General features: G+C 43.0%; 1 protein-coding gene across 1 annotated transcript; it reads right to left on the bottom strand.

Annotated features, from left to right (window-relative positions):
• Nucleotides 1-7,663: 7,663 nt before the first annotated feature.
• On the bottom strand, nucleotides 7,664-73,956 carry pmfbp1 (polyamine modulated factor 1 binding protein 1). The gene is made up of 37 exons (XM_030765146.1): nucleotides 73,852-73,956; nucleotides 72,228-72,374; nucleotides 52,908-53,075; nucleotides 51,273-51,341; nucleotides 51,034-51,180; nucleotides 48,938-49,012; nucleotides 48,174-48,344; nucleotides 46,292-46,366; nucleotides 31,722-31,868; nucleotides 30,669-30,758; nucleotides 29,391-29,453; nucleotides 27,761-28,024; nucleotides 26,159-26,338; nucleotides 25,953-26,045; nucleotides 25,646-25,813; nucleotides 25,434-25,517; nucleotides 23,993-24,142; nucleotides 21,543-21,764; nucleotides 21,140-21,370; nucleotides 20,527-20,757; nucleotides 18,473-18,595; nucleotides 16,941-17,067; nucleotides 16,275-16,420; nucleotides 15,913-16,159; nucleotides 14,888-15,077; nucleotides 12,810-12,963; nucleotides 12,515-12,649; nucleotides 11,528-11,695; nucleotides 11,182-11,349; nucleotides 10,858-11,025; nucleotides 9,102-9,269; nucleotides 8,847-8,909; nucleotides 8,631-8,740; nucleotides 8,478-8,552; nucleotides 8,186-8,279; nucleotides 8,012-8,082; nucleotides 7,664-7,751 (listed from the first exon to the last, which is right to left on the bottom strand). The coding sequence occupies exons 1-37, from the start codon at nucleotides 73,954-73,956 to the stop codon at nucleotides 7,664-7,666; spliced, it is 5,175 nt and encodes a 1,724-aa protein (XP_030621006.1).
• Between the last annotated feature and the right edge of the window lie 49,696 nt (nucleotides 73,957-123,652).

Here is a 123,652-nt window from a genome sequence, read left to right as displayed (position 1 = left end):
CTGTGCTGTGTCAGTGTCATATAGGCATCATTCAAGTTAGTTATGTCCTACCAAGCAGTTTAATATTTTATATATATATATATATGTTTTTTTTTTCTTTTGTACAAAATGTAGGACCTAGAAATGGAAAAATATTGTGCTGTAAAATGTCACTGTCTCTGATTAAAATAATTAGAATTTCTGGAAACAATAAAGCCCCCCCTCCTCCCCCATGCTCATCTAATGTTTGATATCAGTGTTTTGATTGACGGGAAGCAACATGCCTGTTTACAGATGCGCAGTTTCTCAGTTCGAGAAACAATGCTCAGAATGGAACTGACTGTTTACATACATTTGTGCATGTTTCAACATGGCAAGTAAAAGCAACTCGATTTGAATGAACAAGCATCAGTTGCTGTGGACTTGCTCATTATTGGCCCCGAGAAGAGGATAGTGCTGTGTTTTTAATTAATTCCCCTCTCCCCAGCACCTCTGGGTTTCTCACATACACATACACACACAATTCAATTACTCGCAACAGCCGGAGAATATTTAATCAGGCGCTGATCGGGCAGAAAGGTGAGGTGACATTTTCTAATTATAATTATGATGGATGACCCTCCTTGGCGAAACAAAGCGACGTCCTCTACTCCTCTGTAAACGGATCCCTTGTGACAGCCTTTTATTTTTTGTTTGTCAGGGATTTTTTTGAGATTTTTAAACCTTCTACATTTGTAGACCTCAGAGAGGTCAGAGGTGTTTGTAAAACCCCGCATAAATACATTTTACGTCAGCAAAGGGGTAAATAAATGTAATCACCACACTTATATCACACCGCAGATTCACACTCTAATCATAAACATTTTTTTGAAAAGTATATATTTGTCCGCATGCGGTCTGCTGTTATAGTGCTCTGGCCAGTGCCCCTCATTTTAATCTGTCACCGATTCACTGATTCCACTGAACATGCAGTTATAGAAAGATATAAATGTTCCCCGTAATGAGGTAAATCTGTGGTATTGGCTGACATTTTAAAATTGGCTGAAAAATTTCTCTAGGACCAGCAGTCACCTTTACAAGAGATTTCTGCTGAAGGTCTTTGTGATGATGAAGGGAATTAAAATGGCCCCTGTGTCACTGGGGATGGGGGCTACAAGCTTAGGACTAAAACCATATCTCTCAGCTTGGCCCTCAGCAGATCCCCACTCTGCTGATGAAAGTCAGGATTCTTCATTTTATAGTCAGGTTTGGCACGAACGCCCTTGTGTTCCCACTGAGTATTAAGAGTGAATGAGAGGGAGGGATCATGTAATGCGTTTGTCAGTGACAGTAGAGGGAAATGCTTGAATGTGTCCCTCTCTACTGTCTTCTCTGTCCCAGCCTCTAGTGTACCCATGTCTCTCAGCGGTGAGAGACAAGACCCGTTGTCATTACAAACCTAATAAGATCACAAGTGAGATTGATGGGGAAAACACCACATCAACTGCTCTTTTAATCAACTCTAGTCCTGAAATGATGCTCATATAAAGGCAGTGAATGCCACAGGACGTCTTCCCTCCCTTTTCCACCCCTCTGTTTGTTACTTCACTCACCCCCAATAATGAACAGCCTTCTGGGACCCAATTACACTCAAGGTTGCATTTGAGGTGCAGCTGCAGGACTGATGGTGACTTACCTGGAGTTTCCGTTCATATTACCATTCCCACAGCCAGTGGAGGCTTTCGCTTGATTGAATCTGCAGGAATGCCGAACCGACCTTCCCGTGGCCCACCTCTCCTCTCCCTATTCCCAAACCCCCCATCTGCATTTTCAATAGAGTAAAACAGGAAAAGACTTTTCAATTCAACTTTCCAGTGTGTCAGACAGACCCCAGTTATGTGAAGCAGGGACAACATGAAGAAAATGGCTTGATATGCCATACAGGCATACTTACTACACTGATAGTTCATTTATTTCGTGTTCCTGATTTTGTGTGGCCTACAATTCAAATACTTTTACAAACTTACTTAAATAATAGAAATTTACCATTGTTAAAATTCAGAAGTTTTTTAAATTATGAAAAGAATAGTTTGCTTTTGCCAACCGCTTGTGAAACCTCGTTTACTTTTTGACAGAACAGTCTTGGACTTGACAGGGAATTAGGTCTCCGAAAAATCAAACCTCTTTCCAATGTTTCTCCAAAGTTTTTTTTTTTTTTTTCTGCAAGCAGACAGACCTGATTAAATTGACTACAAGAGCTTCAGACATGAATCTGCTACAAATCTGAAAGAAATGGAACTAAACCGCTTAATTATTTTAGCGTACTTGCATGTGAGCGAAATAGCATGTACTTTACATGTGCCTGTGTTTTGCATGTGACTTCTGTGTAAATATTTTGCTTTAGGACTCTAGTATGTACGGTTCGTGTTGGTGGAAAGTCCGTTAAACAGGAATTACCCTTAAACGCTGTGCTTGGGGAAATCCAGCGCATTAATAACAATTATTGGCGTTCTTTAGTTTCCTTAGACACTTTAAGTGTTAGGTATTGACTGCTGTGCTAGAGAGAATGTTGCCTATTGATTTGGCCAAACAGAAAGAGATGGTGTCCTCATCCCGTAAGGCCGGGATTAATCCTCACAGGCAGCCAGTGATCAAGCAACAGCTGCTCCATTCCATTGACTCCAAGCACTTCACACGAGCCCCTTCACCTCTGAACAAACACCTACTCTACTTTGGCCACCCCCGCAGTCAGGTGGATAACAAACAAGGGTGAGAATGAGTAGTTACAATTTTTTCATGTCTCACACGCAAAGATTCACCAACAACACACATAAATCTTCCAACACCTCAGGGAGGTTACAGAAGGTAAGGAGGGTCAGTATATCCCTGTAAATGTGAATGTTGCCTAATCCTGAAGCTAGGTGTCACAAAACAGCCAAAAGCCTTCGGGAATGGAATAGATCCTAAGTGGTATGAGCATTAGTTGTAAATGAATGTTACTTTGCAAATTTTTTTTTACAATTTTTAAAGATTTGTTTCCTCTTGTCTTGGTCCTTTATCCAGAATTTTTATGCTTTGAAATATGTTAGGAATATATGAAATGTATATAAATGTGTATGAAAAATAAGAAATATTACAAATGTTCCTGTCAAATCATGTATGATAGAGCAAGCACATATTTCCAAGTCTAACATAACTCAAAATTAGACAAATGACCATGCTGGTTTTTGCACAGTACCCTAATCCTGATGTTTTAAGTATTACCTTCAATAATCAACCTAACCCAAGTCCTATAATCAACCATTGTAAAAAGGCAAAACAATTAACATGAAAACCTTTAATTCAGTGTGGCACATAAGAATAAAGCAATTAGCCTACATTTCAAAAAGGCTCACTCACATTTACTCGTGCTGACAGAGAAGCAGCCCCCATACTGGAACATGGGGACCTCCTGCCAACCCCATCCCACCCCACTTACATCACTAAGTACCAAATGATTGTCAAATTAAAAAACAAATAAACAAAAAAAAACATTGTGTTGTCAACACCAATGAAAAAATAATGATTTGCTTAAAATCAAAATAAATATTTGTTGCGGCAGGTACATTCAAGTAAAACATTCCCTTTTCAACAATTATTATAAATCACACAAGTTAAACGCTGAAGCTACGTTAATAAAATTACATCTGTAATGCGTAAGGTGATCACAGTATCATATTCCAGAAATCAAAACAAAAAACATTTTCTATATAAACAACTGCATGTTGTGAACAGAATACATCTGAAACATTAATGAGGTATTAAACAATGGCCAACTGAAAATATTTTTTTCTTTCCTTAGGACACAACAGCAGAATGATTTTGATGGCTGTTCACTGAGTCAAATCCAGGCTCAAGACTTTGGCCTATGTGTCAGCATTGCTGAGCTTGCATGGCTCTGGTCCATCCCATGCACCACCCTGTGGCCTGCGCTACCACAGGTCCAGGGGAGGGTTCTCCGCTCCAGAGCCCTCTGGGCTACTCTTCTAGCCACTTCAGCAGCAAATGTGTGTCCAGTCACAGCCTGACAGACACAGGTTAGCTGAGGTCCAGGTTGGCAGTTAGAGCTTTCTTCCCTCTCACTTTTTCTCTCTGACAGTTCAGGACACCCCTGGAGGTCAGCCCGGCTCTGAGACATTGAGGAAGCATAGGAAGATATACATATACATCATTATAGATTGTTAAACTGCTATCATTAACACTTAAGTTTCACAAAATCATTGAAGCTCAAAGTTTAAAGTTCAAGTTCATTTAGAGCCCAATATCACGATTTAAAGTCTCAAAGGGCTTTACATGCCCACAACAAACAAAACAGGACATCAACAGGACATTGGACATTACATATATTTTACATACATACATATTGCAACTGTTCTTTCACGCAATTTTATTACAATTGTTTATTACTGTCTCCACAAAAAATATTCAAAGCTATTCTGTTGCACCTCTCTGCCATCCAGACCTACCATTACAACACTGATTGACTCCTCTACTAAACTGTCCCTGCTGGGTCTCTGAGTATCTCTAAAGCTCTGAACATCTCTGAGGAGCACAGAGGCCCTGAGGTCCTGACCAGCGCTGGGGGAGAGATGTGAAGTCAGAGGTCAGTGTGGAGAGAGATGCTAAAATCCTCTCTGTTTCACTCAGGTATCAGTTTATCTGAGCTTGATGAGGTCTTGTTCGGCCCTCTTGAGAACAAAACACACTCATTATAAACGCAGTCGTTTTGGTCTAAGGATGAACTCAAATTTCCTGCTTATTTAAAAAAAAAAAAGAAAAAAAAAGCTCTTCACATCATTACAGCCCTTTTTCCTTGAAATTCTCGTTATTCACGTCTGTCTGCCTCGCATCCACAGTTGGTTTGTTGGCTATTCTGACAGCATTGTTAATATGTGCCCTTTTGTGCCAGTTAATTCCAGAGGGATAAACAGATTCACGCATGCAAAATTATTCTAACACAGATAATTAGAAGAAGAAACAAGTATGAGTAATACTCCGTATTGGTAGTATTATAATTTTTAAGCATGTGAATAACATGGATGTAGGCACCTAGGGAAATGAGCTTATCAAATAAAGCTTGGTAAATGTGCCTGGAATGAAATGAGTCAATCATTTTAATGTGAGAGAGGAACCCTGAGGAGAATAAATAAGCAATCGCCACATCATGCAGGGAGAGCAAATGAGCGTACGACGCAATTAGGCAGGGTCAAATTCTACTGGCACTATGAGCACAGTGTGTGTGCTAATGAGCTGTGTGCATGTGTATGTCAGGGAGAGAGAGAGAGAGAGAGAGAGAGAGAGTGAGTGTGGTTGGGCTTCATAACAAGCACAGTAACACAACTAATAGCATTTTTTTTAAGAGAGAGACCTGACATTAAGTTAAAACACAAACAAACAAACAAATCTGCCCGTGAAGGCCAAACGGGAGAGTCCAGCGAAGCGTTAGTCACTGGGTCGTTTTTGCAGGCTGGCAGGCAGACAAATCTGCAGGTCCAACAGTGAGACAGCTGAGCGGAGTCCGTGGCCCGGGATTTGAAAGGAAAGTCAAAGTTTTTAACTATTCAATCACACAAAAGAGAGGTGAAGGCGTGAAAGGTTGCGGACCAAAGCACTTTTGCTCCAGTGCATTAAGAGGCTGGTTGGCCGCTCCAACACTGCGTGAAAAGAAATAGATTGCCTCCCAGGAAGATGGCTGTTGAGAGTTTCTCTTCTTTTTTTCTCCTTTAATAACAGCAATCTGCTGTGAAAATCTAATCCCAAGTACCATTTACGCTGCATCTAGATAACTTCTGCTTGGAAAAGCGTACACTATGAATATTTCAGTCTGTGATATCGAAATAAACATTGCAAGCCTTCCATCAATCAGGGGCAGTCGCAGCAAGTGAACTGGAAACTAAAATTGCTAATGAATAGCATGGTCTTGGAAGTGAATGTCTTATAAATACAATGTTCTTTTATTTCTCCTAAAAAAAGTACATATTATGAGATGTGCCTACAGCCTAAAGAAAAGTGGAAAAAAAAACAAAACAAAAAAAAAAACCCCACGATGATCTTAATAATGAAGTACCACAAATTTTACTTTCCTCTTACAAATGTGGGGCAGAATGCTATCAGCACTATTACATATTTATGGCAACAAATCAACCATGAATATTGTTCTTCATTGACTAATAGCTTTTCTCTTTCTATCTCCGACAAATTCCCAGTCCAAACCAGCCTTCGCTATGGGGATTTAGGAGGGGGATGAGAAGTCTATCTATATGTGTGGGCACATGTCTATGGAGTGGATGTCAGGTCTCAGTAGACTTAGAGGGCCCACGCCTTGCCTGTGTTCTGAAAGCCCTTAGTAATGACACTTAATGAAGGCTGGACAACTAAACAGGCAGGAGGAGCAGGAGTCTCCAGATCGACTACAACACCGTAAATAAACAAAAACACAGCCGCTTCTCTCATCCCCATTCCCTTATTTCTCCATTTATTTGTATTTATTCTCTCGCTGCCCATCTCCAGGCCTACAGGCTCCAAGCGTGTCCCACACCATTAATCAAGGTTCACTTACTTATCCAGTCATATTAAATGGGTAGAGTACACATCCCCACATGCCCACTGGTCCCTGGCCTGGTGATCATCTTGAGCACACACACACACACACACACACACACACACATATACACACATAGACACACACACACACATACACACCTACACACATGCCAAAGGCTATCCTTTCGGTGTGATTTGTCAAGAAATCCATGGTTTCTGGGGGAATTACACACTGAACGCTTCAATGGTCCTTTCTGTCAACTTGCTTTTTCCAAAAAAACTTTGTAACTAAACTTCAAAGCTCTAGCTCTTAGGTAAAAGTAAAGTATACTTGAGAAGGGTATGAAGGCAGAGGGGGTTTGGGTAAAGCTAAGGCTTGTGTGTGTGTGTGTGTGTGTGGGGGGGGGGGGGGTTGTGATGATGAAAGCTCAGTGATAGGCCATGAGAACAAACAGAGGGAAGAGGATGGAATCAAACTGGACTGAAGGCAGTAATCAACACAGTCAACAGAGCTGTCTGATTGGGTTCAGCCCAAGAACCAATCCAGTTACCTCCCTCACCGCGGAAAGACGTCTCCCATCATCCCCGAAACTTTCCCTCTCTAATTTTAGATGGGATATCAGATCAGAGCTTGTTAAAAAGAGAGAACTATGCTCACAAAACTGGCTTCCTTTACAGCAGGAGGACTGGACCTGCAAAATGAGATTGCTAATGGTGACATGGGAACCCATTTTCACCAAGGAACACCTGTTCTCTGCACCTGATAGAAATATCACTACTCAAAAAATGAAAGCCCGTGCCTGACCACCCCCAGAACACCACGCGCGAATGAGATGATCCGTAAAGAGGGCAAGGAATGATTTGAGTGCTCAAAGGAAAGGAAGAAGAAGAAGAAGAAGAAGAAGAAGAAGAAGAAGAAGAAGAAAAAGAAGAAGAAGAAGAAGAAGAAGGGTATTTCATATGGCCAGCCACACACAGTTCCCTGAATTAGGGGCCAGCTCTGACATATAGGTGATGCGGTGTATCTGAGAAGCTGGTCGCTGGTGGTCTCTCTTAGCAGTCATTCCTGTCATTTTCCACTCAGGTGCACAAATGCATCTTCAGGAGTATGAGAGCCCGGGAGTCAGGCGTAGGCTGGGACAAAAGCAGCTGCTGTGCTGTTGGGTGTTGAGGGATTTAAAACATCAATCTGCTGGGCAGCTCTCAGGTCTCTGATTTCACCATTAGACAGTACAACCCATTAACAACAGAAACATGTAGAGGAGTAGACAACTATGCTCATCCCAGGACAACAAGAATTAGCATACCATTCAAAACAGCTCTCAGAGGTTACATTACAGCTCACTCTTAAAGTTAGCTCTGTAAGGACAATGTTTGTCGTTAACAACACAACTTTTAACTTTTGTTCCTTTTGTACAGCGTAGGCAGTGAGTCTTTTGCTGGTCGGCGTAGTGTTGGTGATGGTACTTACGTTGTTGTGGGCTGTTGGTAGGGAGGGGGCGCGAGGTCACAGTTCTGGTCCCTCATGCCCACCTGGGCAGCCTATGACAAGTCATTCATTACTATCAGAGCATCTCCATACACTGAGTTTGACAGTCAACATGAGTATGTAGACTGTGTGATTACTGCAAGTTGTTAGAAATACCTTGAGTCTCTTGGCTTCCATTCTACTCTCATCCAGCTCTGCTTTCAGTTGCCTGATCTCCCCTTGCAGGGCCTCCATGTTCTCCTGCAGGTGACTGCACCGAGAGAAGGAATGCAGCTCAAATGATCAACCTCACACACACAGACACACACACACACACACACACACATACTTTACTGACACATATACTGTACATAAGAGCATTTATTTTAAATATATTTACTTTGTATAACATCTGGTCACATACTAAAAATGAATTCAGGATTGTTTGGAGAGACTGTGGTGTACTTACTCCTTCTCTGCAGTCAGATGAATAATCGTCTTACTCTGGTCTTTGATCCTGAGTCCTAGTTTTTCATTGGTTTGTCTGATTGAGATTGAACATGACATTAGTGTCTTATGGTAACATATGAGAGTTGTAAAAGCCAGTGAGATGAGACCTTACTTTTGCTCTTTTACCCATTGGCCAACGCTGGTCACCACCAGCTCACTCTCTCTGTGTAGGCGAGAGCTATCAGTCCGTGCATCTCCCAAAGACTGCCGCAACACCTCTGCCTGGGAGACACACACACAGAGAGAGAGAGAGAGAGAGAGAGAGAGAGATTTTTGCAGAATTTTTGATTACAAATCTCCTCTTTGAAGCAGGTGAAAGGTCTTTTACCTCATTGGCTGCTGATCTGTACTTCTGTTCGATGGCGTCCATTTGTGAATACAAAGCTTCCACCTGAAATACACACATATTTAGCTGTGGTACAAAAACCTAAACATTTTGTATGACTCTTTTCTAAAGCTTTATGTAAAGTAAGTCATGAAAGTAAGCAAGCCACAAACATTTCTAAATGGAATTCAGCTTCAGAAACAGGAGGAATCTATTTTTAGGCATGAAGCCTGAAAAAGTGAAAAGGTTTTGGCAGACCTGGGCAACTTTGGAATGGTAGTTCTCTCTGAGGGAGGCCAGCTCAACTTTCATCATCATCACCTCCTCTTCTCTGGCTTCCAGGGCTGCTTGCTGTTGCTGGTCCCAGTGCTGAGAGTGTGCCAGCTGGGCATTTAACTCAGCCAGACGCCCCTCGTACACAGAAGCCTGGAAGAAAGGATTCAGACATTATTCTAGGCGGTGTATAAACTAAAGTTCCAGAACATCTGACCCAAACGAGTCAAAAACACGAGCGCCATCAATCCTATGAGCCTGATAACCGATTCACATTTTCAACATTTTTACTTTCTCATCAAACTGTGATTGAGGGTAAGACAGTATGAATATCAGATAAAATATAAAAGAATAGGAGAAGGCTGTTCTTTCCTCAGCAGACTCCTGCTAATTCACTGCTGGAGAAGATGCCTGTCTATGAGGCTGTGAGATAGGGCATTCACTCCCTTAGATCTGCACAGTGACCTTTCCACAGGCCCAGAGCACACACAATGCAGAGGAGAGGCAATAAATGTAATGAAAGCACCAAAGGCAATTAAGGTGTGAGCCGGAGATGAGCTTGACTTGCGGCAGCCCCAGACAGCAGCCGTGCTCCATATCCTCCCCTAATCCCTCTGTGATCGTTCTGCAGCCCCAGTGTGCTCCCAGTCTGATCATCCTCTCCCACCATTCACCGCTAATCCGCGCAAAAGGCCATGGCACATATCAACACACACACGTGCGTGCACGCACAGACACGCACGCAGACACACACACACACACACACGCACACACAGACAGACACACACATACATACATACAAACACACATACACGCACGCACGCACACACACACACACTCTGATGCACAAATGTAAGACACACCCCACTCATAATACCATCCTGATATAACTACAAATAACGGCTACACACACAAACACACACCAGTGCTTAAATTGCCATGCTCCCTCTCTCTCTTACACACACACACACACACAAACACACACCAGTGCTTAAATTGTCTTCCTCTCTCTCTCCCTCTCTCTCACACACACACACACAGACACACACACACAAACAAATGACAGTCCTTTCCCTCCTACGGTTGAAGCACCAACAGCAATTATTTTTAAAAGAAGAACTGAAAACAGATACCAAACACATAGAATGCAATCATCATTTTTTTTTCAGTTGGGCAAAAGGAGCCTTTGCCTGACAAAAAGGAGGGGTAGAAAGAAGAGCGGTTATTTGCACTTCATTTTTTATGCGTGGGAGTTTGCTGACCACAAAATGACAAGGATGCTTTTCCTAAACCAATTAAGAGGGATGGAGAGTGGTGCTGTTATCTTCCAGCATTGACAGCACTTAGCTAGGGTGATGTGAGGAGGTAGTGATGTGGCGGAGAGAGCTGGATTCGGCTGTCTGCACTGGCCAGAGTTTACTTATATACACAACTTCACAGCTCAACAATTCCACAGTAAACACAGAGTACAAACACGCATTCACCTCTGTCAGAGATGAGTTAGACATATTTTAGCAGTTTCTTAACCACAGAGGTAAGGTATTCTCAGCCTATGCTGCTGGCTTTAATTGAGGGTGATTGCAATTGCACGTTGACAACTATTAACACTGTGTATGATTTAGTCTCTTGGTGTTTGGTCATTTAAATCAAATAGCAGAGTAAGGATGAATAGGAGTCGGTGCATTGGTACCCCTCTGAAGCTCTTTAATAAAATCATCTGTTCCTGGGCTCTGAGACTGACCTGGTCCTGAGAGAGTCTGCTCTCACTGCGCAGTTTCTGCAGCTCTGTGTTCAGCTGCCGTTGTCTTCTCTCCAGAGCCGTCCTCTCTTCTGCATGCTTAAGCACACTCTGCTGCAGACGGGACACATCGCTGCGCAGCCCTGCCACCTCACGACTGCGCTCAGCCAGCTATACTCCACAGTACCGGTTCACACACAAACATGTACACACACACAGACACACACACACACACACACACACACACACACACAAACACAGGAGAGTGATGTCAGAGCTCATCCTGGGTCAGAAGAGACTGGGTGCTATAAGACGCAGAACCCTCACCAACTCCATGTTCTCTTTGTGGGAGGCCTGAGCAGAGGCCAGTTCCAGTGTCAGCTCTCTCACTCTCTGCTCTGCATTGACTGCCCCTCTGGTTCCCTTTCTACTGCTCTCCCTGGCCTGCTCCAAACTCAGCCTCAGCTGGGCCAATGTGTCCTGCAGGACACTCATCTGGAGATCAATATGACCACAGAGACACACAGACACATGTATAAGAGAGAGAGAGAGAGAGAGAGAGAGAGTGTAACATTTGTAACAATTTTTCATTACCAAAAGCAAAATGCATTAGGGATGAAATTCTGTGGCAGCAAAGCCAACACATTAAGCTATGATACAGTTAAGGGCTGACCTCCTGGTCATGTCTCTGGATCTGCAGGTCTTTGCTCTCCAGCTCTGTGCGGCACTGCTGGAGCTGGGCCTGGCACACAGCCTGCTCCTCCTGCAGCCTGAGTGTGGTGCTCTGCAGTACACACCCACGCTCCTGCAGAGAGCTTACCAACTGCTTATGCTCGCACAGCTAGGCACAGACAGACAGCTGACAATTACAAATACACACGCACACTCGAACACACACCGACACACACACAACACCTCTCTATCTCTACTGTCATCATGTGCAGCAGTCAAGACATCCAAGTCCAAGATAAAACTAAATCTGACAAGCGCTGCCAGATAGAGGCCTACTGCTGGCAGATTAAGATAGATGGGTGGGCAGATGAGAGATACTCTCACATGCATGACAGATATTAAATTGGGATTAGGGAGATTAATTTCAAGTCGTAATTGACAGGGAAACTTTTTCAACAGATTAATAAAACTTTGTGGAGATATGTGTTGAGATTTAATTTTCTAACAGCTGAACAGTCACTGAGTTGTTATGCTATTAGCATGTGTCCCTTTGGCACAAAAAAAAAAAAAAAAGATTGAAAAAAAGGAAACATTCTCATTCCCTAAAATCATTATTTGTGTGGATTTGCATCATTTCAAAAAACATTTAACGAAATCATTTCCTGTGGGGTAAAAAAATAATTACAGGTTTTGAAGCTCGCATTGAGCATAATTGAATTGGAGAGAATTGCTGGAGGAGGAACAGGCTCTCAGCATGTGACAGCTGTGAAAAGACTGCTCCTTACCCACCAGGAGATGGGTAATGTCTGGAACACACTTCATCACACCTAACACCCAGCACTAACACGTTCATTGTGCTGTCCCCAATGTCTTTACTAGATAAGTGCTCATATTTGAGAACAGTCCATGCTTATAGTGCCTACAGAGTGGCATGTGCGGAATGTGTGTGTGCGCGTGTGTGTCTGTTTGTGTGTGTCTGTGCAGGTACCTGGCTGATTGCTGTTTCCAGTTCGGCCCTGAGATGCTCTCTCACTGTCTCCAGACTGGCCTCTCTCTGTTGCCTGGCTTGCTCCTGTGCCAACTCTGCCCGCAGTGCCTGACTGGCATCAGTCTGCTCTTTCAACTAACCCCACACATTAACACATACCTTTTTACCTTGTACTCAAACCAACACTGAGCCATACACCGCTCACATACCCTGATACTGTTCCAATAAAGCAATGAGATGAAAGAACTCCAGAGACATTTCTCAGAGTGAAGTCATCCAGAGGAAAGACTCTTACTTGCTGTTGCAGGCCTGTGATAGTCTCTCTGCTGCTGGCCAGCTCCTCCTCCAGCTGCTGGGCCCCATGCTGCTGTTTCATGCACTCCTCCTGGGCGCCAAGTTGAGCCTGCCTGCTGCTACTTGCCTCTTCCTTCAGACGCTCTGCCAGGCTCCTGGAGGGGCAAAGCATAGTCTCCATTTTTATGCCTCATTCTCAAATCCTCACACACTCCATAAAACACACAGCCTGCACCACAGTCATCTGAGGACACAAGAGCATGACGAATTAGAGCAAATGCAAACAGTACACACGTCTACCTTTGCACTTAGCATTATTCCAGGGAAAAACTCGCACATATACAGAAAAAAAAGCTGTCAAACACAAAAAGCGACTCCATGGAACATCTAATGGGAGATAAAGTCAGTTGGTTATCCTCAACAATGGCTTGGTCCTTCTTTCCACCCTTTGCCATACACAATCCAGAGTTTCCTCTCTCTAGCTCCCTCTATCTCATGCATACCTTATCAAGCACTGAGGGTTTCATATCTGCATAATCATGGTGCCAACTGGGAAACATAAACACAAGTAGAGGGGATGTTAAATGTGCTTTGACAAGGCAAGCGTAAACATTTAATGAGTGTTCCCTAAACTAATTATGATATGGAGACGAGGGAGGCAGCTGAGCATGGCGGAGTGCTGAAGTCATCCACCGCTGGAGCATGAGCGATGGAATCTCAGTTCTGTGTGAGGTGGCCACAGCCTGTTTATCACCAGGTGAAGCATCTAATCTAATCCCATAGTGGGCACTCTCTTTCCCAGCACATTATCTCCAGTTCACATCAACCCACCGCAGCGTGTCAAATAACTGCCGGACCCCTCGTACACACACACACACACACACACACATACACACACACACACGTTCGGCGAGAACGCAACTGAGCGACTGCCATTCCAAAAGGACACACAGTTGACCTCCCACTCTAAGCAGCTAAAACAATCAAAACAGAGAGAGAGAGAGAGAGAGAGAGAGAGAGAAGGAGAAACACGTCTACAGAAGCAGGGCGGTAGGTGAAGGTTTACTAAGAGGTGCTGTGTCACTTTTGAGTGGGTGAGTGTGGGGGAAAGAAAGCTGAAAGCCAAGCTAGGTTCACCTCTCTCTCTCTCATTGACAAGCTGGCCACAGTAACAGCTAATCGATCGCTCGTGAAATCCCCCTGCACGCCCTCACCGCACTAATCAATATTCCTGGCAATTAGAATCCCCTATCTGCATGGCTGCGGGGACCTCTGGGTGGCTCTGAGGCCCACAAACACCCAATTTAGTCCTCAGCCTATCACTTAATTACTAAATCCTCCCTAATGTGTATTGGCAGGCAGCAGCTGTGCTTAGCACCGCCGGACAGCTGACTGAACAAGAGACCTTTGGCAAGGTGCTGGTTAAGACGCTCCGATTTCTCTTCTCTCGGCCATTTAAACATCTGATTTCACAAGAAGGCCTCGACCCGGAATGATCCACGCATCGAGCAGCCCACCCACACGTATCAGGTGAAGGTGGTGGTGGTGGTGATGGGGGGGGGGGGGGGGGGGGGGGGGGGCTAGGCAGTACGCCAAAAGGGTGACTGACGCAGAACGCTCACTGAGTCACTGTCAGAAATACAGCACAAAGTGCTTGCAACTGAGGGAGCGTGAGCAAAGAAAGTGCAAGTAAGACACTAAGTATTTTCAGCGCTTTTACAAGATGACTTCCTACTATTGTGTGCTGCTACTGAAGACAGGCGTAGGAGTGTCAGTTAAGGTCACTATGTGAAATCTCTGTCTGAGCCAAAGCTGAGAAATATGGATTTATGGGCTCATAGTCTCTCCTCCAGTCTGCTGGAGTGTGAGGCCCCTCTGTGGGAAGGAACCCGGCTGTCTCTACCTAAGGGACTCAGTTAGGGCTGCAGAATTCACTGAAAGCTTTCTACTGCTCTTTGCTCCTTAGTGCTTTCATGTACTAAAGGGTGCTTTGCTGAGTTGAACTGAAATAAGCGGAGCTATAGCTCATTGTAAAGAGAGAAAGGGTGAAAGGGAGTTGAGGTGAGAGTGCGGTGTAACCTGGAGATCTGAAGCTCCTGCTCTGTTTTGTCCAGTTTCTCCCTCAGTCTCCTCAGCTCAGCCTGGAGCCTCCTCTGAGTCTGTTCTGCCCTCACCACCTCTGATACCCTCTCTGCCAGCTGATCCTGGGCTCTCTGCTGCCCACCCTCCAGCAGGAGCACCTTCTCCTCCTGTCGCGCCAACTCCTGGGCTGAGACACACACACACACACACACACACAGGGTGCTAACTTTGAGGGAATAGTAAAAAAACCAAAAAAAACCCCAAAGAAAAAAACCCAAATCCTTTCTAAAAAAAAGTGTCTGTTTATTCCTGCTAATGTCAAGGCCTGGTTATCCTTCTTTTTTTCTTGTGTGTATGTCAGTGTGTGTATGTGTATAACCGTGTCTTTTGTCATCAGCACGGCAGTTTACGTGTGTGTGTGTGTGTGTGTGTGTGTGTGCCATGCCTGAGGCTCTGAATTGATGAGCTGTTTCATTCCAGACTAGCCGTCAAGGCTACTGGAGCTGCCCGCAAACAGGTGACTGTTTCCCTCAGCTTATTAAAGCCCAGCCCTAGAGGCTCTACTGCCACCAAAGCCTCCACTCTCTTTCTTTCTTATTCTCTTTGTCTGTCTCTCTCCACCTCTTCACCTCTCACTCTCGTTTTTAATTGTTTTCCCTCATCTGAGATCAGGAGAAGAAAAAAATGAATAAACGACAAGTATTCAAGACAAATACTCAAATCAATTTTGGAAGACTCCCATATACAGCTGATTTCTTTTCAGTCTATACAGACTTGCCTGCGCTCTTCATTTGCAATGCAAATCTATCTTTTCATGAGGGCAGATTCAGCTCCTGTGGCTGAAGCCTTTATTGCTTTTATTACTGCTCTCAATCTGCATTCTGTGCTGTGTATTGTAGCGTTGATTATTTGGCCTTGACTTGCCAGCGCAGACCTTTAGTAATCTGCGTGTCTCTGCTGTTTGTCCTAAGGTCTTAAACTTTGATTTCTTTGTCTTTGGAGAGCTCTCTTTGTGGTTTTACCAGTGTCTCTGCAGATGGCGTGAGCCTCCTTGACTTCGTCTCTTAGTTGGAGTAATTGTGCTCTGAGAGCGGCACACTCGTTCTCCTTCTGCCTCCTCTCTTTCTTTGCAGTCTGAATGCCGGCTTCCAGGGCCCGTGCTGCAGTGACCTGTCTCTCGATCTCGGCTGTTCGCCCGCGGATCTTCTCTCGGGCCTGCAGCAGGTCAGCCTCAGACTGTCTCAACAGAGCGTCCCTCTTCTGTATCGCCTAGACGGGCAGGGAGGTGACCGGCCACGTCAACACGGAACACGGCTGTGTGTTTATGCGCGAGTGTTTGTTTTGCGGTGAGAGAACGCATATGTTGAGAGTGGCGTGTTTGTACCTGATCTTTCTGGGCACACTGTTTTTTAGCAGCCTGAAGTTCCTCCTCTAGTTTGGATGCTTTCTGTTCTTCCATTTGCCGCCTTTGTTCCTTACGCACAGCGTCTGCCTGATGCTCCTCCACGAGCTCCTGCAGCCTCAAGTTCTCTGGAGCATGACGCAAACCCACATAGAGGCAAACATCATATAGACTGTCTACAAATGTGTGCTAAGCCCAGACTGAGTGAAGCTGTTATGGTGAGGGTCCCACAGTTCAGGGGAAAGATGTAGGGAGATTTTACTGAATTTAAACCGGTCTTAAGGTGAATATTAGATTAAAGGTTGACTGCAAACACAAGCTTAAAATCATTTAAATCTTCAAAAATAATTAAAGTAACCATTCAATGAATAGGTACGTGTGATATTAGTGTATGATATGAAATAAATTACCTATTTTAACTGTGACTGAATCATAGTTGTGTATAAGACTGAAACTAGGTTTTGGTGGATAAAATGACATGAACTGCATTTTAAAGTTTTAACAAAGCTGGCTTAACTGTACTCTGTTGTTATCTATGTAAAATCATGTCTCAAATAAAGATCTCCTACAACCCATTCATTGTAGCCAGTAGCCACTACTACCAGCACCAGTCCTACGATGTTGTTGTTATTACATAATTACACTCACCTGCCAAGCTGCTGTCTCTGAGCTGGTTCAGCCTGCTCACCTCTGCTTTCAGCTGGGCCACCTCAGCCTGGCAGCCACTCAACTCCCGGCCACCCAGAGTACACTGCTCCACAGCCTGAGACAGCGCCTGACACACAGGGACACACACACACGGGCGCGCACACACAGAGACACACACACACACACACACACACAAACGCACACGTGCACACACACACGCACGCACACACACACAACACGCAATGATCATATCCCTGCCACACATCTGTGCTCCAGGGGAGTGCAGATGCCTGGGGCAGTGGAGAGGCCCACCTGAGGGAGCCAGAAGGGTTCCTCACCCTGGCCCCCAGGCAATCTCCACACGTTCCTCCATGCCATTCTTCTCCAACACTCAAACTTCATTTGGCATCTCCATTCTGTGCACACACTCAGATATGCGCGCATGTGCCTGTGAAAGACCTGTCCAACGCGTATACGCACACACACACACGCGCGCAGGACCTGTCCCAAATACACAAAACACGCTTCTGACAGATGTCGCCTTCAATCTGGCAACCCGTCCTTCTGTCGCTCACAACATTCAATTAAGTAGCTGGATGCACTGCGTGGTTGGACTGTGTGGGTGCCATCTCTTAATTACCCAGGAAAGCAGAAGAGTATGCACGCGTCAGCACCTGACAAGTCAGGGACCGTGTCAGAGCCAAGCACCCCCCCCTCCCCTTCCTCTTCCCCTTCCCCTTCCCCTTACATTTCCTCTGCAATGGCAAGTGTTTGTGCAAATGGCGCAACCATGCACTTACAGAGTGATGGAAAAAAAGAGAACAGGAAAAGCTCTGAGTTAAATATGTGTTACCGTTAAATAAAAACAAAAATAATGCAAGTCAGACATGTTAAGGGTGAAGCCACCACGTAACCCTTTCATTTCAACCCATTAAAATAACGAGGTGTCGCCAGGCAGTGCTTTCACTGCTCTGACGCTGACACTCGTCAAGACAAATCTATATTTCATGGCCACTTACAGATGTATAAATAGCCAAACGAGGTGCTCTAACCATCTATAAAACGCCACTAAAAGGTTGCCAGAAGATGGCGGGCACTGTCGGCGAGGGCAGCGGGTAATCAATCTGGGCCGAGCGGAGTGGAGGAGAGCGGGCCCGGCCATGGTGCGAGAAGCAGTAAATCACTTGTGCGTTAGCCCGCCGCTCGACTGACATGCAGCCACTTCAGCTGACACTCGCAAGGCTCGACAGCATGATGGATCACCCCACTACAGTCCATTAAAGGCAAACGGGCAGCCGTACGCTGACATAACAAACAATTAGTCACAAAGGTGCTTATGGACCTGAGTGAAGCCTCTTTTTCCTGTCAGAGACTCTGCTGGTGACAGCCAAATCTTCCTTTCCCAATGCTGGAATAATCCAAAGTTAATCTGATAGGAATTTTCCTGAGTGATTTTGTCAGCCGAGGAGGAGTCTTGTCTTCGTGTGTGTAACTGAGTTTTGTTTGGAAGGCTCCTATGAGGGAGGACTTACCCGCTCCAGGTCCTGGATGCAGGACAACTGAGAGTCGAAGTCAGAGTCAGGGTGTCGGTGAGTGGCTCGATACACTGAGAAATCGGCCTGAATTTTCACCACACTCTCCTCTTGCTCCTCAACCTGACAAAAGAAAAAAAAACAACAAATGCAAACAACGTCAGACACTCAGCTCAGTCAGTGGTTGCTTTGGAGTTGGAGCCTGAATATGTTCACTCTGTTCTGGTGCTCTTAGAGGGGAAAAAAGGTCTGGCAGGAAGACAGAGGCTTGTGTTTGGAGACCGTGCATTTGGGACCTCAGGACCGCATGAACACATCTTAATGGGGCAGAGCCAGAAAAACACTGTGTTTCCTCTGTCTCTGATGCTTTCTCTCTCTCTCTCTCTCTCTGCTGTGTGCAGTCTGATGGGTAATGTCTGTGCAGTGTTTCCGTTTCTAAGAGATAAATCTGTCTGAGTTATACACAACGCTCCCATATAAAAAAGACAAAATATCTTCCCTGTGCTTTGGCAGGATTACCATGTTCCTCTGTGCATATGAAGCAGTCATAAATGGGCTTTGCGGTTATGAAGAGAATATATCTGTCCATTCCCTCATTAGGCGCTATTGTTTGCAGCCTTTGTTTTCTGACACAGGGCTTTGTGCTTTACCCTGATAGAGTGGCACTCATAAAGGAGAGCTTGGCTCAGATTGTGGATGAAAACGGAGTGAGGTTGTACAAACACCTCTTACTGATGAATGATATTGTTTCACATCATAGTCAAGAGTGATTAGTTCATTTCACTGATTATCTCACAGTCTCAGTCGTACTCTCTCTCTCTCTCTCTCTCGTCCTCTCACCAAAGGATGAGAGTTAACTTGTGTGTCTTGTATATGAAACACTCACAGCCCAGCAGGCACTGAGTAGATGGTACCACTGAGAGAGGTGCTCGTACCCTGGGGGGAGCTGGAGAGGGGGGATAGACAGGCGCACATAATTTGCTAATAGGGAGGGTATGTGGGTACTCTAAAGACCTGGCCTGACAGAGGATGGGGGGATCAATACTGTATTGTGTGACAGAGTGGAAGAGGACAACTAATGGAGCCCTGGTTCTGTCGACTGTATGCAGGACAGAGGGCACAGGTGGTGAAGGAGAACAAAGCAGGGAAGTGAAGGGTGAAGAGGGGGGATGGGGACAGGCCAGAGGGATGACACCTGGTGTGAGGTCTCTCAGATGAGGGTGGCTGCACCAGCGGGCCCTGGGCAATGGTAAGTCCTTGCACCACTGTGCATAATGTCCATTATTTCAACAAGACACCAGCGGCTCAGCATGCTTTTCCACTTTACCCCTGTTGTGTGAGGAGCTGTTTTATCCCTCTGGTCTGACTGACACATACGCAAACTCATAAAACACACACACACACACACGCAAATCAGAAAGGACCTGACCCTCACATAAACATCAATTATTCCATCTCAAAGACCAGTACATGTAATACAGATATCCTTGACAACTCCAATTCCCAGAATCCATCATGAGACACAGTCACTGATTTCACTCTCTCTTACCCTGGGAGTTAAAACACCTGCAAATGGTCTCTCATCACATCACTGCCAATACACAAGTCAAGACCCAGATCAATAGGAACCACTGAGGACACTGGCTAATGTCTCTAAACCTCCCTGTCGTATCTAGAGAGCATAAAGATTTCCCACATTCTCTGGCCCACTGTGCTAACCCCTCAGGCTGAAGAAACAAGCCATTCTTTCCTCCCTGGAGTGGCTTTCATGCAGAGTTATGGGGCTGCCCATGAGTGTGAGGCTAAACATGCAGAGCCTAAACCAGACAACTCATCTGACTTCATAATGCTTGTGTTATTATTATTATACCAGTCGTGCCAACTTCATCAGATGGCTTGCTCCGTGGGACTCTCCTGACTAAACGTCTACAGAATACTGCAGGAGCTACACTCTGGGCCTAACCTGATCTGTGTACGTACAGAGCTGTGGTAGTTACCGATGTGGGCATTAGGAACAGAGTGGAGAGGTATGGTCGCTGGGTTCTGGGGCTAACCTGGCAGCGCAGGGCAGCAGTGGTGTCTCTCAGTGTGCTGATGACCAGCTCACACTCTTGGCAGTGTTTGTGACTGTCCTCCAGCTCTCTCTGAGTGTCCCTTAGCCTCTGGCTTAGTGTGGTCATGACATCATCTCCACTTTGCAGTTGAGCGCTCTGGGCTTTCAGGTCCCCTTGCAACGCAACAGCCTGTGCGTGCAGACTCAGTATCTGGTCCTCACGTTCTGCCACCTGAACACACACACACACACACACACACACACACACACATAGAAGGAGGGAGGGAGGGAGAGAGAGAGAGAGAGAGAGAGAGAGAGAGAGAGAGAGGAAAACAACAGGGCTTGATTTATTTAAACATTTTGATTTCATGCTACAATTTTTAATCTATGCACTTTAGTACATCCAGTAAATTGACAAAATTATTGACTGAAGGCAGCACAGCAGTCACCTAATCCATAGCGTAACCAGGCCTACAACTGTGAGCAGAGTGTTTGGTTGTGCTTCTAGACCAGGTAATGGTACATTACTTCTATACATCTAACCTAATATAAAAGAACATGAGTTACTCTCTCTGTGGTGGTATCTGAAGGTAACAAAGGTTTGGGGAGCTGACCTGAGCCCTGGCATCCTTGAGGTCCTCTTCATGGCTTTGCAAAGCGTTTTCCAGTTGGGAAATCTTGTTCAAACACGCCTGGTACTTGTGCTTGTAGACATCCAAAGAGTCTGTGAGAGGCTGCAGTCTGGCCTCAGCATCGGAGGCCAACTTCTGGACTTGCAGTAAGCCTGTCCTCAGCTGTGTAAGCTCTGCATCCTGAGTGCGTAGGAAAGCCTCCCTCTGAGACATCTGTCAGAGTCACAAACACACGCTCCCTCAGTCACTAACACAAACTCACTTACTGTAAATTACAGCAGCCAGAAAACATGTCGTTTGAAAATATGTTCTCTCATGAGTTTTATACTTTTTTTCCACAATGGAAGAGAGACTGCATAGTTTAATAAGGGTGACGGTTATTCACTTCTTCATCTGCCTCTCTGTTCTGTTTCTGCGCGGTCTCGAGGTCACCACGGAGACGTTCCATGGCTCCACGGTACTGCTGGAGACATGTGTGAGCCTCTTGGAGCTCCCTCTTCAGTTTCTGCACCTCCTCCTCCTGGCTATCCCTCTGGGCCTTCGCCTCCTCTTGCCAGCGTTGCACCTCACTCTGGAACTCGGATAGTGCCGCCCGCTGGCTGTCGTACTGAAAAACAGCCAGTAAAAGCCCTTTGAAAACTCTAAAACAACCCCCCCCCCCTCCAACAAAAAAAACTCCCACGCAGGGAAAAAGACCGACAGACAGACAGAAAAAGCATAGGGAAAGGTTGCCACTCCCTGAAGCACGGCTGTAGTTTAATGACAGCCACTCTACATTAGATTATTAGACTCCAGAGTACAATATCGCAGATGGAATAATATTTTTTTTTCTCTGGGATGATGATGCGTTACAAAAATAAGGAGCAGAGTAACAGATGTCTTGCAGGGTAAAACTAATAAATCATTCTAGTCCACAGTACACACATACGTATACACACGCACGTATACACACACACACAGACACACAGACACACAGACACACACACACAAATTGGTTTTGTGATTAACTTGTGTGATTTATTTCTGTTCTTCAGAGGACTGGTGGAGGTCTCCATGAGGAAAGCAGAGAAACAGATTAGTTTGCATTTACCTTACAAGCATCATTAAGGACACAGCACTAATTGTGTTGTTTTAAAAGAGTGAAATCTGATAATGACTCCATTAGTGACTGCAGTGCATTGATGTCTCTCAGGGTTTGTGCAGTGGAGGAAAAGAAGCGTGGCAGGCTGAGCCAGCTAATACCGCACAAACACGAAAGGAACACAGACTGAAGAAAATGGTCACTCAGATGTACAGGATAAATGAAATAAGAAGAGGAGGATGGAAAGAGGAAAATAAGTGTGAAAGCTTCCCTCCGGTTGAAGAGGGCTCGCAGAGGGACTAAAGTCTAATCCACATTACAGCAGCATGCTGCATGGCTGCATACATTACTGCATCAATCAGTGCTAAGCTGCAGTGTAATTTTCTAACTCTCTATTTCTCTTCCAACCTCATCACACAGACAACACCCCATGGCTATTTCTGATGAGATTCAGAGCCAGAGAGAGCAGGGGGGGTGGTGTGTGGGGTGTGTGTGTGTGTGTGTGTGTGTGTGCGGAGCTCTTTCAGCCCCCCCCCCCCCCCCCCCCCCCCCCCCCCCCCCCCCCCCACCCCGTCTCTCTCTTTCTCATTCTCACTGCTCTACCACTGATTAATTTCCAACTAGATCGCTTGGCCAGCAGTATTATTAGCATAAAATTTCCATGGATCAGACCCTGCAATGAAACCCTTTCATCAAGTCGCTTGTCAAACAAAAAATTTCAAATCTCATTTTGTTTTTAATATCATTTTCATACCGGGGAGGGAGGGGGGACCGGGGTGGAATAGAGAGGGGAGTGTGGCGATGCTGAGGACAGACAGGGAGTTGTTATGTAGAGGATAAACGGAGTCATCAGTCAAAATGAAAAGAGCGGATCTGGGGTTGGATATGAGCAGTGGGCTGGCACAGGAAGGTCAGTGCTAATGTCCAGTTAGATGCCACAGTGTGGCCAGTCATTTAGACCCCACGGCCTATGGTTCTGTCACTCATTACCACAGGCTAATGTCACCAGTAACAGTAGCTCCAAAACAGTCTGTCAGTCCCTCCACCCCCCCCCCCCCACGCACACACACACTCACACACATTCACACAAACACACACACGCAATCTCTACCAAATCATGAGACGCCCGTCACGTCAGCAGCCTCTGACAAGCAAAAGCAATAAATAACAATAAACATCATCTGGATAACAAAATGTGCATAGCTTTCACTAGTCCAACCCCCATCCTATAGTCAGGCTCAAGGCATAGCCATTAATTATGAAAAATAACATTGGAGGAGGGGTGTTTCATTTTAATAAGGATGCTGAATCAATGCAATTGAATCAATCTTCCCTAATTAAAAAAAAAACTATATTGTGAAACAATCAAGGTGCATAAACAAGGTTAAAATAAATGAAGGAACTGTGCCATGAGCAACACTCTCCTAATTAAATGAAGCTAATTGGAATTCTTAGGCTGTGTGTGGACGCCACAAACGAGGGAGCAGACACACTTGCCTTCTCACAGGAGACTTCACAATTCTCAGTATCCTCCAGTTCTACACACACAGTTTCTACTCACAACACAACAGGATCTTACCGCCCTGGGACTAATATTACGGAAAGTTAAAACATCTAGGATAAATATTTTCATTTTCATACTATTCACCTTATTCAGTCAGCCCGTGATCTTAAAAGGAACATTTCACAAACATATGAGTGTTGTATCTGTGTGTGTGTGTGTGTGTGTTTGTATGCAAACCGGGCACTCTCACCTGTGAGAGTAGACTGTCTCGATCTAGCTGAAGCTGGGCACATCTCTGCTTCTCTGCTGCTATAGTCTTCTCTTTCTGACTCAGGAGCTCCTGAAACCAGCTGATATCCTTCTGCAAGGCCAACACTTCTTCTTTTCCTGCCTGCACAGCCTGGACCTGTCTCACCAGCTTAACACACACACCCCCACATACACACACACACACACACACACACACAGTCAGGCAAAGAAATAAATACACACAAAAACACTGAATGTTCAGATAGACTTTATCGCTAAACAGAATTAATTGTGGCATTTGTTTGCGCAAGTGTGAAATTAAACAGAATTTCAATCCATATAATTACAAGCAAGACAGAGAGCAAACAATGCAAAGAGAGGCAGGGGAGCGTGGAGGCATGGGGAAATTCATCAGGGATCAAAGCCCATTGTGGCTGTGTGTAGTTTTGCACACAGCCTTGTAGAACTCTGTTTGCACAAGTGCTATCTGATTCCCTGTCATTTCAATGGATGTTGCCCTCAACCCTCCTCTACCATTCCCTGTAGCGCTGAGTTTTCAAGAGGAGTACACAAGAGAAGAACGAGTGATAAACTCATCCTGTCTTACCCCTTACCCATCCCTCTCTCCCTCTCTCTTTCTTTCATGCTCTTTCCTTCTCTTCACCCGTCCACTCAGATTAAAATGACATCTCCCCGTGAGTCTCAGGAAATGCCACATAAAGCAATTACTAACAAGCCAGATGCACCCCCCCCCTCCCCTTCTCCTCATGTGTAGAGGTTGGAGGAGTGGTGGCGGGGTGGATGTGCCCTTCAGCAAAAATGAATTTTCCAATTGCAGTTAGTTCTGCCATGAATAAATAAACAAATGAATAATTGAGAGGACAACATAAATAAATAACATCACAAACATTTCAGCGGTACTCATAAGTATTCTACAGATAACTGGAGCTGCATGCTAATGATAAAAACAGTACATGTAGCAGGCTCTGATGCATTATTCACTGCCCCCCCCTCCCCCCACCACCTTCCCTTCCAAAATTTAATAAATAAAAGTCTTTCAAGGAACTCGGAACATCCACTCAGCATTGAAGTGACAGGTCTGTCCCATTTATAACGCACAAGGACACTCTTGACAAACAAATAACTGACCAGTCAAAAATGAATAAATAAACCAGCACACGGTCCCTCTTCCATTGACAGGTTCTCCAAAAGTTTGGCTCTGAGAACACAGCTCAAGAATAAGGCAGATCAGGCCATAGAGAAAGAGGGCCTTTTCTATTCTTTGTTGGTTAAAAGTATGAGTTGAGAGGCAGGCATATCATGTGACTGAGTGCGGCCAGCTCAGGCCTGCCAGTGTCTGTAGGGTTCTGTCAATATCTACAGGCTTCTGCAGACTCTGTCTATGTGGTATAGAGACTGCACAATGGTCTGGTGGGTCTTACCTCCTCCTGTTCAGAGGACAAATGTTCCTGTGCTGTCCTCAGCTCTGTAGTCAGTCTCAGTACAGTCTCATCCCTGCTGGCCACCTACAGCATAAGCAAGCCAATCCATCAGACCGTCTGACTGCGTTGCAAATGTATCGAAACTACGGTGTGTAGAGACGATATGCTGACATTGAGTATTGGGTGAGATGTCACTGTGAACAATGAAATACCTCCTGCTGCGCTGCTCTGTGTTTCTCTGTGAGTAGATCCAGGTCCATCTGTCTGGCCTTGTACTCAGAATACAACTCAGTCACCTGAGAGCTCAGCCTGTCCCTTTGCTCCTGCGTCTGCTGTAGGTCACAACTCAGCTTGGCTACCAGAGTCTCCTCCTCAACCAGCTACACACATACACACGCATGCGCGCACACGCACACACACACACACATACACACACACACACAAATACATCTAGTCATATATCTAGTGATATGTGAATACATGTTGGGCATTTTGGATGGTGTGGATGGATGACCAGACCTGGGCATAGCAGTTGGTGTACTGGTCTTGTAGCTGGACTAGATCAGCACTGATGTCAGCTAATCTCTGCTCCTGGCTCACACACTGGCTCTTCTGAACAACATAGTATAATGAAACCACAAAAATTGATACTGTCAGTAATTCTGATATAGAAAACATCTTGGAAGAAGGCCATTTTATATTTTCTAGAGTGGATTCTCTCCTACCTGCTCCTTCAGTTCTCTTTTACAGGATTTTAGCTCCTCAGTCACCTGCTGCAGGGCATCTTGGGAAGCGAGAAGCTGCTGACGCAGTGCAGTGGCATCCTGGTTCTGGGCATTCAGCTGGCGTTTAAGGGAGTCAGTCTCTAGACCCAGAGATGTCAAGTGCTCGTCACGCTCCTTTAGCTAACACACAGAGGGGAGGTGTCAGTCAACCACGGACCCTTCGCTGCAGTGATAACCCAGTCAAAACACCTGACATAAAACTAACAAGCCAGATACACAAAGGCCCAATAAAAACTATGACTCAGATTTGAACAGCAATAGTAATGGAGAACGAAAACACATATCGGGATAATGGATGCTCAAACATCTTCTGTAATAAAGGAATCGTTAGTTTTTTATGGTCAAAATTTGTGGATAAGACATTATGCTCTCTTTGTGTCCTGTATATATAGGCCAATTTCCTGCTTTAGGGAAATGGTTCAATTTTTAGGGTGCTGCTTCAACCTATTTCTCATTTAATGGCAGACTGGATAATTGAGGGCTGTAACCACCTTAAGCTCTTGTAATGTGGGCTCACAGAAATGATCAGAGATTGCACACAGCTATCAATGAAGTAGCATTCTCTCTCCCCTTTTTTTTTCGTAAACACAATATTCCCCCTAAAGTTAAAATGTGATGGCACAATATCAGAGGGAAAATGCTGGGTATATGTTAGGTATGAAAGACTTAATAACATTGCCAGTGGGAGCCATCAAAAACGGCACGGTACCAAGAACATTATCAAGGGCTGAACCATTGGTTAAAATAACAAGGTGTGGGCTAATGGTGGTGGGGCAGTCCTTGGGGGTCATGTAAAGTTTAGGAGGGAATTGTTGATTCTTAACCACCACAGAAGTGAAGCCCAGCTCTCCTGGGTCAATCTGAGGTCTACCACAGGCCTTTTAAACATCGCCAACCATGTTATATTCTAGAGTATGGCACCAGACTCGTTTTAAAACAAGCCTTTCATAATTTAGCTCTGGGGTCAGGTCGACATCTCACCTCTAGATCTGAAGGTCAGGCAATTCATAAGCAAACAAAAATATATAATTTAATGAGCATTTACATAACATTCTGTGTCAGTTAATACATTACATTGATAAATACATTTTAAATCTATGAGCGAAATGGCGAGATCACTTTTTGCTTTGCTATGCTGATGTTTGTCTCCGTAGTTTATCAGGCAGTGCAGTTAATGTGCTTTCTAAGCATCAAACATTAATTAAAAACACTGAGCACATATGCATTTTAACTCAGGGCTCTTGAAAGAAAGTGTGGGGAAAAAAAGCTAATTTCCTGTGAAGGTCTGCAGCACAGAAAAGCTTAATTAGACCCCTGTGTGCTGACACGGTGTGCTCTGACAGTGGCCCTGGGACCCCTCCCCGTTCCCCAGTCCCCTTTATTTCTACCTCCATCTCCTCATTCTCTCCTCTTTTCTGTCCTCTCCTTTTGCTTTTTTTTTTTTTTTTTACCCTTTTATCTCAATTTCTCTCTTCTTTCATCACACCCTATTTTCCTCGCTTCCCCACGCGTTTCATTTTTCTGTTTCTCGCCTTTTCTCACCCTGGTGTGGAGGTCCTCTAGGCTGTGCTGTAGGCTCTGGTTCTTGTCTTGTTCCAGATGCAGGTTATTGAGGGCCAGGTCTCGGCCGCACTGGGCCTCCTCTAACTGGGCCTGTTTGTGAGTCAGTCTGTCAGAGACGTGGTGGTAACGCTCTCTCCATTCCCATAGCTCTCTGTGTTTCTGGGAGCTGTCCCTGGCCTGCTCTCTTGCAGCCTGCTCCAGCTTCCTCTGAAGATCCTCCGTCACAGCCTTGCTCTGCCTTAGCTAAACACGCACACCACAGTATCAGATACAAATCAAATCTACAAGGACCCGCACACAAAAACAACAACAGTGAATACACAGATACGTCCAAAAGATATCAGAGAAAAAAAAAAGAACCGTACAAAGACACAGATTCCAAAAAGGTAGATGCATAACACTTGTATGAGCAGCACTTATCTCATTTCTCTGAATGTTGTGTCATTTCACATGTTCAATATATACAGCAGTGTTTCAGATGCAGAGCTGTTAACACAGAATTCAATGCTACTCTGCAGAAAGGGGCCATGGTTAGGCCTTTACAATTCAGACCAGGTCTTAGCTGACAGATATACAGTACTAAGAAAAATGGACCCTGCAGGCAGGCACGGTATGTTTACATAAATGTTTTAATAATTAAACGTGCCGAGATCCCTATCTACAGTGCTTCAAAGGCTGGGGTGTCACTTTGGTCTATGGCCCTTAAACACAAGCTCCAGAACCCTGCAGACCTCTGTCTAATACAGAACCGAAGCAGAATTTACCCCCTTTATCAAGTCTCTGCACATATGTTGAAACAAAACATGTATAGCTGCCTTAATGAGTTTTCACACAAACCAACTCAAAGAGGGAGCACTGTTCTTTATGAACTGACAAACTCCTACGGTGACAGGATCAGCACATAAAAGTCTATGCGAATGAAATGAACGAGTGTAAGTAAGTGTGAAAATATACTGCAGCGTGCACCTCTGCAGACCCCTCTATTCATCAAGCTGTCTGCACTTTGTTTTGAGAGTAATCTTGTCCAAGCACCAGAGAAGCACTCAGCAGTAAGTGGCGGTTAGCTGTGCTTTGAAGGCGAAGGTTTATTGCGCTCCCAAAGCACAGTGAGGCCACGCTGTAAAAATACTCCTTTTCAGTGCTTAGCACTCGCCCTGAGGTTACTCATATCACACACACACACACATGTAGAGACATAGGTTCACAGACACACACACACACACTGGGATCTGGCATAGACCACCTAAAGCTCTTTCCCCCCTATCTTCTCCTTGATGGGAAAACAGTATTTGTCTCCTTACTCAGCTCTTTGGTTCTTCACCTACCCTTAGGGACACACTTCCACCTCACCTCACAGAGTCTCTCTCGCCGACTTTCACTGGGCCACAGGCTGGCCGCACCACAGGTCAGCTCTCATTAGAACCACTTAACACAGCTCAAAAAAAAAACCCAAAAAAAACACTGCCTATCCCTCTCTCACAATCCCAAGGTTGTGACTGGCACTTAACTGCAGTGAGGGAACCATTGCTAAATAAATAATATTCTGTGTAACGACCCTCACAGAATAAAGAAATCTAATTGCCAGGAGATTGTATGTGGCAACAGAGACCTTGTCCTTGAGCTGACAGTGCTCTTCTCGCAGCCTCTCCATCTCCTCTTCCTGTACACAATTCTGTGGAGGACAGGGAAAGAAAATCAAAGGTTAAGTGGGGCAAGAAAACAGCTGTGATTCACAATGCAAGGGTCAAAATCCACAAAATCCTTTTAAGAATCTTGTTCTCAAAGCTCACTATTATAAGCACTCCTGCGTGAAAATACTAAAGCTCTCCTTAAAGATCTCTTGTGAAGGACAGTTTAGTGCATAGTTTAGTAGGGTGCGTTTTGTATTCAATTCAGTTTAAATCGGATAAAGACTCCAAACACTCTGGTTAGGTGTTTTTGGTCAAGGCCTATCTTTTTATAAAGCATACCATTAATTATGGCACTGGAAAGCAGAAACACCTCCTATCAAATCTTTCACAATATGAGCAACGTTTCAAACTTTAATAAAACAAGGCACCTACTCAGAAACGTCTACCTCAATATCTCAATATGAAGAGAGGAACGGTAAAATTAGGGCTGGGACAAAACCGATGAAATATGAAAGAGGCAGGAGGCAAGGGAGCGCTAAGAGAGCTCAGGCCACAGAGGGACGCTGACACAGATTTCTTTTTTAAGATGGAAGTTTATTAGCACAAAGCGCAGCCTTGGAGATGACATCAGGCTTAAAGGTCTTCAGCGTCTACCGGAAACAGGGAAGCGAATTAAAATCAAGTCATATTTGTCCTCAGCAGTAAACAGAAGATATTAAACAGGTGAGGTAGAGGTGGAGGAAAGGATCCAAGTAATAAAAGAATAACTTTTCAAGACTGAGGGGGCGAGAAAGAGAAAAGAGAGAGAGGGAGTGCTGAGCGGGACTGAACCTCTTACGTAAAGTACATATGCGTTGTTCAGGTTTACTGTATACTCTTATTCAAGTCACCTTTTTCTCTCACTTAGTTCGTGACATAACTTACACAAAGACATACTTGTATTCAACATCAATGACGAAAATGCAATGTTGTATACAGTGAGTGTTGTCAAAAGGTCACAGATGTGGAATGCCAGTTCTTCTTTTCCGTCAGTTGCCAGGCAGATCACAGTGATACATGTCCAAACATTTAGAATCTCACAGCACAGGCGATCATTTGTGCTACACTGTGTTGGAGGAGAAAGAAAGAAATGGAGAAAGTGGAGGGGGTGGGGGGTGAGGGCTTTAACTGCACAGTGGCTGAAGGTCCATGATGAGGATGAGTGAGAGTATGTGTGTATGAATATGGCTATTAAAGATGTGGTTGACACTGCTGACCTCACTCTCTTTCTCCAGTCGTGCCAGCATCCTGTCAACCTCTCTCTGTAGATCATCAATCTGTTCTTCTTTCTGCCGCTGTTCTACTTCCTATTAAACACAGACACACAGACACACACAGACACACACACACACAGGTGAAGGTGAGACACAGGGGGAAAAGGCATAACTGAAAGTGTCAAGCGGATGCTTTTGCATAATGCATATCACACCTTTGAAATGATCCATTAGCAGACTGCGGTGTGGAGGCTGTGAAACGAGCTGACGTGTCTTCATAAGAAATACTATATCCTCCTGTTCTCAAGCCAAACCGGGCTGACACTCTCTCTTTAGCTCTCTCGACGAGTGGGCAAAGACAGGCCCACAGAGACAAAGTGAGGCCGGAGCATCAAGCTTGTGTCTCTCTGAGTGTGAGATCCCCAGAGTGTCCATTGTTGCCCCCCCCCCCCGCCAACCCCCCACCCCAACCCCCAACTCACTGCCTCCTCTATACCCAGACAATGATTTATAATTCTAATATCTCTAATTTCGACTGCAGCTCCGCTTTCCAAATGTCATTTTCCAATTTATGTCAAACCATGTGACCATTTTTCTTAATATGGCTTATGACAAGCTCAGTGGCGAGGCGGATATGCAATTCAGATGGAGTGTTTTACAGGCGCGCGAGCAGCCACGCAAAGCTGTTTGTGTGTTTATCTTTATCAACGCTCGTTCAATATTTTGGGAGGGGGTGTGAGAAAAGCGGCATGTAGCTAGGAAAAATTGGCTTTGGAGAATAAAATGGCTGGAGGGGAGAAAATAATAATTCAACCATAAATCTAATAATTATGCTTATCATAATAAGAGTTATGATGGTGGTAATGATAATCTATTAAAATATGCATTAACATTAAGAGCTTGAAATGGAACGTGGGATGGCCTTACAGTCATTATATGAATATTTATGTTAATTAAAACAGGGCCTCCCCTTTTTGTGCGGTGCTATATCTTATGTGCTAATGGGAAGAAGTTAGCTGAACACAAGAAGGAGTGGGATTGTGGTTTCGGACCTACCCTGAGGGTGGCGCTGTGGAGCTTATCCTTGGTGTGGTTCAGCTGTTCTTGCAAGGCGGCTCTCTCTCTCTGCCAGTCCCTCTCTCGTCCCTGTAGCTCCTCCTGAGACTTCTGGAGACCATGCAGCTCTGAGATCCTTTCCTGCAGCTGATACACACACAAGTTAAAAAGTCATAGACTAATTAGTGTCGTGGTCTTTTCGAACTTGAAATTAAGCTTCCAAAGGCATGGTGCAAAAACCACATACAGCATAACTTCATGCATATATTAAACTGAAATCAAACTCCACTCTAGCAGTCAGAGTGTGATGAAACTGATCTTGGTGTTAAGGCCATGCTGCAGTATGACGTGACAGCAGGCTGGCTGAGGCTTGCTGCTGGCTGACTATGTGATACAGATGAGGGTAGTGTGGCCTGGACTCTGGGAACATTTATTAGCTGCCTGTTGACAGGACTGTTAGTGCTGGGCCAGCCTTGAATAGGCCCTAATGACTTTTAATGAGGCCAGGACTTTTTAACAAGGACTAGAGGCCACGCAGGGATAGACAGACACCGATGGCCTTGCCCGTGTTTCAACCCAGACTCTGCTACACAAAGTAGCTCAGGACAGCGTGGCCCGGCCCGGCCGTTGAAAGAGGCACAGAATCCCGGTGTTGCTAGCGGCTTTTCTGACCCGTACCTACAGACAGCCGGCTATTGACCCGCATCGAGCGGCGCTCCGCCAGTGCGTGTTCCCCTCCATCGAAAAAAGGGTAAAAATAACAGGAACAAGTTGTCGGAAATGAAATTTCAATTCATCCAGTCCCTTTATACACTGGTGCAAGAGCTCGCTGAGGAGAGGGAGGGATCAATAGTGTTTAGACAGCAGAGCAGATTTTCTAAGCGCCGGATCAATAGGAAAGAGAGAGGAAAAAATACCCCGGCTTTTCTTTGGGTGTTGTAGTAAATACGAACAAATCAGTGGCCTTAGGCTAAATGGATTGACCAGCTGTTTCCGACTGCTGTGCTGTAAATAAAGATCTATTCGGAAGGCTCTGACGGAGGCCCAAGGGGGAGAGGTGTGGGGAGACTGCCACCTCGGCTGGCTGCCTCAGACACACACCTGCGCTGAGTCAGACATGAGAAACACACGGCTGTTCAACCTGGACCACCCAGGAAGACGCAAACTTCCACCTCCAGGAAAGTACTGATGACTGGTGGCATTACAACATTTCCCCTCAGCAATCTACATCAAGGATCATCAGAAGTTAGGCATAATGCTTTCTCAAAGCAAATGTAGAACAGGGACACTAAATCAGAAGTCTGATTATAGACTTCAACAACAAACGAAACTACAGAGAATACACAGACCGGAAAAATCTGAGTGAGACAGTAAGTAGCAGTAGCAGTAAGTGAGACTTGGGCACAACCAAAGAAAATTTGGGTTTTGTCCAGTTTTGAAAAGATTATTTGAGCTATGTTGTATTTTACCCCACATTTGGACTTAAATCTAATGGCTTACAGGCTAAATGGAATGCTGGCAGAATATGTCTTAAAGATAAATAACACAAAAATGCATAAACTCCATTCTAGCTGTACTGATTACACTTGACATAAAAGTGATGTAGGATCCATGTTAAAATGGACACTGATACTTAATAAATAAATTTAGCTGTTTTCACAGATCAGTGACATATATCTGAGCAAACTGTTTCCAACATCGATGGAAGCCGGTATGAGAGATGCCACAGCTCCTGGTTCCTGGCAGTACATCTCTGGATTGAACCAGGTCTCTGATCTCTCATTTACCTCTTATTCTTTTCAGTTCCCCACTCTGTGAGAATAAAGGTGGACAAAGGTGTTGTTACACATAGTGTTACAACTGACCCCCAATATAGAGTCATATCCTATGCTTGGCTCCCAATACTGTGACTCATCATGGCATTTAAAAATTATGTTACATATTAGCCATTAGAAAGACAAAGAATAAGACACAATGATATAATGATACCACGAAGAAATTGAAAAAAAAAAGAATAATTTGATGCTGAAACATAATTTGATGCTCTTATTCAGTATTTAGAAAACAGCTGTCTAACAGGAGGGACAGATAAAGTGATATTAGATGTGTACATGAAAACATCATTGTAGCTTCTGTAGAGCTGACACATTTCCTTTTCAGAAGCTATAATGATGCATTCAAGTCGTAAAAACCAAACTATTCTGGCTTTTAAATTGCTCATCCTTGCACAAAACTAAAAAAAATACCCCAACAAAGATGCCCTGACACTAAATACACAAGTTGCTGTAAGAAAAATAAAATTAAACAAGCACTAAGAGACAGTGAAATAAGAAGAGCGGACAGTCTACCACTGACCCTCTCTGGAGGTCAGACGGTGGCCTGTTTGGTTTTCCTCTGTTTGGCCAGCGTGGCAGGTCCTAAACGTCTACCTCTCCTTTAGTGCCTCCATCTAAGGAGAACAGCCACTACAAACACACACTGTAAAGTGATTTATAATTGGCCCCATTCTGCCACTCTGTCAGTGAGGATGGCTGTGACATGAAAAGGCTTTGCTGTGTGTCCAAACTGACAGGCTGTTTGGCTAAAATTCTGACAGCACACTTCCCCAGCTGAGCCCAAACCACTCATTTATAGCACACACACGGCCACTGAACATTTGTCTTAAATTAAGCAACTCTTTCAAAACGAATGTTTACTGACTAAATGTTTGAAGAGCTATATTTTAAAACATTTCCTTGTGGTTCCTTTGTGGATCTTTTGTTAGTTTTCAAAATTGTGTGTGTGTGTGTGTTTGTGTGCACTTGCTCTTTCTGGGCACACTATATTTGAGCACTTGTGAGATCTCCTGATTCCTCTGCAAAAGGTCATTCCAGATTGGGCTCTTACTGCAGCCTCTGCTTGGCTTCACTCAACATGATGGTTCAAGTCGATGGCCTTCCGAGAACACTACATTAATGACACCATTCCACTGACTTACATGCTACATCACATCTGAAGGTTTCAAAAGGACAATAAGACAGCCAAAAAGACAGTGCAGTGCCCTTCATTCCAATCTTGGAGTGCCATGTCAAAAAAAAAAAAAGCAAAGTGCTGCAAATTATACTCAAAAACCTCTCTATAACAAGCCATAAATACCAAAAAGCCACACACAATCTGCCATCATACATTCATAGTACTTTTAGCTTCTTTTTGCTTTCCGGAATCCTTTTCCATTACCTCTTGTGATAAGACTTAAATTATTTAAACTGTCGAGTCTTAACAATCACATATCATGGAAAGAAAGTTGCTCAATCTCCTGCTAGCTACTGATCAAAACTCATTTCCCCAGAGAGGGAACTGAAGATGTCTGATGATTAACCCCGTACTGGGGTCTTATGGGAGCCTCAAGCATTTAGACACTCCTTATTCTGGGGGTACGCTATAATGACAGACTCCAGGATCAGTAAAGCCTACTGTCTAACATGGCAAAACCATTTAATATCATTTACTCCACACCTTAACATGCTTCTGATCCTACTTTTTCAGCAATAAAATTAAACCCTTTGTTTAAAGTAGTTTTAGGAATATAATTAGAATGAAAGTTGGTTTATGCTGAGACAGCCGACATAGGATTATTACTCCTCCAAAGAAAGTTGTGCCAAAGTCAAACTCAACTTCATCTTTTAAGACTGCTGTCAGAGAGTCTGCTCTTGAAGAGGGGAGTTGTTCTAAACCTGTCAATAGAAGAGATAAAACAGGTTAGCTGGCTGAAAAGTGGTTTGCATACTGCAGGTGTCCTACATTCAGGTCCTGAGACTGTCTTATGTCTTTGGGTTGACTGGACAGTTCAGGGACAAATGGCCGCAATGGAGAATTTGTAAGTCCTTGGGACTGGACAGTAGTGTTTAGTGTGTAATCCAGGGCATTCCAGTGTTCGGTCGCCCCAGGCTATTTTCTAAGTGGTCTTTACTTTGAAAACACAGGTGGCCTCTAGGGGACCAGGACAAGCACTGGTGAGGGCAGAGCAGAGCAGGGACAACAGAGCGCTACGCCAAGCCCCACACAATGCTCTGAATAATATATCCATACATCATCAGGCCGTGTCAGACTTTGATTCACGGCTGCAGACTTGACGAAACCACTGTGGTATTAGCTTTAATAATGCAGGCCCGGCTAGGCGCTTACTCTTTCCTGACAAATATAGGCAAATCAATTAAGTCCTCTGACACCCCCCCCCACCCCCGAAAAGCACACATATATAAATTCACTGCAACCCCAGCCCCCTTGTTTTTGTTTTAGAAAGAAAAGGGCAACATGTGAATCATTTCTTACATTTATGTCCTATTTGTGAAATACTGGACAGGCCAGAACATTTTTTGTGACTGCTATAAACTTTCTTTTAAAATGTTACTGATTCTTTTTTTTTTTTTTTTAATTTAATGCAGTTTAACGCAGTTCTGCTGTACTTAGAATGTCTAACATATACTGGATGCTAATTACTCCTTACACAGAAGTTCAAATGTAAAGCCATTGTGATTTCTCAATACTGGATTTGAAGGCCTCAATGCTTTTTACTAAAATGGGTTTGAGGTGATGGTGATCCCATTAAAACAAAGTACAGTGTTCACTTCACTGATGAGAGAGATTTCCTTTCTAATGAAATGCATCTATATATTTTGTATGTGTGCGAGCACACACACACACACACGCATATAAATATATATATACACAATGGTAAAATATACATTTTTTTTTCTATTTTATCTGACAATGTTCAATTCATCATAAATATTGTTTTAGCATTATCATTGTCGTTGTTTTTTTTCCTGATATGCTGGAAAATTCTGAGGCAATTACCAAAGTGACAGGTGAAATGGGAACACAGCGCAAAAGAAATGAAGAGTTGCCATGGAAACGAGGTAAGAGAATCAGATTGCCTGTGAATGGTCACATGACCTAGCCTCGCTGCATAGAATAACACCAAAGGATACTTAACCTCAATAGTGGCTAGCAATCACTAGTCCAGCCAGTTGAACGTATTTGCTATTTCTGTCCAAAGGTCAGATGGTTGTGAGTTTCTCAGACTGCAGAACACACACACACACACATACCAAAAGTGCATCCAAAAACCAGAGCAAAACAGTCAAAAATCACTTATACATTACCAAAACACCTACTGGGATATTTTTAAAACCTGCAAGTATAATTTGCATTTTAAACATCTTAAGGCCCTTATTCCATAGAATGATTGGATTTTGATTAAAAAACAACAACAAAAGAGGAGGGAGATATAAACCTGTAATACATGCATGCATTCATGTATGTGTGAGCACTTGTTCACGTGTACATGCATGCACACACACGTACACACGTACACACAAACACACACACAAACACACACACAGCCACACACAATCTACTACAAAAACCCAAAATATGCAAAATATGCCCACATTCATGGCTATATTTGTTTATAGTTCTCAGTAATTCGAGTGTCTTTTTGGAAACGCAGATAGTTCCAGTGCAGAACAATATTCTGCAAGGTCTTATTTTACTCTTTGTGCTCTGGTCAAAGAGACACGTAGCAGAGGCACTGTGAGAAGGCCAAGAGTCACACTTATCACAAAGGTTCAGTCCAACATGCACAACACAGGCTCAGGTGACATTACAGGCATCCGTGTCATTCAAACCAAGGGCACCCTTTTTTTCTCTCTCTCCCCAAATGACTACTGATTACCACTGATTTAAAAACAAAAACACAACAGAACGCAAATCAAAAGTGCTGTCAATATTGATAAGAAAGTGAATGTTGAGGCTTAAAATAGCTATATAAATATATAAACAAGCTAAAATGAAAAGGAAAAAAAAAATCCCAGTGAAGCAATTACGGATCTAATCAGAGCTTTCTGCATGAAGGTACGGTTCTCCTATCTCGCTCCCATTTGCATAATAACACAGCGTGCAATATTAATTTCCGAGTTTACTGCTTATTGGAAGTGCAAAGTATGAAAAGCCATTAAGGCTGCAAATGGGAAAGCAATTTGCTGTCACACGGATTCGGCTCTATTAAAGAGAAAAATCTTGTTAACCATTTGGAATTAGAGTCATTTGGCGAAAGGCATTCTGCAGCAGTCCACTAAAATAAGTAATTATGCTTCCCTTCTCTCTCTCACCCTCTCTCTGCCTCTCTCTGTCTTTCATTTGTGCAGGCGTAGAAAGCAGGAAGCGTGGATGGGTTTCGAGGGCACTGGGGTTGAGTAAGTGGATGCAGAGGCAATTAAAGTTGCTAGCTATCTGTTTGCCTAATGCAGACACACACTGACAGACATGGGCGCAGTTTCCAATATGACTGGTCGGAATGTGTTCCTAACACTTTTATGAAAATGCGATTTTGTCCCTATCGCTTTCACGTTTAAGTAAGTAGGCTACATCAGTCAAGACGACAAACAAAAACATGTTTTTTTAGAGCCATGCAGATTCTGTGACCATTAGTCTGAACTGTACTGGTCTCTGTTGCCCTGTCATCCGCACATCAGATATTTGATTAGATTTGTTGTTTCTCCCAAAGGTTATTATTTAGCTACAATATGGCTTATTTGTGTTCAAAACTCATCTCTTCTTCATTCATCCCAATAAGTCACAACAGAATACAGCAACTGCCTTGGCATGGTGACGAAAAAAATTCTGTATTTGACCTCCTCAACCCCTAGATGTTTCGTAATGTCCAGCCAGCCACCTCAGACATTAAAGTTGTAGACTTGTAAAAAGACTGTGTTATGAGCCAATCGCTGCAGACACTTTACTCATGCTTTTTAGTCAGCATGAGAGAATTGCACGATTTTTATACTATTTAAATACCTTATTTTCATGCTTGACCATGCTGAAGGAGTGCCAACGTCATGCTACATAATAAAAACATGAAGGAAATGCCATTAAGTAAAAGTTAACTTGTTTTTAGAAGTAGGTCCCTAACACCCCTGCCAACCTTCACTGCCTACTGTCCCCAAACTGCTGTACATACAGTAGCTGATGGCTGACTATAGCCCCCTCCATTATGAAGCAAGGGGATTTATGGAGGCCCAGGCACCAGGGTCTGCTGAGGTGTTTTATGGTGGGACCTGCAGGGCCTATTAAGGCGGCGCAGTGTGCTCCAATATGACCACAGGTATTGATCGGCAACACCAGGCCCAGATCTGCTCTACCTAGTTAAAGCCTTGCACAACAGCGCAGCGGGAGGAGAAAATGGGGCCTCTGTGTGTAATGATCTGTGTGTGAATGGAATGAACAGGCCAGGGAGACAAAAAAGAAGGAAAAATTAAATCATCCTTTGCTCCTCTAAGAGCAGCAACTGCAGCCAGTCATGCTTAGCCGTTTAATGTGGGATCTGGTTTTGAGAGGGAAATTAAACAGAGAAGTGGAGAAGGAAAACGTGAGACAGAGGAAAAGCCTGGATGAAGTGAATAGTGATGAGGAAATGTGGTGGAATGTACTGGACTGAAACACACATGCGCACACACACATACACGCACATGCACACACACATACACGCACATGCACACACACACACACATACACGCATACGCAGACACGGAAAGGCACGTTCCTAATTAATTGCAGGAGACTGCCAGAGCATGACAAGCAGACGAAACATCTATATTAATCTGACTATCTAAACGAGTAGGTAGCACTCATCATCATACTAAGAAATGATCTGCCCTCCCACCTCAGACATATTAAAAAAAAAAAAAAAAATGACAAAAACCAGCACTTTGTTACAGTTCAGAGATGCAGCCTCATAGTACCAACGTTCACCAGAGCACATTGGTAAGTGGACAGATGGCAGGTATTACACAGAAGGAATGTCACAAAAGGCTGGGTCCACTGCGCCCACAGCGACAACACAAACTATGTGGCACGTCGGAGATGATCGGTTACGCTACAAATTACACCGACGTAAAGCAGCAGACCACTGTAACTGAACGGTCCAACAGGAGACAACAACAGCAACATTGTTAAAAAGAACAAAGCGAACGCAGGGCCAGGAAGGGGGGAGACGTACATGCAGGAAGAACATCCATATAGTCAGTGGGAGCAGGAGTAAAGCGGATGGGAGATGGGGGGGGGGGGATTGTGATGATGGTGAGTGAGTGGTTTCACTGGACCTGCCAGAGCCCCCGACCCTAGCACCAACCACAGTAACACCCTTTCCACCTGGCCTCATTAACACATGCCCCTTACATCATTAAGATGTTTCCAACAAAATTAACTGAAAGACAGATTAAAAATAAATTAAGAAAAATGTGTTGCAGAATGCCTACATGCACTTCATAAATCATCCCGCAAAGGCAGGAGCCAGCTCCCCATAATTAACTGCAGACTATTTATTTTGTCTTGACGGTATAAATTAGAATGCAGACACACAGATTATATTAAGGGTGCCGATCATGCGGAACTGCAGCGGGATGTGCAGAATATATAAGGGATACAAAGAGAAATGTAGAGGTAGAACCAGAGAGAGAGAGAGAGAGAGAGAGAGAGAGAGAGAGAGGAAGGAAAGCATGGGGAGGGTTGTGTGTGTGTGTGTGTGTGTGGGAGGGAGGGGGGTGATATAAAAAGCAAACACATCTTTAATGCGTAATAAAAAAGAAAATCTCTTATCAAAACAACCTATCTTTGAAAAAAAAATACAACTGATAAAACAATAGCTTTAAAGAACTGGCAGGGGAATAATCAATTATAATTTGTTGTTCCTTGAATTGAGTTCAAACTCATGTAGAAAAAGGATATGTCAATCCTTCAGATTCTCCTCACTTTCTTTTAATACACCAACCCCTGCGGGCAAAAACACTGCAAGCTCATCACCTCCCCTACACATCACACGTCTCTTGCACAGAACTAACACAACAGTGTAGCTATATTCCATCCAGCCAGTGTTTTATCCTCATTTTGTTTGTCTTTCCCTCCGGTTTGTGCTGGTCTCTTTTCCAGCCTAGATCTGGCGACAGGCATAGGTCTGGCCATACACTGCCTCCTCGTGGGCACCTGGACTGACTGGCATCGTGCCAGGCCCCTTCCGTTGCGGCTGGCACAGCATTACAGCCTACATTCTCCCTGCTCACGTTCTGCCATGCTTAAAATCGGCTTAACCACTGAGAACGTTTCTGGTGATTTCTCAAAAAAAAAAAAAAAAAAAAAAAGTCTGTGGCAATACGGTAAAAAACAGTGACCACACTAATTGAATCATGTAACTGCTATGAAACATTTGTAGACTGTAGACAGTGAGTGCTGATGGACTCAGTGTTGGACTGGAGTGTATGAGTATACTAGTCAGAGACACAGTGAGCAATATGGAGAGACACACACACACACACTGAGCAGGAAGGACCCTCAATGTGTCTGATACTCTTCTCCCCAAGGGCACATACTGAAATATGTGTCTCTCTAAAGGACAGGTGCTAGACAAGAGTCTGAAAGAAGAACACACACGTTTTACCAGTGGCCCATGAGCTGAAGCGGGGAAAGTTGTGCCGTGTGGAAACACAGCACAGCGATCTTATGGGATCTTTGTGTTACACAGACACCCGCAATGACCCCCTCGAAGCGAGGAGTCAGCCATTCAGCCGTTTTTAAGTTAGAGCCCTTTTAGTGCCTCACTAAAGCCCATGTGTCCATCACTCTGAAGCTGAGGGTGGGCTATCTGACAGAGGCAGTGAGAAAAGCATTACACACATGAGTGCTGAGGTTATGTGTTGACATGTCACACATAGCTGATGTGAATACAGACTCTACAAACAAACCCCTCAGAGAAACAAAAAATCTGCATCAAAACCCTGTCAATATGTCTTTATCTGGGTTTAAAACAAACAAACAAACAAACAAACAAACAACAAAAACAAAACAAAGGTAAATAGACTGTAGTAGATTGAATGGAAACAATATTTTTATTGTGTTGTGTACATGTGGGTGCCACTAAGGATGAAGAAAGCAAAAGAAGAAAAGTACACACCAGGCAGTACACTGGAACAAACTTAGAATAAGTAAGCTGAAATTCACCACTGAAAACACTTAATATAATACACAGGCTAGGGTGAAGAAATGCAACAAAGCCAATTCAAGTGAGAAATTCGGCATTTTGTTATACTCAAAGAGTGAGACAATGAAAAGCTAAATGTGACTTCCTTTTGAAGAGAAACGAACGACACTGACAAATACTCTTGGCATCTATGATCAGCGTCCTATTAAAAGGCTCTGTGTATCTTGAATGCATTTGTTTGTGTGTGTGTGTGTGTGCGTGCGTTTGTGTGTATGTGCCTCTGAGAACAGGCTCTCTTAACGTCGACTCACGCACACTCACAGACAGACAGACACAGGAGAGAATCCATCTCAGAAATCGTGACACGTCTGAGGCACCATCCTCATGAAAAGGGAGAGGAAGAGGTTGGCTCTATTGCTGCTCTGTGCTGGTGCATTAAGTCAGTCCTCAGAAGACAAGCATCTTAAAACAAACCCCATAGCTAGGATAATCAATGACAAAAACAGACACAGTGGACCAAGGCTTTTATGCTCCAATTTACTTCTGAAAACTTTCTCTCTCTCTCTCTCTTTTTTTTCCCATTTTTACCATCCCTCTTTTGTGTGTGTGTGTGTGTGTGTGAGTGTGTGTGTGTGGTTGAGGCCTCACAGAGGGAGTGTGACGACCCATAGCTGAGAGAGCAGATAATGCATTTAGAGCCTGGTGCCTCAGCTGCATCTCTGCCTCTTCTCACAAAGCCTTCTGTCAATTTCAAGCCTGTATCCAGCCTTTGCAGCCACGGTGTGTGCGTGTGTGTGTGTGTCTGTCCCATTCTTCAAACACCTCGGCTCACGTCCACCGTCCTCAGAGGAACACGGGGACGTGTGACGGGTTTGCGTCCGGGACAATTGATAAGAAAATCAAAATAACCATGGTCGCCCCAGCAATCAAAGTCATATTAACAGAGACACCAGAACAACCTATAAACATTGTGTCTAGTTGAAGAGAATTACTGACTGAAACAGAACTGTTACATATTCAATGTCAGAGTCTAATACACTCAAACTGTTCATTTCAAGCCTAGTTTTCAGACTCCGGAGAAGAGAAAACAGTGATGGCGAAGGTATAGATCGCAGTCTTGTTTATCAACACACACTACTGGTCCTTCTTTCCTCTCCAAGCTTCAGGAGCACTAGTATAGCAGTGCTGCAGAAAATGAATACACACTTATTACACTGAACATGCTGAATATTATTCAGCTCCTAATGTATTGCGGAGCTCCAGTGTAAATGTGCAGTGCAGCACAGGGGTGTAAAAAGCGTTGGTGAAAAATGAGGGTGGTGCAGGGAGGCGCAGAGATGGGAGGGAGGAGCGGGGGGTGAGGCTGGGGGTGTATGTGGAGCGAAGGAACGGACAGGATATAATCATACCTCAGAGCTCTACGGTGCGTCACCGCACGGCAAACGAGATGAGCCCCTGCTGCCTGACAGAGACGGAGGTTTTCTCTCCTAACCCTTCTCCGACGCATCACTGCTTTTTTCCACATCCACTCTTTACAGCTCAGAACAACACAACACAACACACACACACACACACACACACACACACATTCACTTTAAATATCACCTGTCTCTCTGTCTCACTCTCTCGTTCTCTCTCTCTCTCCTACTCTACTGTGTATTGCTGTAGAAAACATTCAAGAGAGGACCTGTCCTGCTTCTGAGTCAAACAGAAAAATTACAGGAGATCTGCTCTTTAGCTCTTTAAGTTTCAAATGCATACATCTTTTAAAAAACAGATGGCTCTTTGTTGCTGGATTATAGTTACAAGAAGCACACACACACACACACACACACAAACACGCACATATATACTCAGACACATACACACCCCAGACAAAAATCCTGTCACACACAAAGCAAATCACACAGTGCTGAGATGCCAGTTAGACGAATGACACGCGCCTCGTCATATCCCCGGGAGCCCAGAGACGCACGCGCTTTCTGCTCAAGTCCTGACTTTAGCCATTAGGTGTCTCTCTTTCACTGTGCATGCTCGTGACTCTCTCTCCCGCCCACCAGAGCCCCTCCCCTCCTGAACTCCCCATCTCCACATAATATATACACCATCATTTGAAAATGGCAGCTTTTTGAAAATTCACCTTGATTATCAGACATTAAAAGTGACTTCTCCAGCGCTGAGTGTCTGGCTGGGGGGATGGCTGAAGACAGCAGAACAATGCGGCTGGCTCGGCATTAACGCCTCAACTGGGTTTGCAGCCAGGGAAGGGGAGGCAGCTCTTTGTTCTCTCCCATATCCAATTATTTTTAACGTGTGCCTCTTTTCACAACAACAAGAGAGAATTTAATTTTAATGCACTCTGGAAAAAAAGGAGGGGAGAAAAAAAGCCCACATCTATTCTTAAACAGAAAACAGGGATGTGCGTTGAGGGGTTGAGATTTAAAGAGGGTAGATTGTGTGTATGTACGGCACAGGACACAAGCAAGTGGTAATTCAAATCCAAACCCCTTAAAAATCTAGACACTAACCTGCATGTAAGCTGTGTTCTATTCCACCCTTTCAGTGTGTGTGTGTGTGTATGTGTGTGCACACACACACACAAACACATGTACACACGCACACACACACACATTCTTAACATTATTATATTAGATGCAGAGAGTGTTTAAATCACTATGTGCATGATAAAGCATCTACTGTTGTGGAGAGAAAATAACAAAAAATAAAAATAACCCAGATTCCTGTTAAAATGGGCTCAAAAACAAGAAGGCACCGGCTCTGTTGGAAGGTATGTGCCCAAATATTTTTCTAATTGGACGAGCACTTTATCTTGCTGTCAGAGAGGCAGTAAAAATGCGCACTGTTCCCAGAAGGAGAGGAGCTGCTCTATGGGCTGGCCTTTTATTACTGCACAGTTGTGTCTGATATATACCCCTGTTCCAACTTCTCATCAGAACCTACAATACTCACACCCAGTCCAACACAGTGCTGTACATCACACAAACACGCGCAAACGGAAAAAGCAAATGTGTATCATATACACGCCATCGCAGAACAACCATAAAGTGGTCCAAAACAAAGCACTTTGCAACCCACACATTTTTGATGTTCTTAGGAACTGGAACTCAACACATTTCAGTGTGTGAAATGGTTTATGAACAGTATGCAGAATGTCACTGAACCCTGAAGCTTACATATACAATTAAAAACAACAGACTCATGGCTAGTCCATAGTACTGTATAGTGTCTGGCACACAATCACAGGTTCATCAGCTTAATGCATAACCCTCCTTCATGCACTTAAATAGCAGCAAATAAAACCTGCTCTCTTGTATAATACAACCTACGCAGTACGACACATGTCTGAGTGTTGCATGTCTCCCACTTTAATTGCAGTATATTATATATAAACACACAAACACACACACGCACAGGCACACATGCACACACACACACACACACACACTCACGCAATCATCAGTTGAAACTTCAATTTGCAACACAGATATGCAAATGCACGCTATTGGATGCGTGCATGCACACACACCGGAACACACAAACATGCCCCCCCCAACACACACACACACACACACACACACACACACACACACATAATCTTGCACTATAAATGCAATACAAATGCACAAGCTCAAAGAGAAAGGGAAATTAGAATTGGGGCTAGTCTCTCTGCAGTATGAAATGATTGTGTTTTTTTTTTTTCTTATCAGTGCAGGGGCAGCTTCTAGAGCAGTGAGAATTTTCTTCGTCCTCAGAAACACAAAAATACTAAACACTCATACACACACCAGTACCTTTGCTCACACTCATACACACACTCACACACTAAATTAAATCTCAGTCCTAGGGCAGACAACTAACTGCCTGGGTGTGAGACCCGCTCTGCGGCAGAGCAAAAGCAATTCTCTGGAGATGGCGAAATTAAAGGGCAGAATCCAGTCTGTTTATGGTTCGCACTCTGTTCTCCTCTCAATCAAATGTTTTATTAGCAATCATTCCCCGCTCACTGGGCCCTAACACTCATTTGCTGGAAGGGAGGTGTGTGAGGGGGGAGCAGAGCAAAAGCGTGCAGGTCTGAATGGCCCCCACACTCTTACTGAAGTGGTCAGACCCAATTATTCCCAAGCTGAGCTGAGTCGTTCATTAACCCCCACACAGGCCCCTCAAACATGTCATCTCTACTGGCCCAACACCAGCTCAACATACACTGAGAAAGAGAGAGAGAGGGACTGCAGAGATGGGGAGAGAAAGAGAAAGAGAAAGAGAAAGAGAAAGAGAAAGAGAAAGAGAAAGAGAGAGAGAGAGAGAGAGAGAGAGGCTGTAAGTCAAAAAGAGATACAGAAAGTTCCTAGAAAATAGCAATGATCTATGTGCAACAGCATGCAGAGGGGACAGAGGAAGAGACAGAGAGAGAGGGGTGGGGGGGGGTGTTTGTAATGTAACAGTGTTACTGGGGTATAGTGGAGTGTGGTTTGGGTATGAGGGAACAGACAGTCAGAAGTAACATATGGGCAGTGGACAGTAAACACACTGAGCCTACCTGCTGACAGACAGCATTCTGTTGGGTCTTCATGCTGGACATCTTCTCCTGCAACTGCTCTATCTGCTCCTCTGCCTAATCACATAACACACACACACACACACACACGGAGCGTTACACAAGCACACTCAAACATTTCTCAAAACAATCAAATGTGGTGTTTGTCAAATATATTTGTAGCACAGAAAGGACAATATGGTGGCAAGAAAGCAGCATAAGGTTAAAATGGCTGCTTGCATCACTTGGTATGAAAATTGGAAACAGGGGGCTGGTGGAGATTGGAAAGGTGTATGTGTGTGTGTGTGTGTGTCTGTTGTGCACTCCTCATATGTGTCAGTAATCTGCTCCTGAGCCAGCACTGCTGGGATTAAGCACAGACAGAAGATAGAGGATATATGTGTCATTAAAGCACAGAACACACAGAAGAGACAAAGTCAATACAGGTAACACACACACACACACACACACACACAGTATGAGTGAGAATAATACTCTGTGCTAGCTGCCTCATTTCCATCTGAATATGATGGCGATTCGGTGCATGCTGGTGTGTGTGTGAGGTGAATGCAGTGGTCCTGGGGGAGGTAATGGAGGCCTGAGCCGTGGTGTCAGAGCAGGCGTGCTGGTTTCACAGTGCAAAGACAATACAGAGGGACATCAGAGGCGCTCTGGAGAAAAGCCTACCTCTATACAAATGATTTGACTTCACATCTTGAAGTAGTATCACCATACATGAACACAAGCGTTTTGATTCAGCCTAGGAACCATTTTCAGTTGATAATAGTGTTGAAGAAATAACATTTTTAAATCAGATATTGATACGACATCTCACATATCAACAATGGATTTTATTTAACAAGGCACTCGAATGCTCCTCTCAATGTGTAAAAAATACACATTGATCATTTTCATATCTCTGGTTTGGTCAGGGTGAGTAGTTGGCCTTGCTCAGAGCCTGCTCATAAATGACTTTTTGCTTCACTACTGATCAGTTTGACTTTGAAAGCAGAGGCTCTTATGAATGAGAAGATTTTAGACAGTGAAACACTCTCTAGAAAGATAATACCAGCTATGAAAGCATGTCAGAAAATCAATAATTAAATGACAGAGAACCAACACAGCATCGTTACACTGCCGCATTATGATATTGAGAACCTCCTCTACAAGTGGAGTGGATGCATTCCAAGGCAAAGGCACACAAAGGCAACTTCTTATCAAACGTGTTTGTGCTTGTACTGTGAAGGATTTAACGAAGCTCAAGTTGTTTTACTTCACCTTCAAATTCAAATCTAGTCACAATGTTTTAATGATGAACATTTTCCTCAAGGAAGCTGCAAGTACATTACTGGGTGACACATACAAGCATAAATGCCAAAGTAAACTGGATGCACCAGTATAAGTGCCTCAGTCAAGAAAGAATAATGAATATTAAAATGAAACAGGTCTTTGGCTTCATCTTTGGCTGATGGAGAGTTCACTGATGTTCACTGTCTCTATGAAACAAAAATAAGATGTAATGACCATCTGATAGCACAGATATGAAAGTTTGAATCGTCAGCTGCCAACTGAGTGGTGAGCACTTGTGATATAAGGTACAGACTGTCTCTTATAAATAGAATGGTCGAGGGTATAGAATTAGTGTAGGAACTGTTGACATGGCAGGCGAGATCAAATAAACAGCTATAGGGAAATTTGATAAAAATATAACTGTATGTTGATTTTAAAGCCACACACATGATATAGCCTACACCTAATTAGAACTAAGACAGCTGACTGTGCCTAGAACAGTTTTTTACAGTTAGAGGACTGACGTCCATGTGTGTGAGAATATAAGTAGACTGTTTTATAATCTATGTAACATGGGTGCTTATGCCAACCTTACCCTCTTCCTGTCATCTTTCCCTCTGTCCTGGCACTCGCTGAGCTGGGCTCGGAGGAGTAACACTTCTCCTTCCAGGTCTCTGCACCTCTGCTCAGCCTCTGTGACCTCAGTGCTCCTTCTCTGCAAAGCTGTACTCTGTACCGAACACAGTTCTGCATTGAGTCTGTCCACCTACAGGGTCACAACACACACACACACACACGGGTCAAGCTATGGCAAAAACATGCTATCAAAGGACGTCCCCCAAATGCACACACTTTAATGTGACCCCTGAAGGAGGTAACTCTTCAGCAATCAGCTCCATGTGGCACTTATTTCCAAGCTATAATCAGAGCTCATTCAGAATGCCCTGGCCTCCTGCAATCAGACCCCTTGCTCACATCTATGTATAACTCCTCTGTATTACCACACTCTCAAGAGTCACCACTACCTGATCAGTGGTAAGTTAATGTTGAGGAGGGCTTCTCCCCTACAGACACAAACCAATACACACCAGAGATGGTAACTATGAGGAACATAACAAAGTACACAGTTAGTATGATGTGAAGACTCTGCACTGATAGAATAATTAGTAGAGATTATGCATCATGCAACATGGTGCTGATATCTGCATGCAACTTAATTTTGTAAGTCATATACTAGAGATGATGCTAGCACTGGTTTATCGACTAGTAAATAGGTAGAGACACCACAGAGAGAAAGAGAGAAAGCTTTAGAGGTGACAGACATGGTTGTGTTAAATAGAGACATACTGTACGTCTAACCTCAGCTGCCTGTTGGCATTTGTATTGCAGGAGAGCTTCATTTTCCCCTTCCACCTGCACAAGGAGCTCTTTGACCTGTGAGAGCTAAGAAAGAGAAGCGACATGTCAAACAAATGCTCAGCCATCCTCAGCGCTGCTACTGAACCCCTTTACACTCAACATCCTCCATATCACGCTCCACTCTTCCACTGAACCTCTCCAAACTCTGCCTTTTTTTTTAAAGTTCTCCCCACTGGAAGAGTCTTCACTGTTCTAAAATCTTACATTAAATATTAAAGATAGATATTACAGGATATTACATGTAGGCGTGTAACATGTTTTCACAGCTAAGGAATGTTACGTTTATCTTAACGTATTTAAGACACAAACAGGGAGCATTAAAACAAAAGCAGGAACAGGTGGGCTAGTGAAAAACAATACATGCAATGGAGAAAACTGATTTATTCTTATCAAATGAATGAAAGATGAGTTAGCAAAACCCTTACACTACAACCGCAACTGCTGTAGGCAAAGATAGCTCAGAGACCTGAACACTCATTCACACTTATTCCCTACTCACTAATGATGACAGATGGACAGGCTGTGGCTAAGCTAAGATCACTCTTCAGTCTCCCACAGTGTGATCCTATGGATCTCTGTTCAAGAGAAGTCTGCCATGATGCCTAGCGACAGGTGACACAGCCACTGCTGACGGACAGCGCTGGACCGAACGCTGATTGGTCAACAGTCTCCTCAAGGAGGGGAGGGTACTTCAAGCTCCAGTGCAAGAAATCTCAAAAGATTCACGACAATCAACATAAGCCAATGTCTGCATGCCTTTTTGTTTATGCATTTCTGTTTGTCTTGATGTGTGTCCATCTGTGTATGTGTACATCTGACCATATCTTTGATTTCTTGTGCCATTTTCTTTTCCTTATTTGTACTACTGTTTGTATGTCTATATGCTCCCTAGTTTATTCAGGGTACTGTTTGCTTCCTTATCCTTGACTGTCTGTATTAATCATATTGTTTGACTATTTGATTAGCCGTCCATAGGTCTGCTGGCCTGCTTGTCATATTTATAACACTATTTCAGCTATAGAAACACCTTGCTCATGTTCTCCCATATCTGCCATGAACGCACTAGGGCTACATTAAAGCATGAGTGGGAATCTCAATGGAGCATTGGCTATTCCAAGCAAAAACACACCCTAATCCTCCACACAAGCCTGACACCAAGGACCAACATAGAGTTACAATCTTCTACTCTGGTAACCAGCAATAGCACAGAGATTAGCGAACATGATTTCTTTTTTTTTTTTTTTTTAATTTAAGTAATTACAATCATGACTCTACTTCTTCACCTTCTCTTCTCTTGATACAATACAACAGCCTGACATGTTTAAGCCACATAAACAGATGAGGACAGCTGCAGCCCTCCAGTGAAATGACATGGACATTCACTGCCTGGTACCATCAAAGAACAACGCGCAGCTAAAAGGATGAATATGGAAGCTTGGCCTTAGATGCAGATGTAGTTTTCTGAACTGTAAACACTGAGATTGGGACAGGGTTTGTCAAATGGAAACTGGTAATACCTCTTATTCCATTATAGGTAACAATATGAGAAGATAGGAACAACAAGACTTGACCAAACTTATATCTTTATCCTGCACAGACCTTACATCCTCTGTGTTTTTTGCGAGAAAAAGATTGATCATTTTACCGTGAAATAGTCAATTCACATGAATAAAATTGTGTGATTACTATACACAGTTAGGGAAAACTACAAACCTACATTGTTTTAGAGTGTTAAACTAGATAAATATTACTGCATGAAAGAAAAAAAAATGCTGGCATATTTTATAGAGACACAAGCAGAAAGACAGCCAGACAGACAGATAGACATTAGTTAAATAGCTGGCTAGCTAGCTAGCTAGATAGACAGACAGACAGACAGACAGATAGACAGACCGAATGTTAGTGAATAACATCTAAATGAATGAACACAAAAAGAGTAGCACAGAACCACTCTCGTTGGTCAGTAGCACAGCAGAGAAAGAGAGGGAGTAAGGGCACAGGCCTTAGCAGCCTGGGCCTGGTAGTGTACTCCGTACCTGAGAGTGCAGCTCCTGAGTCTGCTGCCTCGCACCCTGGAGCTCCTTCTGTAGCTGCTGGCTGCGGCTGTGTCCTCGCTGGAGCTCCAGTTGACTCTCCTGTAGCTCTCTCTGCAGCTCCCACAGTCTCTGTTCCTGGACGTCCAGCTATCGAACCACAAAAGAAGGCAGGGCGCAAAGGAAGAGAAAATCAATCCACTACAAAGAGCCTCCCCGCTTGTCTGTTTTTTGAGACAAACCACCATGGCTGCGGCTTCTGCATAGCCCCCCAAGCCGCCAGCTGCCCCTATGCAGCCCCGGCATCCAGCCTGAAGCACGGCACATGTCCACAGCCGCCTTAGACAAGCAGGAAAGCTCCGCACTGAATAAATAAGCAAAAAAAATCAATCCATCTTAACTAAATGCGAATTGGCACCTTTTGCTCGATGTTCAGTGACACGCACACGCTGTGACGGCTAATACATCGAAAAATGACAAAACCAAGTTTAAAAAGTAATACTTAGAATATCAACTTGAGACGCAAAGATGCAAAATCTAATCAAGTCACCTATTAACAGCAGCGTAGAGCATTCATTAACTACAACAACTTCCCAACAGGAAAAGTTTTGCCCTTTAATGCATGGCCTACCATATCAAACCAAAAATAATTAAATAACTCTCTAATTAAAACAACATTTTCACCTGTTAGATAGATGGGGGGAGGGGGGGCAGAGAGAGGGAGGGAGGAGGAGTGGACAGAAAGAGGAGGGAAGGCACACCCTAGGTACTGGTCCTTTCCGACATTTTGTGTCACGTTCCTCTTCTGCCTTTCAGACGTTACTTCATCCAGGTATGATGAAATTCACAGATCCAAACGAAGGCCCAGGGACAGTTCGCCGAAGATTAATTAATCAGACGCATACGTTTAGGCCGGAGAGAAAAAAATCCATAAATTCACCTAAATAAGCTGTCCGCCCGCCCTCCATTCATACCCTGACTGGGTTTGTTGACAAGCATTATGGTAGCCCTCCTTCCTCATCTTCCTTTTGGCATAATGATAAAATTCCTGTAGCTTTCTGAGATCTCAAAAAAAAAAAAATGATAAGAAAATAACCATTTCCTAGAAATCTTAAAAAACCTAGCTCATCCTTTGGCTCTCTCTTTCTGTGTGCGATGCAAGCCGATAACCCTGCTCTTTCTTTCTTTCCCTTACAATCGCGCTCTCTCTCTCTCTATTCTCCCCTCCTAAACTGATCAATACTTCATTTAAATCATGACATTAGCACACTACAACTGGAAAAAACAGGGAGAACGAATACCAAAACGCCTACTATGTCGAACAGCGTATGTGAGAAGGATTTCTTTTTATGGATGATAAAAATGCCTTTTTTTTTTTAAATAAGACTAAAAAATAAAACAAAGGATAAGGTGTATGCGGATGTTCATGAGCAATATCCTTGTTTTGATTTGAGCTGCACAGCCTCTCGCTGATCAATAGCGTATTTGAATCCTGACAGAGGGACACTATCAACACATCTCCTCACGTTAAATGAAATGCAAACACAATCGCTGTCATCAACGCACATTTCTAATTATACGGACGCAATGCTTGGGAGAGTGACAGGACGATATTCTAGTTTCTGAGGATCAGAGAATTTACCTTTGCACTTCGATGCATAATTGCGCAATATAAATGCTCTCTCACGTATTCATTTATTCATGCAATTTACAACGAGCACAATCAATACAGTAGAACACGACGCTCTGCACTCACGTATGGCTGAAGGTAATCATACGGCAGGGGAAAATCCTGGGTAATTTCCTGCCGCTCGTTGGAATTATGGGCACTAGTAAGTGGATAATCTGACTGCTGATCATTAATGTTGGATAGTTACCTGAGCACTCTGGGAATCGCGGGCCTGGTGTGAGAGAAGCAGGTCTTGTCGGAGCCTCTGGATGGTAGCGTCCCGACGTGACAACTGGGGTGCAGTTCGGTAGGTCGGGTTTTCCCATCCCAAATGTGGCAGAACAGAAGAGAGAGGGGAAGAGGGGCAGAGAGAAAACTGAACAGAGGGCGTGAGGTGTTTTAGAAAAAGAGAAGGTGGGAGAGCCAGTGACTCCAGTAACATGCACTTACATATAGTCGGGTGCCAATGTCAACCAATGAGCAATTAGGCAGACAAGACTAAAGTTATTGATCGGGGTTTGGGGCTCTTTTTTCCCAGGCTAACTCGGCTGCCTAAGAGTGTGTGTGTGTGTGTGATGACTGTAGCGGCTGCAGGCGGAGAGAGAGGAAGGGGGAGAGACTGGAAGGACAGCTCCCTCTCTCTCCCCAGGCCTCTAGCACTGAGGATTGGACTGGTCATTACCATTTAGCCTGCTATTGATCTGGCAACTGGTTATGCTTGCACACACACACACACACACACACACACACACACACACACACACACACACACACGGACGCACACGGACGCACATAGACATACACACATGGACACACACGAACACACACAGACACACACAGACACACATGCGCGCACACACACACACCCTGAAATATTTTTATAAAAATGCAAGCAAATGGCAAAATATCATTTCTGCTGCATCATAGAAGCACTACTCTTTATGTAGAAATACTTAAAAGTGCCTCAGATTTAAAAGCTTGTCAACAAAGAATGGGAAACCTGACTCTACAAGCCTCACTTCTCAAAATGAAAACCTTCAACACAATATAGTGCAAAATATTTACACATCAAGGTTTGTATTACAGGATTTGTATGGCACACTGTGCAGTAAACACAATGAGTGGCAACTTTATTGGCTACATACAGTGGGTCTGTATGTTTCCATGGGACACACAAGGTCTGTTGATATGAATGCAGCACCACTGAATACCACAGGATATCTGAACATCGCTGGTGATCAGGTACATCCCTTCATGGCAGCATTGTGTTTGCCTGCAAATAGGTCCTTTCAGCAGGATAATGCTAAATGTCACAAGGATTGTCAGGGAATGGATCTTGGAACATGACAGTGAATTAATATGTGACCTCGACGTCTCAAACCGAGCATCTGAGCATCTCTGGGATAGGATGGAATGGCCTATTCAGAGTACAGATTCACACACAGCCAACAGCAATTATGGAAAAGCACTGAAGTCAACGTGAGGCACTGTCCTTGTGGCAATGTCCTTTCAACTCTTTGTTGAATCCATACCCCAATAAACAGAAATGCTGACCTTTCTGTGGGAAAAAGGAAAGGCTATTCACTATTACTCAGGTGGACCTGACAAAGGGGTCATCACGTCCATATTGTGGGTTTTTTTCATCGTTGTAAAAAGAGAAGAATATTGTAATACAAAGTGACAGACAAAGGTGGTCAAACCGGTTGTAACGGTCCCGATCATATGGGTTAATCGAAGTGCTGTATAAGCTAATACACCATGAAAACGTAATGTGTGTTGACTATAAACTGTGTGATTCCTTTAACATTTGAATGCCCACTGATGAACTGTAAGACTCAAGCTTGTGCAAGTACCTCAGTCTTCAGCAGATGTGTTCTGTTAGGGGCCGTAAGATCTGGACACACCTAAAATGGAGGAAAAAAAACAACATAAAAACCGAAACAAAAGAAAATAAGGAGCCGAATAACGATGCGATGCATTTCAAGCACAGATGAACGTCAATGCAATGCAGAAGAGTTATGGAGTCGAAGAAGAGCATTTTTATGGCACAGTATTGGCATGACCCACTGATCTACGTGCTTCTTTGGCATGACAGTTCCTGCCAATGTGCCGATAAGCATGGCTCATAACATCGAGACTAACATAAGACAAAGGTCATTTGCTCTTAACAAGTGTTAACTACGTATAATGTACAAGTGAACAAACTGACAGGTGTACAATACAGAACATGTGGTCTTGTTGAATTGAGTAACATATCCTTAATCAGAATTCCTTTGCTTTGAAAACAAAGCATTGAGAGAGTTCATGAAAACAGACATGGTGGTGATGAAGTCATCTGATCCCTTCTCCATGCTTGCAAGGTTTCTCTAAACATTAATGTCTTCGGAGAGCAGTTAGCTAATACTGATTGCCTGTAACCCTGTTCACAATGGCAGTCATGCCCTCAGCCCCCACCACTTCTGCACGCTCAATTATTTTTTCACCTCCTACGGCCAAGGACATTCTTAAAGTACACAATCAGTGGCCAGAGCCTTTATAAAAGCACTCCATTAAGGAGGTGAAGAGAGTAGATTAGAAACACTGCGACTGGAAAGTCAAAAACTAAAACCATATATCATACATGTAACAGTCCCCACATCAAGTCATCGTCAGTCTAACACTGCCACTATGATTTGCAGTAAATATGAAATACATAAAGGCTAATCAACAAATATCCTATTTCAAATCCATGCACCTTTACATGCTGTAATGCTCTCTGGGCATTCTTTCCTTTGGTATTTGTGAAAATCAATGGTGATATTTCAGGAGAGATGGACATGAAAACAAAATAAGAGAGAAAGAGACAGAAAGAGAGAGAGGGAGAGAGAGGGAGAGAGAGAGAAAGAGAGAGAGAGAGAGAGAGGGAGAGAGAGAGAGAGAGAGAGAGAGAGAGAGAGACAGAGAGAGAACATAAAAGTGATTGCTCATTTGAAACAGCATCAAACAGTCCTCCATCAGAAGGACACCTTTAATATTCGGACTTTTCACGTCACTCCTGGCTAAATCCCTAGCAACCACCATAGCAACACATTCTGACTTTGACGTGAAATGCATGGCAAGTTCCTCCAGCTACTAGAAAGAAATGGGAAAAGGAGAAGGGAGAGGATATGCCTCACAGAGCTGAATTAAAGCGTAGGTGAGATGCAGAAGCAGAAAAACAAGTCAGACAAATGCTTATATCAATAATCACAGATACAACACAGTCTGATAAGCAGCCCAGGCGCTGCCGGACAACAGGGTAGTATTAAATGCAGAGGCGAGAAAATGGATTTTACTGGAGCAGAAGTCCTATCAGTTTGAATGTCCTTCCCCTACTCACCCCCCTCCCCACCACGCCCCCCCCCCCCCCCCCCCAACATCCTCCCTGTCTGTGTGTGCTGGGGATGTTTGGGTCAAAAACAGCTCACACTCAACAGAATGTGGATGTAGGAAAGGGGAAACATGAGTTGAAAGAACCAGCGGGGTCACCCCAAAAAAGTGCAGTACACGGCAGGTGGGACGCACCACCTCCTCGTCCTCCTCAATCACATCCACATGAGACTTCCTGTATGATGGTAATGACCTCTAAGTGAGCCTCTTCCATCGGAAATGTCAGCTTTCCCCTGCATCTGCTTTCCTAGTCTCTGGGATTCCTGTTCTCTGAGGCTGATGAGTTCAGTCAAACTTCATTAAGTTTATAGCTTCAGCCCCTCACTCCCTGGTGGCACACTACACGGAATGAGCCCCTCGCCTGGAAGACAGCACTTTACTGCTCCGTCTTACAGGTGGAGAAGAGGGCACTCTCTATTTTTGTCAGTCTCTCTCTCTCTTTCTTCCTCTCTCTCTCTCTCTCTCTCTCTCTCTCTCTTTCTTTCTCTCACTGTCTCAGGTCACCTGGGTTAGAGGTTTCCAGCCTGTTCATCATTCTCCAATTGGAATGCAAGAAATTGAGGGAAACACATTTATGAATGCATTAATGTGACTGCAAAATCCATCTTCAGCAGCCGTTCTGCAGAGGACAAAGCTTTTGGAGGAAAGGACTGTTTCCAGGTATCATGAAGTCATGGACACATCCTGAGCAGGACAATACTCCTCAGAGCTCACATACCCTACCTCAAAGTCAATTTTCCCTTTATTTACAACACTTTTACCTAGTTCATTAGGACTGTAAGATTAAAGTCCATTTATCTCTAACATTATTCTTCTTTTGGACCAACCAGAAGGCCTGTACATCAGAACACCCATTTACAGAGCAAAGGTACCACTATTGAGCATCTTTAGGTCTTAAATGAAGAAGGGGGAATGCTACTTTTCCAATCAGACATTTTTCTGTCAAACCTGTTACAGGACTATTTTTTTCTGGAAGAGCTATTCACTGACTCTTTTTCTCTTTTTTCTTTCTCTCTTTTTAGTAGAGCCATATCGGGTAAGGTGCTTGGAGCAGTAGTTATGAAACAAGTCTGAGGCCGACCTTTGATTCCAAGTGTCCGTAGACCTGACAGCCAAAGCTGCACAGGCCACCGTAAATGGATTTCTTAAAGTTTCAATAAAGCAAATAAAAACAGAGTGATTCTAACACACCAGTACATAAGTAAAGAGCATCTAGAACACAGAAGAACACGTTTGCTGTTTGCTCTCTTAACTGACAAGCAAGTATCTACACAAACCCGAATCTTTACCAATACACACACACACACAGACACACACACACACACAAGAAAAAAGAAAGAACTGTGAAACTTGAGTGCTTGCTTGGCTTCAAAAAAGGCTGCAGGGAAAATGCTACTACAGCTTGCATACCTAACATACATGCCTTTCATTACACGCTCAAAGCACACGGTACTATTCATTACTGCAGCTGGCTGAGAGAACATATTTTTTTTTTAGGTTCTAAGCACAGATTTTCTTCTTGCACACACAGTGGTTATAGGAAAGTAAAAAAAAAAAAAACCTGCAAATATAAGGTCCAGGAAAATTGAATAAAACTGGTAACCATATTCAACTGGAGTTTAGCATATCTGCTGAGGTGACAGGAGCTGGGCTTGAGTCATCAGAGTTTTAATCAGTGGGGCACACAGAGAAGGATTATACTGATTATATGCGGATTATACTCTACAACAATGCTGCACCCGTTAGCAATTACACAGCATCAGGACCTCTGCCTGACTGTTCTGCTAGCATGCTCATTATACACAAACAAATGCATAGAAATAAAAAAGCAAAGCCAAAAAAAACAAAAAAAAAAAAACAAACTCCCTACTGTAGCACAAGATGTCCTTACCAAGTCTGCCAGGATGATGCTTACAAATTCTTCATACACTTTAAAAGACACTTCATTCTTAGAGGTCTCTGTTAAAGGTCTCTGTTAAATATTTTATTTGATCTTTTTAGGAAAAAGGCGTCTGGTCCCTCTACCTTGGCACTACAGTATCTGTAACTCAATTAACCCGCTGGACATTGGAGCATATTAGAGCTCCACAGCTTCTGTCTCCATTCTGTTCAAGTTCTTGACAAGAATCTCCAAACGTCTGCATCCAAATGAGAACTGTCTGGCATTTAACTGGGACAGTGCTAAATCAAATTAGCTTCAGCTATGTTAATTCTGAGCAGCGTTTCATTAAAAAGAAAAGATAATCAGTGCCAAAGAGGACATGTACTTAGGCCTAATCAAATAAGGCAGCAGCATTTGTTTTAATCATGTTTAACCATTAAGAGACAAGAACATGGCTGAGTCATGCAGATCCAGGGATCTGCCTGTCACTGCTGTTTCAAGACCTTATCTCCATTCATCGCAACTTAGAGGACACTGTTACATTGCCCAATGGTTGCTACAATGGGCCATGTTCACTGCTTGTTGTTTGATCATTGCTGTCATGGAGGAGGTTTCCCAAAGCTTGACTTTAAAGACTTTTATCTAACAGTGATTCAGTGAAGGAGTCATGTAAGCTCTCTCTGATTGAGTCCTTCTAATCTGCATACAGTTCTCATAGCTGCCTGTATGACAGTAGGCTGTGGATACTTGCTCCTGTTATCCATTTTGCTGCCATACTGTTCATTTATGTTGTTAGTAGCTTTTTTAAACCTGATTTCCTGACATTTGCGATGTGTTTATTTATATGGTGTTACGAAGACGGAGGTGGCTGAATCAGAGTAAATCCGAGGCATGAAACATCCTTTTTTTAAAAACAACTATTAAATTAAAGAGAAACTCATCAGATTTTTCCTCTCTGTTTAAAAAAAAAAAAAAAAGAACCCTATGGCTAAATAATTCGTTCGTTATCAGCGGAGCCATCGCACGAATGGAGTCAATCAATCGTGTTCCGTTCAGCTTTGCTCTGCTTTGCTCCTCGTTTCCAAATCCAATCTCTTCTGTGTCATCTCCGTGTACATTTATAAGGGGCCAGTCTCTTGATTATCTCCCTGCCTTTCTGCTGCCGCATGCTCCAATGTATTAACCGAAATGAGGTGGCTGCCAGGTCACCCCCGCCGCCTCCACACCCCCCTCCCCATCCAGCCCAATCTTACCTGCACTCCCACTGCTGGTAATCAGCAGCACAGAGCCCTCCACAGCAATGGGCGCATACATTAGCATTAATCACAGCCGGCGCCCTGAAACAGCACTCGCGCCACCAACAAACAAAAGGTTACACCTTTCCTCTAGCCTTTTCTCTCCATCACTCTCTTCTCCTCTATTCATCCGCGTTCCATCCCGACTGGAGAATTTTCACTATCTTATCTTTGCCGGACAGGCGAGACAAATGCCTTGGAAGAGAAGAGGAGCACAGGCAGGGGCTACGGCACCGGCACCAGATAAATCATAGATGAGCCTATGTGAGCACTGTTAACATAATCCCACCATTCAGCCTCACTAATACTGCAAGCTGCTAAGTCCTGTGTTCTTCATCAAATATTGATGCATACATAATTAGACAAGCCCAAGTGTGCAGGCGCTGCTGCCTTGTGTATGTTTTTTGCAGTTTACGGGGTGTGCCAGTACACACATGAGGCATAGCACATAAAGCTTGTGGAAAATTTTATATTTATCCAGATCTGCGTAGTGTGGAAAAAGCAATAAACCAAGAGAGAGAGTGTTTGTATGTGTGTCTTGTGTATGGGAAAAAGAGAGAACGAGAGAGAGAGGGAGAGAGAGAGAGAGAGAGAGAGACAGAGAGATAGCATGTATATATTAAAGACTGTCGGTATAAAATGCTGATGTACAGCATATTGCTGCCTCCCTCCTCTGCCTTACTCCCTTGTGATCACCAAGCAATTACTGAAAAAATCATCGCATCACTTCATTCTTGTGCTCCCTAACTTTAATTGCTTAATGCATCCTTTACTGCCATACCACACTGTGCCTCCCTCTCTCTCTCTCCTCAGGGTCCTTTATGACTATGGCTGCATACTGATAATTAAAATTAAACCTGGACAGAAACCTGCAGACAATATCTACCCTTCCAGTGTATAGTTACATCAAGTTACTTCTATTTGTGTCAGGTCCTTCATGTCTTCTGATATTACAGTTTGTATATGATACGTGACTGAAAGTGTGTGATAGAGTGTGTGACATTGTGCGTGTGTGTATAGCTGATTCTCTCTATAAATCTGCCACAAACAGGGCAATGCTGTGTGTGAGAAGAAAAATGAGGCTTGCTGATCCAAACAGCCCAATCCTCTAAAACTCCAATCCCCTTGTGAGAGTACCAAAATACCTCCAGAAGCCAGTCAAATAAATAACAGGAAAAAGGTAGAAGTAAATTAAAATAAGGGCAAGCAAATGCAACTTGAAACCGGGACAAGATCCATCACTAGTTGTGTTTTAAACTAGTACTTCCACCAGATAAGCATCACTAATTCCAGGTGGTCTGCTACATATTTCTGTGATGAGCCTCATTGGGAGATGTATGGAAGGTAGATTATCAGCAGACAACGGAAGGACTGAGAGCCACCATTTGAGAGACAGCAAATATCAGATACTCATTGTCTCAGAAACTCCTGTGAGTGTACGGCATGCGGACACAGTCACACAGACATAGATACACACACACACACGTGCCTGCACACTCATATGCATAGGCACACAGGAAAAACACACACATATTATTCAGCCGAGCTCTTCCTCTTCCTGACAGCAGCTCCGGGACAAGCTTTTATTAAGCAGCACCCAGCACCCGTGTTCAGGCATCAGAACACAATAAAAATTCCTCTTCTTTAATTAACTTTTATGGCTGCCGAGGAGGACACGCTGACACCTGTCCAATGCTGAACTGCTGCACGCTGCTTATTTCTTTGCCTCTCATCTCACTGTGGGGGTATCAGTGTGTGCGTGTGTGTGTGTGTGTCTCTGTGTGTGTGTCTGTCTCTGTCTCTGTGTGTGTGTGTGTGTGTGTGTGTAAGAGAGAGCAAGACAGAAGCATGAAGAGAGAGAGTGTTAGCAAAACAACAAGATAGGTTGAAGAGCAGTAACCTCAATTAGGGCTGTCACAAACAACCAGTTCTCCTCCCTTGCTTTGCCATTCAACAAGTAAAAGACAAACAGATGGCTGATCCACAAACATATTAAAAAAAAAATTAAAAAACAACAAAAAACCCATCATCCTTGCTCTTGGCTCCTTCACCTCTTCCTGCATGCTTAAGTGAGTTCTAAAATGTTAAAACATGCCAGCAGGGCATCATGTGTGATTACTGTATAGTGTTAAAACATGTATGATATCATCCACCACCCACACACATAACAAAGAAGCGTATGGAGATCTTCTAAAAACACCAATCAAAAGCATGCTACAGGGTGAAACGAATGCAACGAGATGTGATTGGATCAAAAAGTGAAAGTCCAGCTGGTGGGCATATTCAAAGAGAAAAACTTCACAAAATCATCCTCCTTCTTGTGTTCCTATTAGGTATGGGGTTCAGCTAAGCTGTGAAAAGTAGAGGAAATGCCCCCTGTGATACTCAAATGGACTAAAACCTACCTTTCGCTTCTCTGTGCCACCATCATCAAACAATGGATTTCAGAGCAGAAAGGGCCAATTTGGAATTTTCTCCTGTGGTGACAACCAATCGCAGCACACAGAAGGTGGGATATTTTTAATGTTATTAGCAGATGAAAACTGACCCGAAGTGTAATTTTGCCATGGAGCTTGGGGGAGAGTTTGCGAGAGTGCCGCCGGGTCGTGTCAGACTGCGATCACGGAAAAGAGCATGGCACTCTGTGAGACAATGACTGCCCAGTTCCAATGGCTCTGTCACACAGCCAAGTCTGAAACGCTTGACAGTTTGAGTTTACTGGCCTTGCTGAGTGATCTCGGCTGGAAAATGAGAGACTGAGACACGGCAATAGTGGGTTTCAGGATTAGTTTGATAGGCTACTGTAGCTCCTGTGTTATAATCAGGTGGTGAGGAGGATCTATGAAGGCCTGCGTAGCAGTGTTTAGCCTTAGTGGTAAGTGGAAAAAGCAGCAGTAAGGCCAGCTATTGACTTTCTTTATTGATTTTGGCAAAGGAATTGAGTGCTTAAAATCACAACAACTTTTAATCCAATGTGATGATTGTGGGCAATGGCAATCCCCCCCAATGTGGTTCCAATCACTGCAAGCCAGCTGCAGTGGCTTAGGATAAACTGGTACCCACTACCGCTCTGTAATAACACAGAGAATCCTCAACACAAGCCCATTCTCATAGTGATTACCCATAAAAATAAATAAATAAACACATAAATGAATAAATAAGCCAATAACTAAGCCAATAAATAAATAAATAGCCTTGTCTAAAACTCACTTTACACTCAGCAAAACTTCCATCTCTCCAAAAAAAGCGCAAAAAAAAAAAAAAAAAGGGAGTATTTGTGTGAAAGATTATCTAGCCCCCTTGAATGGCAAATAAATCCAATTTATGAAGTGAGATGATTTATACAGTGCTATGGCCCTCTTACTCAGCTCAGCATACTTCATTATTCCATTTTCACAGCCCCTCGCTCCCACTGACCTCCCAGTCCAACCAACCCCTTGCTGGAACCTTCCATCAGCTCACAGTTTCACTTTGCCTTTTCATCACAGCTGTGACTTGAGAGAGAGAGAGAGAGAGAGGGAGAGAGTGCGAGTTCTCCTTCTGGACAAACGGACTAAAGCAGAACCGATGCGCTTATGGGTCCCGACATAAATAATGAATAATGGAAAACGACTTAACTACATTTGATGATTATTAGCGTAGTGGGAGAGCATTAAAAGCGTCCTTGTGATGCGGCCCCTAAGAGCGTGGCCTGGGCCTGATTGATAGCCAGAGATGAGTGATTAGAGACGAGCTGCAGTAATCTCTTCTCCTCTGCAGTCAGCCCCGTGCCTCAGGAGCTGGCCACGCTGTAAACATTTCACTGCAGCCCAGCATGCTTTACTGCCACTGGATGTGGGGGGGAGAGAGACTGTGCCTTTAATACTAAAGCAGGCTCCTGCCCAGGCTCATTACCACAGTCCCGTCAGTACGCTCACCCCTTTGGAAATGAATTCCATTGTCACCAAGCATAAACTCACAGGAGAATTGGAGGAGCTGTTGTGTCCATGTGACTATCTGTCTCATGCCTTCCACTGCCACTGCCCGCACCTCCATCTTGCTGCAGGGATATTTGGCTCTGTGTCTGGGTGATGAATAATGAAAAAGGACTCGTTTGCTTGGAAGTGAAAAAAAAAAAGCAGTTTATCCAAATACACACACACACACACAAAGTACACATGCTCACACAGAAGCCCACAATCATAAGCTCTGCTGAATAAAAACGGAATGTAAAAAAAAACAGAATGCAATAATTTTGCAATGAAACTGTGTGCACAGACTCATCTTATAATCATACTAAAGGTTATTAAAATGTAGAAATGAAATGGATGTGAACCATTTGAATAAGTCCCTTTGATATTTGGTCACACAAAAAAGGAGCAGATATATGGATACAGAGCAGTGATAAGAGGACACTGTGCAAAGGTCCATGTGTCACCACAGAAGCAGATGAGACTTGTGGAGAGATTTCAGTTAGTCCTTGATAAGGGTGACCTAGTCCTGCTTTTTGACAGGTCAGGCTGAGAAGAGCTAGTGTGAGAAGTTGTCCATTAAAAGCACTGTCACCACACACACTACCGTAAACAAATACACACACACACACACACACACATATATATTTTTTTCCTCCCTTGCTGTGATACAGACTGAGAAGCAATAAATAAAGCAACAGAGCCTTATATGTATGAGAAAACAAAAGGAAAGCACAAGGCATCAAGAGCAATCTGATTAGAGAGCTATCTCTGTCCTGTAGTTTATATCCATTAGCTTTACCTCCAGGACAGGAGACAACACTACTGCATGACATGTCAGCCATCAGTAGCAGACAGACACACACACACACACACACACACACACACACAAACACACACACACACACACACACACACACAGAATCACGCGACCTTCTTCAAATCGAGGACACGAACAGTCTAACTCAACGTGAAACTGTCCCTAATCATTCCGAATCAGACCTGGGGAGAAAATAGCACAAAAGTTGCCCAGGATAGCAACCCTACATCTAGCATGTGACACCGCTGTCTGTTTCAGTGACTTTGTGTGCACTCATTTCTCTACTCACCCACCTCCCACACACACACACTTAAGCAAACACACATAAAAAAAATGTATTTATCATGGGGTTATTAAAACTATGCAAGTCAATCCTGCCATCCGCTTTCACAGAAAACATCAAAGAATATGGTTCGTAGCACCATAATATAGTCTCACACACATACACACACACACACACACAAACAAGGGTGTTGGGTGTTTGTCTGGGAGATGGGCATTGTGTGAGCTCACAGCATGGAGAACTAGAGCAGAAGGAAAAGAAAGGGAGAGGATCAGGTGGGAGAGAAAGAAGCAGGAAGGACGAAAGTGCCGGCGAGGAGCAAGGGAAGAAAAAGAGAAATGAGGTCATTATGTATATTGCCAGCAATCGAAAGCCTCACACATTCCATCTAAGATCCCATCAGCTGTCAAATTGGGAAAGCGATGGGGACGCAGGGCGCCAAGCATCTCAACAAGAGAGGAGCAGGGTATGCCACAGAGAGCTCATCAAAATACAATCACGTCCACAGAGACATCACACTCTCTCACACACATACACTCCCCATAACACACACACACACACACACACGCACGCACACACACTCTTTCATATGGTCTCCTTCTAGCTCACAAAATGCACGCGCACACACACACACACAAACACACACACACACACACAGTGCATACATATATCAGAAACAGTGCTGCAGTGGTCAACGATTCTGTTGTGTCTGAGAGCTGGTATTGTGATGCCCAGTGTAGCACAGAGGTTTGTGTTGGTGGAGAATATCCCAGCAGGCGAGTGCTCCACGACCAGCAGTCATGGGCAAGCAGGCAAGACCATCTCTGTGGTCAGCACTTCATTATTAATCCCAGGGACATGCCCACACTGCTAACACAGAGCCAATAATTGGCTCCTGTTGGCTCTCGCAAAGCCATTTTAAGGATGGGAAAGGTGTTGCAGGGTGAGGGATTTTTGCAGGACTTAACGTGATCTGTTCCATTCTGCTTCACTAGGAGATATCACCTTATATCTGTAGGTGTGAGCTGATAAGATTAGCACGTTGGGGTGGTGGTGGTGGTGGTGGGGTGTTTTGCCTTGTTGATAATATTTGCGACTTAATGTTGTTTGTTTACTTTTTCCAACACAACTAGTTTCATGCTAAATACGGCGGCTTTTATTTCTTCATATGATGAGAACTGTTACATTTCATATCTTTTCTGTTGTTTATTGCTTTTGAGCGCCGTTGGCACTCTTAGCGCACGGAGAACAAAGGAAGCTGCTGCCAAGAGCTGGCTGTGTCAACAGCACAATCAAACCCCCTGACTTCACAGGGCCACGGAGAGCAGACACGGATGATGAGTTCACAGGGAGAAACCAGTGACACCACACTGATTCAAAAAAAGCCTTTTCTTAATCATACAGACCCACTACAAATAAAACACCGTGCCCTCCTAAAAGGGAAAACAAACAGCAAACATGCAGCTCGTCTGCGTTTGCTAACGTCATTTGTGTTGCTACGCGTCGGTATGATTTGTAAAAAGAGCCTGTCAGGGAGGTAAAGACTTTGAGAAAATCCTAAAGACACAATGAGAATGCAGACTATTAGAAGTTTGGCAAAGCTACATCAGGGATGATGAGACTAACAGAAATAAACAGTATGAAAAAAACAAAACAGGTAACACGCATTGCTAATGGCAGACTCCGTTTAGTAAGATAACGCTCACTCTAAGGATTGTTCTCTGGGTTTTGTGTATGCTAGTTATATGCAACATATAAACAGCCAAACAGTTCTCAAACCGACAGTAGATTTTTCCTTGTGAAATCAATGATACTTTGGAGATTTACAGCAAATTCTTCGGCAAACATCTTATCCTGGATCCTGCGTGTGACGTCAAGGTTTGAGCAAACTCATTTTGGGAAGGTGTTTTTGATTGCTTCAATCCTCCTTTCTTTCTCTCTTCCCTCGATCATTCAGTGGCGCGACGTGGGGAAATGTGAGATAGAGGGTGAAGAGAAATCTCTGCTTAGTGATGCAAGTGAACATCAGAAATTACAGGGAAGGGCTATTTCAGAGTGCTTTTTGAGACGTGTTGTGGCTCACTGAAGGCTCACTACAGGCGTGCTGCTGGAGTGCATGCATATAGGCAGTATTCAGACACTGTGAGCTCCTGTGCATTCACCTTGAGTTTAACATGAAGCATGGAGAGGACCATCATAGAGCTACTGTAGACATAAAAACTGTCATCAAAGTCTGTTTAAACAGCCCTCATACTGTGCCCGAAGCCGACAGGACGCAAACCCACTGGCCCACGCAAACAAATAAAACCGCACGCATGCTCGGAGACACACGCACGCACACGCGCACACACACACACACATACACATACGTACATTCTGCTTGATGTAGACCTCTGTTGTATTAATGCTTTTATTAGATCTCTCCTCTCTCAAAGTTTAAAAGGTTGAGGTTCTTTGCTCTGAAACAGCAGCCGGAAGAGAAACATCTGAGAGCAAAAGTTTAGGAATAGCTGTATTGTCTTCAAAGGGAAAAGTTCTCAAATGCACCATATCAGACGGAGATTCAAAGAGGGACAGAGGTAATGCAACAGAGTTCACATTAGAAACACACTGTGTGGCTGAGTACTTCCTCAACATGCCTGCCAGGGGACACAGCAAATACTGCATTCATTTATGCATGTGTAACAAGGAAACGTTCAGATTTCTGGGTACATAGTGCATTCTATGAACCTCACACAGAGAGCGCCGATCTCAAACGTGGCCCGTGATGAGATGGAAGAAAGCAAACTGCGGAGAGCGAGCAGTAGCCCCGCCACTGTTTGCATTTCATTCTGAGGACGGCGCTTGAGAAATGCTAATGTCTTGATTCAGAGCTGATTTCCAGTTAGCAAGAAAGGTGACTGGGTGTACGTAAGCATGTATTACTGCCAGTGTGTGGGGCTTCTGGGATCCAGAAGAGAGTGAAATATTACCCAGTCATCTCTCCCTCCCTCATTCCCACACAGCTAACCTTGGGGCGTGTGTGTGTGCGTGCGTGTGTGTGTGTGGTGTGTGGTGTGTGTTCGAGTCCATGTTAGTCAGGCCAATTCAGGGATACAGAACCAGGCAAACAGCCTCTGTTGCAGAGCTCCTCCCTAAGGATCTTAGACACACAGACACATGTATGCACATACACATATGCACACACCGGTGTGCATATCTGTGCTCGCTGTAGTTTTCCTGACATTGTTTGCAGAGTTGGAAATTGCTTTAATAATTTACACAGTTAATTTCCTAGCTGGTCTCAATGCGGTGCAGTTCAAACACACGTGTGTATGTAAGTGTAGTGTTAGTAGCTAGTGCAGTGAGCTGCATGGAGAGAGAGAAGAGAGTGTGTGTATGTTATATCAGTGGGAAGCATCACAGACTTTGCTGTATTGACTGCGCTAAGTCATAGCAAAGAGGCTCCTGTGTAAACGCCTCTGGACAAACAGAGTCTGTGGTAAATACGGTTAAAAGGAATCTGTTCGCTGTAAAAATCACAAACTCTGCAGTCGTCGCTGATCAGCCTCAGTGTTTATGGGGAATATGACAAGGGCATTGCATCACATACTGAAGATCTGTGTACCAATCTGAGCAGGATGGTGTGTGTTCACTGTGTTTATGCACTTGTCTAACCAAATTTGGGTTGCAATCTCCACGTTCAATCTAAAATAACACAGACAATTTAGCGTATGCACTCACTTTAAGACTGCTTTTGACTTACTTCTGAGGGGTGAAAGAAAAGCAACAGGAACAAACAACCAAGTTTTAATGAGTAGCAGATCACCAGGGAGCGAGAACTGAAGAGGGCATGATGATCACACGTTCTATTGTTCATGTATTTTATTAATGACGAATAACAGGCTGATTGACAGATTAAAATAAACAAATAAACAAAGGAACAACTGTAAACATCTCCCTTCTTTCTTTTTATTAAAAAAAAAAAAAAACTAAGACAGGCGTACAAATATATTTTGCTCGAATAATGAATTTGCTTGGATATAATCCCTCTCCTTTTTCCCGCTGGACCAAACAGATGCAAAAAAAAAGAAAAAGAATAGAAAAGAAAAGAAAAGAAAAGAAAAAAGAGTGTGTATCAACACAGTGACAAATGCGGTGCACTACTAGAAAAGCTATTTTCATCCAGACTTGAGCAAAGAGACCTACAATGTTCTACAGCTGCTCAAATTCTGTCACTTGCCTTGAATATCATCAACGGAATATCAAGAATTACTCTACATCAACTACACTACAATACTGTGGATGACAGTTGCTATGAGTAAACAGTAAACTAACTGCGACACAATATACCATACAAAATGCTATGGACACCAAAGCAAGGTAGCCGCATGTTTACAAGTCCTTTATTGTAGCTGCAACAACAAGACTTCATAATTAATGGTAATTAACAGGTTAAAATAAAGTACTAAAACCTTGAAAATTACCACAATTAACATTGCATCTCCTTCTCAAGGACCGCACAGTCACAGTAACAATCAAGTGGCATTTAGCTATTTCTGAGAGAAGTCAAGACTCCAGAGAAAACATCAGCTAAACTGGCACATCAACACACTCACCAGCAGAATTTCCATTCAGGCCATTATACAGAGGCTGGGTAATAACACACACAGAGAGAGAGAGAGAGAGAGAGAGAGAGAGAGAGAGAGAGAGAGGAGGGGGAGTTTTCAGTTCAGCAAATCTTACAGAGTGACCTTGGAGAAAGTCGGCCTATTTGAGGGAAAAAAGAAGCGATATTAATAATAATAGAGAAATTAATAAGCTGGCGTATTGGCCAGGGGGTTGGACAGAGGGGGACAGACAGTCTTGGGGATGGGGAGGCGGGAGGGGGGTTTAATACTGCAGAGAGGGGTTGTGGGGTGGTGGTGGTGGTGGTTGGTGGGGGGGGTTGAAGGGGGGTAAGCGCACGATTTCCTCGGCGGCGGTGCGGCAGCTTGCGCTGTCACATGTCAAAGAAGGAGCAAACCAAAGCAAGCTCTTTTGATGAATATAAAACAGAGAGCCCTGCTGTGAAGCACTCTCTCTCTAATCACAGCCCTGCTGCAATCCCCCCAGCCCTGCGCCGAAATGAAAGGAGAGGGAAACATTGAAAAAGAGGACGGAGAGCACAGACAATCACAACAAAGACTTGCTTTAGAATAGCAATAAACATTCAGCTCCTCCAGAGAGCTGCAGCAGGGAGGGGAAAAGAGAGGGAGAGAGAGGAGAGGAAGAGAGTCTGGGGCTTAGGGGGCCAGTGGAGAAAGGAACAGATTTTTACCCCCAAAAGAGATACCCTCTAGCTTATTCACTCCCATCCAACAACAAAAAAAGACAGTTCCCCTCTACACAATGACCACTGCATTTACACATATATCTCGGCTCAAAAAAAACCCAAAAACAACAACAACAAAACAACAACAGGGGTTGGAGCATTATTTATAGTCATATTATATTCCAAGTTACTCAGCATTCTACACAACAGAACAAACGCACGATAGGTTTGACAATAATTTTGAACTTTTTGAAGGAGTGTGTAACATTTATCCCCACATTATCTCACCAACTAATTTCCCCCTCCACTCTCAAAGACAGGTCAAAGGCACAACAGCTCTTAACCATTGAGAGAGAGAGAGAGAGAGAGAGAGAGAGAGAGTGTGTGTGTGTGTGTGTGTGTGTGTGTGTGTCTGTGTGTTTGCGTGTGTGTGTATGTGTGTGTGTGTGTGTGTGTGTGTGCGCGCGCTACTACTGTGCTAAGAGGGAGGACTCATAAGAGTCCCACTGCAGTGGAGCCGATGCCAAACATTTAACTCCTCTGGTGACCTTACGTTTCAGCATTACCCCCAATGCAGACTCAGACAAACAAGGCACCACTCAGACTTGGTTTGACTTCATATCCTTGTACGTGTTGATGCAGCACCGTCTAACCCCCCCCCATGCCCACCGTGACACAGTCTCCCCTGGGCAGTGTTCCTCTCTGACTCCCTGGGCAGCACTTGTCTTGGACTTTGGAGGCTGCTCCCACCCAAGCCCGGGTCCTGAAAGTGACACATGCGTGGGTGTCACCTTCTGCCTGCTGAAGTATGAGGCAATTTCCTGCGAGCAGCACGTGGCTGAGGTTGAGCGGGCGGGTGGGGGAGCCAGCAGCTCCCCATCTCCACTGCTCTCTTTGATACTGTCAGGGAAAAATAATGGCTCTCTGCCGTGGCCACCACAACCAAACTAATGTTGTGTGACTTTGGCTCTCCTTTCCACTGCGTTTCTGCTACAGTGAATGTGAGAAGTAGGGGGAGGAAAGAAGAAAAGGAAACTGGGGAGACAGAAGACAGGGGCGAGAGTCCCCTCAGCCCCTAAGGCAACTAGGGAATATCCAACGAGTGGGCAGTGAGAAGCAAACTGTTTAACACAACTAACCCTCAGCTGCAACCACGGCCTCACAACACCGCAGGGATACGAATTCCGGCACTGCAGCACACAGCTATTTATCCTCTTCCTATCTGGTCCGTGTCACTTCTTTGCCATTATGTACTCGCCTGCGTAACTTTACCGCCCTGTGATACACAGTGTCCACCGTATCAGGCCTCCAGACAGTCTGACCAATAAACACTAAGGCCTGAAACCAATCAGATGGCTCATCCTTACCGCAGAGTCATAACGACGTCTCGTCATGGGACATCACCTAACAACACAATCTACAGCTAATCTCCGAAACGACGCGCGTAATTACACTTTCATTCATTGTGACTGACCACCCCAAATTCAATAAGCAGTGGAGAAAAACTGCCTCATTATCTTGGAACCATTTTCATATTGAACGCAAACAAAAGGAACTTCGGAGCTCACTCTTCATTTGCTGTTTTTCTTCCCCGCTTGAACTCTTTGCCTCTCTCTGTCACAGATGTAACTGCAATCTAATCCCATCCAAAAATTATAAGGCAATTATACAAAATTAGTGTCTGATTAAAATTGCACAATATTACAATTCATTAGAGTTAATTGACTCACAATGTCTCTGGGCTGGCTGCCAGATGCGTGGAGATGTCAAGAGATAGTTGGCTACTGCTGAAAGTGGAAGAGGACAGTGCTGCTATTCAGATTCTCACCGGTTCCCATATTAGCTCCACCAGATACTTCAGAACTCCATTTCCCATTCACATAAATACACTGTGGAGCTCCTGCTCTCCACTGTAACAATCACCACTCAAATCAGTGTCAAAGTCTCCTCCATACTGGGTTACCAAGTATCATGCATAAAGCCATAACATTTTGCATGTGAAACACAGAAAACTACAGAATAAACATCCTTAATGTGAAACATTTGAATGACTTTACTTTTGATGTGAAAGGATGTGAGAGCAGACACATTTGCTGAGGAGAAGACAACATGCACATTGCTGTTTACACACACACACACACACACACACACACACAGAGGTTGTCTCAGCAGTACTCACATCCGTGGACAATATGTTGTTACTCTCTGCTCTTCCTGTCACCTCTTTTTTAAGCTGGGTAATGGTCTCCTCAGAGCTCTGCACCTGTACCAAGAAACAATAGAGTTTTTTCTATCTATCTTTTTCTACAGCATCTTTATACTCTATCATAAGCATACTCCATTATCCTTATATAGAACAACCTTATACTTTATACATTCTTCTGTCCAGCCCTGCTTAAGCCATTGTCGTAGACCAGACGAAGTTCTGTGTCCCTGACCCTAGTTTTTGGCACTAGTGGTGGGTGAAACAGCCAAGTACAAGTTGTCAGGTTGGATGGTGGTGATTATTTTGACTTGGTGGTGGTGCTGCCGGTCATTAAATTAAATGACTAAATTAAACCTGTGAAATGGTTTGATCTTACTGTTTCATCTTGTACCTCTTCAGTCAGTTCCTTCACCCTGGTCTCCAGCTGGTGTAACTGTTGGAGTTGGGTCAGTTTGTCCTGGTCCTTCAGGGACATTTCAACATGTAGCTCTGTGATGTTGTCCTGTAGTTCTTGTATGCAAGCCTCTAGGTCACCCACCTACAACAGACCAGAGCCTTCACTAACACTGCTAATAAACCACACAAACGTCAGTACTAACCTTGGCACTGATGCTGTATGTAAACAACAAATATAAACAACTCAGCAATGGTACAGATTCTGTCAATGAGCACCTACTTAGCGAAATACCACTGTGACAAGTAACCTGGAGTAGAAAAATGACTCGCCAAACCAACAAGACCACTGTATTGAGAGGAGAGCTAATTCTGAGTATGTGTAAAAAGTAAAATGCCCACAAAATGCCCAACAGACCTCAGCTTCAGTGTCATTAGATGACTTTTGGAGATAAACTATATAGTCACATGCAACCGGTATCCCTTGTATTTATGAAAACAAAAACAAACAAACAAACAAACAAACAAACAAAAAAACAGTGAAATGAAATTTAGATGTCTGGGTTTCTGTTACCTTCACTTAATGTGCAAAACACTAGATAATTTTCTTCTCCTTTACTACAATGGTACAATTTCAAATTTTCACAAAATACACCAAATAAATTATTCAAAATAAGTAAAATGTATTCTTAAAAAGGAAGTTCTTATAATAATGCTGAATCCATCCAAGGCAGAGGTTTCATAGAGAAGTCAGATAAAGATGCACTATATCTATATGAGACATGACACACTTTACACAAAAGTAACATATCAATTGTGTGGAACAGCTCGGCAGTGAGAGAGCATTGCGGTGGTGCTTGTAAGTGAACCACTGGGATTATTTGAATCCATTTTCTATAGCTAAATTGGCCTCTGCTATTGTGGGTCACGGTATAAGAGAGAGGGAGGTCAATCACACAGAAACAGCTGTGTCAAAAAACAATGGACTACAGGCCTGAATTTGTGCAGAGCATACTCTACTCTGCTTGAACCAGCTAGTTAAAAACACAATACCCAGAGGTGTACAAAGCGCCAGATGCGGCCCATTAACAAGAACGAGCCGTGGCTACGCATTGCTCCACGCAATGTGTCAAATGTTCGGCAGCATTTGTTACAATGAACAGTGTGGGGAGAGCGGTAACACTGTAAAATTTGAACGTGTGCGTTAAACACCGGAGAAAAATTAAGTGACAAACTGTAATGCAATAGTATATATTAGGGAAAAAAGAACAGTTAAAGAAAAAAAATCAATATATTTAGCAAATGGCAACGGAGAGCATCTCGCAGCAATATAATGCAGAGAAATGTCGGGTACTTCGTAACAATGTAAGCTTTGTTTTACTGGTTCCGTTTGTTTATCACAAAAGTTGTTAAAACATGCAACATCAGAATCCACTGGCACGCGTAGACGATAAATATTCAGCGCTATTCAAAGCGTACAGGATGGTCAAATCGTATATTTGGACACTGCATTACATGATGGCATTGCCATTAACTTACATAAGAACTGGTTATTAACACATTTTTGTAAAGTTACCAAAATGCAGAATGTTAAACTAAGTGATATTTATTATGAATCCTGCTTGCTGTCGTATCTTATTGTCGTTTTCGTCGTATCTGTAAGCCTGGCTGGCAGTCACTAGCAGAACCTCGTGTCTCACGCAGTACGGGATCTCTGCAGCAACCATGAGGGCGCTCTCGCACCGTTGCGCTGTCTACTACCACTGCATCGTTTTCTTTCGGTTCATTTAATATGAATCGTTTCGTTTTCACTGCTGCCCGGATGTTCCCACCCTGATTCCTTTAAGTTGAAACTCATATATTCTGTTTGGTTTTCAGCGGGGGAAAACACAAACCGGCTGTCCACCGAACTGTCGATTTCACCGCTTGACAGCCTGTTTTCAGGCATCCTTCTCCAGAGTGCGTTTTTTTCTTGTACAGATATATTGTAGCGACACAATGACTGCTGTCGAACGAATTTAGAAAAGATATATAATTGGAATGCTATGCCAATGTGAAAATTAAAAAACACTCACATTATCCCCTAGCATATGATAATCTTTCATAGGAATATGGAACTTAAACGAGTTGTCTGATTAACAATGGAATACTGTCTCTACCATGACTGTCGGTGTTCAGTATTTCAAAGCACTGTGTGCTGTACTGGGGCCACTGTTATGGGGCACTGCAGGGGAAAAACCCAGGTGTGCACGCGTGTGTATGTGTGTTTCCAACAGCCCTCTGCTTAACCCTGTTGACTGAACAAAGGGAGCAGGACAGCTCAGTAAAGGCCAGGCCTCCCAGCATCTTCACTCAGGTGCTTTGAACACAAACAGAGCTCCCCCTCCTCCTGCCCTCTGCCACAGGCAAGCTTTCAACCCAACTATTTGTTCATTTTTGACCACAGCATCAAGGCCTTCATTTTTATCACTGGTAAAAATGTGCCCTCTTTTTTTGTTGTTGTTGTTGCTGTGGACCTCTGGGGTGTCTCCATCCAGCGGTCTCTTGCCACACATAGCGCACGTGTGCCCAGCCCTATGCTTCTGGAGAGCCCGTTAAACAGTCCTCATTATCTCTAACCTGATGCTGAAACCACCATCCAAGCAATGAACAGTGTGAGTTGAACAGTGCTCGTGCACCTGAGCGTTACAGAGTTCTTTTGATCTCTCTAACTAAACAGGCCTGCAAGAGCTCTTAAATGAGCTCCTTCTGCCTTCAGACGCACACAGTGACACAAGAGTAGCCCAGAGAATATGCAGATCTGCCCTGCTCTCAGGAAAAAGAATAATAATAAAGTCTCCTTCATATAATTAACCAAAATAAGCCACAGAAAAGCACGGCCTTGACAACATATTGAAAGAGGGACAAGTGGCTGTATCTTTGAAAAATCAGGACTCATATGATAAATGCAACACATTTCATTCTGTTAAAGGTTCTTTGTTATCACCAGATGCTCATAAAGGTCTCCCGCAGACTTGATCTTTAGAGGTTTAGATCCCATCATTAACATGCTAATTGCAACCTCATCCATGGGATTAAAAAAAAAAGGAGAGAGAGAGAGAAAAAAAAAACACGCAGAGAGGCGCTTTGTCCTGCCTGGGATGAGGGATTTCTTTTTTCCACCTGATAAAAATAGGCTTTTTGTACAGAATTACACTACATCTAAAGTAGAGTCCATGGTGTGACCGGCCAAATCAAAGTAGCTGTCTGCGTGAGAGTGCAGCTGCTCCCCTGTACAGTGAGGGCCAGTTGTACAACCTGCTACAAAATACCATCATTCATCATAGGTGAGCCTGATAATGGCCTGCTTCTGTACACGCCCACATACAGTCACTCAGTACCATGTCTGTTTTTTCAAATAAGGCGCAACATACCATGTGTTGCTAATGACTTGTAGAACGATATGGTATTTCCACCCATCTTTTATTTCACAAGAACTCAGAGAGAATCTAAGCTCCGTTAGATTTTTCAACACAGCAGTTCACAAGACTGACTGAAAGCATGTCACTTTTAATAAAGTAAGTTTGGGGCATCCCAAGGCATTTGCTGGTCACCTCTACTAAGCAGTCCTACAGAGAGGCATGGCTGTTTTAGCTTTGATCCCCGATCAGGCAATGCTGGAATCAGCAGACAGAATAACTTGACACAAAATGACAGAGGCCTTATCTGAACGACTGTCATCTCTCTTTGCCATTCTCCAGTGTACGCACCGCCCAATCTTTAGAAAGCGCAGAGGGAGCGCTGGACTTAATGTCAATGAGCCGTATCTGCCCGCGCCCCCGTCCCCACACCTCACCCCAACACCAGCCCAATGTAGAAATGCCAGAGGTCACTTTTTTCATTCGGTGAGAAATCAAAATGATAATGATGCCTTATTAAAAATTCTATTTGGAAGTCCACATAGGCTACATCAAAAGGTGCTGACACAGATGGGGTGGGGGTATTGGGGTGGTGGCGGCGATGGGGCTCTCTGATAACCCACATCAAAGCCTTTGAGCTGAAGGGGCACTGCATCTGTGGTCTGGGGCTGTTTTGAACAGAGAATGAAAATACACCCTGTACAATTTTGATAATGCCTTGACATTGAGACGCGTGTTATTTGTCACAAAAAAGCACTCTGACTCTATGAGATCAGTCTAAATCAAGCTGATGCAATGGAGGCAGTTTGGTGAATTATAAATGATAGCCCAACTAAAAAAAAAAACATGCAGACAAAGAAATAAAGGAAATAATCTAATAAATCCTCTAGTGGACCATTAATGAATGTGTGGGGAACATGGGCACTTCAGTAAACAATCAGACAGCAGGGATTAGCTAAAATTGGGATGGCCGCTCACCAGTTCCATTCTGCAGTGGGCCCGGTCAACCTTTTAGCGCCATGTCGTTATGTGATAGATGTCTGGTAACCACTTCAGTGCATTCCATGTTTAAAACCATTCCCAACAAAGCCTCTCACACAGGCCCATTACAATGTCTCTCCAGCCTGATTCCAACCACCATTAATCTGAGGCAAGCTTATATAGGTGGATAACTGACACTAGTCTTCTGTATGCTCTAGGCAAAAGCCAAACAAATTTACAGTGTTGGGAACCTTATTACCTGAGACTCAGCCAGTACTCCTTTGCTGAGGAGCTTTTACTGTGAAGTTCTAAGTGATTTGAGATAAAGAAATAGAGATAAGAGGCCCGGTGGTTAGAGCTTGAGCAAAACTTTCCAAACTTCCCCCTTCCCCTGCTTCACAACAGTGAACGCTAAATTTACATTAGCATTTTATTATGTTACAATTCTGAACGTTTTCATGAAACGTATACCATTTGTTTGTAAACAGTACAAACGTAGGTTACTGCAAATGCAACTTCCATTCATGCAATTGAGTATAAATCACACCATGACAATACAGCTGTAATATACAAAGATACTAATGGAAGCACAATAGCTATATCGGGGACGGGGGAAGCACAATGTAACACATGCCATGAGATGGTAAAAGAGATCAAATCAACCAACAAATGTTGGTAATCATGACGATAGGCTCATCAACCAGCACATACATAGATATTAATACTATACAAATAACCTTTCATTTTCTGCTTCTGTCTAGGTTGTCATCCAGTAAATATAAATTAGTACCCTGCTGAGAGACAAAGGAGAGAGTCCTTAGAAGAGAAAACAAACTACGCTGTTAAGAAAACAGTGCTGAATATTGAAAAGCAGACAGCGGCTTTCGAGCTAATTGCATGTATGCGTCCAAAGAGGTCAGGTGGTAGGACTGCTGACGCTTGAGTTTTGTGGCTCCACGGGGCGGAGACATACTTGTCCCTTACTCTCCGTTTCTCTTTCATTATACACCCCTATGCATTTTCCAATTACACTGCATTATAATTATATTACACTTTCATAATAGAGATCTGATCCACTTAAGGTTTCTACAGCATTAGAAACTCAGCACAGCACTGCTTTACCGTGATGTGTAATACAAAAACTGCATACTTCATCCAGGTTTCATTTCATTAGGTATTCTATGAATTTCCAATTAGGACGAGGGCAAAAAAAAAAAAAAAAAAAAGATGAAGCATTCAGGTCTTTCATCATAGGAGATGAGCAGCTACTGCTAAGGTATTCCTAATGTCTTCTCATAAAGTGCTTTTCCTTGGAGTGAGGCACTCGGGCTATCTCTCTGAGAGAAAGGGCATTGTCAGAGAGGAAGAGCACGCCAGACACGAGAAGCTCAGCACTCCTGTTCAGGGCATTCCATTAAAGAGGAGAACAGAAACCAGAAATAATGAGAGCCTTCGTTGAACCAACCCCACCACCACCACCACCACTCCACCTCGATACACCTGCATAGAGAGGGGGGTGGGGGTGGGGTTGGGGTTGGGGTTGGGGGGGCAGAGGAAGAGGATGAGGGGAGGAGGTGCAGTAGGAGGAGGAGGAGGCCTCTTTGTTTCACCTTCCACTCGTTCCACCGTGCTCTGCTAGGATTTCACTACTTCAGTGCTATTTCACATCCTAGAACAAAACCATCCGCCCCTGATTATTAATGTATCTCAAAGCAGACATCATTATTTTTTCAACCCGTTTTCTGGTTTTAAAATGTACAAAAAACCTTTATGTGTATCCCAGGGGTCTGGTCTCTCTCTTCTCTTATGATCTTATTAGCATCATATCTCCTCCTGCCTGCTGGCTAAAATGCATTGCTATGCACTTTCTGTCTCTCTGACCCCTCAGTGGATGGAATTCATTTGGCCTTTCCTACCATTACCCTCCTCTTCCTTCACCCTGATTTAGTTTAAGAAGGAGGACTCAGCTAATGCCACAGTTATTGCAGACAAACACTATTAAAGAAAAATGTCCAGTGGAAAAGGGACTGAATAAAGAAACAGTGGGAGATGTACCACATCCTTCACAGCAAAATGATCAACCAGATTTTTTTTTGTTGCTGTTTTTTGAGGCCTGGATTTTAATTTATGTATTCATATCAATCCACCTTATTTATCTTCAGTTCATTTTGCGTATTTTGTAAGTACATCCAGAAAGTGAAAGAAAACAATCTTGTCACTGAGCCCCAATTACTCTTCCACATATATTATGTACAACTCTGAGAAAAAAAAAATCACGATTTAGTACATGGCAGTATGCGTCTGAAATGTTCTGGCATCTTAATGGTTCATTGTTTTTCACTCTACTAAAGTTTTCATTGGGAGAGATGGCAGAATATTACGATCAGTTTATGTTAGTCTCATTTCGGTGAGCCGGAGAAGGGTTAGGAAACACCTGGACTTTCCGGCTAGGTTCCCATTACCTTCCTCAATTATAAACTCTTACAGCTGCTGTGATTTGGAATCTGTCTCTCTCCCTGTGTCTGTGTGTGTGTGTGTGTGTACACTGGTTTTGATTATGAGTGTGTTGGACTGCCGGACTGCTGGATGACATTAGTGTTGACCCAACATGCAATACAGCGAGTGTATGATCAGTCAAGCCGTCACCTGACCGTGCTATGTGGGGTAATGTGAGCACGGAAGCCGAGCAGTGTCAGGAAACTGCTCGAGTTGCCAAGCAAAGCACGAGGGAGGGAGCACAGGACATGTCACTTTCTCAGTCGTACTTTGCCAAAGAAATCTGAGCAGTGCCAGTATTCCAAGCTGTGGTGAAAAGACAGTGCCAAAGAGAGAGAGAGAGAGAGAGAGAGAGTGAGAATGAGTAGAAGAGAGGGAGGGAAAGAGACCATTAGAGGGAGGTGGGGAGAGCATGATCTGCTGGTCTGGAGAGAGCCTTGCGGAGCACTGGAAGGCTTGATGAGGTAGGCCATTGAATGATATACAGTGGCGGCCACAGGCGAGAGCTGTCCATTAGTTACAGGGTCCCTGTAATGCTCAGCTCCACTACATTATTTTCAAATGCATCAGTCAGCGTCATGCAGCACAGATAAATTCTAATGCCTCAAATCTGTAATGCATACTCTCACCGCTGCTATATTACACTGAGGGTTAGAAGGGCAGTTGGGAGGGGAGTGTAATTTATTTTTCACTGCAGCTAGTATTCCTCCCATTAGCTTCAAACGTGGGATAAGTTATAGCTTTTAACAAGTGGCTTTAGCCACCAGAGCACGCTGTACACAATGCTCCAAGTCTCGCAGGATGGGGCAGGGTGGGGAGAGAGAGAGAGAGAGAGAGAGAGAGCTTCAGGGTCCTGATGACCCCAAAGCATGCCCCATAGAGCTCAGCATGACACTACCACAAACTGCACCTACTCCTCACACCAGTATACCATGTGGTATCACTGCCTACACACACACACACACAAGCACATCCACAGTTACAAAGCCGCCAGTGTACTCAGATTCATTAAAGAGCTCCACTCAAACACCTCAGACACACATGCATATTTAAAGCTCCACACAAACACATTCACCTCAGACATTAAAATGAGATGCTGTCAGATGTATTAAGTGTGAAACTCAAATGGTTTCAGGGAAGTACACCAAACAAGTCCTAAAACAGGCTGTACCCTGGAGGGCTAACCCATGCATCTGTAGGGTGGAGCAGCCTTTAATGCGGCGGAGGCAGATTTACCCTGGCTCAGTTGCACAGAGACCTCTACCTTTACCAATCAAATGTCAGTAACAGCAAAAGTGCAACCCCCCCCCCCCCCCCCAACCTTTCAAACAGCACTGGGAATCACTTCCTGTGCGTGCCGCAGACTTCACTCAGGCCTGCGGAGGAGAAGCCAAAGCCCTCTACTGACTGGAGAAAGCTGTAGCTCAGGACCCTGACAGCTAACATCATTCAACTCCCAGTCACACTGCAACCAGAGCATGAGGAGAGATGTGTGTGTGTGTGTGTGTGTGTCCAGTCAGATTTCAGAGTTATCAGAGCTGAACACAGAGGCTCTGCTTTGACAGTCTGTTACTTAGGATTCAGTGACTGATGATGCAAACTGCTTTGAGCTAATGATTCTTACTCATCTATAGAGTTCAATCACTTTAATTCATTCTCCCTCACTCTGAAAAGGAAAGGAGGGAAAAAAGTCACTCAGATTTGTCAAAGATAACTCATTCTTTCAATCACACCAACCAGTATCTGGTTAAGTCTCAACGCATACATCTTAGTGTCAATTATTGACAAGTGACTAATTAGCTGTACACTTTTAAGCCTCTCTCCTTGTTTGGGCCATCTTTACATACGTACAATCAATAGTCATTCCAATCTATCACCATTGTCTACCATCTAAGAGTCTAAACTCATAGTGGTGGAAATCTTTCAAACAATCATTGAGACTTTTAGCCAAATTACTATTAGCTTTAGCGCATTTAATTTAATTTGTATTTTGGATTATGATCCTTACTGTTATTCCAAGTTAATTAACACTGAGCTTAGTGAAAAAATGTAATAATACAAATGTGAGTTTAAATCCAATGCTTTGGTGGACCTCACGACTAATTTTATGATGCACTATGTTTATATATGTGCTTGCACACATCTGTTAGTGGCCAGTGTGTATGCATGTAGATTTTAATTCTCAGAAAGGGTCTTGTATCCATACTGTGATGACCTCAGCTGCCTTAAGGCTAAATGAACCAACACAGTTTGCCTGGCCATAACCGTCATGTAGTCTCATCTCGCATCTCCTCAAGTGCCAGCTCTGTTTACTACACACAACCACTACAAATAAATTATGGAAGGCCTTACAAGATTCACTTAATTACTGATCTGCTATTCAACGTGAATAATTTAACCTTGTGCTTATGTAGACATTTACAGCATGCAATAGTTAACATAACTGCTTAACGGAGCGTCGAGTTCCCCGAGGGCGTGCAAGCGTGTGTGTGTGTATGTGTGTGTGTGTGTGAGTGTGTGTGTGTGTGAGTGTGTGCGTGTCTCAGGCTTAAGCTCATGAGAGCTGAGTGTTTCTACTCCAGCCAGCCATGCAGGTGTAGAATGCCAAATGCAGGCACCAGGGAGAAGATGAGCTTGTTCATGGCACTGGTCTCTCGTTTGTCAGGCATGCGAGTGAGGGGGGGTTGGCACTGGGGTCACTATACAACAAGTTGGGTCTAGTGCAGTGAGACAGCTGTCACATTTTAGAAGGTGGACATCATAGGTGGACATCATAGTAACGCACATAACGACGTCAAAGTCAGCAACAACAGTAGCTGTAAATTGGCAGCTGCTATTGTTGTAGGGACACTGTCATAAGGATACAACCTGTTTGTTTTTTTACTACTTAGAAGACAGAGAGCACGTTCCACTTGTGTAATGTGTTTGTGTGTGTGTTTGTGTGTGTGTGTGTGCGTGTTTGTGTTTGTGTAATGCGTTTGTGTGTGTGTTTGTGTATGCGTTTGTGTGTGCGTTTGTGTGTGCGTTTGTGTGTGTGTTTGTGTGTGTGTTTGTGTGTGTGGAGTGCTCACCTTAGCTTTAGCTTCCTGTTCAGACAGTGACAGGTCTTTAAGCTGCTGCAGCAAGACATCAGCGCTAGACTCCATTTTCCAAAGACCTCAACTACTGGGCAACGAGAGAGAGAGAGAGAGAGAGAGAGAGAGGGAGGGAGAGAGAGAGAGAGAAGAAGAGAAAAGGTTGAAAGATAAAAAATGATGCTTCCATCATCTGTATGGACATAATAAGCATATTTTTGTCAAATTTTTCTTTCTTCCTAGGAAGAGATGGAGGGTTTAGCCACTTTCTCTCTGCTGATCATCTGAAACTCACGAGTTTCTGCTTTAACTTAACAATTTAATTAACAATAATAAATAAATGAACTTAACAACAAATGCTTTATCAAGCAAAGACTAAAACAGCTCCACTGCTCAACATGAATGAGACACTGAGGTCCAAGGTCCTATGCGTGTTAGTGCCCAATGCACATGCATATCGAGCATCAAGGTGGCTGAAAGAGAAATGATGGGGTATTGTCATTTTTACAGTGATTGAATATATCTTTACACAGACAGTCAGATCAGACAGAGGGAGTGAGCTCACAGAGAGCAGGAGGGGCTTCACATGATGAGTGGGCCAGCCACAGACCAGTAAACAAATCAATCATGTTTGATAAGCGTTGGTCCAGCCAAGGCCAGTCTCAGCGCTCCTCCGCACCAACTGCTGAATACTCAACCACCCAGTAACACAGTACCTCAGGCATCTTCACTAACCACAGATCTGAGCAATCATTACAGAGAAAGAAAACCTGATGGCAAAAACACTGCAAGGGCTTGTAATCCTTCAGCAATTTCTTGAAACGTAAACGTCAGTTGTTTCTTATTTGGAATGGGCGTGAGGCGACGATATGATCATCGGGACGGAGCGTAGTTCTTTTGTAACATGTCCACTGACATGAGAAGTCTCCATTATTCATGGCCAGACCTATTTGTGTCTCTTTGCTTTCAGAAGCTGTTAAACCTTCATGTTGCTCAGGCGAGGCTGCCATTTTTATGGGAGATCGTCTTGTGTTGAAATAAACATTGGCCAAGTGACACGTGTTACGAGGTCAAGGGGCGCAATGAATGTGGAGTGGGGTTCAAGAAAGGGCAGCAGTCTAGCCACATTTTGCATTAATTTTCATGTTATAAAACAAGTGCCCATGCTCTCGTACACCAGTGAAGGAAAAAATGGAAGTGTCTGAAAAGCTTGGATGACACGGAAACTTGCAGCTAAAGAAATATACTAAGTGTATCTGCATTAAACCATCATATACTGACAAAGTGATACACACCATGGACCTTGAAGAGCAAAAAAATATCTGTGACGTTATTTTGGGGTGTATATGCAAAGGAAGAAGGAAACTTGCTGAATATGCAGTTTGATGAATTGCATAAATGTACTGTTTAGTCCCATACCAGGCTCATAGCCAACTATCAGTACTGTTCTACACTACCATTGTCAATTTAAAGGAAAGAAAGAAAGAAAGAAAGTTTTTGTTGAAACAAAAAAGAAAACTTAAAACTAAAAGTAAATGAATGATACACTTGATTGTTGAAATGCTTTTTGAAAAAATGAAGTCCAGAAAAAGAAGAAAATTGGAGAAGAACTCAAACTTAAACACTGCTGACAAAAGCCCACTTGTTGCCAAACCCACCCATTGTTATTTGTACATCTTCCCATTACTCCAGACCACGGCTTAAGGAGAAAAATAGATCAGCTTTAAGTACAACGGCTGATTGACTATGACAGTCTTATTGCATGGAATCCATACTGAAGAGTAAGTTAATTAATGAACAAATGAACCAACTGCATAACACTATTAAACCAATGAGAAATAGTCGATAGCTCTTCTCATCTTACCAGTAGCTGGACACATATTTTCATTAGTGTCCTCTAATGATCTCAATTATGTACTGTTCTCTGAAGTCACACTGAGAGTGAAGCCTCTGAACTACACAGCCCTCATGATTAGGAATGCTCTTTTCTCTTGTTCTTTTATATACAGTTCACATGCTTGCTTGTGTGTGCGTGCGTGTGTTTGTGTGTGTGTGTGTGTGTATATGAGTGTGTTTGTGCATGTGTGTGTGTGTTTCTGTCTGCACTTCAGCAAAGGGGGGGGGGGGGGGGGGGGGGGTGGGGGGGGGCTGTAGGGGGTTGTTAAAGATGGAGACAACAAATACGTAGGAGTTGAGTAAATTCTCAACTGCATCCTCTCCTTTCAAGTGAAAGAGAGAGCCAATTATTAATATGACCTAAAAACAGTTCAGCTACAAGCCTAGTGCAGCTACAAAGTCGGCACCAAAATGCAATGTACCCACTGACAGAACCCACTTCCAGTTTTAAAATGTAGAAAAAATGGTTCATAATTTAAAAGGATGTAATCAGACTACGAATGCAGCAATTTGTCTTCCTTCCCCATAGGTTTCATTAACAAGCACCGCTTTGGCATTTTCTATTACATCTCTGATTCTGTAACCAATCATACGCAGAAATAAATACAATGTTCTATCAGACGGACATTTCATTTTCTTCAAAAAATAACACCTCAAAAGAGATATTATGTTAGTAACTATGGCCATCTGTCCAAATGTTGTAGACATCAGCAAATAAAAGGGAAGATAAACAATACACAACAAACAACTGTGTGAAAGCTCATTTCCTATTAAATGATAACCATTGTGAAATTGCTTTTCATTTCAGAGCAAAAAAATTGCTGAGCATTTACTTATAAATGCAGCATAAGTTATCTAACCCAAAAAAAAGTTGCTTAATTTTCAACAAGATTGTGTCTGTTGACAATCACATCTAAAGAAGAAAAAAAAAACCCACTTAATTTCTTATATCTTTCAGTTAGTGTTTCTGATAAACTGCCATGTTTTCTTTTCAATGTTAGAACATAACATACACAGGCGGTAACTTACAGGCCTGTGTTTTGATGAGTCACACCGAAAATGGAAAGACTTTTTATTGTCATGACTACTCTACTTTGTATATATTCCCTTTTTCAGAATTTAAGAAAAATGTAAATTACCCCCCCCCCCCCCACACACACACACACACAGTCCCTTGCAAAAAAAAAGAAGAAGGAATGAACACAGTACAAAGTCAGTTGAGGTATGTTAAGGTTTTAATCTCCCTTTTCATCCCGGGTTACGCACGTTTCAGTCTTTGGTCCATAACATGTCTTGAACAATAGGAAAATGAAATACATCCCTATGGTTTAATGACAGAACAATAAAACGGAATAATTATGAATTGAATTAAGTTCATAATCATATGGAAATGAGATCGTATGTGGCAACTGTGCAGGTATAGCACGGTTCTGACCACTTTTGACCTGCCCCTCCTTCACTATTTGCTCATTTTCAGAATATAATGGTTTAATCAAAAATCGGTATAATCACAAAGATAAATTGCATGGAATTAACAATTTTTCTCATGCTCCGTGCATAATCAAGGTTATGGTTCAAAGCGTCTCTGTGTAAATATTCATCCACAGTCACTCTCATTAGTATGCAAGCGAATAATCAAACGTCTCTCCTGCATAATTAAGATGACGGTTTAATGTAGATTAGAAAAGCAAAAGAAAACTATAGAATAGTATTTCTCTTACGTTATGCTACTACACACAAAGAAAACAAACATACACACATGAGCAGAATTGCCTAATGAATTCTAGCAGACTTGGATAATGACATCAGCGTGTTAATTAAGAATGGCTTTAGCCTGATCTCAGAGCTGAAGACATGGCACAAGACAAAGCGCTTTAGCCGACACAAAGCGTTCATACTTCAGACAAATGCCACAGTGAAAATTTCTCTGGAGCTGTAGATTCCATCTCATCCATCCACGACTCACACACAAGCAATGCCTCCAAAAATATTTGTTGGAGTCAAGGTGTCACAGAACATGTGAAATCTTTCAGTGTCTCTCTCTCTCTCGCTCTATGAGACACACACACAGGCTATGCTGGATTCCAGTGCCAGTTCCCAGTCTTGACTCAGTAATGGCCAGGTGAGAATGGAACAGAGGTAGGTAATGCCCCCAAGGCTACAATACGAGGATTCTAGGCACAATCCACATGCCAGTCCTCGCTCTGGTACCATCTGTGGGAAATATCGTAACGCCCAGCGTACGGCCAGAATCCAAAAGAATAAACCCAGTCCACGTCCGTTGGCAAAAAAAAAAAAAGAAAAAAAGAATGGAATGAAAAGGACCAACAGATTTACAGGCCTTGAGGACAGCCTAAAAACAACAAAAATGCAACTTCGTCAAGCTTGGCTGAACTAGTAAGAAGCACTTCTTTCCCACCATACAGTCTTCTTCTTGCTTTGTCTCTGCAACAATATAGCACATTAACCAGAGATCAAGTATGCAAAACAGGCCAGTGATTACAATACGCTGGCATAACAAAAAAGGCATCTGCAGCTTGAGGGAGCAGAGAGAGAGGGAGAGAGAGTGCAGCAGGCTGGCGAGGCAGATGGGTTAGACAGCAGGAAAGACGCGCCCGACTCCTCTCCTGGGTCCGCTCTTGGTGCCGCAGAGCTGGGCGGAGGAGACTGGCATCCCAGAGTAGAGAAGCGTGTGCCGAGAGTGAACATATGCCTTTACATCCAGCCTCTCCCTGGTGGAACTGGTTCTCTTTCTCCCTCTCTCTCTCTCACTCTCTCTCTCCCTCTCTCTTACACTCGCTCTCTGTAGCCCAGGCAGCAACATGCAGCCACCATCGCGCTGCCTCCTGAGAAAATTCCGCACGAGGGGGAAAACCAGCCACTCTCTAGAAGGGCAAGTACCAACCTAAACGGGCAAGCTGGGACCCAGAGCGAGGCAGCATACAACTTCACCTCCCCCCAAAGTGAAAAAAAAAAAAAAAAAGACGTCAAAAAGGTCTGCTAGCCCCCCTGTTCTACCTAATTTGTTTTGCGCGTGTTCATCTATTCAATTTGCTGTTGTTTTAGAAAATTAGTCCGTGCCACGGTCCTATTATAAAGGGAATTTATGAGCCCCTTTCCCACATCACCCACCCTTACCCTCCCACCCCACTCCACCCCACCCCACCCCCTTGCCTCCTCAGTCAAGCAGCAAAGTTTTCCCACTCAAAGATAGGACCAAGCCCCCAACGCTTTGTGAGAATACAGCGTACGCTTGCTTTGTATGGGTATGGTGTGTGCTTGTCGTCTGTGCCAGCTTGTAGAGGGGGAAAGTACGTGAGAGAGGAAGGAAAAAAATCTTCTCTTTGTAAGTTATGGGAACACTCAGAGACGGACACAGGCGCTCATAAATTATTCGCTTCATTTGCATATTACTGGCATAAGACATTATGCAAATAACAGTCTATTTGCATAATGGATTCCTCTTATTGCCTCAGTTGCCTCATGCTCCTTTTTATTTAATAATGAAAAAACAACAGGGTGAGAAAGAGTGAAGAACACTGCATCGAGCTCTGTGCCAGCATATCCGTGGCATCACCATTTCTTCACAACACAAGTGCCCGGGTTTAAAACAGAAATACCATGGAGAAAATCCTGCAAATGAACACAGAAATTAAATGGATGAAAAGCAATCAAAATCTCCTCACTTTAACCATTATACACACTGACTATATCCAGTCTGAACTGGAAAACGCAGTGGAATGAAAAGCAGAAGTAACTGGTATGATGCCCAAAACGAGAGCGATATGAGGGGAAAAGTCTGACATCTGTGTGGGTGTGTCTGTAAGAACCCTCTTAATGAGTCTATAGTACCTTACCCGTTACTACGAGCAATAGTCTGACTAATTAACAGCAGTGGGTTGACCCAGTCAGGAAAAAAGGGGGAGCATGTTATTAAATAATTAAAAGCAGCTATGTCTCTCTTTTAGCCACATCGTCTCCAAATGGCACAATGCTAAAGCGACGGAGAAAAATAATCGTACAAAAGCTGCGAAGCTGTGATAATTACTTAATCAAACACGACAGAGACCGCTAATTCAGGGTAATTAACGGCAAGGTTTTCAGTAACCGCTAACGACGAAAGACAAAAGATAACTAAGCATTTCATCACAGCTTATAAAGCACTTACAAAAACTGCAGAATATCAGAATATCGCAATAGGTTTTTCAATGTCGTTTCTTCTAAAAACATCACAACACCTTACAATTTAAAGTATTTCTTTAAAAAAAAATCAAACAAGGGTAGAAGGAGGCAGAGAAGCTGCAATAAGGATGGTAAGTTACTGCATTACATGTAAAAGCCTGAGTAGTTTACGGACAGAAAGAGCGAGACACAGAGACAGGGGAGGGACAGTATGGGAGGGTGGAAAAAGGAGGAGAAGGGTAGCTAGAGAAGCGGTGGGAGGTGGTTACAGGAGGACTTTGATTATTTATATAAAAAAAATGCCATTGCAACATCCTGTGGGGGGATCAGACAGCAAAATGACAAGTGCAATCAGCTTTAGTCCAATAAGCAACCTGAGCTCCTTCCCAATGTACAGTCCAGACTGGGGAAGTGCTCACTCAAGTCTCCAGCACTACAACAGAGATGCTGGCTGCAGGGCTCTCTACCTCTCCAACAGCGCCAACATGGAGGAGAGGGCAATGCAAACAAACAGACAGTGCCAGGCAAAGAAGGGGCACGGGGCGGGCGGGCGGGCGGGCAGCGGAAGAAGTAGCCAGCCTACGAGAGATATTAAACGCAATTCATCAGCCTTTAGAATCAATTAACCCGTATGTTAATTAATGTCAAGCTTATGGAACAAAAAGGGGTGGGGGCACAGGGGGTGTGGAGGGAAAGCTAAAAGAACAGAGGGAGGGGAGGGTAAGAGAAGGAGAGAGAGAGAGAGAGAAAGAGAAAGAGGGAGAGAGAGAGAGGGGGAGGGCGAATGAGAGAAACAAGCAGCAAATGCGGATGATGGCAGAGAGAAGCTGGCATTGTGCCATCTATTCAGTGGTAGCGCCAAGGCAGACTAGCGTCCGCTGGGTAAGACGTAGAAAGGAGACGGATGAACTCGTTGCCATTTGGCGATTGTTGGCGAGAGAGCATGGGGTGTTTCTCCAAAACAGTTGGCACAACAAACATTTTAAGTAGTGGAGCTGTTGAGTCAAAAGCTGAACTTACACTGAAACCATCAGAGAGACAGGAGAAGACCATCTGCTGTTCAGAGATTACCAAGCCGCGACAGCCGGCAGGAGAGACGTGTTGGTGGCGAAATTTCAGAGATGGGTAGAGCATCAAAAGGGACGGCGAAAGGGATCGACTGGCATCGCAGCTGGGTGGCGAGACACAAAACTTTTTAAACGTTCCTTCTACAGGACAGCAGGCTGTGCCACTGCAGTGTATACTGGGATGGATAAGTAAAGATGGGCTCCACCAAATAAGACTAACGGTGGTGAACGTGAAGGTGGGCATGGAGAAGGACCAGAGCAGAGAAACTTACGACCGAGGAGCTGTCCTGGCTCTACACTGTAGGGGTGGGACAAGAAGAAGCACCTCCCTCTCTCTTCTTCGCTCTCTCTCTTCTCTGTTCCAGCGCAATTCCTTGTGCCAGGCAGGCAGCTAGCCAGCAGACGCCATGCCAACGTCCTCGCGGGCAGCCATGGCGCAGCCACCAAGGGCGTGTTATAAGAAAGCGTCATCTTTTTGAGAGAAAGCATTTACAGATTCGCAACAAAGTCGTGATTTCAAAAGATGCCAGGACGGAAGTGCAACTTGGGTGCCCGTGTTTTTTAAAGCATGTGTGCCAGCAGCAAAGCGGTGGCATCTGTCGCATGAAGATGGAGGCGGAAAAGGGAATGGTACATAACGATCGAAAACAAAACAAAAGTACGCCCGTCGCGGGTCGGCTGGCAAAGATAAAGAGAATCGAGAGCAAACAAAGACCTTAGTGTGCGGTTGGTGACTAATTAAAACGGCAAAAGTTTTCTCCGTTAATTAGCCTGACAGATTCAATGAAAGGAACGGGACGGATTACAAACAAAACGAACTGAAAAAAAGAAAAACACCGCAAAACAAAACAAAAGCGCCGAGCTGTTATATGCAAAGGGGAGGGGTGTGATGCGGGTTCCCTTTTTTGTGCCAACCCCCCTCCCCCTTAACCACACAATTTTCCTCAACACAAACCACCACCTCTTGTCAAGCTGCCTGCCAGCCACTGCAGTGAGGAATGTCTACCATGGGCACTGCTGCCAATCTGCCAATTGCATGCGCGCAAAGAGAGAGGAGGATGGAAGAAAGGACCTGGGGGACTGTGCCAATGACTCAACAGCAGCTGTTTACAAAAGCCACACACAAAAAAAAGGGAAAGAAAAACACGAGGATGCATACTAATGAACCGCCACAAAAATTATAATCAGCCGGCCAGATGGGAATTCATTTGCGCTTCTTTTTTTTTGTTGTTGTTTTTTTTCTCTTAATGACCGCTAATTGCTTCTGTTTTGTTTGTAAGCGCACTTCACATTACAGTCTGCACCAGGTGTGTGTGTGTTTGTGTATGTGTGTGTGGCTGAAATGTGACAAGATCAACTTTTCGAGAGGGGGAAAAAAATACAGAGAGAGAGAGAAAAAAAGAAAACACGAAACTACTTCACCAGCAAGCAAAGCTATGCCAAAGAGGCAGGCAGTCAGCCTGGCTGGCGTGTGTGCAATTTATCTACATTCACAGCAATCACCAGGGAGATGAATGGCTTAGGCTGTAGGCTCTATACACCATCCACCAGTATGGGAAACAGGCAAGGGGGATGCCACACAGACAACAGCCGTGCTGGAACTTGGTGGAGGGGGCACAGAAGGCAGGGAAACAGGACCACAGCCAAACCAGCAGACATACTGGAGAGGCGGTACCCGCCCCTCCACCCCGCTTGTAGCACCACCAAAAAGGGGGTAGGGGGGACTGTGGGAAGATTTTCAGCACCCCACTTTTTGCCCCCTCCTTGCCACCCAACCAAGAAACTACCAAACTCCACCCGCTTTTTTTTTTTTTTTTTCCCAGGGTACCACCAGGCACAGATGCAACACAGCATAACCCAGTGTTTTGGGGTGCGGATTTCAGTTCTGAAAGGGTTCCGAGAAACGTTGCCGTGGTTCCCGCGAGGTCCGCTGGCATTGGGCACAGAGCCAAAGATGGGTAACGCTGGAAAAAGAAAGATAGTTGGTTTCGTTAAGTTCATTTTCATCTATTAAAATGCAGGAGAAAATTAAAACAGTAATTAACAGGAGAGGGGAGAAGACTCATCGACTAATGGCAAATGACAAGTGGATACCCCAAACTTTGACTTCCTCCTTTCCTTCTTCTTGGATTTTTTTGTTGGACAAGGGGGCACGGTTGTGGAATATGAATAATTGAAGAAGTCATCCAAAGGGAGGGATTATAAGATCTTTGTGCTTCCTACACTGCCTTGGCATAACCACCAAGATGACTGAGTCAAGGCTGCCACCAGTAAGGATGGGCTGGGCGAATGGTGGCATCTTTTGGGGCATCTCCACAGCCGTCGATTAAAAAACATTCATTACAATTAACGGTTTAATTTGTAATTCCTGTTAATTTTTTTTTCTTAAATGCTTCGCCGCGGAACGCGTGTGGATATTTGAATCGTTTGGAGCTAATGAGGTTTGGACAATCTGCCTTTTATTTTAATTCCATGGGGGATGTTAATTGTGCCACGTCTTCATTATACAGATGGATTACAAAAAAGAAGGAAAAAAGAGAGCTGACAGAGAGAAGGAGGGAGAGGGGGAGAGAGGGGGAGAGAAAAAGGAAAGAAAGGGTGAATGTTTTCCATCCCTCTCTATGAGCCAGTATTCACATAATACCACACTACTTGCAAACAAGCAGAGAAAAGCTACTGCAATGCTTGGCAATGCTAGTCTCTCCCAAGTCCTCCCCTGGAAATCCTTGTCTATCTCTCCTCTCTGCCTGCTTACTGCAGCCACCTCCTTCAGCATCAAGAACCACTGCTTTCCCTTGGATGTGGATCTTACAAAACATGGGCAAGAAACAACCATGCCTGGAATTTAATTTCTGCCGATTGGATATTACCATCGTTATTAAAATGATTAGTCTTCTCACGTTTATTAGTCCTGAGCTTTGTTACAGTGATGTTGTTGGCGGGTGAAGCGGAATAGAGAGGAGACAACAAGAGAGACTGTGGCGGGGCACTGGATAATGTCCTCTGTGCTTAATCATCATACAGCAGAATGGTTTTATGCATATTTCATTTGCATATCATTAAATCGCTAAGGCACACTGGCAACTGGCAGCGGAGAGCGGGGAGTGGGAATGGAGGAGCACAAAGTGTAAAAAAAAAAAAAAAAAAAAAAGGAAAGAGTGACTCATTATACGATGGCAATCTTCAAAGCCGTGTGTCTGCTTTCCAGCAACCTGCCAATTCGTTTTAATTCAACGTTAATTAAAAAAGAAAAAAAAAAAAAAAAAAGGGGCGCGTTCAAGCTCAAACGCGGATTAATTGAGCGTCATCCAATCTACGGAGCAAGAACACTGCTCAGGCACAGAGTATACATATGTGCAAAATGTCTGGATACATATATTTATCGAAATTACTGGAATAATTAAACTAAATCAAAACGACGCAACTACGCTATGTTTGTACAACAAAGAGGATTTTTTTTTCCTTTTACAGAAAATAGCATCACTAAAAAATAAACTGTTTTATTTGCTGGATACAAATTGTCTTAAGATTATGCTAAGCAGGGAGTTCTGGAGAATTGATTTCTTTTTAAATTGTGAAAAGACGGACGTTTTGGTTTCTGGACCTTTGATGTGAAGTGCAGTGGATGGCAGGAGGCGGAAGCCGGCAGCGGGCGCCTGGCAATTCAGGGCATGGGGAATAGTGTGAGAATTGCCAGGGGCTTTCTGTCCTAGTCTTTTGCCTTATTTTCGTGGGAAAGAGAAAACAAAACTTACCCTTAGCCACACATGCCACCCCGCTGAACCACGTCCCTGGCCTATGAAGCAGACTGTGCATAATGTATGCACAAATTAGTATGCTTGCCTTGACTTCTGATTGCCTGTATTAAATCATTAGGGGTGATTAATCCATTGTTTCTGATTCAAGAGAACCCACAGGCTCCCCCTTCTTCTGTCTGGCACACTGTCCTTTTGTGAGGGGCACAAGAGGTGCATTGTTGGGTCCCTAGACACACGTACATGCATGCAGTATTAATTGAGGGGTGCAGATTGTGCATTGAGAGTCTAAGAGGAGCCTTTCCACTCTCTTTCTCATGAACTTAACAAGAGGAGCGATTCTTAAACCTTAAAGGTACAAACATCACAATATGTAGCCTGACAGCCTTTTTCCTGTACACACACACACACACACACACACACACACACACATACACACACAAAATCAAATTGTCTTGAATATAAACACTAGAGTGAGCCCAAACAGAATTAAAATTAGATAAAAGAATAAATGTATATCATCATGAAGTCCATGTAAGGATAAGGGCTGTAGGATATGTACTTTTCCTTAATGCATTCAATAAATATATATATATATATATATATATATATATATATATATATATAAAAATAAATCCTGAAACCATTTGCTAGTTTAGCTTATCTAAGCGCCAATGCTCAAAATTCCAACCCTTCCAACCAAAGCTTTTCCCTCGCCTGCCAAGGTCCCCAGGGAGATGAATTGAATATTCAAATGCCAGGATGTTGATGCATCGCGCAATTAGCTCTGTTTATTAATTCCGTAATGAGAGCTGGAGGGCGAAGGCTGGCAGAGAGAGCCAAACGCGCGGCGGGTATCTGCCTGGCGCTTTGGAGCTGCAATTCATGCAGATGTCGCTGTAGTTCTTCCAAAAGCTTGCATGAGCGAAGAGGGAGGGGAGGTAACGAGGACCTCGTTTGGCATCATATGCACCTCTGCCATATGTTTTAAGAAAGCGTGTGTGTCTGTGTGGTGATATGCGTGGAAAAGAGGATGGCTGGAGGGTGGGGGAATTTACATGGGCACTGGAGGATGGGGTGGGGTCAGTTGTTTAATTGGCGGGCCCTGTATGGAGGAATGTGGGTGTAAATAATGTGATTCAGGAGCAGAGTAGGTAAAGCAGAGCAGACAGGGTGTCTGTATTCTGCTGAGCCTGTCACATGGGGGAGACATTATGCAGAGTATTCCCATTAATATGCATAAGGAGCCGTTTTATTATGCAGACCGGCACTAAAGCAATATTGTTTGGAGCTGCGGCCGTGCTCTCGTTACAGTCTGGGAATGTTATCTCTCTCTGAGCAAACAGAGCCCTCATTTCCTCTTCTCTAACCACTTTCAAAATGTTTAATTATCGCACATATCCCTGGTGTTCCATTTGGAAAGAAAACAAAAAGAAACTTGAGTGTGGTAGACAGAGGACTGGCTGCATATTAAGTGAATCAGCCTCACCATTCCCTCAAATCCCTAATGATACTGTACTCTGACAGCCTGTGGAAAGTGCAGGGACACCCCTCTGGCTCTCTGTGGTGGTATCTCCCAATGTTCAGATAGTTCCCTGACAAATGACATCAAACAATACAAACATACTGTAGTAGACTCATGGGACACCATGAAATATGGAGCAATAAACTGTCACAGACTTGACTGAAAACCATAAAAGTGCCTTAACATGGGAGAGTGATGAACACATCCCAAACAATCCACAAGAACGCGACGCTCGTAAAAGCCAACACTAATTGTGTCATCAATGGCTCTGCTCCACACATCAGTCACTGATTAAAAACGGATGCACAAAATGGCCACGGTCCCGTGATCCTGCTTCTGAGAGCAGAGACCAATGTCTTTCTGAGACAGATGTGTTTGGGCGGGACAAAGCGATGGTGCTTTGTCAGTAGTTGGCAGGGACTGGGAACAGAGCTCCTATCTCTCCCAGCCTGTGACTCACTCAGCCCTCCAGAAACACTTGACCTTCTCAGACTGTAGGCTGCGGAGTACAAGTCGTCTACATCTACAATGTCTACAGATTTCTCTCAGTCCTCTCTGCCCGAGGTCACTTGGCACCAATAGGATAACTGTATGACACAAAGACACAGTAAAGGCTCTGTGAGACAGGTATCCAGAGCCACTCAATACTCTTTCAAAGAAGGGAAAAGAAAAAGGGATGCAACTCCCTCTGTGCTGTGAACCTCTGGAAATGCCACTTAGATATATGATTTAAGAAAAATCACATATTACAAATAAATATGACATACAATTAAAGCATCATACAATGCTACTAGTGTAAACACAAACAAAAGCAGGGATCTCTTACGTGCCAAACTCTATCACATATGAACTCATCCTTTGTCTTGGCTAGACCTTCGATGGACAGCCTTGGCAGTGTGACAGAGCAAGAAAAAAAAAGAAGAAAAAGGAGAACTTACAACCACGCTTTATTTTTGCACTGAAAAAAAAAAACAAAAACAGACAGTGTACAGCTGGGAGAAATTTGACAGAAATATAGGCTGATAATTACAGAATTTACAAAACCAACACACAGTTTCACAGCAGGATGACAGAAATTTCAAATAAACAAATGTAACATTATGGCAGAAAAGCAGTTTATTATTGAAATCACAGTATACTGCACAGCTGGGAGACTTTATCAAGATACAGCTTTTCTCTTTAAAACACAAAGACCAGAAGTGACAATCCACCAAATTTCCGCTTATTGCTCGCTCTGTAAGAGAGGGCTAAATGTCATGAACCAACGTCAGTCCAAGATTAAGAGCCATGTTATTTCAGGCTACTCTGACTCTATACCAGGTTTTAACAATTTAACACATACATTAATGACCCTAGAGGTGACCCCTAGGGTTATTAAGTTTCCATGCCTTTGCTAGTTATACAATTATATTCAAAAGAGTCCGCCTAAATCTAGAGCCTCTATCCTACTAAATCCCCATCTCCAAAAATACAGGGGATCAACAGAACAATGACTCTGTGCCACCATGCCTGATTCCCTCAGTCTGTTAGAGGGCTTATGGCGCCTCAGCTGATGTTTAAAGGCCAAGATGAACACAGTCATTAGGCCGCCTAGAATTCCTCCTGCGCTGGAACTGGAGTGGCATCTCCCATACTGCACTCACACATACCATTTGAATCACAAAGTTGTACAATCCAATCAATAATGTCCATCCTCTACACAGCTGAATATTTTGTGTGTGACTGTGAGACTACACTTTTCTTCAAGCAATCTTAAGCTGCTGCCCTTTTCAACAGTCTTTCTGTTTACCAACAGGCACAGCTAATGAGTTGACAGAGTGGTTTGGGTCAGACCAAGCAGGGGCACTGTAGGCTAACCTAAGATGCTTCACTGCTGAAGTCTCACCTCCTGGTCTCTCACATTCACAGGCAAGCTACATGGAACGCACGGCTACAGTTAAACCGCCGTGCCTGCTCAACTCACTAACAGAGAAGGAGTAACACTATCTCTTTAACCTCTGCCTAGTTCAGCCCACAGATTAATTGGTTCCTGGTAATTCTATCAGATTAGTATTAATACGCTGTTGCTGGGGCATCTGAGGTGACCTGCACCGTCTCAGCATCTTTTTATAAACTGGTGTGAAGGTCAACTGTCAATCATTCCCACGATATGATAATCAGGCTTTAAGGGTTAACGGCAGCAGAAATGCCTTACACAGAGACTGTCATAACTGCAGAGCAGCTGGGAGCTGTAAGGAGGTGGAGGGGGTTACTTAATACGCCTGCACTGCTGGAGCTCTTTATGAGGAAAAAAAAGGTGCAAAGCATGTCTATACATGAAACCAACACATGGCCAGCACGAGATGTAAAGCCGCGCTTCCTAAAGCATGTGTAGATTAAACATACTGTTATTGTCTCTATCCCTTACCCAAGTGAGAAAATTTTTTTACATTGATTAGGGCTTTATAGTTCCTGACACTGGATAGTTCGTGTTTTTGAAACACTTTTCGGTTCACACGTGAGGAGTGTCTTGAAGAATGGCTTTAACAGACAGTGTTCATAGGCAGCTGTTGTGAAGCACCGTGGCGGTAAAATGGCTCAGACAAGTCCAAGCTGTCACAGGTGCAATAAGTTGTAAAACATGTCACTGGAGCTCAACACTATCGCCTAGACAATTCAGGGGAGAATCAGTTCGCCCAGAGAGGATGTGCACTTTGAGTGAAAGGGGAATCTAGAAATTTCCAATTGCATTTGAATATGTCTATGTGTATCTAGTGGGTGAGAAGTAGGAGGTGAGGGAAACTAGGGGCCTGTTGGCCACTGTCTCTTATCATGACAAAGAAAGAGAGAGATGGAGGGAGTGTAGAGTTATTATGTGCTCGCGTAAGAATGTCTATATGTGTGAGTGTGTGCATCTGCACATCTGCATGTGCACATCTGCTCCTTGTCCCTTAGGGCCTGAACCAGGCAACTGACAAGGGAGCCATTAAACGCATGTCTGTGACAGCTCACTCTCTCATTTCAGCAGCAGGAAACCTGTAGTCCCCAAACTGCAGCAATGCCATAAGGCTCAAATTCTGCTTTGCTCCCATCTACTGCAAACATGACAGCATTTCTTCTCTTATACAGGCAGCCTGCAGTCCCAATGTTAAAGGTACAAAAGAAAGGGAGATGGAAACCCCAAAGCTCCCTCTGTTATCTCTGCTCTACGGCAGATATGACTGGAATACTTCTCCTAAGACAAGTAGTCAATAGTCCCTATGCTGCAGCAATGCCATAAAGCATAAACTCTCTCGCTGTGCTTCAGTCTGCAACAAACATGACTGAATTGTCTTTCTCATTCCATCAGTCTGTGGTCCCTGTGCTAAAGCTGCACCCCCTAATCTCCTGTCTCATCCTCTAAGCCTGCTGTCTCAGCTCTGCTACAATACACATGCATCTCTTTACTCCTAGTAATGGTTGTATTCCAGTGTTATGCAATCCTTTACCTAGCCGTGTCTGCCAAATACTGTCTGCAAGGGCTGTTCACAACCTGCACAATTTCTCCTTTATTGTAGTTGACTGGTGTGAGTTTACTCCAACACTAGTAAAGGCCAGACTCTTGGCTCAGCCCTGCAGATGGCCGGTGGAACAGGGGAAGGTAACAGGGACTGTATCTGTCGCTCTGGCTCTAGCGCCGATCTGATAATGCCAGCGTCCTGCTGAATCATTCAGTCACCCGGGCCCCAGCCACACCAAATTACATGTTCCTTAAAATTTACAATCCTCGAAATAGATCCCTGTCCAACATTCTGACCCCACAAAATTAGATCAGGCTGCATGCCTGACAAAAAAAAAAAAGGCCAAACAGACTTTTACGCAGGGACACAAGAGGCTCTGGGATATGACCTCCACAAGCTGCACCAAAAATCTGCTGCACCTACAGTTTCTTCTTGTGGGGAAGTGATAGACTTAATTGGATTGAAGCAGACATATCGTACAGTTTTTTGGCAAATCCTAAGACTCCAGTCAGAGATACTATATAAATATGGTAGCCAACTTCAACAAGGGATCTCTGAAGCATACAAGTCAGCATCTGTAGCTGCTTAAGCTCAATACGCAAGAGGCCCACTCGAGCTAAACTAAAATCACAAATAAAACCTCAGTATAAATAAAACTAACACAGACTCTGCAGAGCTGTCCTTTTTCCAACCAAAATCTTTATAGACCTGACAGTATTCACAATAGAGGGCCGTACAGTAAAACATGAGAGAGGGGGAAAAAATGCAAAAACCGCACAGCTGTGGCCTTGGACATGGAGGCTATCCTAAAGTGGTGATAAAAAAAATACATGGAAAAACATGTCTACTGTGCAAAAGAGCACAGGTGGTAATTTCTAGTTTACCTGTTTGGGTATGTGTGGACTGTGAAACTGAAGTGTTTGTTGTCAGTGTGGCAGAGAGTCTTATGAAAAGCTTTTAAGGATGGGAAACATGTATGTCTAGAGAAACACCTAGAAGGCTAGCGCATGTTACTCAAGTTTTTAGGAGGGAGAATATCGTTTTGATATGACCTTATGGTTTGGGGTGGTGTGTCGGGTAAACTCACCTTGCTTGAGGCCTGTAAAGTAGATGTGACTCATAAGTGCAGGAGCTAACCCTACGCCTTACCTGATCTTTCTCAAGAGAAAGACCGAAGTGAGACTGAAAAAAAAAAATACTTCAACAGCTTACGGACTTCTGACATTGTTGGGAACAGAAAATGTTGTTTAACTTTTCCATCACCCCTTTGACCAAAAGGAATAAACAGCATTTTCAGTGAGAATGCCTAGCATTACTGCAACACAGCAAGGACAAAAAGAGGAAATGTGCCTTTTACAGCTTATACTGCTTTCTTCCTTTTATTTCTGTTTTATGGATTGGCTTTTGTGTCCCTACACAGAGGAAATGGTTCATTAAATAGGAATGCCTATTTTCTTTTTATTTTTAATATGGTGCACAGGGATATTACCCAATCTATAGTTAGAGTGAAAAGCCAGACTTCCTCCTGGCTCAAGCACTCTGGTCATGCTGGCTTCATTAGACCTCAGAATTCCAGCAGTTCTACGGAATGGAGTCTAAACTGGAGTATCAGAGGGGGAGCATGGAAGAGGGAAGAGAAAAGGGGGTTGAAAACATTAAGAAAAATGGAGAAAAGAGATGTAATGACATGGCGCGTGGCCGAAAAGATTGATTGAGCGGATGAAGTAAAGAGATACACTCCATTTACCTTGCAGGGATTGGGCACCAGCAAAAAGAGCAGAAACAAACTAGGAATACACAAACCAGCAAGTGAGGCAAAAAGTATTAAAATTATGCAATAATTAGAGAATATCTTCATTTAAGTATCCTAGGCCCGACCAGTATCAAGCCGTCAGCAAACAGCATACACATCAAAACAAATATATCCAATTCCCCCAGAACTCGTGATTTGTAATGATTAGAAACAATTTCTGGTGGGGACATATAAGGCACCGACAGCTTCTTTTTTTGCCAAAGATGGGCAGAGTCCCACTTCATTTGTTAATATTGTACATAATGACAGCCTTTCTCACAAGGCACATTAAATCACCCGTTGCTGGCCCCTGTCCGAGCATTAAAACAAAAGAGACCCAGTGACACAGAACTTCGCTCTTGATTTTTTACACTCCCTCCAAAGCACAAGATGAAATTGGATTTTCTCAGCACTGTTTTCTAATTTGAAACATCCATCATTTATTATTAAAGAAAGAAAAGAAAAGGAAGGGTTGCCTACGGCAGCCGCCGCCCCACACCCCTTTTCCATCCAACACACATCTCACACACACACACACACACACACACACACACACACACACACACACACACACACTTTTTTCAGTCTTACCCCCTAAAACCACTCACTACCGCTCCACTGTTGTGGTGAGAAATGAAAGAGAGAAAGAGAGAAATGTATGTGGGTGTTTAAGTGAGGAGGCTAGAGAAGTGATGTGATGTATATGGCCACTGGGCTCCTGACACAGAGAGATGGCAGCGGATCGCTCATGCTGAATAGAGAATAGTAAAGCGCACACCTCCCGAAAAGCCCAGGATATCCGTCACATTAAAGGAGCGCTCTGTGTCCTTTAGCAATCCTGTTGCATATTATCAGGACTCTGCAGCTAAGTGTTGCAATTAGGCCACCCTTTTTCATGCAAATCAATTTGACAGCACAACAATCAGTTGGTTACGCCAGTTCTCGGTCTCTTGCTCTCTCTCCGTGCTCCCCGGCTGGCTCTGGCATTTGCGGCGGTGGCCATATTTGCATTATTTATCATATCAGTGTGAATGTATACGCAGCTCAGCGGCACAGCCTGGGCTGATTAGTGTGGCATTACATATGTTCAGCACAAAGAGACTGATTCCCTTTACTCATGCTCCATTGCACCACTTTGGTCTCCTTAAAATAAAACGGGACTCAAATTAATTTCACAGAGTTTCTGATTCTAAACATGGCCAGGCATGAGGACAAAGGGTTTCGGGCCTTTCTAAGCTCATAAGGAAACCAGCTACGATAACAGTTGGCTGTAACAAAATAAACAGCACCGACGAGTCATTCCCACCAAAGTGGCAGGTTATGTCAGCCCATCTGTCATTGTGTGTGTGGGGTCAGGGCTTAACAATGAGGTATCCTGGCTCTCCATCCAATCCCTCATTCATTACAGCCTAATGTATGTGGCAGACTCACCACTGGTGACAGGTGGCGCTACAGTTCTGCAACTTCACACAAACTGACATGTACACCCACACCCACAAACACACACAGACACACAAACACACTGCTCTAAACGCATCAGTTAACATGTGTTTGCTAGTAAATGCTTTCACTGTTTTCATGTATTGCATGTCCTTAAAATTGTTATGACACACGCAATGGTCCAAGGCCAATGCGGGCTGATTTTTGGATTATAAATAGACACCATTTGTTGATGGGAGGAGTCTCATCAAAGGGCTATATGGACTAGTGTCACAATGATGGATGGATGCAGCTTGATTATCATTAAAAAGTCATTTACAAGACAAATAGGGACAAATAGCTTTTCAAATGATAGTTATTTTACAGCAAATTTAGGTTTACACCACAAATGCTGTGAACAACAGGCAGTTAGTTTAGGCTGGCAGATACTGATTACAGCAATGCAAACATTAGCTCCAGGCCTTATGAGACTGGCACACGTTGCTATGGAGCAAACCAAAACTGTGCATGGCTTTAGTGTCTCACCCTGGAGCTTCTAGCTCCTTCAAACAAGAATAGCTGATACAGAAACACTGATGCCATACGTTGCCTTATGTCTTTGCAAATGTCTGTAGGTAAAAAATAAGGCAGGAAGAGAGAAGGAGAGATGCCTCAGGAGCAAACAACTGCATGTGATCTGTTTTTCAGAAGGTCAAGCAAATGAAAGCTGACAGAGGTAATATCATAGGAAAGATAGAGAGAGAGAGAGAGAGAGAAAGAGAGAGATTAAAACGAAGGGAAGAAGGTACAGGGCAAGAAACCGATGGAGAGGTCTCTGTGCCTTTAAATTGAAATCTCAATCTCGGAAAGTTTGTTCCTTAAAAGGAAATCAGAGGGCTTAGCGGAGACATTGCCTTGAAAATCATGAATAAACATCAGACTGCCTTTCTGCGCATACATCATACATCACAGGCCGACACCACCTAATGGAGGAGGACTCATCACCCTCCGACACATGAAAAGCCAGTGAAATTACCCAGCCAACCATACAGCGGCACCGCTTTAAAATAGACCTCTGAGGGAGGGGGGAGAGAAGGAGGATTCTTTGACTAAAATGGCTCCGTGAGATAACCATCTCTCTGTACTGCTCGCCGCCAATGCGGAGGGAAATAAAAGAATAGTAATGACATTTGTGGAAATAATTAGAATAGAAATGCAGCCCCCTGAAGTCGACTGCATCTCTCCCCATAGTGTCTGAGCTTAACTCGTTCCCTGACTACCTTCGGTTTGATTCTCCATATCTATTTTTCTGCATGTGTTGATTCCCTTGCACATTAGGGGGCACTTGCTATTCCAGACTGGTCATTTAACATAAGAGAGTGCTTTATTCTGGGCTCTGTAGGAAATGAAATTGCATTTATCACAATGGCCCTGCTCCGTCTGCGGGTACGTTATGAGAAACGAACTGCCGCAGTTGGTGAAATGTCATCTCAGAAAACACGGTGACGGCTGATAAGACCCAACGCCTCATTCAAACAGTGTGGCAAAACAAAATGGTCCCTCATCTTCAACTTCAAAAGAGGGGTGAAAAAAGGAAGGAGAGAAAAAATATATGAGCAAATATTAAAATTTGAGGTCTAAACATTGACTCAAACGAGCAAAACAGACATTTTTATAAAAAAACAAAAAAAAAGATAAAGAAAAAAGAAAAAGAAAAAGACTTCACTGCGAAGAATGCTGCTGAATACATAAGTCACAACTGTGGAATGCAACCATAACTAATACTAGGCCAACACTATCAACCTTAAACAAATGGCCGCTTATAAAATATTTCCTTCCATAAAACAAGAGGCTTCATAATAACCTAACATAATGATGTATCAATACTGCATGAGGCTTCTGTTGAATACTAACATAATACAGATTAATAAATAATTTAGAGGCAAATGAATTAAAAAAACTGACAGCTATTTCAAGCTAAAGCAGTAGGAATAACCACTATTTCCTCTCCTCCTAGTCTCTATATCAGTGACTGCAGAAAGCCTCTGGGCAACACAGACTGAAAAAACATCCACAATGGATCTCTTTAAAAAAACACACAGTAGAGGGATGCTAACTGATGTGTGTATATCTATGAGGCTGTGTGTCTGGGCACGTAGATGTACACTACAACTATCCAGGCGTGAGAGAAAGCTTCTGCAGCAGAGTGTAGTAATTTCTTTGATCATTTTTAATGGTGGTTCTTTCATGTGGGTTTGTGGATAAAAAACACACAAACACACACACACACACACCTCCCTGCAGGTGTCATTTCACTCCTCCAGCTCTGGGATTAGTATGCTGCAAGCAATAAAAACCTGGGCCATTACGCTGCTCTGCACACATCCATAATCTCAACACACCAGGATCATTACCTTTTCAAAAGGACGCTATCAGCTCACTCTCTACAGAGAAAAAGAAAGAGAGAGTGATAGAAAGAGTAACTACAGACAGCGACAGTGATGTGGCAGACAAAGAGAGAAACACACAAATAGTGTATACAAGTAATGTCTGTTTAGCGAAACAAGGAACTGGATTTTGACAGGAAAGCAGAGGAGATTACAAGATCTTTAGTCATTTTCTGTTCTCACCAGTCATTTACATGAATAAAGAAAGTGCTTTGTGGCCAGCTTTCCAGCACACTGTCAGTTAAAGTACAACTCCAAACACGACTCAAACATGCCTACTCCGTCCATTCATGAACGGTTCAAAGAGGAAGCCTTCATTCTAGACACAGACTCTCCAAAACAGACTCCACTTCCTCTAGTTACTAGACACTTCTCCGTTGGGCATGAGGCAACAGTCCCAGTGAGCCCTTTACCAACCCAACTTTTTCTCCAACTCCCCACTGTGTACAAGCCCAGCAGACAGGTAACAGGGCTAACAGCAACTAAAAAGCCATTTTTATGACATGTGGAATCGGTAAAGAGCATTCCGCTCATTCATTATTAACAGTGCTCTGGAGGTCTATTCCCTGCCTGTTGTGAAACATAGCTCTCCTTCTTTACCAGACACTCTTTTTTTCCCTCTGTATCCTTTGCTAACTGAAACAGAGAGTAAATTACAAGCCATTTATTTATTATTGATTTATCTATATATAAAGCGTATGCATGTTTTGCTTATGTGCTAAAGCAGACATTATGAGCATGACGGCTTTGCCTCTCTGGCTTGTTTAGAGACAGAAGTGGACTGTCCCCCAGTGTGTGCTCTCTCTCTCTCCACAGTGAGGTTGTATGTGACGTATAGCTCTGTAGAGAGAGGAGAGCCAGAGTAATGGCTTTCCAGTGGCAGTCTCCCTGGAGTGGGCTTAGTGTTGTACAGTGGCAACCTGCTGGCTGCAGGTGACTACACATACAGGGAGGACTGCTGGGACACAGAGGGACACGGGCCTGCTGCTGCCTTAATCTGTTTCTCAAACACACACACTCGCACACACACACAGACACTCGCGCGCACATGCGCACACACACACAAAATCCAAAAAACCCAACAGCAGGACTTACCTGATTCTCTCTTCTATCATCTAGTACCGAGGGTTCTTCAAAGCATGAGTAAAATTCACTAAAAAAAAACAGACCAGGAAAAACTCACAAAACATATATTTCACTGCTTTATTGCTTCGGACTGTGTGACCAGACTCCCCAGAGACAGGACCCTGAGTCAGAGAGAATCCATTACTTCAATTAGCCATGAAATGCTGAAAAATGTGTGTTCATCAAGTGTCTCTGGTAATAAGTGAGTGCTGGGTAGCGCTAAAGCATTTCGTGGAAATAAGCTAATCTCCTTCAAAAAAAAAAAAAAAGGTCTATCAAGCTAATCTGAATAAAGCAGTGATTTTAGCTATTGTACTGACTGGCCGCTACAGCAGACTGGCCACTGCACAGCTGGAGAACAGCTGTGTCCAGTTGTGCTAAAGACCAGGAGAAGGGCCCAGCTCTCTGAAATGAGAGAGTTTGGGAAAAGATTAATAGATGCTCAAAGGTTAAGCAAACATAATCTGATATAACTCTGGCTGCATTTACCCTGTTCAGTTTGCTTTCCAAGCACTTTTATCACTGTTACACTGCTGAACCTTGTGCTCTTAACGCTCCCAATATTTGGAGAGGGAATTAGGATGAGGCCCAGCCTGGCCAAAAATGACATAAGGCTCCTTTCCAGAATCTTCCACATCACTGGTTAGTAATGTTTGCATAGGCTGAACATAGCCTTATCCAATAACACTGCCAACAGCTCTGACCTTATCACCAGTTTGTGTAGCATAAAACCGTGTAATAAATGCAACATTCACCGTTTTCAGTACTCATTGCAATTAACATCCTGATGTCTTACAAATGGTCCATCAAAATTATTCATTCAAGGTCCTCTTCAAAATAAGGGCATTGCGTTATATTTGTATGGAGCTACAGAGTGGAATGATTTTAGTCTCTACACATATGACGACCTTGTGGCTCTTTTAAAAGAACAGAAGTACACCACAAGCATATTCCAAAAGAGCTCTTAATCAAACATACTTAGATAAACGCTCCGGGTTTATGACTGTGCATTCACAGCTTGTAGGTGTGGCAATGCCATAAGTTTAAGGTCATCAACCCCACCACTTGGATAAATGAACAGAGTTTCTAAAGAACAAGCACTCATTTCTCAGGCACCTGCCTTCTCTAAAACCATGGACCTTAATTACTATGTCTATGGGTTAAAGGTAGCAGACTGAAGTCTCTATGACTTTCCAGCCTAAGGTAGGTTGGTGAAGCGGGTTTGCTCACTTTCGCTTTACACCTCTCTTTCCTAAACCTGTCTGCCTCCCTTCTTCCACCATTTCTCTTTCTCTTTCTCTCACTCCCTCTGTTTCTTTTGCACTTGCAAGATGGTCAAAAAATGTCTCAGTCTGTTAATACTAGTGATGTGCATCTTTACCACTGAGGCCGATGCAACATACATCTCGATGCACTGCCAACGATCCGATACATTAAAGATGCATATGAAGCAACTACTGATGTGACACAATATAATTCACCCCTATTGCGAAGTATTCAACACGATACGATTCAATGCAAAAGAATATGATGTTATGCAATTCAATATGATACAGATAGTTTGACTTTATTTCTTTGGTTCTTCTTAAGCAGGCAGCAAATCATAAATTAACTAAGAAAATGCTTACTTCACATATTTGTTTCTCCAGTACTGCAACTCAGTAAGCATCTCATTTATACTGCTTCTTTTTGACTTCTAAAAAACATGATAATCTGTGACTTGCCTGGACACACCTCTAACTCACGCGAGACTTGGCCGAGAGACTTCACAAAAATTGGCCACTGACAGCAGAGAAACAGTTTATAGAGCAGGAATCAATCTAAATATAAAATTATTGGTCACAAATTATTGGTAAATAATAAAGGCATAGGGCCTTTACTAATAATTATATATAAATAAATCGGATTTTACTGATGCAAAGATGCTAAAAACGATGCATCCTAAGTTCAACCCGAACTGTATCTGGAGTAAACTTTTTTGATCGGGACAACTGCATCACAAACTTTTATGCCGGTGCACCGATGCGAATCGGTGAATCTTACCATCTCTAGTTAATACCAACATATATGTATCAAAAATATGCACCTTGAGACAAATATTTCAAACTATATTTGTATGTCAGTGTGTTTCACTGCCACCATATTGAAGAAGCGTATGCTTAATTTGACCAGAACCACATCTTGACAGTAAATTAAAACATTGTCTAATGACTCATTCTACTGAGAAACTTCAGCAAGAAATTGTGTTAAAAATTATAATAACCCTTGTTGCCTTGAAGGATTTAATAGAAAAGAGAATTACAGTGAATGCAACGCAAACAAAGTGTGTTACAGAGGCTGAGCATCAGCATGGGTCAATATTCTCTGCAAAAGAAAAGGAAAAAAAAAAAAAGCGTACGGTATCCAAACCTATTCAGGTCTTTCCACAATATAACTTTGAAAATAAATATAAACTAAGGCATAGCAAGGCCAGGGATGCGTTCATTTGTTATTCAGTTCTTCTGCCGTTTAGCTTATCAATGATGCAAAGAGATTTCAACATTCAGTTTTTAAGCACACTTGGACTGAGAGGATTTATTGAGGGAAACACTACATAGCCTTTGTACGGACTAAATAAAAGGATGCTTTCTGGGCTAAGCGTTATACTGTTATATATTGTAACGTCAGTATCTGAAAAGCACTTCACCTGTCAATGTTCCAAAACATTCAATAAAGTTCTGCGTATAACTGACATAATACAACTCAGTTAAGGAAACAGACCTAAGCACATTCTGGAGAAAATCGTGTTGTTGTCAGACTGTGTTTGTCTGGGTCCATGTCCTTCACAACACAATTCTCCTGCTCCCACAGTGCAGACAGCGCTGAGTGATAGACTAATCGATGTGTGGCCTAATCAGCCAGCTTAACTCTAATACCCTGGACAGGTTCACATCATTATCATATCAGGTTGCACACGTTTGGAGGTGACATGGAAAAGGAAAAAGATTAAAGTCAATCTTACTGAGGGCCTCCACAGGTTTTAGAATTTTGTCTTCTACAGGAGCTGTTTTATCTGATACACAGTGAAACAGAGGCTGAAAAACACATGCACAACAGCCTAATGAACTCACTAGCTTGTACAGATTGGCAGCGCCTGGTATTTTAGGAGCTGGAAAGCAGATGGCCTAGACTCTGTATCTGTGAGTTTTATGAGATCTAACTCAACCTCAAAACCACCGCCTTCTCCACTGCTTTTAAACTCAGTATCCCAGCACTAGACATCTTTTAAGGTCAGAGTTTGCACAACTTGGGCTCACATTTGGTAGAGTGCAGAGAACTCTTATAAATCATCTATAAATGACTTTACATAAACTGTTTACAGGCAGTAAATGGTGCATTTAACAGGCACCAGGTTTGCATTTGGGCTTGGGGGCTTGAGTTTGGTGTAGTGTCTGATCATTTCACACAATTAACTCCTCCACATCCTCAGATGGCTCCATTATCCAAATTACTCTACGTGGGACCTCACCATACAAACTGTCAAACTGACACACACCGAGGGGTAATGTTGGCTTACTACATGAGAATTCATTCCTCAACACCACAGACAATCTGACACCAATTAAACGCTGGCTTTAAAAAGCCTTGTAATTTTAAATCCAACTGGCAAACAGAATGAGCTCTACATTAGCTAAGCACTCCATTACAGATCTGGGTTTCAGACTGTGTCAATATGCCAAATACACAAAAATATATGTCTGCTTATCTGAAGGGCACAACTATATTGAGCAGACAACTGATTTGGTTTTGTAATTACTGTATGTCTGTTTAAGGTCACCCTTATTCAGTGCAGTTAAAGAATAAATCACTGTAAGTTTCAAATAGCATAGAGAGAGTGAAGGGAGAGAGAAGCAGGCAGCAAGCTGCAGGCTAAAAGCCTTAGTTCACAATCCACTGTTTCTCAGTTAACCTGAGTTTACATTGGAGTATTAAACTGGTCCTACTGAAAAAGGGAAGGGAATATTCTAAACACAGTAAACTCATGAGAACACAGTCTACCATGCCTCTCTCACTGCATATCAGCAGAGACAAAGACAAATGACTTGACTGAAAAATGAAGATTTAGATTCAGTGGCACATTTATCGCTAATGACATTTTATGATTTTTTTAAGTACTTTACTTTTTTCAAAGATGAATATCTGATACATGTCTTAAGGATATAGTACAGGACTTAACATAAATCTGTCAGAATTTACACAGTGATAATAGTAGAACAGTGGTTAACTAACATTTATAAAGACGCCTAGCAATAGTTCACTACAAGAGGAAATTTAGCCACACCCCCTCAAAATAAATCCATCCTAAACTAATTACATACTCAGTGAAAGCCTCTAACCATTTCTCCTCCTGACTAAAACCACACTTTAGAGAAAGATGAGCTGCATCCTAATATTCGTGCCTTTGTGTCAGTCAGTAGCACAGTCATTAGCCATAACAATTAGAATGTGACTCCTTTAATAGAAATCATGTGATGCATTTTGGGAAAGTAGTGTTTGCTGATATGGCGTTTACTTAACAATGCTTGAGATGGACTGCCACCACACTGTCAACAGTTTCCCAGCTAATCGACATGTCAATCAATGGTGAGGGCAGCTTTTAGAGAGTCCCTGGGGAAGCTACTTAGAGTACGCTCAGTTTAACACGCCACTGGCTGAGTGGGAGTAAACAGAGACGGATATAGACTGGCATATTGACTCAGTGATCAATGGCATTGATCAGTTACCTCCAGCTTGTCCTGCAGGTTGTGCACCAGCTACACAGACTACACCACCTGAACCAGAACCGTGTCCTGCTCTCAGGTCCCACGCATATGGCTGCAGCACCTCCACTTTCCTCTAGGAGGGGACAAAGAGGAGAGGTACCACCATTCAACCCTGAACTTGAGTCTGTACGATCCACTGCAGCCATTTAATAATGATACCATCAGGGAGTTCAGTTCTGCCGGAAAGCTTGAGAGGAAAGTAAAGTAAAACACACCATAAGTCAGACACACTTATTAAGCCTTTAAATCAAATAATTTGTTAGCTGAGCACAGTAATGCTACTGAGTACACTAGAGAGCAGGCTGGGTTAAAAAGCTAAATTTATCCTCTTTCCTTATCAAACCATCCGTCTACCAAGCCCGCATTAGCCTATATGTGTATTGCCCTTTGCAATTTATCCTTTCTGTCACATACCATTCATGTAGCCACTGACTGACCAAACAAAATGGCCTCTCTTTTTTTACGTGACTGCCGATGATAAACAGACATCATCTCATTAGTCACGTGCCGTCCCCGATCTGCCATGACACCTTCACTTACAAATGGAGTCTCGGCCGCTAATTCACCAAACACTCGACTCTCAACGCAACACGGCTGTTCTCTTTAGAGTGGCGATTATAATTTGGTATGGATGGATACATAGGAATTATTACTGCTCTGTTGGTTGTGTGGTGAAAATGGAAAAAGCTCTCTCTCTCTCCCTCTCTCTGAAAGGTATTCACTTGCACAGTGTGCCTGCACCAACATGACATGGTGGGGAAGTGGATGTGACAAGCCTGTCTCATTTAGAGGCAACACTGAGGGTCCAGGTTTAATGCTGATCTCAAGCAAAGCAGGGCCCATCAGCAGGCTGAGAAGTACAGCTCAATCTTACACACGCACTCTAATATATGCAGGAAGTGTATGTGAACTGCTAGACACTCAGGCAAAGCAAAAATGGGCACATGACATTTCAAAGATCAAAGGTCCTTTTAAAAGGGATACTAGTGTTTTGAAGACACTGAACAACTGACAGATCTTGTGAGGCTGTGAGATTTTCTGATGATTTTACCTCCTCGTTCTGTACATATTTCTCAAAACATATCTGAATCTCAAAGAAAAGATAATGCGAAAGTGGTGATGACCAAAACTTGTCGAACGCAAGCCAACTACCATCCTGTCAAAATCTAGGATAACACTTTTCATCTATCTTTCTATTTCTCTCTTTCTCTACACAGATACCCCTTTCGTTCTAATTCATATTGGATTTTTATTCTTTCACCTTTCAACAAGCATCAATTTCAGATAGTATGAAAAAGTAATATTCTGGCAATAAAGCTTGATTTACACCCCTTCCCGTATTCCCCCTTCATCCCTCTTTTATTTGATCATTTAGTGGGGATCGTATAACTGTATATCAGACACAAATGAAATCAGGTCTCTTGCACATTAAGGCCATGTCTTGCTGCAGCTAACATCCCCTGCAACCCACCCGCCCAGCTCCAAAGCAAGCCAAGGGCATAGTCCCATTCATTTTCAGGCCCATTTCCTCCTATGATTAGGCGATCAATCAATCCCAGCCTTCAATCTCATCAGGCAGACGGGATTATCTGCCCATCTCCCACTCACTCTCTCTCTCTCTCTCTCTCTCTCTCTCTCACTCTCTCTCACACACTCACTTACACAGAGCAGCACATTAACATCAGATCAAGTATCACCAAGCAGTCTGCAACGTCAAACAAACCACAGACAGACATCTCTTCATCTTTCCCCTCTTCAAAAGCCCCCACATCTCCCCTGACACCCACACACACACACACACACATGCAAGACACACAGACACCCACACCCACAGTGCATATGGGCATAAATGCACAGGCAGCTCTTACCATTCCCACTGAATGACAAGGAGCATGTGTTTTTCTGAATGTACCTTAGCAGAGTTGTCATTCATTGATGAATCATATATGCACCTCATAAAGTCTGAATTAAATCACCTAATATGGCGTTCTCCTCAATTCTGAAAAGATCAGCACATTAGTCCACATGGTTTCTTTCACCTCCTCTCAGTGATCAAGCTCACGTATTGCCTTCCACACTGCCAAAAAACCCAGAACTTAGACCACCACTGCATTCCCACAATGCACCAGGGAGGGAACACACTATTTATCTCAGAAGTCTATATAAAACCCACTCAGTGCTAGTGGGAGGTAAGAGTATACGCCCTATAAAATACCCAGTCTTGTTTTCTTTCTCTGGGAGGGAGGAGAGGGCATTTTTCAATGAGCAGCACTCATGCTTGTTTACACATCCTTAATGGCAAGTAAACTGCCACTTGTAAACATCAGAATGCCATTAAGTGTGCCTGGATCAGTTTGGCCAGTCTTTCTCCAACACAGAGCAGTGAGCACACAGAGGAACAGAGGAAGGGCAAACAGGAGGTCAACAGAATATCTGCATTTGCACTCAACATAAACAAAAGCTTACAGGGAAAGGAACACAGAGTTACTATACCATACTTCTTATTTCAATTAAAGTTCAATTAAAATATTTCAACTTTTTTTTAATCATTATAATAAGTGAAGCTAATCCCTTCCCTCTCTGTCAAACATGGGAGCACACATACACATATAGCTGAATTCACAACAAAAGAGTGGGAACAGAAACTGTTGTGTCATGCACATCCCTCCATACTTCTGAACCCAGCAATAACAGATGACTGCTGTTCTTTGAGTTCTGTCAAAACCTGGGGTGGCAGTCTGCTCTAATAGCACATGGACTAACTGAGATGTTAGGTGCTTTGATATGTGCATGCATATATTTTTAATGAGAAAGATATGGGGAGGCTCTCTGGCATAAGATTTTTTAAAAAATATTTTCTGTAAAATGGAGGCATTGCGTTCAGGCTTCACCACAGTGACTGCAGCACTGTGACATACAATCAAATACATGCATGTTTCTGATAAATGCCCTATAGTATGAACTGTAGTAAAATATTAAAGGACTTTTTGTTGCTGGAGAAATAACACAAATTGCAAATAAAAAAACTTAGATGCCATGCCATGAGAATACTATACTATTTCACACAATTGTACCTACCATAGTGTCAGCTGAATATTAACGTTAATTTTAGTGCAAGATTATTCCCCTCCATTGACAATTCAGTTCAAAAGCATTTAAGAAGCCAAGTGAATGAATTGTAAATGAATTTATGAATTGTCGAGAGCCACATGCTTCAGAAAACAGCATATCTGCCATAATATTCAAACTAGACATAGGGAGATCAGACATTAAGCACATCTTTAAAAGGGAGAGAACATTTATTTTCCCTTCCAGAAACAAGACACTGTCATTGAGGAGCCCTAAAAGTTGCTAAAAGTTATGAGTTTTTATCAGTATTCTTCAAGCTAGGAGCTTGAGTAGAATCCCCCCAGCACCCCAAAATAACCCCTGATTCCCCACACCCAGGCCTGAGCCAATGACATGAGATTCCAGAGTGTTCAGTGCTGTCATCAGTCATCAGTGAAGAGAGTAATATGAATAATAGCACATCTATAAAGGCTGAGGAGAAAAGAATGAATTAGTAATACATTTACACAGCCTAAAAGCGCATGTAAGGTAAGAAAATTACGTTCCATGTCATAACAAATATTTTATTCCACCTTCACTGATGAGCACTGGCTAAAAGGGAACATCTCTCAGAGATGTAAAGATATTCAATAAAGGCCACTTAATGGGATGGTTTGAAAAACTAACCCAAAAAGCTTTTTGATGTAAAGTCGCTAATTTTGCTAACAACATTGAACAAACTGTCATGCTTTCATTACGCTACAATACCTTTAAGAGGTCAGCCACTGTGCTAAGTCCCGGAAAACATCAGCTTCCCTCCACTGTCTTTGTGGGGTCCATTTCCAGAAGACTTCCAATGGCATCACTGTGACAGGCAGCTACAGCCTGTCACCCAGTATTGGAATTACAGCATAAACCTTATAAATGCGCCTCCATACACAGATAGGAACCCATAGCCGCAGAGAAAATGTTTCATCTGATTTGAGGTCTCAGCCTAGTAAGAATGGAAGACTTAAAACATGTCTTTTCAATTATTAGTAGACTCTTAAGAGATGAAACACACCACTAAAGCTTTAGGCATATTTTTGCTGATTTATTATTCAAATAACTAAGTCATAATCTTCAGCATCTGAAAATCCCTCCAAATTTAAATGTCCTTCTGGAAAGTTAGAAGCTTTCAAAACATTACCTGCAGTCTCTCTCTTAACTGTCTGCTTATTGATCATAACACAGAGTCTCCTCTTCCACTAGGGACTTTCAGCTTCTTCTCCCTAGAACATCCCCCAAAATAAGATTTGTGATCTGCAAATAAAATCAAATGCAAAACAGACATCAGCTTGAATTGATACTACTTGATCGACTTGGTTTCAGCTAATAAACTCTTCATTGTACAAAAAAATGGTCTTAAAAATCTATCTGGCCCCCTTGAAAAGTAACTTCAGAGGGTTTCCCTTACTTACTGAGTTTCCTTAAAATTTTAATTGGGTTGTCTATATTCTGTATTGTGTGCTAAAAGAAAATGAGCCAGTATAAAATACTTTGATAAACCTGTAGAGAGGGGAAAACTATGTCCAGACACACATCTCCAACTAAATTCTCATTTTTCAGCAAAGCATAAACCCAAACAACTAGTCTAAATGTTTTTGAATACCTTGTTCTACCTCATCATTTATACCTGTATGTAACCAAACCTGTTCAAGACCCACTCTTCAAATGACAGTGCCTTTTGTTATACCCTTCCAGGCAGTAGCAAATAACCAAAGGACTCATTTACACATGGAAAGATGAAATTTTAGACACTGAAATATCTGAATATCACTAAATATCTCAAAATAGCAAATATTAAATAGGCTTAAATGTCAAACGTCTTGCTTTCATAATAATATGCAGTGGGCATGTCTTAGTTTGCGATAAATCTGTACGCAACATTAGCCTAGATAAAAATCACAATGTGAGGGCCTACAGATAAACCAACAAAATGTACTGGCAGCACAAGTCATCTTGCCTTTGATGGAGGTAAATCTGATCCTGATATTTGTACAACTAATCACATCATGAAGTCTATGTGAATTTTTCCCCACCAGCCATATATTCACCTCAACCTCAGGCAAAAATATTCTGGATTATTACCTGCCCATAGCATTGATGAGAGCATGAAAAGGACAGGAGTAGGGGAGAGACAGAGAGAGAGAGAGAGAGAGACAGAGAGAGAGAGAGAGAAGAAAGAGGTATACACACATTGAGTGAGGGAAAGGCACAGACACATTTATACTAACCTCCCTGAGACCTTACTTCTTACTATCAATCAGATCTATTGTACCTGAACCATTTACAATCAAATCAATCAACCCTCTGGTAGATAAAAACTGGGAAAAGTAATGCTTTGAAATGGATTCTCTGTATCAGCGTTTCCAAAACATCCTACAGGCCTTTAAGTCCACAGCACTTTTCATAGTTTCAGGAAATACTAGCACCAGCTAATGAGCTAATTCCGGTGTATTAGAACTTGGGCTCAAACGGCCATGCTAAGGACATGGAGATCCACTGGAATGGACAAGGAAACACTCTCTAAACTGCTCATTAATCAGAAGAAAATACCTTCTTAGTGTTAAGGGAAGACATTTTAATATTGAGCATACATATAGTGCAGTGACATTATCATAAGGTGAAGTTTTCTCTCTGTACCCACAGAAAAAAATATTTTTGCCAGAACCACTTGGCACACCTTTGTACCAGGAAGACTTGTGTGTGTGGCACTGGTTGATGTGAAATCAAGCACTTTCATTTGGAAAAATAATTCACTCAAAATAGTCCACTCAGTCTGGAGGTGCTCGGTAGGACAAGTGGACAGGTTATTACGACACTGATGTCTCTATTAGTCTGATGACTGTTTAACTGAAACCCCATATGCCTCATTTTCTCCTGCTTTAACCAGGAAACAAGACATATCAACCACAAACACAGGATTTACCAAGCTAAAATGAGTATGGAAGAAATACTGAATCTGGTGCAAGCAATTTTCTATAGATCCTGAGTAGACTAGCCACACAAAATCTGAGTTGCTTTACATATTAAAACATCATATTAACATATAATTGATTGGCGACAAATTATAGAGAACTGATGCTGGCACACTTAAAACAGCAAATCTCCCAGACCTTACCATTACATCTCTTAAGAATCGAGTAGACAAACTAGATAAATAACTGCCAAGGCAAAGAATAGAGTGAGAAAGAACAGAGTGAGAAAGAATATGGAGTGAGAAATAATAGAGTGAGAAATTCATTAGAACAGACTATTAAACACTGAAATCAAAGTCTCTGATTTAATTTGATAACCTCACAAGGCTGAGGGTTGTCTTGTTTCACGCCACAAGAGATGGCATACTGTATGAGATCTCATAACACAGCCACGGGCAGTCGAAATTACAGGCCACATTAAGCAGACATGTCAAGTTAGGGAATGTGTAACTTTCTCTAAGAAAGTAAATGATACAAAAAAAAGGGGGGGGGGTGGGGGAGACAAACAGGACAAAAACAAGAAGAGAGGGCAGATACACCAGAGCTGAAGTGTAACTTTCAACGGTTTTACATACTTAGGGTAAAATCCAAATATCTCATTCTCCTATGTGCCTTCCAAATACTGAGTGAACCAAAAGACCGCCTGATGCCACCTCCATTTATTACATCGCTAAAACGGCATCCCATATCATTATAATATGCTGCAGCTCTCTGACCTTAAGTTATTTAACCACCCAACGTTAGGTCAGTGAGCAGGCTAGTAAAGCAGTCAGAACAGTCTGCTGTGCTCGCGCTACAGTTCAATAGCTACCTGTTGCACTGTAGGTCTGTATCATGTCACCCTTGTCCGTAGTTGGTTTGATGTATTGTCTCGATAGGATGTGGTGTTTATCACGTTGTATCTATCGTTTAAGTCCCATGCCAAATTATACACTACAACTTCTACTGCAGAAACTTAGTGCCATCTCATAATTTCCTATTTCAACAACGTTTCCAAATACCCGCCCCACAGCCTCCATCTCCCGCCGCCAGCCAGTATATCCCGGCAACGGATTTACCATGGGTACCGCATTCGTTGTACGATTAACAAATCGTGAAGGGAACCAATTATTATTTGGAGATGCAACTTCCCCGTGGTGACGACCAATCACAGAGCAAATGTGACATTTGGTGGGAGTTTCTGTGCGAAGAGTGAAAATCCTTGATTTCCATGGTAACTTGGCAAACAATCTCAGCTAAGCAGGTGAAAATGTCGTATGAGTGTTATCTGAGCAATCGGGTTGCAGTCAAGGTGCTGTAACTTTGAGATGACGGTGACATTCCAGTCACATCGCATGCGGGAGATTTTCCTTTACATGTTAATCAAACCTAACGCAATTCTAAATTTCGATTAATATACTTCTTCGTTTTATTCCTGAAGTTCGTAGACATGCAGTAACAGAACTGAATGTGACAATTCGAAAGCCTGTTGTACTTCCTCATATGAGAAGAGCTTGGCAGGATGAAGTTAACTCTGTTTGCCAATTTTTTTCCCTTGTAGGTGTGAACAAGTTAGCTCGTTTAAGTAATACATATGAGCCAGACAATATGAGACAATATGAGCCAGCAGTATTGATTACAGCACTGTGTCATTAACGCGAAAACTGCAATACCTACATAAATGCTTAAATATAGGCATATTTGTTTCTTGAGCTAAATTTGCCAGTCTAAAAGTGAGTACAAAGGGACAAATATAAAAATTCTAAAATGACTCTAAATTCTTTTACTTGACGTTATGTGTATTCATTTTCCAGTGTCTCTTAATCTCAACAATTGTATGGTAAGATGGAAACAGGACAAAGAACAGGACAAGATCTTCCTCTTCGAAGAATCAAACGTTTGTGTGGCTGTTCCTCCCTGAAAGTTTTATTTTGCATCTGACATAAGACAGATCCCTCTCACATAGTAAATATTGCATATTTCAGATCTTTTTAAAATTCACTTATTTCATATATCTTTAAGTTCTGTGTACTCATGCATTTGCAAGTTAATTGTATTAAATGTATAACTGTGTAACTGTATACATATATAGTTATTGTAAATACTCAATATATCGAACTTGGTACATTTTTGGTATAAATTTATTAAGATTGAAACCATTGTATTATTTGTATCTTAGATAATCTAGACATAAAAATGCTAATATTGCTAATAAAGGCGAAGCAAAGCATGCAATGCTACAAAATTTCAGGCAGCTGTTTGAAGCTATAAATTTGCAACAAATATATATTTCTTGGGAAAGACCTAACATATTGTAGAAATTGCATTAAAGATAAAAACCAGTCTTGCATTTCTGTGTCTGAATAACAGTACACAGACTCTCAAGAGCTATAGGTGAAATGAAGTCATCAGTTCAATCAGAAGATTACATTAGAATGAATGCAGTCTGGGGGTAGGTAAGATTTATCTGAGCAATGAAAGTGTGTGGCCATGCAGGCCTAGTGACTCACAAGTCAACCAAGACTTGGCAATGTCTTTGTTACAAACTAAGATTATTAAAAAGATGTCCCACGGCAGCTCATTATACCATGGGCATAGGCCATTTTCCTCCCAGCCTTTAATTAAATTTGAATTATTTGAAAAAATAAAGAAAAATCAACAGCTACAGAGCTGCCAGCAAGTTTGACATTGTGCCAGCAGGCAGGTGCCTTATCTCTTTCATTTGCCTGTTTTCCTTCATGCTTACAGCTCATTCTCATGCTCATTTCCCCCTTAACTTCTCTTTCTCTCCCTTCACTATACATCCCAACTCTTTTCCTCTTTGGTCATATTTGCCTTGCATTTTGAGTGAGTTGGTAGACATGGTGACCTTACATGGAGTTCAAGTACTATTTTTTCTTATGGAATTGTACTATTTTTGTGTTTATTCATGCATTTTTTAAGGAATTTAATGTTTTCGTTGTCCTTTTTTTTCCAGAATGGGAAATTATTACAGTAGAAGGATCTTGTCTTTTACATGAATGATCTTTTACTCTCTGTTTTGGATATTTTATTCCACATAATGCACAAAACAACAAAATACCTAGCCGATAAAAGTCTGTGACATGAATGATAAACAATTAGGTTTAAGTGAAGCTATGTCTGTTGGTGCTAACTATCAGGGTTTTTTTGGACAAGAAATCGCTGAGCACTGAGAAAACAGCCAGTTGTCGATAGGGCTTATTTCTCATTATTCATGCTTAACAAAAGACACACATTCAGTAAACGCATTTCTCCGTTTTTTTTCTTTCTTTTTTTTATGAATGTTTTCTACAAGCCTCCTTTTGTCTTATTGACTGATGGAAGATGGAGATTACTATAACTTGTAAAAATGTTGAATATCAAGCAAGGCTGCATTTGAAAAGCTTTCTGGTTCATGTCCCCTGTTTTATTGCATGCCTTATGATCTTCCAGATTCACATCCAAGAAAGCACTCTGTCCATCTCTCTCTCTCTCTCTCTCTCTCTCTCTCTCTCTCTCTCACTATCTATCTATCTATCTCTCTTTCTCTCCATCTCTTTTCCTTTCCTTTTCCCTGTACGATTTCAAAAAGAACAAGAATGGAGTTTTACAAAATTCGAGTTTCTTCAAAATGCACTTGACATATTAATAATACATTGCCCATACCCATCAACCATGCAGGTGACAAAACACACAACAAATCTCAATTTTGGACAAATGAACACAAAAGGATTAAAATTCAGAGCAGAGTTTTCAAGTATATTGCAACGTTTATATTGTGTTGTGCAATTCATGGTATGATTTTGTGCTGAATGTATGTTTTTAAAGATGACATCTGAACTGCCCATTGAAGTTGCCTGCAGAGTGAGGTATTTCAACTGCTCCAAGTGAAGCTGAGTGACAGATTTTTAAAACATAATGTTTCAGTGCAAAAAATGGCATCTTCAATTCCCAGAAGGTTTAAAATATCTTACACCATGGAACATGGCACACATACTGTCAGTGCTTATGAGCTCCTTTGGGGCAAGACTTTTGAAATATCCATGGCTATAAAATGGAAAAAGGACACTCTGCAGAGCTCAAAGACAATTTATTTCACTGGTAAGGAATATGTTATGAGTGGGTGAAATTCACCTCTGGGATCACAGTTTTAAGTTTCACAAGCAATAACATCTAACTGATATCTGAAATACAAGACAGTTTAAAATTTCAAAATCATGCATGTAATTGCAAACCAGGGACTCGTCAGTCTTTCTAATGCCTAATTCTTAATGACTATCATAATATCTAATGGTAAACATATGTGGCCCTGATTCCATTCAAATGAAGTAACCAATGATTTTGTATTAATGCGTGGAAAAATCTAACCCAAATTAAGATGTTACAGATGGATTGTACATGGGCCATAGAAAAATGGAATATCATGCCATCAAGGTCAAAGATTCATGTCACATAACAGAATGCTTATGTTAATGGACAAACTGGGAGGCACAATGCAGACACTACCTTGAAGCCCTCTCTGAGTAGAGAGCACAGGAGAAAGAAGAGACAGAGACTTAGTGGAGGAAAGTGAATTATCAATCTGCTTTACATTTGAGGGTAATTAGAATTCTTCATTTCTTTTTTGTGGGCCCTGCAGAAATACCGGAGACGCTTTGGGGTGACAGGTTAATTGAGGAATAATACCCTTCAGAATGATGGATTTTGGTGACTTGAGATGTCAGAATCTGTTATAGGAAATTTAAATTTGCAATTAAAGTGGGAGGTATGGTGCAAGATTCCCTCATTTCAATTTTCTCTGCCCCACTCCTGTATTAAACATCCAGCCCCTCTATTACATTTGACTGGCTTTGAATGTTTGATGCGCAAACAGGTCTTAATTAACTTTTAATGCACAAGTAAAGCATCTTTTGAAGAGAAGAGACACTGGACAGTGGGGAAAGATATGAGGTAAGCACATGGGGAAGTCTTTTACCTCCTGGTATGTTTGGGGGGCTATTTTATATTTGCAGTCTGTCTGAGAACTGCTGTTGAAACAACTTCAGCGACAAGCCTTCACTTCCCACGTTATTGCAGAGGGTGTGTGAACTTTGACCTGAATGAAACCTTTTTGCTCCTCAGTAGTCATGTAAGTGTGCAAAGGATTACGGGCTGCAGACAGATTCTTGGTAGTTGGCGGCTGGCACATGCCAGGCACTGTAATGTAATGCTGGCAGACAGGTGACTTATGGGGACCGTATCTCTGTCAGACCTCACCTGTTTTCATTTCTCAGTTTCACAGAATGTTGATCTGCTGGAACAAGTGGCTAAAGACAACACATGTGTCTATAAATTCCATATTTAAAACAGCGCTCGTCTGGCTGTTTGAAGGGATCACAGCTAATACAGGACCATTTTTAGGTGTGGCCATTCTTAAGTGCATGATTTGCAAGATTGTGCACTAATTATAACATTCAGACACTTTCAGACCCTTTTCATTCACAAGGTGTCAAAAACTGCACTGATTAATTTTAATTATTAAATCATAACAATTATGCATCTAGCATATAAACCCCCACATCACTTCCACCCCTGTGTCTTCTCTATAAATATGTTTTAATGCATTACAGGGAGGGAAGGACTGATCATGCACAATATTTTTCTGACTGCGAACATGGCAAGCAAAGTGGAGAGAGTAAATTCTGCATGTCTTCTTTTTCCCGTGAAGGCAATGTCCACTGGCGCACTAACGCGACTGCTGGTGTCAGCTACTATATCACCACTCAAGGTGACGAATGGGAGACAAGCATTTCTCAAATATTCAGGGAACACAGCAAGAAGGAGCTCAGCTGAGAAAGAGGATAGATACACTTTTTATTTTCTTTGAAGGGAAGACAGAGTGGAGGTACAGAATGGAGGAGAAGGGAGAGAATATTAAAGCACATGTAGCGAAAGAACAAACATGCAGTGCTTCACCAGTTGGTTCCTATATGTAACTATGACAGCATAATGAATTGGGACAAATGCATTTTTTATTGTCTCACCCTTCCCCTGTCCTGCCCACAACCCCCACTCCGCTGCACTTAATGCTCAAACCCCTCCTCCCTCTCTGCTCATTCGGACAGCTGGAAACAGAATTCATCCGATTCGTTCTGCCGCTCACCCCCCCTACCTCACACCCCATGTCTTACTCCTCCCTCTCTCCCCCATCCCCCGCTCTCACTGTCGTAATAGGATCTGCAGGAATCATTCAAAGGCTAGATATAATTTACTGCTCGTCGTGCACAATACCCCCTCCCCTCCCCCTTTCGGCCCCTTTCTCAATCGCACAAGGTGCCCCGCGGATGAACTAATCATGCTTGAAATATTATTTCTGCTTCTTATTCCTCCATTTTATGAACAGCTTCAGTTTTATGGTGCAATGGATTTAACCCCTACCTGGTCACAATCACACCCATCTCTGTTTAGGAGGACTCGAAATGATGGAAGATGAGAAGGAGACATTATCTCCTGTTTATGTTTTTCTTTTGAACATTTGCAATAAGGAACAGGCTCTCATTTATTTTTGCTGAATCTTCAGAAGTTCCCCAGATAAAGCTTTTATGTCACAAAGGTGAGGGAGCTGTGAGAATTATGCACTGGAGATGCCACACTTCTGTAAAGTCAAAAACCAAAGAACAGAAATTCAGTTTTCCATGACCCACGTCCAATGTTCTCTCTCCGTTGAAATATATAAATCCATTTAAACCATTTACACATTGTCTTTATTTGCAGTAAAACATCTATGTCCTCTCCTTACTGAGGAGTGATATTACTATGTGTTCCCTATTTTCACTATGTATGGTGCAGTCTCTCATTAAGAGAGACAGTAGCCTATATGACATGAGCTGTGTTTGAACGTTTATGTGCCCCTGCGTTGCTGGCAAGCCCTGCTGGAGAGAAGAGAGAGAGGTAGCTGGCAGGGAGACAGATCGTGTGCCAGTGCTGTTTGTGGGAAAATGACAGAGATTTGTATGTAATGCTATTGATCTGGCACTACCCCCATTGATCTCCTGTGGGACGACGGTGGTCTGGATTAAGAATAAAGTCCTTTAAACCTGTATGGGGCATTACATCATCAAAGCGCTCTCTGGGCCTCATTCTCCAAACATGGTAAATGGATTTGGAGGGAATTGACTCGATTACAGGAACATCATTTGGAGAAGTATAAATCAGCTTTATTGTTTTGATTTTGTCAGATGGTGGGCTTGCTTTTCTCAAGAACACTTCAGATGAACACCCACGTACATTTCTCCCACACTATCTCTCAGATTTTTTTTTTTTTTTGAGTTTCTTTGCAAATCATAAGTAGAAAATGGTGACAAATTGTCACAAATTTCCAAACCAGATGACCTTGTAAAGCACTTTGGTGAAATCATGATACCATCCATACCATGATGAGACAATCTATATCACATAATGCTTGCCACACTCGAAAAAATCGCTGGGATTTAGGTGAAAAAAATCAAAATGTAACATTCTATTCATTCTAGAGAGAGAGAGAGAGAGAGAAAGAGAGAGAGAGAGAGAGAGGGAGAGAGAGAGAGAGAGAGAGAGAGAAAGAGAGATTAACAGAGAAGAGTAAAAGGAAAAAGAGAGAAAAGAGAGAAGAGTGAAAGGAGGCACCTCTCAGTTGCTCACTTGTACTTAAGGAGCACATTTTCTTCCCATTGATTTCCAATGCTTTAGTCAATTTCTTGTCACTTTTCATTGTAAGTACATGGGATCTCAGTTTAACTGCTTACAGAAAAACAGAGGTCCAGGGGGGAAATGTGAGAGAGGTTTTTGCCAGTTCACATAACATTTCACAGATTCCATGTAATTCCTCTGAAAGGAAAAATATTTACTTATGGATATACATAGCCGATGAAAAGGTTAATTACACCCGTCAGTAGACATTTTCAAAGTCTGTATTGATCT

Source organism: Chanos chanos, chromosome 2 (assembly GCF_902362185.1).
Source record: "Chanos chanos chromosome 2, fChaCha1.1, whole genome shotgun sequence".
NCBI lineage: Eukaryota > Metazoa > Chordata > Actinopteri > Gonorynchiformes > Chanidae > Chanos > Chanos chanos.
The sequence above is the reverse complement of the archived record's forward strand: the minus strand, read 5'-3'. Positions and strand labels throughout refer to the sequence as shown.

What these genes read in the sequence shown, in the direction of transcription:
- pmfbp1 (XM_030765146.1), bottom strand. Translation starts at nt 73,956, where the DNA reads ATGGTTGCTGCAGAGATCCCGTACTGCGTGAGACACGAGGTTCTGCTA. An exon ending in TGTCCTCTGAACAGGAGGAG is followed by an intron (nt 24,143 to 25,433) that starts GTAAGACCCACC and finishes AGACAGGTCCAG; the next exon opens with GCTGTGCAGGCAGGAAAAGA. An exon ending in TCCAGAGACATGACCAGGAG is followed by an intron (nt 11,350 to 11,527) that starts GTCAGCCCTTAA and finishes ATTGATCTCCAG; the next exon opens with ATGAGTGTCCTGCAGGACAC.